The sequence below is a fragment of the Punica granatum genome, chromosome 1 (assembly GCF_007655135.1).
Source record: "Punica granatum isolate Tunisia-2019 chromosome 1, ASM765513v2, whole genome shotgun sequence".
Lineage (NCBI taxonomy): Eukaryota > Viridiplantae > Streptophyta > Magnoliopsida > Myrtales > Lythraceae > Punica > Punica granatum.
The window spans coordinates 44559146-44700678 of NC_045127.1; the positions used below are offsets into that span (position 1 = coordinate 44559146).

Consider the following 141533-nt stretch of genomic DNA (forward strand, 5'->3'; position numbering starts at 1 on the left):
AGTAGATATATATAGACATAAATTTTCTTTCCAAGTATCAACGATCATTTATTGATAATTTCTATGGAACATCTTGACAAAATTTTCAATGAAATTTCACCAGTACTTAGGTACGCTTTAAGAGAAATATCAATTGTTTCTAAATTTATATTAAAAATTCGAAAATTATTTAAAGATGGAAATTTTTGGATGAATTATTGATGGATGTTCCATGAGTAATTCTTTTAAAAAATACTGTTGAATTTCAAACAATTCTCCCACGGATTTTTCAAAATTGATATTGATTTATTTTAAAGATTATTTTATTAACCGAAATATTCTATCCTCAATAATTTCTTTTGAAAATACCGATGAAATTTTTTTATAGGATTTCTTGGATACAAAAGTATGCATAGGAAAAATACAAAAAAAAAAAAAGAAAGAGATGAAGAGCTTTAAACAAAAAGAGAAGGACAACATATTATTTATTTCCTTTTTCTTTTATTTCCTTTACTCTACTCTCAGGGTTTTTTTTTCTTTACAGGAATCGACTAACTTTGTATCCGCTACTACTGTAGCGCACACTCCCACACTATTGCCAGTTTTGCATGGGTTGAGAGTCCTCGCGCTCTTAGCCTCCTTCCTCATCTGTCATGCAAGAAGAAGGCTGGCAATTATGTCATGCAGTTAGTCATCCCACTTGGCGGCGTTAATCTTGGCCAGTGGGTAAATCATAAGAATAAATTAGAGGCTGAGGAAGTGTGAGATTTTGAGATAACCACAACACTTGATTAGTTTTAGTACATCGCATAGAACTAATTAAATGGGGACAAACGCGTATGTTGCCCATCGTTTGCCTAATATTCCTAAGGGAAGAAGTAGAAGGTGAAGGTACCTCTGAGTAGCGAAAAATGCGGATGCTTCTGCCATGGAAAACGGGTTCCAGATGATAGGAATATGAAGAACTGGGTGGCTTTGAGTATGTATAAATCGATGGATCTAATGGTGCAAGTTCGATGAGAGCGAGCAATCTTATACAAAGGTGAAGTTGGAAATTTTCACCTTTGGAGCAAACAAAATCTTGAAGCTCTCTGTAGAATAATCCTAACAAATTTGGAGCTTCTAAAAATAGGTAGCCAAAAGGTTCGTAGTTCAATTCTTGCCAATGAAACTTTATCCACACCTTTTTAATTATTTCCTTTCATATCCATTTATTAGGGTTGTGATTTTTTATTGGCCAATCTTTCAGGATCGACAACATGCCGACATTGGAAGCCTGACCTTGTCTCTCTCTCCTTCTTCCTCTCCCTGCTCATCTCATGCCTCACGCCTCACTCACCTAACAGTTTCTTGATCGGGAACATGCTGAGTGAGGCGTGAGATGAGCAAGGAGCGGAAGAGAGAGAGAGAGAGAGAGACGAGGTCAGGCTTCCAATACTAGCATGTCGACGGAAGCCTTATAAAAGGAAACCCTAAAAGAACATCCGCACCATCTTTAACCTTCAAGTTAACACCGACTGGGTGGGCGGGAAATGCTTCTGTACAGTAAAATGAGGATTTTATATATCCATCATTAAGTAGATGCATGTGTAATATACTATAAAATTAAGTAATACTTTACTCGAAATTCACGTTACTCACATGGCCTACGTGTAATATGTCGAGTATTTTAGTCCTAATATATTCCAGCTAAATTAAGACCATGCATGCCTCAATAATCTTTTTTTCCCCTTTTTAACACATAAGAAAAACATATCTCGATGATCTTAGTGTCCCAAACTATTGTGAAAGGCATGACTGTTGACCATCACCGTCCTTTGTTCGCTAAATAAGTATAGTTAATTAATACCCACAAAAGAGAGGAAATGGTCTTAGTGCAGTGGCCAAAACGCCAACTAGTGGCCAAAACGCCAACTCATGACCAAGAGGTTTGGGTTTCAATCCTCACAAGTGGAACGTATGTGTCCCTTTATTTTGTTTAATTTTTTTATCTTTGTACTAAACCCATGTATCTCTCTTATAACCGAAAAAAAAGTGTCTAGAAAAGAAGAAGATTAGTTAGGGTGTGTTTGGCTTCAAAACTTTTTTTAACTTTACTCAACTCAACTCCACTTATCTTTAATTCAACAACACAATTATTACTTTTTTCCTTTTTTAAAATTTTTTTTAACCATTCAATTCAATTTTTAATATTAAATTTACTCAATTATTCATTACGTTTTCATAGTTCAACAACACAATCATTACTTAATCATTACTTTCTCTCAATTATTCATTACTTTTTCACACTTTTTCTTCTAATTCAAAAATACAATCATTACAAATTAATTAAAACCAAAACTCAACTCAACTCAACTCTAAAATCAAACACATTCTAATAATCTCTCATTTGCTTTTCGGGAATTTTAAAAAAAAGAGGGGCCAAAAGAGTGGGAGGAAAAAAAAACAAAAAAAAGTTGGATTTGTGGATTTGATTTCATATGGTGAAATTATTTCGAGAATCCATTTCTTCGTCATTGTACTATATTTTCTTTTCCCCTTGAACTGGCAGGACGTATCATCAGGGGATTGCTGTGGTTGTTTGCTTTCTTACATCTGCTTTGGTTATGTTTGAGGGATGAACAGCTGCCTGGGGAGTCCTATTTTTCGTGAACGAAGGGGTTGTAGACAAGGAGCCACATGTTTCGTGTCACGTACTCAACTGTCTCTTTGTATCAAAAAAGGTATCCGGCCCAACTCTGTTTGAAAACAACTACTTCTCAGCAAATACACAAGTTATGTGAAAAAAGTCGTGAAGGAAGAACTTTTACAGATTAGACACCCACACGGGGAATAGGAACGTGTTATTTTGCTTGATTTGCATGACCCACTTTGCCATTGCCTGTCAAGAGACAGGTGGAAAAGGTTTCAAACATATTCAAATAGAGAAATTATGGAGGATCAAATATATATGATAAATACATCTGAGGCTTGCTGTTTCAGCAATGAGAAGCCGAAAACTTCCTTACAAAAGCATTCATAATTAGGAGGCTTTGCCGGATCAACCATTTCAATGGGCTTCAATGGTCTTCCGTTGGTAGAAACTATGTTAGGCTGGCATGCTTGAAAGCATCTGATATGGACTGGGCCGATGGAGGCCATAAAAGTGTTAAAGTTAGGTCTATGGGCCAGCCCAATAAATGGATTTGAGCCCAATAAACTGGGGGCAAGGATATGGACGAGGCCAATGTAGGCGATAAAAGTGTTAAAAATTATGTCCATGGGCCGCCCAATTGATGGATTTAAGCCCAATAGACTAAGGAGCAAGCACCATCTTCCTATAAATAGAGCTTTCCGCATATGGAAACTATTTGTTTGGCAAATAAAAAATTTTTTAACTCCACTTCACTCCACTCCATTTTAACTATAAATAATTATATTTATTTAGAGTTGTAATGATTGTATTGTTGAATTATAAAGAAAAAAAGTGGAAAAAAGTAATGAGTAGTTGAGAGAAAGTAATGATTGTGTTATTAAATTGTGAAAAAAAATGAATAGTTAAGAGAATTTAGTATTAAAAATCAAATTGAATGATAGTTAAGATGAAAAAAATTGAAGAAAAATGGAAAAATAATAATTGCATTGTTGAATTGAAGATAAGTGGAGTTAAAGTTGAGTAGAGTTAAAAAAAAACTCATTTGCCAAACAAGGCCCCCAGCTCATTCCATTTTTGGAAAAACCACTCTCTCTCTCCTCTCTTTCCATCTTGAGATCTCTTTATCCCTCTCTCTCTCTAGTCATCAGTGCCACCAGATTTCACGTTTCCTTCACCTTTTTCTACCGACTACGGTCAGATTCCAGCTTCAAGCTCCATTAGCATCAATAGTAGCGTATTCCATAGCAGCGCATTCCGCTGATACAAATAAGACAGGAGAATAGGATTATAGTTTCAGTGCAATGAAGAAAGTACTACAAATGGACTTTATATGATAGTAACTTGTGCCTTAAGTTGGCGAAATGTTATTGGTCGTCTGTGGATGGAAGAAGGATGAAATCCTGGGGATCATATGGCTTCCGTTGACATGGATGACTGGTTAGACAACGGGGATCAGCGTGGAGGATTTTTTTACAGTTAGGCCAACTCATAATATAAATAGTAAGTTCTTGTAGAATGCTATGATTATGTTACGACCTGAAACTTTTGTTTAGTTTATTTAGTGATGTGGTGGAGAAGAAAATACTATCTTGAGATGTATATATTTATTAGAACCTACTGGATTGGTCATATGTTTTTTAGAGATATGGGAAGCGGGTTTTATATAAATAGTTTATGTGATATTGAATATTGAGAAAATACAGAGGAAACTCTGCTGAATTTTCGGATCGTGATATACTCTTTGCCATAACCCTTTCCGTTTCAAGACGTCATTTCATACTCTTTCACTATCAAAACCACCTACCATATTCTTTGTGATAATTATTTCACTCATTCGAACGCATCAAATATGAAGTAATTTCTCTATTCAGCGATCACAGTTCCTCTCGCTCTCTCCAAATAACATCTCTTCCATTTTCTCTTTCGTTCCACTGACTACTCCCTTTAAATATTCTTATTTTTTTTTCTTCTACTAATCTCAGACAAAACTTTTTCCCGCATACGCTTTCTTCTGCTATGTTCCTTTTATATTTTAAGTCAATGATTTTCTTCAAGTGGGGATTTTTCTTTTTTTTATGCTTTACTCTAACCTTTTGCTTTGTTGTCCGTTTTTCTAATATTATTTGAATTCAATGCTTGAGCAACTTAAGCTTTCACTGCACCATCATCCCATCCCAAATCTCGCGCATCTTTCCTCTTTCTCATGGCCAGTACTATGAATTTTCTCTGATTTATACATTGTACAATTATTACAGATAACACTATAGTAGATATATTTCGACAGAATTTTTCTTTCGAAGTATCAACGGTCATTTATTGATCATTTATATGGAACATCTTGACAAAATTTTCAATGAAATTTCACTAGCATTTAGGTATGCTTTAAGAAAAATATCAATGGATTTTCTAAATTTATATTGAAAATTTGAAAATTATTTTAAAGATGGAAATTTTTTGATGAATTACTGGTGGATGTTTCACGAGTAATTCCTATAAAAAAAATACCAATGAATTTCAAACAATTCTCCCACGGATTTTTCAACATTGATATTGATTTATTTTAAAAATTATTCTACGGACCGAAATATTCTACCCTCAATAATTTCTTTTGAAAATACTGACGACGTTTTTTACGGATTCCTTGGATACAAAAGTATGCATAGGAAAAATACAGGAAAAAAAAACAGAAAGAGATGAAGAGTTTTCAACAAAAAGAGAAGGACACCACATTATTTATTTCCGATTTTCTTTCATTTCCTTTACTGTACTCTCAGCATTTTTATTTCTATTTTTATTTTTTTTACAGGAATCGACTCACTTTGTATCCACTGCCACTATAGCTCCTACTACCACCACCTACTGCCAGTTTTGCATGGGTTGAGAGTCCTCATGCTCTCAGTCCCCATCCTCATCTGTCATGCAAGAAGAAGACTGGCAATAATGTCATGCGGCTAGTCATCCCACTTGGCGGCGTTAATCTTGGCCAATGGGTAAATAATAAGAACAAATTAGAGGCTGGGGATGTGTGAGATTTTAAGGTAACCACAACACTTGATTAGTTTTAGATCCTCGCATAGAACTAATTAAATGGGTGACAAACGCGTGTACTGCGCATTGAACCAGCAGCATTTTGATATCCTGTGAGATGTTGAGATAACCACAGCCGTCTAACCTAAAAGATTAACCTTGTTAGATACGGTGTGACGTTATTATTATTTATTACTCAATAGGGGAGTCTTCTCTTCCTAATTTTTTTGTGATCATAGATAGAACATCAGTGTAAAAAATCGACTGTTTGCTCAATTTCATATGATAACCGGCATAAATTCGGGGTCTTGGGAAACCAGAACTCTTGGATACCATTAAAATCATGTAATCCAATGATAATGGGAAGTCTGACAGGGCCTGAAGTTTATGAAATTGAGAAGGGCTTGCTGATATTTAGCCTTACTGCTGATAGATATCATAACTATCTATATCAATGGATGGGTTATTACAACTATTGTATCCTTCCAGCAACTAATATCTATCAATATCAAGCTTTGTTTCTCAGAAATTAGAGACCTCTTTCCTGGAGAAGAAGAGGCCCGAGGGCCCAGTTTTAGCAGAAGAGCCAGGTGCACAGGGCTCTCCGCTCCTTCATGAGCAGTAAGAACTCCATTGTTGCCGGTCATATCAGTCCTGACAAAGCCCGGGCAAATGCTGTTCACAAGGAACGACGGGAACTCCTTTGCTAGGAGCCTTGTGTAAGCATTCAGGGCTGCTTTTGACATCTTGTATGCAGAGATATTCTCGGGCCAGCCTTTGGCTTCTAATTTTCCCTGTCGGAAATCTTCCAGGAAATCCTTGATATCATCTATTCGATCTTTTGTCAGGCTCTTGATGTCTCCCAGGTCATCTGTGATTGATTTCCCAGGACTTTCCAGAGAATTGACAAAGATAATGAGATAAGTTTTAGCAAAAGGTCGGGGAGGAAAATGTAATCCGCAGCTCGGGCTGAGGAAGATTATTCCAAGTTCCCCTTTCCTTGTCGTAAAATCTGTTTGGAACTTCTTAATTCTCTTTTTTCCCATAAAAATAAAAGGCTTCTATAAATATGTTATCTAATTAAATGTAGTCTAATCCATCTTCCGTCCTGCTATTCATTTTCCTGAAAGATGGCAGACTTTAGGTAGCCGTTTCAAATATTCCTGTTTAGGAAAGGTGTAGGAAAATTAGATTTTCCAGGAACAGTTCATTGAAGTTTCTATTCCCAACTACGATGAGAAGCAGTTGAAGGTCCAAAATCCAAAAGATAAATCAAGTATCGTGTACGGAAAATTGGAAAACCAAAGTTTAAAAAATGCTTTACATCAAAAACATAACTGCAGCGTCTGGATTATGTATACCTGCAAGAGTCCTAAAAATGAAGAGATATTGACGATCCTTGCAGAATCCGACTGTTGAAGCAGGGGAATGAGAGCTTCGGTCACTCTTTTTGCGCCATAGTAGTTTGTTTCCAGGCATTCTACGGCCAATTTGTAATTTTGGGTTGCCATCGTTTTCTACTCCTGGTCATCAGTTGGCTATATGAAAAGGACAAACAGACTTTCATATCCATCAAGGAGAACTCATAGGACTCTGAGGAATTATTTAATTTTCGAGCCATAGGTGGTTCAACCTTGTAAAAACTTGATTCTGTTTGCTCTGTTTTCCTTTTCTTTTTTCTTTTTTTTTCTTTTTGTTTTTTTTTATTATTATTTTTTTGACAAGAAATGCTATGCAGGATAGCATGAAGAACTTACCCAGCCACCGGCACACTCAACAGCAGGCTCAAGAGCATGAGAATCTAGAACAAGTTCACTGATACTGGCATTGTCCACCTGCAATAGTTTCCATCTTTTACCTGCAGTCACTGAAGTAGGGCATAAGAAGATGAGTTCAGATAAGAAATCCTGCAACTTATCAGGGGATGACTGAACAATCCCAGAACTTTCTTTCCTCCTTTTTTATAACTGAGGCTCAAACATTTGGATCAGATGGTGGCAAGAAAAATATACGATATCCAATTAACGAGATACTCTTGATTCTTAAATAATAACACAGGAAATAATGTGAAGCACATGTTTGGGAGAAACTGGACCAGTATATGTACCAGAATGTCCAGCTTTCTGAACCGGATTCCGGTAAACTCAACCAGAGATGCGATGCTTGCAGAATTTGTAACATCAAGCTGATGAAAAATAATTTCACCTGAGAGAGCAGCAAGGCTCTTCTCAAGATAAAGGAAGGAGGCTCACCTTAGTTCAAGGTACCAAAAGGTTCTTAGTTCAATTCTTGTTAGTGAGACTTTATCCACACCATTTTAATTATTTCCTTTTCATATCCATTTATTAGGGTTATGATTTTTCATTGGTCAATCTTTCAGGATCGACAACATACCGGCATTGGAAGCCTGACCTCTCTCTCTCTCTCTCTCTCTCTCTCTCTCTCTCTCTCTCTCTCTCTCTCTCTCTCTCTCTCTCTCTCTCCTTTCTCATCTCAGGCCTCATGCCTCACTCACCTAACAGTTTCTTGATCGAGAACATGATGAGTGAGGCGGGAGATGAGCAAGGAGCGGAAGAGAGAGAGAGAGAGAGAGAGAGAGAGACGAGGTCAGGCTTCCAATACTGGCATGTCGACGGAAGCCTAATAAAAGAAAACCCTAAAAGAACATCCACACCATCTTTAACCTTCAACTAAACACCAACCAAGTGGCGGGGAAATGCTTCTGTACAATAAAATGAGGATTTTATAGATCCATCATTGACCAGATGCATGTGTAATTTACTATAAAATTAAGTAATGCTTTACTCGAAATTCACGTTACTCACATGACCTATGTGTAATCTGTTGAGTATTTTAGTCCTAATATATTCCAGCTAAATTAAGACAGCGCATGCCTCAATAATCCTTTTTTTTAACACAAAAGAAAAACATATCTCGATGATCTTATTGTCCCAAACTATTGTAAATGGCATGACTGTTGGCCATCACTGTCCTTTGTTCACTAATTAGGTACAGTTAATTAATACCCACAAAAGAGAGGAATGGATCTTAGTGCAGTGGCTAAGACGCTGACTCATGACCAAGATGTTTTGAGTTCAATCCTCACTAACGGGACGTATGTGCCTCTTTATTTCGTCTAATTTTTTATCTTTGTATTAGGCTCATGTGCTTCCCTTATAACTGGGGAAAAAAATACCCACAAAAGAAGAAGATTAGTTAGAATCTCCCATTTGCTTTTTGGGAATTTTTTTTTTAAAAGGGGGGCCAAAAGAGGGGGAAAAGAAAAAGTTGGATTTGTGGATTTGATTTCATATGGTGAAATTATTTCGAGAATCCATTTCTTCGTCATCGTACTATATTTTCCTTTCCCCTTGAGCTGACAAGACGTATCATCAGGGGACTGCTGTGGTTGTTTGCTTTATTACATTTGCTTTGGTTTCTTTCCTCGTATGTTTGAGGGATGAACCGCTGCCTGGGGAGTTATTTTTTGTGAACGAAGGGGCTGTAGACAGGGAGCCACATGTTTCGTGTCACGTACTCAACTGTCTCTTTGTATCAAAAAAGGTATCCGGGCAATCATTCTAATCACAAGGGCTGACATATAATTTAGAAGTCTCAACAGAGACCATTGAAGTGGAAGTTTTATCGCCGAAAACAAGAAGGGTATTGCAAACTGTGCATACCATTCAGCAGCTGCCTGCAACATTCCATCCATCTGTTGCAAAGCAAAGCACCAGCAAGAAGAGTTCCCGGATCAACTCTGTTTGAAAACAACTACTTCTCAGCAAATACACAAGTTATGTGAAAAGTCGTGAAGGAAGAACTTACAGATTAGACACCCACACGGGGAATAGGTACATGTTATTTTGCTTGATTTACATGACCCACTTTGCCATTGCCCGTCAAGAGACAGGTGGAAAAGGTTTCAAACTTATTCAAATACAGAAATTATGGAGGATCAAATATATATGATAAATACATCTGAGGCTTGTTGTTTCAGCGATGAGAAGCCGAAAAACTTCCTTACAAAAGCATTGATAATTAGGAGCCTTTGCCAGATCAACCTTTTCAAAGGGCTTCCGTTGGCAAAAACTATGTTAGGCTGGCATGCTTGAAAGCATCTGATGTGGACTGGGCCTATGGAGGCGATAAAAGTGTTAAAGTTAGGTCCATCATCCATGGGCCAGCCCAATAAATGGATTTGAGCCCAATAGACTAGGGAGCAAGCATCATCTTCCCATAAATAGAGCATTCTTCAGGTGTGTTTGGATTTAGAAATTTTTTTAACACAGTTCAATACAACTCCACTTATCTTCAATTCAACAACACAATTATTACTTTCTCCCTTTTTTTAAATATTTTTAATCATTCAATTCAATTTTTAATACTAAATTCTCTCAGCTATTCATTATTTTTTCAATAATTCAACAACACAATCATTACTTAACAATTTCTTTATCTCAACTATTCATTACTTTCACACTTTTTCTCATAATTCAACAACACAATCATTACAAACAAATTAAAACCAAAACTCAACTGAACTTAACTCTAATACCAAACACATTCTTTGAAAAAACTACTCTCCCTCCTCTCTTTCCATTTAAGATCTCTCTTTATATCTCTCTGTAGTCATCACTGCCACCAGAGTTCACGTGTCCTTCACCTTTTTCCACCGTCTACAATCAGATTTCGGCTCTGAGCTCCATTAGCATCAATAGCAGCGCATTCCGCTAATACAGATAAGGCAGGAAAACGGGATCATAGTTTCAATGCAATAAAGAGAGTACTGCAAGTGGACTTTATACGATAAGGACCTATGCCTTGAGTTGCTGAAATGTATTATTGGTTGTCCGAAGATGGAAGAAGGATGAAATCCTAGGGATATATGGCGTCCGTTGGTCCGGATGAAGCCTAAAGCAATTGGCGGGAAATACCATTGGAAACATTATAGAAAACAAAATTACAGTTTCCCTAAACTTTCTTGTGTAGGAAGATAATGGGCCGTGAACTATAGGCCCTTAAAAGCCCATTTAGAGATAGAGCTCATAAAATTCAATATTGAGGATCCACAACCTAATGGTGGGAATGGTTACAAAACCTAAAATTCAAATTCAAATCCCTTCTCAGGTTACCGCCAAGGACACAGAAAATGTAATAAATTCCCGAGATATGTAACTTTTCAGGTAGGGGCTCATTCATTTATTCTCACAACAATTACTCATTTAAGAATCGGAGAGGGAAATCGAGATTCCCTCCTAATATTCCCCTTCTTGCAGGTTATCCGAGAGTGGAGTTCGAGGAGGTATCTTCGTCGAGTGGATTAGGAGCCCATTCCTTAAAGACAATATCAAGCAGCTCTGTTTCCCGATCCACATCAGAAGATTAGAGGATTAACAGAATAATGTAAGTTTGTACGTGCCCGTGAGAGTGAAAGTTTCCATGACGATTTCGGGAATTAATGGACTGATGGATATTGCAAACAGTGCGTAGAGCCCATCCCACTTGGAAGCATTAATCTCAAATACAAGAAAGGTTCAGTTGGTACTTGTAAAAAGAAAAAGGTTATGGATATGTATAATCCATTAGAGGTGACAATGCGGTGTATGGCAACATATAGAATATTGATTCTTGGTTCCAGTTTATACTGTTATAAGTGGCATAAATCCGATGACAGTGTGAAGCATGAAATTGAAAAGGATATTACTGAAGTTTGTGAAATCGAACAGAGTTTGCATGTTTATTGTTTATTTATCATTGTCAATGGATGATTATGATATTTAACAAGCTTTGTTTCTCAGAAAGAACAGACTTCTTTCTTGGAGAATAAAAGGCCAGAAGGCCCAGTTTCTGGAAGAAGAGCCAGGTAGACAGGGCTCTCTGCTCCCTCTTGAGCGCTTAGGACTCCATTGTTGCCGTTTATATCGGTCTTGACAAAGCCTGGGCAAATGCTGTTCACAAGGACTGACGGGATCTCCTTCGCTAGGAAACTGGTGTAAGCAATCAGTGCTGCTTTTGACATCTTGTATGCAGAGATGTTCCCAAGCCAGCCTTTGGCTTCTAGTTGACCCTGCCGGAAATCTTCTAGGAAATCCTTCAGGATCTCCTCTATTCGATCTTTTGTGAGGTTCCCGATGTCTCCCAGCTCATCCCTGATTGGTTTCCCCGGAATATGCTGATAATTGACAAGACAGTGAAAGAAGCTTTAGCGAAAAGCTGGGCAAAGTAGTGATCCACAGCTCCGATTGAGGAAGATTATTTCTGGCTCACCTTTCCATGTTGGAAAATTGTTTGGAACTTCTTTTCTTGTTTTCCCAAGAAGCAAGTGTAATCGTTTATTCAAACGTTATCGAATTAGTCTATAATTCATGTACTGTCCAGTTTTTCATTTACTTGAGAGTGCAACAATGCAAAAGTAAAATCAACTTCTTCAATGATGGGAAACTTTGAATTTGCCGTTCATGTGTTTGCACATAAAAAAGGAGTAGGATCATTTCAGGAATAGTTCATAGAGTTCTCTTAATTCTCGACTACGACAGGAAGCAGTACAAGGTCCAAAATCCAAAAGATAAATTAAATCATGAGTACGCAAGAATTTGAAACCCAAAGTTCAAGAATGTTTAACGAAATAATATAACTTGGATATTACTAGTCTACCTGAAAGAGTCCTAGATATGAAGAGACATTGACAATCCTTGCAGAACTTGACTGCTGAAGCAGGGAAAGGAGAGCGTCGGTCACTCTTTTGGCACCATAGGAGTTTGTTTCGTGACATTCTATGGCTAATTCGTAATTCTGGGCTGCCATCTTTCTCGACTCCGCTTCATCAGTTGGCTCCATCCAAAGTACAACAAATTTCCGGTTCTTTTATTTGACTGCCGGCCATGGGTGGTTCAGAGTCAAAAAACTATTTTTGTTTCCTTCATCCCCCCATCTCCCTCCCCCCACCCTAGCAAAAAGCCGTCCAGGATAGTATGAAGACTTACCCAACCACCAGCACGCTCAATAGCATCTGCAAAAGCATGAAAAACATAAACAATTCCACCGACCCCGGCATTGTTCACCTGCAATAGTTTTCCATCTTCTTTTGGTCATTAGAGAAGGGCATCAAAAATAAGTTCAGATAAGGAATCATGCCACATATGGGGAAAGAATGTTACGATCCCGGAACTCTTTTCTTCTTTCTAAGCAATTGAGCCTCAAACTCTTTTCAAACTTATTCTTGTCATTTGGGATCAGGTGGTGGCAGGTAAAAGAAGTAATTTTTTACCATTGACGAGACAAATCTTGAAAGGCTACGAAGAACATGTTATAGTGTACCAGGATGTCCAGCTTTCCAATCCGATTTCTGATGAGGTCAACCAGGGAGTCAATGCTTGCAGAGTCAGTAACATGAAGCCAATGAAAAACTACTTCACCCAATAGAGCAGGACAGCTCTCTTCCTTCAGCTTCCTGAGAGCTTCGAGACCCCTCTTCTCGTCCCTTGAAGTTAAGACCGCTGTCACCCCCTTCGAAGCCAACTGCCTGCAGATCTCGAATCCAATCCCTTTGTTTGATCCCGTCACCACCGCATGCCTTAAAGAAGAGAAAGAAGCCTCTGTTATTTAATAGCCACATACCAATGAAACAATCCACTAACCGGCATTATTCAGCATATTATTGAAGACGTTCACAAGCCTCTTAAGTTCTATGTTGAATGTTTGTCTGTGTTAACTGACTACGAGGTTTCAGGACAGGCCACGTCGACACAGATTCCAGATAATAAGAGTACCTCTGCGTAGCGAGAAACGCTGATGCTTCTACCATAGAATTGGGACTCCAGATGATAAGAGTGAAAAATGTGCGGCTTTTGACTGGTTTGTTCTTCCTCTTTGCAATCACTCCACGTTTGGAGATCGCCCAGCACATTCGCAGGCCATTTTCTGTTGTGAAGTTGGAGCCCTTGTTCACACTGTTGAGAAGCCTGGCAGGGGAAGGTAAGCTATATTTATAATTTTTTTTATTCTCTTGTGAGTCGCTTAATCCTTCTTGTTAATGAATCAGCATACATGTTTTGGATTTTACATTTTGAGGCTTCCAACATGCTGGCATGCTTAACTGTTTTCCAATAATGTAGAAAAAGGCGACATGTTGTCAAAATTCGAGCTTGAATACCAGATGATTCCACTGAGTTGACAAATTGTAAGTTCTGTAGGATATATTAGACTTTTCCAAATGGATACATTTTGGTCAAGCAAATGGTTAGTTTTTTATTTTATTTTTCCGACATATGATTAAAATTCTATTCAAGCAAATGGTTCCTTTTCTATTCAGGATATTTTCCCTCAAATGGGTTGAGCTATATTTGGGTTCTTTTCTCTTTGACGTCTGTTAATTATCTTGAGGAGAACGATACTGTGATTTGCAAAATAAGTGGACAACCTTGGATGTCAGGAAAAGCTACAAGCAGCAGGCGAGAGGAGAGCCCGTCCCTTAAGATTTCCTTGACCAGGTGCTAACGATTATCGAAAATCATGTGAATCTGATGATACTGAGAAGCCTGACAAAGATCTTTCTGAAAGTTTGTGAAAGTGCACAGAACAGTTTGCATGTATATTACATCAATATCAACGGATTGTTGTCATAATCCATTCCTCTTTTGGCACATGATATTTGGTCTTATTGCCAGATATTCAATCAGACAAGCTTTGTTTCTCAGAAAGAACAGACTTCTTTCCTGAAGAAGCAGAGGCCAGAGGGCCCCGTTTCTGGGAGAAGAGCCAGGTGAACAGGGCCCTCTGCTCCTTCAGGAGCGCTTAAAAGTCCATTGTTGCTGGTTATATCGATCTCGACAAAGCCCGAGCAAACACTGTTCACAAGGAAGGTTGGGAACTCTTTTGCGAGGAGCCTTGTGTAAGCATTCAGAGCTACTTTGGACAGCTTGTATGCGGAGATAGTCTCGGGCCAGCCTTTGGCTGCTAATTGACCCTGCTGGAAATCTTCAAGGAATTTCTTCAGGATCTCCTCTATCCGATTTCCTGTGAGGTTCTCAATGTCTCCCAGGGCATCATTGATTGATTCTCCGGGAATATTCTGAAAATTGACAAGGTTGATAGCAGAAGTTTTAGGAAAAAGTCAGGGGAAATGTAGTGATACACAGCTCGGACTGAGGAACAGTGTTCCAGATTCACGTTTCCATGTTGGAAAACCTGTTTGAAATCCCTTTTTTCATTTTCTCAATGACGCAGAAGTAAGGTCCTATAACGTTATTGGATTACATTGTCTAATTATCTTTCCAGTTTCCAGATGTTAATTTTTTTGAGAATGCAATAACAGAGAAAACTACGGAAACTTCTTAAAGATGAGAGATTTTTTTTTTTCGGTGTGTACTCTGGTATCTGACACTGGATACACCTCTCTTAATATGGATTTTCTCCATTTATAAGACACGGACACAAGGCCCTGCTTAAGCGAAACAAGCGACGAACCACTTGAACCAACCCATGTTGGTAAAAATGAGAGATTTTGAATAGCCATTTCATGATGTGCTTCTGATCAAGAAAGGTTTAGGAAAATGACAGTCTAGGAACAGTTCATCAAGTTCTCTCGATTTCCAGATATGAGGAAAAGCAGTTCAATGTCCAAAATCCAAAAGATAAGTCGAATCATGAGTATGCAAAATTGGAAAGCCAAAGTTCAAGCATGTTTTACTTCTGAATATAACTTGGAAAGTCCAGAATATTACTACAGTTACCTGCAAAAGTCCCAAGTCTGAAGAGACATTGACGATCCTTGCAGAACTCGACTGTTGAAGCAGGGGAAGGAGAGCTTCGGTCACTCTTTTTGCGCCAAAGTAGTTTGTTTCGAGGCATTCTACGGCCAATTTGTAGGTCTGGGTAGACATCGTTTTCCACTCCTCTTCATCAGTTGGCTAAATCAACAGGACAAACGGTTTTCCAGCTCTATCAAGAATAGGACTTTGAGGTATCATCCGATTCTCAAACCATAAGTCATTCTGTATCAGACAAACTCGATTTGTCTCTTTTTTTCATTGGCCTTTCTTGCCAAGTAAAAAGCCGTCCCAGATAGGATGAAGACTTACCCAACCACCAACACGCTCAACAGCACTTGTAAGGGCTTGAAAATCTATAATGATTCCACCAATCACTGCATTGTTCACCTGCAATAGTTTTCCATCGTCTATTAGTCACATAAGAGAGGCATCAGAAAAAGAGTTTCGATAAGGAATCACGCCAAATTTGGGGGAAAGAATGGAACGACCCCGGAGTTTAATCACTTGTTAACGCTTGTTATTTGGGGTCAGCTGGTGGTGATACAGAGAAGTTACAATTTCCTGTTGACGAGACGGATCTTGAAAAACACAAGAAAGGATATGTAGTACGTAATTAATGGGAAATTGGAACCCCTTATGTACCAGAATGTCCAGCTTTCTGAACCGGGTACTGACAAACTCAACCAGTGAATCTATGCTTGTGGAGTCGGTAACATCAAGCTGATGAAAAATTACTTCTCCGGAAGGAGCAGCAGAGCCTTCTTCTTTCAGTTTGCAAACAGCCTCGAGACCCCTCTTCTCGTCTCTTGAAGTTAAGACCACCGTCACCCCTCTTGAGGCCAACGGCCTGCAAATCTCTAACCCGATTCCTTTGTTTGCTCCCGTTACCACAGCATGCCTTTGAGAAGAGTCAGAAATCTCTCTTAGATATATATGTCAAAGACTAATGAAAGAATCTACTTGCCAGCAGTTTCTAGCATGACACCATGGATGGCCGCATCTCTGTAACTTCCACGTTGGCTCTTTATTTATGTTATGAAACTAGGATCACCATGTACGAGGTTTCAAGACATGCCAGAACCCATTGCCAGTTATTGCCAAGGGAAAAGCTTGAAGATGAAGATACCTCCTCGTATCGAGAAATGTGGATGCTTCTGCCATGGAAAAGGGGTTCCAGATGACAAGAGTACTGAACTGTGTGTGTATGCCTTTGAATCCCTTTTTTCTGTCTATATATTTAGTGGAGGAAGTTTGACGAGAACAAGTTATGCATAAATGTGAAGAGAAGTTTATAGGTATATTCTTTATCTATATAGTCATTCGGATACGCTTTGCTTTTCTTTTTGGTTTTAATTTCGCTGGTGGGAACAAACAAGTGCTTGAGACAATAAGCAAAGTTCCCCTATAATATTAAGAGATTTGAAGCATTGGCCGGCTAACTGTCAGAAATATCCAAGAGAAAAACGCCATTGAACCCGCCCCCATGCCTGCAACTCTCCGCCTCATCGAGTAATTAATTAGTCTATTAGTTTAACATTAGTCAAATCTGTAACAGTGACTAAATATTTTATTATGATCCTTATCGATGAAATACAATCAAGCCAGCCGACTTTCTGGCTTATAAAATGCCTCGATAATTAGCACAAAGAAACAGCAGCTTGATTGGCGGTATATGGATTCACATGTATCACAACTATGATTGTATTCTGGACATAATTTTTTGTAAAATTGTATACTATATATAAAGTTACGACTGTTCCCAGAACTTTCTTTACTTTTTTACCCTAATGATATTAACAATATTACTGTTTTACCTTTTACTCAAACAATATGAGTACCTATTACATATCACATCTTTTCAGTACCATGACTCATTCCTCTCCCGTTTTCAATAGAAAAAACCATTGTATACCTACTTTTTGCCATAACCCTTTCCGTTTCAAGATGCCATTACATACTCTTTCACCATCAAAACTACGTACCACATTCTTTGTGATAATTCTTTCACTCAGTTGAACATATCAAGTATGAAGTAACTTCTAAATTCAACTCTCGCAATTTCTCTCTCTCCTAATTGCATCTCTTCTATTTTCTCTTTCGCTCCAATGACTACTCCCTTTAAATATTCTTACTTCTTTTCTTCTACTAATCTCAGACAAAACTTTTTCCCACATTCGCTTTCTTCTACTATTTTCCTTTTATATTTTCAGTCAATGATTTTCTTCAAGTGGGGGTTTTTTTTTATGCCTTGTTGTTCGTTTTTCTAATATTATCTGAATTCAATGCTTGAGCAACTCCACCTTCCATTGCACCATCATCCCATCCAAAATCTCGCGCCTCTTTCACTATTTCTCATGGCCAGTACTATGAATTTTCTCTGATTTATACTTGGTACAAGTATTGCAGATAAAACTATAGTAGATATATATCGACATAAATTTTCTTTCGAAATATCAACTTTCATTTATTGATAATTTCTATGGAACATCTTGACAAAATTTTCAATGAAATTTCACTAGTATTTAGGTATGCTTTAAGAAAAATATCAATGGGTTTTCTAAATTTACATTAAAATTTTGAAAATTATTTTAAAGATGGAAATCTTTTGATGAATTACTGATGGATGTTCCATGAGTAATTCCTTCCAAAAATACCATTGAATTTCAAACAATTCTCCAACGGATTTTATAAAATTTATATTGATTTATTTTAAAAATTATTCTATAGACCGAAATATTCTACCCTCAATAATTTCTTTTGAAAATACCGACGAAATTTATTAGGGGATTCCTTGGATACCAAAGTATGCATAGGAAAAATACAAAAAAAGAATGAAAAGAAAGAGATGAAGAGTTTTAAACAAAAAGAGAAGGACACCGTATTACTTATTTCCTTTACTCTACTCTCGGGTTTTTTTTTTCTTTACAGGAATAGACTAACGTTGTATCCCCTGCCACTGTAGCGTCTACTACCACCACCTACTGCCAGTTTTGCATTGGTTGAGAGTCCTCGCGCTCTTAGTCTCCTTCCTCATCTGTCATGCAAGAAGAAGGCTGGCAATAATGTCACGTGATTAGTCATTTTGATGATAGATGTTCTACCTTTTTGGGGACCTTCAGCCATGAATATCTTTTTCTCAAATTTTTGTATATTGTAAACCACCAACTCAACCCAGTGACTGGGAAAACAGTTAATGTAACGGTTGCTTGAGGCGTATCAAAAATATCCAACCAATTTCCACCAGACTCAATTCGAGGATACAAAATAATCTGACTTGTGCTGTAAGTGTGATTAGAATGACAGGAAGTTAGAGCAGATAGAGATGCATACCACTCAGCAGCTGCCTGAAACATTCCATCTGTCATAAAGCGAGCACTGAAGAGGAGAGCTCCAGGCCCAATTCTGTTAGAAAAGAACAACTTCTCAGCAAATACTCGAGATATGTTAAGATTCATTAAGGAAATAATTTTCATATTTAAACACCCACCCAAGGAACAGATACATATTATTTGCTTGATTTACATAACCTACTTTGCAAATGCCTGTCAAGAGATAGATGGACAAAGTGCGAAACTTATCATAAAATATATATGATCCAAGCCTTGCTGCTTCACGACAAGAAACTGAAAAACTTCTTTAGAAAAGCATCCATGATTAGGAGCTCTACTAAGACCAACATTTTCAGAAGCGCACGCAAGAAAGCATCAGTAGAAGTGCACTCAGATGTAAGTCAGGAAGGTGTCAGCCAAATTAATCCAAAACGGTACCGTTCATAGATTTTTCCAGCGGAAGAGAGTATGGCAGGCGGGCTTACAAAGTAGGATTGTGCCTTAGATTGATGAAATGTATTATTGGCTGCCGATAGATGGAAGGATGAAATCCAAGGGATCATTGGTGTCTACTGGTAAAGAAAGGTGAAGCCTTGAGCAATGGACGAAAAACACATTTGGACAAACAATAGAAAGTAAAGATAAAAACTTATAATTTTTCGGTTATAAGGAAGGCTCATGTGCCTAATGCAATGAAATAAAATATTAAAATTTAATAAATGGGTACGGGTAGTCCCACTTGAGTATCGATCCTAGAACCTCTTGATAACCAGGTGATGTGTGAGCCACTGTGCTACATCTTCTTTGATAAGATAAAAATTATATTAGTTACCGTTTCCTAAACTTTTCTATACTGCAGGAACTAGGAAAAACAGTCTCGGCACATAAAATTAATTCCTGTAAAATTTCTTGCAGGTTACATTACAATTACATGGTTCCCAACATTGAGTCCAGAAAGCAAAGTCTCAATCACAAAGAGATCCTAGATTGAGATAGATACTAATATAGTTCATAATTCCTCCATAAGTATGAAGGCACAGGGGAGAAAAGTGCATGTGCTTAGTCTGGAGTATGAAAATGCTAGGGAGGAATATTGGAGTATTTACAGAATAATGGAAGTCTGCACACGCTTGTCAAAATGAAAGTTTCCATTAAGATTTCGATAGTTAATGGAACAACGAACATTTGCAAATGGTACGCAAAACCCATCCCACTTGACGGCATTAATCTTGGCCAATGGGTAAATCAAAACAATATATTAGAGACTGGGGATGTGTGATATTTTGAGATAACCACAACACTTGATTAGTCTTAGTACATTACATAGAACTAATTAAATGGGGGACAAACGCATGCGATGCGCATCGAACCTGCGGCGTTTTAATATCCAATGAGATGTTGAGATAACCACAGTCGTCTAACCTAAAAGGTTAACCTTGTTAGATACGGTGTGATTTTATTATTTATTACTCAATAGGGGAGTCTTCTCTTTCTAATTTTTTTTTCTTTACTTTGTGATCATAGGTAGAACATCAATGTGAAAAATCGACTATTTGCTCAATTTCATATGATAACCGGCATAAATTTGGGGTCTTTGGGAAACCAGAACTCTTGGATACCATTAAAATCATGTAATCCGATGATAATGGGAAGTCTGACAGGGCCTGAAGTTTATGAAATTGAGAAGGGCTTGCTGATATTTATAACTATCGATATCAATGGATGGGTTATTATAACTATTGTATCCTTCCAGCACCTAATATCTATCATTATCAAGCTTTGTTTCTCAGAAATTAGAGACTTCTTTCCTGGAGAAGAAGAGGCCGGAGGGCCCAGTTTTCAGCAGAAGAGCCAGGTGCACGGGGCTCTCCGCTCCTTCATGAGCAGCAAGAACTCCATTGTTGCTGGTCATATCAGTCCTGACAAAGCCCGGGCAAACGCTGTTCACAAGGGACGACGGGAACTCCTTTGCTAGGAGCCTTGTGTAAGCGTTCAGGGCTGCTTTTGACATCTTGTATGCAGAGATATTCTCGGGCCAGCCTTTGGCTTTTAATTTTCCCTGTCGGAAATCTTCCAGGAAATCCTTCAGGATATCATCTATTCGATCTTTTGTCAGGCTCTTGATGTCTCCCAGGTCATCTGTGATTGATTTCCCAGGAATTTGCTTTGAATTGACAAAGATAATGAGATAAGTTTTAGCAAAAGGTCAGGGAGGAAACGGTAATCCACAGCTCGGGTTGAGGAAGATTATTCCCAGTTCCCATTTCCATGTCGTAAAACCTGTTTGGAACTTCTTAATTCTCTTTTTTCCCATAAAAATAAAAGGCTTCTATAAAAATGTTATCTAATTAAACGTAGTCTAATCCATCTTCCGTCCTGCTATTCATTTTCTTGAGAACGCAAAAGCTCATAACTAAAAGGAGCTTCCTGAAAGATGGCAGACTTTAGGTAGCCGTTTCAAATATTCCTGTTTAGGAAAGGTGTAGGAAAATTAGATTTTCTAGGAACAGTTCATTGAATTTTCTATTCCCAACTACGACGAGAAGCAGTTCAAGGTCCAAATCCCAAAAGAGAAATCAAGTATTGTGTGCGAAAAATTGGAAAACCAAAGTTGAAAAAATGCTTTACATCAAAACATAACTGCCACGACTGGATATACCTGCAAGAGTCCTAAAAATGAAGAGATATTGACGATCCTTGCAGAATCCGACTGTTGAAGCAGGGGAATGAGAGCTTCGGTCACTCTTTTTGCTCCATAGTAATTTGTTTCCAGGCATTCTATGGCCAATTTGTAATTTTGGGTGGACATCGTTTTCCACTACTCTTCATCAGTTGGCTATATCAAAAGGACAAACAGATTTCCAGCTCTATCAAGAATAGGACTTTGAGGTATCATCTGATTCTCAAGCCATAAGTGGTTCGGTATCACACGAACTTGATTTTTCTCTTCTTTTCATTGGCCTTTCTTGCCAAGTAAAAAGCCACCCCAGATAGGATGAAGACTTACCCAACCACCAACACGCTCAACAGCACTTGTAAAGGCTTGAAAATCTAAATTGATTCCACTCATCCCAGCATTGTTCACCTGCAATAGTTTTCCATCTTCTATTAGTCACATGAGCGAGGCATCAAAAAAGGAGCTCAGATAAGGGATCACGCCACATTCAGAGGAAAGAATGGAACAACCCCGGAGTTTAATCACTTGTTTATGCTTGTTAATTGGGGTCGGCTGGTGGTGATACAGAGAAGTTACAATTTCCTGTTGACGAGATGGATCTTGAAAAACACAAGAAAGGAATATGAAGTACGTAATTAATGGGAAATTGGAACCCCCCTTATGTACCAGAATGTCCAGCTTTCCGAACCGGGTACTGACAAACTCAACCAGTGAATCTATGCTTGCGGAGTCAGTAACATCAAGCTGATGAAAAACTACTTCACCGGAGGGAGCGGCAGAGTCTTCTTCTTTCAGTTTGCAAACAGCCTTGAGACCCCTCTTCTCGTCTCTTGAAGTTAAGACCACCGTCACCCCCTTTGAGGCCAACTGCCTGCAAATCTCTAACCCGATTCCTTTGTTTGCTCCCGTTACCACAGCATGCCTTTGAGAAGAGCAAGAAATCTCTCTTAGATATATATGTCAAAGACTAATGAAAGAATCTACCTGCTGGCAGTTTCTAGCATGACAACATGGATGGTCGCATCTCCGTAACTTCCACGTTGGTTATTTATCTATGCTATGAAACTAGGATCACCAAGTACGAGGTTTCAAGACATGCCAGAACCCATTGCTAATTATTGTTAATGGAAAAGCTGGAAGATGAAGATACCTCCTCGTATCGAGAAATGTGGATGCTTCTGCCATGGAAAAGGGGTTCCAGATGACAAGAGCACTGAACTGTGTGGGTATGCCTTTGAACTCTTTTTTTCTGTCTAAATATTTAGTGGAAGTTTGATGAGAAAAAGTTGTACATAAATGTGAAGATAAGTTTATAGGTTTATTCTTTATCTATATAGTCATTCGGATATGCTTTGCTATTCTTTTTGGATTCACATGTATCACGTAAAGAACATGAAACGCGTGATGGGAATCAGTGAAATCTTGTCTGCCGCACAGAACTGGTCACAGCAATCCCACGGGGGGGGAGACCTTCCCAAGGACGAGGAAACCTTATCTGCAGTATCTGTTTCTTCTGCCATAAGATGTCATCTTCACTCTTCTGCCATAAGATGACAAATGAGAGGGTAGAAACTTATAGCTTTCATTTTGGACATATCCAATGTCAGTGAACAATCAACACCTCACACGACTAGTGATTTCATGAAAAGGGGAAGCCATAATTGACGAAGGAGGGACCGGCTTTGAGCTGTCTAATGCAATGAAAATCACCAGGAAGATCCATTCACGGCCATGATTCCTGTATTCTGGACTTATTTTTTTATAAAATTGTAAACAATATAAATTTACGTCCATTTTCAAAATGTTTCTTCAACTTTCTTTACTTTTTTACCCTTCAGATATTAACAATATTACTATTTTGCCATTTACTCAATCTTTTCAGTATCATGGCACATTCGTCACTCTTTTTCAATAGAAAAAACCATTGTGTACCTACTCTTTGCCATAACCTTTTCCATTTCAAGACGCCATTTCATACTCTTCCACTATCAAAACTACTTACCACATTCTTTGTGATAATTATTTTACTCAGTCGAACGCATCGGATGTGAAGTACCTTCTCCATTCAACGGTCACGGTTCCTCTCTCTCCAAATTGCATCTCTTCTATTTTCTCTTTCGTTCCAATGACTGCTCCCTTTAAATATTCTTATTATTTTTCTTCTACTAATCTCAGGCAAAACTTTTTCCCACATTCGCTTTCTTCTGCTATGTTCTTTTTATATTTTCAGTCAATGATTTTCTTCAAGTGAGGATTTTTTTTTGTGCCTTACTCTAACCTTATGCTTTGTTGTTCGTTTTTCTAATATTATCTGAATTCAATGCTTGAGCAACTTAACCTTTTATCACATCATCCCTTCCAAAATCTCGCGCCTCTTTCACTCTTTCTCATGGCTAGTACTATGACTTTTCTCTGATTTATATCTTGTACAAGTATTGCAGATAACACTATAGTAGATGTATATAGACAGAAATTTTCTTTCGAAGTATCAACGGTCATTTATTGATAATTTCTATGGAACATCTTGACAAAATTTTTCAATGAAATTTTACTAGTACTTAGGAATGCTTTAAGAGAAATATCAATGGGTTTTCTAAATTTATATTATAAATTTGAAAATTATTTTAAAGATGGAAATTTTTTGATGAATTATTGATGGATGTTCCATGAGTAATTCCTTTCAAAAATACCGATGAATTTCAAACTATTCTCTCACGGATTTTTCAAAATTGATATTGATTTATTTTAAAGATTATTCTATGAACCGAAATATTCTACCCTCAATAATTTCTTTTGAAAATACCGATGAAATTTTTTTATGGGATTCCGTGGATACAAAAGTATGCATAGAAAAAATACAAAAAAAAAACAAAAGAAAAGAAAAGAAAGAGATGAAGAGCTTTAAACAAAAAGAGAAGGACACCATATTATTTATTTCCTTTTTCTTTTATTCCCTTTACTCTACTCTCAGGTTTTTTTTTTCCTTTACAGGAATCGACTAACTATTGCCAGTTTTGCATGGGTTGAGAGTCCTCACGCTCTTAGCCTCCTTCCTCATCTGTAATGCAAGAAGAAGGCTGGCAATTATGTCATGCGGTTAGTCATCCCACTTGGCGGCGTTAATCTAGGCCAGTGGGTAAATCATAAGAATAAATTAGAGGCTGGGGAAGTGTGATTGAGATAACCACAACACTTGATTAGTATTAGTACATCACATAGAACTAATTAAATGGGGACGAACGCGTGCGCTGCGCATCGTTTGCCTAATATTCCTAAGGGAAGAAGTAGAAGATGAAGGTACGCCAAGTAGCAAAAAATGCGGATGCTTCTGCCATGGAAAACGGGTACTAGATGATAGGGATATGAAGAACTGGGTGGCTTTGAATATGTATAAATCGATGGATCTAATGGTGCAAGTTCGATGAGAGCGAGCAATCTTATACAATGGTGAAGTTGGAAATTTTCACCTTTGGAGCAAACAAAATCTTGAAGCTCTCTCTAGAATAATCCTAACAAATTTGGAGCTTCTAAAAATAGGTAACCAAAAGATTCGTAGTTCAATTCTTGTCGGTGAGACTTTATCCACACCTTTTAATTATTTCCTTTTCATATCCATTTATTAGGGTTGTGATTTTTCCATTGGCCAATCTTTCAGGATCGACAACATGCCGGCATTGGAAGCCTGACCTTGTCTCTCTCTCCTTCCTCTCCCTGCTCATCTCATGCCTCACACCTCACTCACCTAACAGTTTCTTGATTGGGAGCATGCTGAGTGACGCGTGAGATGAGCAAGGAGCAGAAGAGAGAGAGAGAGAAGAGGTCAGGCTTCCAATACTGGCATGTCGATGGAAGCCTTATAAAACGAAACCCTAAAAGAACATCCACACCATCTTTAACCTTCAAGTTAACACCGACCGAGTGGCCAGGAAATGTTTCTGTACAATAAAATGAGGATTTTATATATCCATCATTAAGTAGATGCAAGTGTAATTTACTATAAAATTAAGTAATACTTTACTCAAAATTCACGTTACTCACATGACCTACAAGTAATATGTCGAGTATTTTAATCCTAATATATTCCAGCTAAATTAAGACAACGTATGCCTCAATAATTTTTTTTTCTTTTTAACACAGAAGAAAAACATATCTCAATGATCTTAGTGTTCCAAACTATTGTAAATGGCATGACTGTAGTGTTGACCATCACCGTCCTTTGTTCACTAATTAGGTACAGTTAATTAATACCCACAAAAGAGAGGAAGAGGTCTTATTTTAGTGGCCAAGACGCCAACTCATCACCAAGAGGTTTGAATTTTAATCCTCACAAGTGGAACGTATATGTCCCCTTATTTCGTTTAATTTATTATCTTTATACTAGATCTATGTGTCTCCCTTATAACCGAAAAAAGATACCCATAAAATAAGAAGATTAGTTAGAATCTCCCATTTGGTTTTGGGAATTTAAAAAAAAAAAAAAAAAAAAAAAAAAAAAAAAAGAGGGGCCAAAAGTTGGGGGGGGGATGGGAAGTTGGATATGTGGATTTGATTTCATATGGTGAAATTAGTTGGAGAATCCATTTCTTGGTCATTGTACTATATTTTCTTTTCCCCTTGAACTGGCAGGACGTATCATCAAGGGACTGCTGTGGTCGTTTGCTTTCTTACATCTGCTTTGGTTTCCTTCCTTGTGTGTTTGAGGGATGAACCGCTGCCTGGGGAGTCTTATTTTTCATGAACAAAAAGGGGCTGTAGACGGGGAGCCACATGTTTCGTGTCACGTACTCAACTGTCTCTTTGTATCAAAAAAGGTATCTGAACCATCATTCTAATCACAAGGGCTGGCATATAATTTAGAAGTCTCAACAGAGAGCATTGAAGCGGAAGTTTTATCACCGAAAGCAAGAAAAGGGTATTGCAGACTGTGCATACCATTCAGCAGCTGCCTGCAACATTCCATCCATCTGTTGCAAAGCAAAGCACCGGAAAGAAGATTTCTCGGACCAACTCTGTTTGAAAACAACTACTTCTCAGCAAATACACAAGTTATGTGAAAAATCATGAAGGAAGAACTTTTACAGATTAGACACCCACACGGGGAATAGGTACATGTTATTTTGCTTGATTTACATGACCCACTTTGCCATTGCCTGTCAAGAGACCGATGGAAAAGGTTTCAAACTTACTCAAATAGAAAAATTTGGAAGATCAAATACATATGATAAATACATCTGAGGCTTGCTGTTTCAGCAATGAGAAGCCGAAAACTTCCTTACAAAAGCATTGATAATTGGGAGCCTTTGCCGGATCAACCTTTTCAAAGGGCTTCCGTTGGCAGAAACTCTATTAGGCTAGCATGCTTGAAAGCATCTGATATGGACTGGGCCTATGGAGGCGATAAAAGTGTTAAAGTTAGGTCCATGGGTCAGCCCAATAAATGGATTTGAGACCAATAGACATGGGGCAAGTATATGGATGGGGCCGATGGAGGCGATAAACGTGTTAAAAATTATGTCCATGGGCCGGCCCAATTGATGGATTTAAGCCCAATAAACTAGGGAGCAAGCACCATCTTCCTATAAATAGAGCTTTCCGCATATGGAAACTAGGCTTTGTTTAGCAAATAAGAAAAATTTAACTCCGCTCCACTCCATTTCGAGTTTCGTGAGAGAGAAAGTTTCCATGAAGATTTCAGTAATTAATGGAATGATGGGTACTTGCAAACAGTGCGTACAGCTCATCCCACTTTGAAGCATTAATCTCAAATACAAGAAAAGGCCAATTGGTACTTGTAAGCAGAAAAAGGTTATTGATATGTTTGATCCATTAGAGGTGACAATGCGGTGTCTGACAATATATAGAATATCTATTCTTGATTCCAGTTTATACCGTCAATAAGTGGCATAAATCCGATGAAAATGTGAAGCCTGAAATTGAAAAGGACATTAATGGAGTTTGTGAAATCGATCAGAGTTTGCTTTTTATTGTTTATTTATCACTGTCAATAGATGATTATGATATTTAACAAGCTTTGTTTCTCAGAAAGAACAGACTTCTTTCTTGGAGAATAAAAGGCCAGAAGGACAAGTTTCTGGAAGAAGAGCCAGGTAGACAGGGCTCTCTGCTCCCTCTTGAGCGCTTAGGACTCCATTGTTGCCGTTTATAACGGTCTTGACAAAGCCTAGGCAAACGCTGTTCACAAGGAATGACGGGAGCTCCTTCGCTAGGAGCCTGGTGTAAGCAATCAGTGCTGCTTTTGACATCTTGTATGCAGAGATGTTCTCAGGCCAGCCTTTGGCTTCTAGTTGACCCTGCCGGAAATCTTCTAGGAAATACTTCAGGATCTCCTCTATTCGACCTTTTGTGAGGTTCTCAATGTCTCCCAGCTCATCTCTGATTGGTTTCCTGGGAATATGCTGATAATTGACAAGACAGTGAAAGAAGTTTTAGCGAAAAGCTGGGAAAAGTAGTGATCCACAGCTCCGATTGAGGAAGATTACTCCTGGCTCACCTTTCCATGTTGGAAAATTGTTTGGAACTTCTTTTCTTGTTTTCCCAAGAAGCAAGTCTAAGCGTTTATTCAAACGTTATCGAATTAGTTTATAATTCATGTACTGTCCAGTTTTTCATTTACTTGAGAGTGCAACAATGCAAAAGTAAAATCAACTTCTTCAATGATGGGAAACTTTGAATTTGCTGTTCATGTGTTTCCACATAGAAAAGGAGTAGGATGGAATAATTCATAGAGTTCTCTCAATTCTCGACTATGACAGGAAGCAGTACAAGGTCCAAAATCCGAAAGATAAATTAAATCATGAGCACACAAGAATTTGAAACCCAAAGTTCAAGAATGTTTTACGAAATAATATAACTTGGATATTACTAGTCTACCTGCAAGAGTCCTAGATATGAAGAGACATTGACAATCCTTGCAGAACTTGACTGCTGAAGCAGGGGAAGGAGAGCTTTGTTCACTCTTTTCGCACCATAGTAGTTTGTTGTGAGGCATTCTATGGCTAATTCGTAATTCTGGGCTGCCATCTTTCTCCACTCCGCTTCATCAGTTGGCTACATCCAAAGTATAACAAATTTCCAGTTCGGTTAAAGAAAACTCCTAGCTAGGATTTGGAGGTATCATTTGACTGTCCAGCCTTGGGTGTTTCAGAGTCAAAAAACTACTTTTGTTTAGCCGTCCAGGATAGTATGAAGACTTACCCAACCACCAGCACGCTCAATAGCATCTGCGAAATCATGAAAATCATAAACAATTCCACCGACCCCGGCATTGTTCACCTGCAGTAGTTGTCATCTTCTTTTGGTCATTAGAGAAGGTTATCAAAAATAAGTTCAGATAAGGAATCATGCCACATATGGGGAAAGAATGGAAGGATCCCGGAACTCTTTTCTTCTTTCTAAGCAATTGAGCCTCAAACTCTTTTCAAACTTATGCTTGTCATTTGGGATCAGGTGGTGGCAGGTAAAAGAAGTAATTTTTTACCATTGACGAGACAAATCTCGAAAGGCTACGAAGAACATGTTATAGTGTACCAGGATGTCCAGCTTTCCAATCCGATTTCTGATGAGCTCAACCAGGGAGTCAATGCTTGCAGAGTCAGTAACATCAAGCCAGTGAAAAACTATTTCACCCAATAGAGCAGGACAGCTCTCTTCCTTCAGCTTCCTGAGAGCTTCGAGACCCCTCTTCTCGTCCCTTGAAGTTAAGACCACTGTCTGTTGAGTTATGGAGCCTGAAGTACTGTGAATCCGGGACGAGATCGGCCCATTGGGGATGTAATTAGGGTTTGTTCCCTTTAAAACAGCTGTTTATATCTCTTGTAACCCTAACTAAAAAAAATAGTGGATATACCTGGCTTGGCGGCACCCCCAGACGTAGTCAGAATTACTGACGAACTGGGTAATCAATTCCGTGTGTCACTTTTTTTCGTTCATATTGTCTTCTACTATCGCACATCAGACGCAACAATTGGTATCAGAGATCGGGTTTGAATCGGAGCAATCTACGATGGACGGAGGAAAATTGATGATCGAAAAGTTCGATGGATCGGATTACGGGTTTTGGAGGATGCAGATCGAAGATTATCTTTACGGTAAAGATTTGTGGCAACCTCTAGAGGATAAGTCGATCGGGATGACAGAAGCGGAATGGAAGGTGTTGGATAGGAAGGCGATGAGTGTGATTCGTCTGTCGCTGTCGCGGAACGTGGCGTTTCATACAGCGAAGGAGAAAACCACCAAAGGTATACTGAAGGTTTTAGCCGATATGTACGAAAAGCCATCAGCGGCGAACAAGGTTCATCTGATGCGGCGGCTGTTTAACCTAAAGATGTCGGAGAGTACTGCTGTTGCCGAACATCTGAATGAGTTCAATTTGATAACGGCTCAATTGACCTCAGTTGCTATCGATTTTGATGATGAAGTAAGAGCCCTAATTTTATTGTCGTCTCTACCAGAAAGTTGGAGCGAAACGGTCACAGCTGTTAGTGCTTCAGCGGGGAAGGCGAAATTAAAGTTTGATGAAGTTCGAGATCTGATAATTAGTGAAGAAATTCGCAGAAAAGAATCAGGGAAAGCTTCGGGATCAGCTTTGAGTACAAAAAATAGAGGCAGATCAGAATCAGGGAATTCGCATCGAGGCAGATCGAAGTCGAGAAGTAAATCTAAGTCAGGACAAGACAAAAGTTCAATTGAGTGCTGGAATTGTAAGAAACGTGGTCATTACAAGAATCAGTGTAAGGCACCGAGAAAGGAAAGGAAAGACGACAACTCAGCAAACGTGGCAACAAAGGAGATTAGTGACGCACTGATCTTGAGTGTCAGCAGTCCGTTGGAATCGTGGGTTTTGGATTCTGGAGCATCGTTTCATTCTTGCCCTAATGCCGATATTATGGAGAATTATATTTCTGGTAATTTTGGTAAGGTTTATCTTGCTGATGATGAGCCTTTGGAGATCGCAGGGAAGGGAGATGTTCGGATTAAAACACCGAATGGACTCGTATGGCAGTTGCGTGGTGTGAGGCACATTCCTGGTTTGAAGAGGAATTTGATTTCTGTAGGACAGCTGGATGACGAGGGTTATGACCTGTCCTTTGGCTCTAGTTCCTGGAAAATAATCAAAGGGGCCATGGTGGTGGCTCGAGGCAAGAAGGAGGGTACACTGTACATGACCGTGAACAACCATGATAACATTGCACTCGCTAGTGCAAACAGCGATGCAGATTTGTGGCATTGCAGGCTTGGCCACATGAGTGAGAAGGGGATGAAACAGTTATGTTCAAAGGGCAAACTACCAGGTCTAAAAACAGTTGAGCTTGGATTATGCGAGGATTGTGTATTCGGGAAGCAGAAAAGAGTCAGTTTTTCGAAGGCTGGTAGAACCTTGAAGGAGCAGAAATTGGAGCTGGTACATAGTGACTTATGGGGACCAGCACCGGTCACATCTCTTGGTGGCGCATCATATTACATGACCTTCATTGACGACTCCACGAGAAAGGTATGGGTTTATTTTCTTAAACGTAAATCTGACACTTTTGATGCTTTCAGAAAGTGGAAAGCTCTGGTAGAAAATGAAACAGGCCTGAAGGTGAAGTGTTTGAGATCTAATAATGGTGGAGAATATGAGCTCGATGAGTTCAAAGAGTACTGTGCTGTGAATGGCATTCGCATGGAGAAAACTGTCAGAGGAACCCCTCAGCAGAACGGGGTTGCAGAACGAATGAACAGAACCTTGAATGAACGTGCTAGGTGCATGCGATTGAAGTGTGGGTTACCGAAGACATTTTGGGCAGATGCAGTTAACACTGCTGCTTTCTTAATTAACAGAGGACCATCAGTTCCTTTGGACAACGACATACCAGAGGAGGTTTGGAGTGGTAAAGAGGTAAACCTATCATTTCTCAAAGTTTTTGGTTGTGTTTCGTATGTTCATGTTGATGCTACTTCTAGAAGTTAACTGGATGCAAAATCTGTGAAGTGTACTTTTATTGGATATGGCGGTGATGAATTTGGTTATAGATTTTGGGATGATCAGAATCGGAAAATAATTCGAAGTCGAGATGTCATATTTAATGAGCATGTTCTGTACAAAGATAGGTCGGGTGCACCAGACATTGATAGTGCAGGTACTCAGGTTAAAAGCCCTCAGTTTATTGAATTGGATATTCCAAACTCACGTGTTAGCAAAATTCAGAATGACCAGGAGGTTGTTGAGGCAGAACCAAGTACACCGGTAGTTCCGTTGAGGAGATCAGAAAGACAACATCACGCACCGGAAAGGTACTCGCCCTCTTTACACTATCTTCTGTTGACTGATAGTGGTGAGCCAGAATGTTATGCTGAGGCTATGCAGAGCGAGCACTCGAGCAAGTGGGAGCTTGCAATGGAAGATGAAATGAATTCTTTGATGTCCAATAGCACTTGGGAACTAGTTGAGCTTCCAAAGGGTAATAAAGCATTGCATAACAAGTGGGTTTACAGAATTAAAGAAGAAGCGGATGGAAGCAAGCGTTACAAGGCAAGGTTGGTTGTGAAGGGTTTTCAGCAGAAACAAGGTATTGATTATACAGACATATTATCTCCTGTTGTGAAGCTAACTACTATCAGATTAGTTTTGAGCATAGTTGCTGCAGAGAATTTATTGTTAGAGCAGATGGATGTAAAAACAGCCTTTCTTCATGGTGATCTTAACGAAGACATATATATGAAGCAACCAGAAGGATACTTGTCCGAAGGTAGCAGTGAGCTTGTGTGCAAGCTACAGAAAAGCTTGTATGGATTGAAACAAGCCCCGAGACAGTGGTATATGAAGTTTGATGGGTTCATGCATGAGATCGAGTTTGTCAGATGCAATACTGATCATTGTTGCTACTTCAAGAGGTTTGACAATAGCTTTATTATTTTGCTATTATATGTTGATGATATGTTGATAGCAGGCTCTTGTGCTCAAGAGGTGTATAAGTTGAAGAAGCAATTGTCCAAACAGTTTGAGATGAAGGATCTTGGAGAGGCTAAACAGATCCTAGGTATGAGGATTAATCGAGATAAAGTGGCAGGAAAGCTGTTCCTTTCACAGGCTGAATACATTGAAAAAGTTTTGAAGAGATTCCGTATGGATACAGCAAAGCCAGTGAGTACTCCTATGGGTAGCCATTTTAAATTATCAATAAAGGATTCACCTAAAAGTGATTCAGAGCGTGCTCATATGGAGAAAGTTCCCTACGCTTCAGCAGTTGGAAGTATTATGTATGCTATGGTGTGTACTAGACCAGATATTGCGCATGCAGTGGGAGTTGTGAGCAGATATATGAGTAATCCAGGTAAGCAGCATTGGGAAGCAATAAAGTGGATCTTCAGATACTTGCGAGGTACCACAGAGAGGGCTCTATGTTTCGAAGGCAAGAATATGATTTTGAATGGTTATGTTGATGCTGACTTGGCAGGTGATCTTGATAAAAGGAAGAGTACAACCGGATACGTGTTTACTTTCGGTGGTACATCAGTTTCTTGGGCTTCTAAGTTGCAGAAGACAATGGCTTTGTCTACTACAGAAGCGGAGCATATAGCAGTGACAGAGGCTAGTAAAGAAATGATATGGTTGCAGAATTTCTTGTGTGAACTGAGGAAAGAGCAGAAGAACAGTATTCTTTACAGCGATAGTCAGAGCGCTATTTTCTTAGCGAAGAATCCAGCTTTTCATTCGAGAACGAAGCACATTGAGTTGAAGTATCATTACATTCGACATATCTTGGAAAAGAAGACTTTGCAACTGATGAAGATTCGTGGAAGCGAGAATCCTGCTGACATGTTAACTAAGGTTGTGACCTTAGAGAAGTTGAAGCTATGCATGGCTTCAACTGGCCTTGGAACTTGAAGAGTTCAAGGATTGGTGCCGCCGTCATTTTATGGGTTATTTGTTGACTATGAAGATGAAGAGATAATTACATTCGTGTTCAGTCTCCAAGTGGGAGATTGTTGAGTTATGGAGCCTGAAGTACTGTGAATCCGGGACGAGATTCGGCCCATTGGGGATGTAATTAGGGTTTGTTCCCTTTAAAACAGCTGTTTATATCTCTTGTAACCCTAACTAAAAAAAATAGTGGATATACCTGGCTTGGCGGCGCCCCCAGACGTAGTCAGAATTACTGACGAACTGGGTAATCAATTCCGTGTGTCACTTTTTTTCGTTCATATTGTCTTCTACTATCGTACATCAGACGCAACACTGTCACCCTTCGAAGCCAACTGCCTGCAGATCTCGAATCCAATCCCTTTGTTTGATCCCGTCACCACCGCATGCATTAAAGAAGAGAAAGAAGCCTCTGTTATTTAATAGCCACATACCAATGAAACAATCCACAAACCGGCATTATTCAGCATATTATCGAAGACGTTCACAAGCCTCTTATGTTGTATGTTGAATGTTTGTCCGTGTTAACTGACTACGAGGTTTCAGGACAGGCCTCATCGACACAGATTCCAGATAATGAGAGTGAAAAAATGTGTGGCTTTTGACTGGTTTGTTCTTCCTCTTTGCAGTCACTCCACGTTTTGAGATCGCCCAGCACATTCGCAGGCCATTTTCTGGCGTGAAGTTGGAGCCCTTTTTCACACTGTTGAGAAGGTAAGCTATATTTATAAATAAGGTAAATTGCACTGGTGGTCCAAAAAGTTTTATAAATATTTCAATATCGTACAAAAAGTTTTTTTTGCTACTTGATGGTACAAAATGTTTCAAAGTTGTTTCAGTATAGTACAAATCGTCATCTCGCCATTGACGCCGTCAAGCCTTCCTTTACAAAATCTGTAAATTTTGCACTATCATGTAACTTACGTAAAACATTTTGTACCATTAAGTTACAACTTCAAAACATTTTGTACCATTAAGTTACAACTTCAAAGCAGCAAGCGAGAGGAGAGCCCGTCCCTTAAGATTTCCTTGACAGGGTGTTAAGCTACCCAAACCTCGTTCTTTTCACATCCCCGAACCATGACTTGAACGCATCCAGCTAACGATTATCGAAAATCATGTGAATCTGATGATACTAAAGCCTGACAAAGATCTTTCTGAAAGTTTGTGAAAGTGCACAGAACAGGTTGCACGTATATTACATCAATATCAACGGATTGTTGTCATAATCCATTCCTCTTTGGCACATGATATTTGGTCTTATTGCCAGATATTCAATCAGACAAGCTTTGTTTCTCAGAAAGAACAGACTTCTTTCCTGAAGAAGCAGAGGCCAGAGGACCCCGTTTCTGGGAGAAGAGCCAGGTGAACAGGGCCCTCTGCTCCTTCAGGAGCGCTTAAAAGTCCATTGTTGCTGGTTATATCGGTCTTGACAAAGCCCGGGCAAACACTGTTCACAATGAAGGTTGGGAACTCTTTTGCTAGGAGCCTTGTGTAAGCATTCAGAGCTACTTTGGACAGCTTGTATGCGGAGATAGTCTCGGGCCAGCCTTTGGCTGCTAATTGACCCTGCTGGAAATCTTCCAGGAATTTCTTCAGGATCTCCTCTATCCGATTTCCTGTGAGGTTCTCGATGTCTCCCAGGGCATAGCTGATTGATTCTCCAGGAATATTCTGAAAATTGACAAGGTTGATAGCAGAAGTTTTAGGAAAAAGTCAGGGGAAATGTAGTGATACACAGCTCGGACTGAGGAACAGTGTTCCAGGTTCACGTTTCCATGTTGGAAAACCTGTTTGAAATCCCTTTTTTCATTTTTCTCAATGAAGCAGAAGTAAGTTCCTATAACGTTATTGGATTACATTGTCTAATTATCTTTCCAGTTTCCAAATGTTAGTTTTTTTGAGAATGCAATAACAGAGAAAACTACGGAAACTTCTTAAAGATGAGACTTTTTTTTTCCGGTGTGTACCCCGGTATCTGAAAGCATATCGGGCCATGACTAATCCAGTTCAAGTCGGGTTAGCCCACTCAGGGATAAACCTCTCTTAGTATGGATTTTCTCATTTATAAGACTCGGACACAAGATAAATGAAACGAGCGCCAAACCACTTGAACCAATCCATATTGGTAGAAATAAGAGATTTTGAATAGCCATTTCATGATGTGCTTCTGATCAAGAAAGGTTTAGGAAAATGACAGTCTAGGAACAGTTCATCAAGTTATCTCGATTTCCAGATACGAGGAAAAGCAGTTCAATGTCCAAAATCCAAAAGATAAGTCGAATCATGAGTATGTTAAATTGGAAAGCCAAAGTTCAAGCATGTTTTACTTCTGAATATAACTTGGAAAGTCCAGAAATTACTACAGTTACCTGCAAAAGTCCCAAGTCTGAAGAGATATTGACGATCCTTGCAGAACTCGACTGTTGAAGCAGGGGAAGGAGAGCTTCGGTCACTCTTTTTGCGCCAAAGTAGTTTGTTTCGAGGCATTCTACGGCCAATTTGTAGGTCTGGGTAGACATCGTTTTCCACTCCTCTTCATCAGTTGGCTAAATCAACAGGACAAACGGTTTTCCAGCTCTATCAAGAATAGGACTTTGAGGTATCATCCGATTCTCAAGCCATAAGTCATTATTCTGTATCATACAAACTCGATTTGTCTCTTTTTTTCATTGGCCTTTCTTGCCAAGTAAAAAGCCGTCCCAGATAGGATGAAGACTTACCCAACCACCAACACGCTCAACAGCACTTGTAAGGGCTTGAAAATCTATAATGATTCCTCCAATCCCAGCATTGTTCACCTGCAATAGTTTTCCATCTTCTATTAGTGACATAAGAGAGGCATCAGAAAATGAGTTTCGATAAGGAATCACGCCAAATTTGGGGGAAAGAATGGAACGATCCCGGAGTTTAATCACTTGCTAATGCTTGTTATTTGGGGTCAGCTGGTGGTGATACAGAGAAGTTACAATTTCCTGTTGACGAGACGGATCTTGAAAAACACAAGAAAGGATATGAAGTACATAATTAATGGGAAATTGGAACCCCCTTATGTACCAGAATGTCCAGCTTTCCGAACCGGGTACTGACAAACTCAACCAGTGAATCTATGCTTGTGGAGTCGGTAACATCAAGCTGATGAAAAATTACTTCACCGGAGGGAGCGGCAGAGCCTTCTTTTTTCAGTTTGCAAACAGCTTCGAGACCCCTCTTCTCGTCTCTTGAAGTTAAGACCACCGTCACCCCTTTTGAGGCCAACTGCCTGCAAATCTCTAACCCGATTCCTTTGTTTGCTCCCGTTACCACAGCATGCCTTTGAGAAGAGTCAGAAATCTCTCTTAGATATATATGTCAAAGACTAATGAAAGAAGCTACCAGCTGGCAGTTTCTAACATGACACCATGGATGGTCGCATCTCTGTAACTTCCACGTTAGTTCTTTATCTATGTTATGAAACTAGGATCACCAAGTATGAGGTTTCAAGACATGCCAGAACCCATTGCCAATTCTTGATAAGGGAAAAACTTGAAGATGAAGATACCTCCTCGTATCGAGAAATGTGGATACTTCTGCCATGGAAAAGGGGTTCCAGATGACAAGAGTACTGAACTGTGTATGTATGCCTTTGAATTCTTTTTTTTCTGTCTAAATATTTAGTGGAAGTTTGATGAGAACAAGTTGTACATAAATGTGAAGAGAAGTTATTGGTTTGTGCTTGATCTATATAGTCATTCGGATACGCTTTGCTTTTCTTTTTGGTTTTAATTTCGCTGGTGGGAACAAACAAAGTGCTTGAGACAATAAGCAAAATTCCCCTATAATATTAAGAGATTTGAAGCATTGGCCGGCTTAACAGTCAGAAATGTCCAAGAGAAAAGGGCCACTGAATTAATTAGTCTATTCGTTTAACATTAGTCAAATCTGTAACAGTGACTAAATATTTTATTATGATCCTTATCAATGAAATACAATCAAGCCAGCAGACTTTCTGGCTTGTAAAATGCCTCGATAAATGGCACGAAGAAACAGCAACTTGATTGGCGGCACATGGATTCGCATGTATCACAACCATGACTGTATTCTGGACATAATTTTTTATAAAATTGTATTTTATATATAAAGTTAGGACCACTCCCAAAATGTTTTATCAAATTTCTTTACTTTTTAATCCTCCTAATAATATTACTATTTTGCCTTTTACTCAAAAAATATGAGTACATATTAACATCATATCTTTTCAGTATCATAGCACATTCCTTACCCGTTTTCAATATAAAAAAAAATCATTGAATACCTACTCTTTACCATAACCCTTTCCGTGACGCCATTTCATACTCTTCCACTATCAAAACTACCTACTACATTCTTTGTGATAATTATTTTATTCAATCGAACGCATTAAATATGAAGTAATTCCTACATTCAATGCCCACAGTTCCTCTCTCTTCAAATTGCATCTCTTCTATTTTCTCTTTCCTTCCAATGACTATTCCCTTTAAATATTCTTTTTTTTTCTTCTACTAATCTCAGACAAAACTTTTTCCCACATTCGCTTTCTTCTGCTATGTTCCTTTTATATTTTCAGTCAATGATTTTCTTCAAGTGGGGAATTTTTTTTTTATGCCTTACCCTAACCTTATGCTTTGTTGTCCGTTTTTCTAATATTATCTGAATTCAAAGCTTGAGCAACTTAACCTTTCATTGCACCATCATCCCATCCAAAATCCCGCGCCTCTTTCACTCTTTCTCATGGCTAGTACTATGAATTTTCTCTGATTTATATCTTGTACAAGTAGTGCAGATAACACTATAGTAGATATATATCGACAGAAATTTTCTTTCGAAGTATCAACGGTCATTTATTGATAATTTCTGTGGAACATCCTGATAAAATTTTCAATGAAATTTCACTAGTATTTAGGTATGCTTTAAGAAAAATATCAAACAAGGTGAAGGTACCTTGGTGTAGCGAAAAATGTGGATGCTTCTGCCATGGAGAAGGTTTCCAGGTGATAGGAATAGGAAGAACTAGGTACCTTTGAATATGTATAAATCGATGGATCTAATGGTGCAAGTTCGATGAAAGCGACCAATCTTATACAAAGGTGAAGTTGCAATTTTCACGTTTGGAGCACTCAAGATCTTGAAGCTCTCTGTAGAATAACCCTAAGAAAGTTGGAGCTTCTAAAAATTGGTAACAAAAAGGTTCGTAATTCAATTATTGTTAGTGAGACTTTATCCACACCTTTTTAATTATTTCCTCTTCATATCCATTTATTAGGGTTGTGATTTTTCATTGGCCAATCTTTCTAGATCGACAACATGCCAGCATTGGAAGCCTGACCTTGTCTCTCTCTCCTTCTTCCTCTCCTTGCTCATCTCACACCTCACGCCTCACTCACCTAACAATTTCTTGATCGGGAACATGCTGAGTGCGGCGTCAGATGAGCAAGGAGCCGGAGAGGGAGAAAGAGAGAGAGAGAGAGAAAGACGAGGTTAGGCTTCCAATACTGGCATGTCGACGAAAGCCTTATCAAAGGAAACCCTTGTAATCAAAATTATAATTAGCCGTAATAAGTCACAAAAAATTGAACAATAATTCAAATAGCTATTCGGACAAATAGAATGCTATAAAATTAACTGAATTTCACCAGTGTAAGAACTTGAAAATTCAAACCGAAACAAAGGCAAAACCTAAAGATACGAGAGAGCCGGTTCTCATAGTTGTGTTCATTTTTGCCATGGAACACCGTCCTGGTTTTGCGAGAGTTTCTGAAAAATTAAGTCCATAGAAATTCTCCTCTAAAGCGGCCCACTTCTCTCTCACATTGGTGATTTCACATATCATTAAAACAGTCCGTTTATCACTGTTTCATCAAGGAGTGGTCCAGGGATTTTTTTTCCCCCACAGTGATTTAATTCGGTTCTATAACTTGGTTGTCCCATTAAACCTAGATCTTGGGATCTCCAGTCAGCTAGGTTGGGTGTCCGCTATAAAACCTTTCCTCTAATGGACTTTAGACCCATTTCCTTTGACAACTTCTCAAACTGCTCTTTACTTAACCCTTTGGTTAGCGGATCCGCTATATTATCCTTTGACCGCATGTAGTCAATAGAGATAATTCCAGTTGAGATTAATTATCTAATGGTATTATGTCTACGACGTATATATCTAGACTTACCATTATAGATATTACTCTGTGCCCTTCCAATTGCCGTTTGACTATCACAGTGGATACAAATTGGTGGCACAGGTTTTTCCCATTTAGGAATGTCCTCTAGAAAATGGCTCAGCCATTCAGCTTCTTCTCCACATTTATCCAGAGCAATAAACTCAGATTCCATTGTGGACCTAGCGATAACGGTTTGTTTCGAGTACTTCCATGAAACTGTTGCACCTGCTAGTGTGAGCACATATCCACTAGTGGATTTCGAATCCGTTATATCAGATATCCAGTTTGCATCACTGTACCCCTCTAGGACAGCTGGATATCTAGTATAGTACAGCCTGTAATCTCGAGTGTATCTAAGGTATTTGAGTACCCTTAGGATTGCCTTCCAATGGTCTCCACTCGGATTACTCGTATATCTACTGAGTTTACTAACCGAGAATGCAATATCAGGCCTAGTACAACTCATCAGATACATCAGACTTCCAATGACTCGCGAGTATTCTAACTGAGAAATACTCTCTCCTCTATTCTTTGATAGATGAAGATTATTATCGTCTATTGGAGTCTTTGAAATTCCAGAATCATTTTTGGTAAATTTTTCCATAATTTTATCTATGTAGTGTGACTGACTCAAAATTAGTCCATCTGATATTCTCATGATTTTAATTCCTAAAATCACATCAGCGAGTCCCATATCTTTCATGTCAAATCTCGAATTCAGCATATTCTTCGTAGATTTGATCATTCTGTCATCACTACCAACAATGAGTATGTCATCCACGTAGAGACATAAAATAACATAACCATTTTTTATTTCCTTAATGGATACACATTTATCACACTCATTGATCTTAAATCCTTTGGAAATCATCGCATTATCGAATTTCTCGTGTCACTGTTTTGGCGCTTGTTTCAACCCATACAATGATTTGACCAATTTACAGACTGTCCTTTCTTTTCCTGGAGCCACGAACCCCTCGGGTTGTTCCATATAGATTTCTTCATCTAAATCTCCATTTAGGAAAGCTGTTTTCACATCCATTTGATGAACTTTCAAATTACGCAGTGCCGCAATTGCAAGTATCATCCTAATGGAATTTATTCTCGTCACAGGAGAATAAGTATCAAAATAGTCCAAGCCTTCCTTTTGCTTGTATCCCTTAATTACAAGTTTGGCCTTGTACTTATCAATAGATCCATCTGTTTGCATTTTCCTCTTAAAGATCCATTTGGATCCTAAGGGTTTACAACCAGTGGGGAGATCCACTAATTCCCAAGTGTGATTTCGCAGAATCGAATCAACTTCACTTTTGATTGCCTCCTTCCAGAGAGGTCCGTCAGAAGAATTCACTGCTTCAGCATAGCTTTGTGGTTCCTTTTCTAACAAATATGTCAGAAAATCATTCTCGAATGATTTTTCAATTCTAGCTCTTTTGCTGCGTCTAGGTTCAATCTCTTGATCTGAACCTGCCTTTCATGATCTACGTCATGAAGTCCATCATTCATAGTATGTGAGGTTCGTTTCGATGAACTCAATGCCTCATTCAATTTACATGGAAATACATCTTCAAAGAACGATGCATTCATTGATTTCATTATCGTATTCTTGTGTATATCGGGAATCTTAGATTCATGCACAAGAAATCGATAAGCACTACTGTTATGTGCATAGCCAATAAAGATGCAATCCATCGTCTTAGGACCGATCTTTACTTTCTTTGGTGCCGGAACGACTACTTTTGCCAAGCACCCCCACACTCGCAAGTGATCGTAGGATGGTCTCCTACCTCTGAATAATTCATAAGGTGTCTTTTCCCTTTCTTTCGAGGCACCTTATTTAATAGGTAATTGCTTGACAATATTGCTTCACCCCACATATTTTGAGGTAATCCTGAACTTAATATCATTGCATTCATCAAGTCTTTCAACGTGTAATTTTTGCGTTCAGCAACACCATTCGATTGAGGTGAATAGGGTGCAGTCACTTCGTGTATAATTCCGTATTGTGCACAGAATTTACCGAAAGGCGTTACGTATTCGCCTCCTCTGTCACTCCTCAATCTCTTGATTTTCTTGTTGAGTTGATTCTCAACTTCATTTTTATAGAGAACAAATTTCTCTATGGCCTCATCATAACTTTTCAACAAATATACATAACAGTATTTTGTACTATCATCGATAAAGGTAATAAAATAATTATTACCCCCCCTTGTTGTTGCGAACTTTAAATCGCATACATCACTATGAATTAGATCAAGTGGCTCGGTGTTCCTTTCAATCATTTAAAAGGGTGACCTTGTCAAATTTGCCTCAACACAAATTTCACATTTGTGCTGTGAATCAATTTGGAATGTAGGTATGTGATTCAAGTTAATTAATCTACGCAAAGTATTATAATTAACATGACCTAGTCTTCCATGCCACAAATCAGGAGACTCAATCAAATACGTAGAAGAACCAAAATTCTTATTGATTATGGTCATTACATTGAGCTTAAAAAGCCCATCACACACATATCCCTTTCCTACGTACATTCCAAACTTGGACAAAATAACTTTGTCTGACTCAAAAACCATCCTGAACCCATGTTTGTTCAGCAATGACCCGGAGACTAAATTCTTCCGAATCTCAAGTACGTACAATACGTTGTTCAGAGTCAACTCCTTTCGTGAAGTCATCTTTAAGACCACCTTGCCTTGACCTTCAACAGCAGAATGGGTAGAGTTTCCCATATAGATCCTCTCCCTAGTGACCGGTTCGAGCATAGTGAATAGGTCTCTGTTTGAGCACACATGTCTGGTGACACCGGTGTCAAGACACCATTCCTTTGGGTTGGACCCAATGAGGTTCACCTCTGTAACCACAGCAGATAGGTTGATGTCTGCCACATCTCGAGCCATTTCATTAACCACGTTTGCTTCATGGTCCTTTTTCCTCTTTGGAAGTCTGCAATCGGCAGATCTGTGACCTTTCTTGTCACAGTTGAAGCATTTCCCCTGAAACTTGGGCTTGAAGACTCCTCCATTCGTACCCAGCTTCTTCTTGCCTTTTTTGTTCTTGGAGCTTTGCCCTTGCTCCATGACATTTACCTTAGCAGCAGGGAGGATGAGATCATTTCCGGAGTTTTTATTGTCTTCTTCAATTCGAAACTTGAGAACAAGATCTTCCATTGTCATCTCCTTTCGCTTATGCTTCAGATAATTCTTGAAATCCTTCCAACCAAGAGGCAGCTTTTCAATGACAACAGCCACTTGGAAGGATTCGCTTAGAGCCATCCCCTCAGCCTGAATCTCATGCAAGAGCACTTGAAATTCTTGCAGTTAACTCATTATGATCCTTGAATCCACCATTTTAAAATCAAGGAATCGTCTGACAAGAAATTTCTTCGCACCGGCATCCTCTGATTTATATTTATTGTCCAATGATTCCCATAGTTCCTTTGCAGTCTTAAACCCTTGATAGACACTATACAGGGAATCATGAAGACTATTCATGATATAATTCCGGCAAAGATAGTCGGAGTGCTTCCAAGCGTCAACCGCACTGAGAGCCTGCACATCTGACTCTCCCACAGATAAGGTTGGAGCATTTTCAGTCAAGAATCTTGCAAGGTTCAGAGTTGTGAGGTAGAATAGCATCTTTTGCTGCCACCTCTTAAAGTTCAACCCATTGAACTTCTCGGGCTTCTCGACATGGTTCACAGGGACCATCGAGGGAGCAGCCACGTTTTGGCTAACCAAATGGTTAGGCAAGATAGGAGCAGGGCCAGAGCCAGTAGTTTGGCTTCCGTTGGTCGTATCTCCATCGTTCCCCGACGCCATTCGAATTGTTCAAATAACAAAATCTGTTTCAAGATTGTAATCAAAATTATAATTAGCTGTAATAAGTCACAAAAAATTGAACGATAATTCAAATAGCTATTCGGACAAATAGAATGATATAAAATTAACTGAATTTCACTAGTGTAAGAACTTGAAAATTCAAACCGAAACAAAGGCGAAACCTAAAGATACGAGAGAGCCGAGTCCTGTGTTAGACACAAATCCCTTAAAACAGAATTGTCTCTTCCTGGGTGCTTGAGGTCACGTGGACAATCATTTCCCAGAGTAAAATGGCAACAAGCGAAGCAGCAGCACAAACAGCAACGCTTCAGCGAACTCGAAGATAAGCATGAACACTTTTGAGGTTAAATCCTTCGTAAAAAATTGTAGCCAACCACTTGTGCAATTTTCTTTTGATCTCAATAAAAGGAAGTTGTTCTTCTCTAGGGAATTGCAACCAAGGGAAGACTTTTCTTTTTTTCCTTTTCCTATCGGCTACAGGAAGCAAAATGGCAGGAGGCTCTCCTAATTTAATTTGTTGCATGTGCCTTTATAGACTACGGGTTCCATCCTTCCATGACTTTTCCTATTATCCTTTTATGGGGAATAACTCACATAAATTCAATATATGTGTTAATGGTATTTGATTATTCATGAATACAATCCATTCATTTCTTGTAACCACCAAGAAAATCAAGAGTCATTAGCTGGTGAACAATTTCCTCATTCACCCATTAGCCATAATTTCCAACAACCCTAAAAGAACATCCACACCATCTTTAACCTTCAACTAAACACCGACCAAGTGGCCGGGAAATGCTTCTGTACAATAAAATGAGGATTTTATATATCCATCATTAAGTAGATGCATGTGTAATTTACTATAAAATTAAGTAATACTTTACTCGAAATTCACGTTACTCACGTGACCTACGAGTAAGCTGTCGAGTATTTTAGTCCTCATATATTCTAGCTAAATTAAGAGTGCCTCAATATTTTTTTTTTCTTTAACACAGAAGAAAAACATATCTCGATGATCTTAGTGTCCCAAACTATTGTGAATGGCATGACTGTTGACCATCACCGTCCTTGGTTCACTAATTAGGGACAGTTAATTAATACCCACAAAAGAGAGAAAGGGGTCTTAGTGCAATGGCCAAGATGCCAACTCATGACCAAGAGGTTTGGATTTCAATCCTCACAAGTGGAACATATGTGTCCCTTTATTTCGTTTAATTTCCTATCTTTGTACAGGACCCATGTATCTCTCTTATAATCGAAAAAAGGTACCCACAAAAGAAGAACATTAGTTAGAATCCCGCATTTTGTTTTGGGAAATTTTTTTAAAAAAATAGAGAGAGAGGGAGAAGGGCCAAAAGAGGGAAAAAGAAAAAAAAGTTGGATTTGTGGATTTGATTTCATATGGTGAAATTATTCGGAGAATCCATTTCTTTGTCATTGTACTATATTTTCTTTTCCCCTTGAACTGACAAGATGTATCATCAGGGGATTGTTGTGGTCGTTCACTTTGGTTTCCTTCCTCGTATGAACTCCTGCCTGGGGAGTCTTATTTTTCGTGAACGAAGTGGCTGTAGATGGGGAGCCACATGTTTCGTGTCACGTACTCAACTGTCTCTTTGTATCAAAAAAGGTATTTGGGCCATCATTCTAATCACAAGGGCTGGCATATAATTTAGAAGTCTCAACAGAGAGCATTGAAGCTGAAGTTTTATCACCGAAAGCAAGAAAATGGTATTGCAGACTGTGCATACCATTCAGCAGCTGCCTGCAACATTCCATCCATCTGCTGCAAAGCAAAGCACCGGAAAGAAGAGTTCTCGGACCAACTCCGTTTGAAAACAATTACTTCTCAACAAATACAAAAGTTATGTGAAAAATCGTGAAGGAAGAACTTTTACAGATTAGACACCCACACGGGGAATAGGTACATGTTATTTTGCTTGATTTACATGGCCCACTTTGCCATTGCCTGTCAAGAGACCGGTGGAAAAGGTTTCAAACTTATTCAAATAGAAAAATTATGTAGGATCAAATATAAATGATAAATACATCTGAGACTTGTTGTTTCAGCGATGAGAAGCCGAAAACTACCTTACAAAAGCATTGATAATTAGGAGCCTTTGCCGGATCAACCTTTTCAATGGGCTTCCGTTGGCAGAAACTATATTAGGCTGGCATGGTTGAAAGCATCTAATATGGATTGGGCCTATGGAGGCGATAAAAGTGTTAAAGTTAGGTCCATGGGCCAGCCCAATAAATGGATTTGAAACCAATAGACTGGGGACAAGGATATGGACGGGGCCAATGGAGGAGATAAAAGTGTTAAAAATTATGTCCATGGGTCGGCCCAATTGATGGATTTAAGCCCAATAGACTAGGGAGCAAGCCCCATCTTCCTATAAATAGAGCTTTCCGCATATGGAAATTAGGCCTTGTTTGGCAAATAAAATTTTTTTTAACTTTACTTCACTCCACTCCACTCCATTTGAATTATAAATAATTATATTTATTTAGGGTTGTAATGATTGTGTTATTGAATTATGGGAAAAAGTAATAAATAGTTGAGAGAAAGTAATGATTGTGTTATTGAATTGTGAAAAAAATAATGAATAGTTGAGGAAATTTAGTATTAAAAATTGAATTAAATGGTAATTAAGATTAAAAAATTGAAGAAAAATGAAAATAGTAATAATTGTGTTGTTGAATTGAAGATAAGTGAAGTTCAAATGGAATAGAGTTAAAAAAAAATTTCATTTGCCAAACAAGGCATAGGGACTCATTCCATTTTTGGAAAAACCACTCTGTCTCCTCTCTTTCCATCTAAGATCTCTCTATCCCTCTCTCTCTAATCATCACCGCCACCAGATTTCACATTTCCTTCACTTTTCCCACCGTCTACAATCAGATTCTGGCTTCAAGCTCCATGAGCATCAATAGCAGCGTATTCCATAGCAGCGCATTCCGCTAATACAAATAAGACGAGAAAACAGGATCATAATTTCAGTGCAATGAAGAGAGTACTGCAAATGGACTTTATACGATAGGAACCTGTGCCTTAAGTTGCTGAAATGTATTATTGGTTGTCCGTAGATGGAAGAAGGACAAAATCCTGGGGATCATATGGCGTCCATTGGTATGGATGAAGCCTAGAGCAATTGACGAGAAATACTATTGAAAACATTATAGAAAACAAAATTACAGTTTCACTAAACTTTCTTGTGTAGGAAAATGATGGCTAGTGAGCTATAGGCCCCTAAAAGTTCATTTAGAGATAGAGCCCATAAAGTCCAATATTGAGGGCCCACAACCTAATGGTGGGAACAGTTATGAAGTGCCAAAAATTCAAATTCAAACCCCTACCGCCAAGGACATAGAAAATATAATAAATTTCCGAGGTATATAACTTTTCATGTAGGGGTTTATTCATTCATTCTCACGATAATTACTCATTTAAGTATCGGAGAGGGAAATCGGGATTCTCTTCTAATATTCCCCTTCTTGCGGGTTATCCGAGAGTGGAGTTTGAGGAGGTATCTTCGTCAAGTGGATTAGAAGCCCATTCCTTAAAGACAATATCGAGCGCCTCTGTTTTCCGATCCACATCAGAAGATTAGAGGATTAACAGAATAATGTATTTTTGTATGTGCTCGTGAGAGTGAAAGTTTCCATGAAGATTTCGGGAATTAATGGAATGATGGATACTTGCAAACAGTGCGTAGAGCCCATCTCACTTGGAAGCATTAATCTCAAATACAAGAAAAGGCCAATTGGTACTTGTAAGCAGAAAAAGGTTATTGATATGTATGATCCATTAGAGGTGACAATGCGGTGTCTGGCTATATATAGAAAATCTATTCTTGATTCCAGCTTATACCGTCAATAAGTAACATAAATCCAATGAAAATGTGAATCCTGAAATTGAAAAGGACATTAATGAAGTTTGTGAAATCGAACAGAGTTTGCTTTTTATTGTTTATTTATCATTGTCAATCGATGATTATGATATTTAACAAGCTTTGTTTCTCAGAAAGAACAGACTTCTTTCTTGGAGAATAAAAGGCCAGAAGGCCCAGTTTTCGGAAGAAGAGCCAGGTAGACAGGGCTCTCTGCTCCCTCTTGAGCGCTTAGGACTCCATTGTTGCCGTTTATATCAGTCTTGACAAAGCCTGGGCAAACGCCGTTCACAAGGACTGACGGGAACTCCTTCGCTAGGAGCCTGGTGTAAGCAATCAGTGCTGCTTTTGACATCTTGTATGCAGAGATGTTCTCAGGCCAGCCTTTGGCTTCTAGTTGACCCTGCCGGAAATCTTCTATGAAATCCTTCAGGATCTCCTCTATTCGATCTTTTGTGAGGTTCTCGATATCTCCCAGCTCATCCCTGATTTGTTTCCCGGGAATATGCTGATAATTGACAAGACAGTAAAAGAAGTTTTAGCAAAAAGCCGAGGAAAGTAGTGATCTGCGGATTGAGGAAGATTATCCTGGCTCACTTTTCCATGTTGGAAAAAGAAGCAAGTGTAAGCGTTTATAAAAACGTTATCGAATTAGTCTAGAATTGATGTGCTGTCCAGTTTTTCATTTACTTGAGAGTGCAACAATGCAAAAGTAAAATCAACTTCTTCAATGATGGGGAACCTTTGAATTTGCCGATCATGTGTTTCCACATAGAAAAGGAGTAGGATCATTTGAGGAATAGTTCATCGAGTTCTCTCAATTCTCGACTACTACAAGAAGCAGTTCTAGGTCCAAAATCCGAAAGATAAATTAAATCATGAGTACGCAAGAATTTGAAACCCAAAGTTCAGGAATGTTTTACAAAATAATATAACTTGGATATTACTAGTCTACCTGCAAGAGTCCTAGATATGAAGCGACATTGACAATCCTTGCAGAACTTGACTGTTGAAGCAGGGGAAGGAGAGCTTCGGTCACTCTTTTCGCGCCATAGTAGTTTGTTTCGAGGCATTCTATGGCTAATTCGTAATTCTGGGCTGCCTTCTTTCTCCACTTCTCTTCATCAGTTGGCTACATCCAAAATAAAACAAATTTCCGGTTCTGTTAATGAAAACTCCTAGCAAGGATTTTGAGGTATCATTTGACTGTATGGCCATGAAGACTTACCCAACCACCAGCACGCTCAATAGCATCTGCGAAAGCATGAAAATCATAAACAATTCCACCGACCCCGGCATTGTTCACCTGCAGTAGTTGTCATCTTCTTTTGGTCATTAGAGAAGGGCATCAAAAATAAGTTCAGATAAGGAATCGTGCCACGTGTGGGGAAAGAATGGAAGGATCCCGGAACTCTTTTCTTCTTTCTAAGCCATTGAGCCTCAAACTCTTTTCAAACTTATGCTTGTCATTTGGGATCAGGTGGTGGCAGGTAAAAGAAGTAATTTTGTACCATTGACGTGACAAATCTCGAAAGCCTATGAAGAGCATGTTAAAGTGTACCAGGATGTCCAGCTTTCCAATCCGATTTCTGGTAAACTCAACCAGGGAGTCAATGCTTGCAGGGTCAGTAACATCAAGTCGATGAAAAACTACTTCACCCAATAGAGCAGGACAGCTCTCTTCCTTCAGCTTCCTGAGAGCTTCGAGACCCCTCTTCTCTTCCCTTGAAGTTAAGACCACTGTCAACCCCTTCGAAGCCAACTGCCTGCAGATCTCGAATCCAATCCCTTTGTTTGCTCCCGTCACCACTGCATGCCTTAAAGAAAAGAAAGAAGCCTCTGTTATTTAATTGCCACATACCGATGAAACAATTCACAAACCGGCAATATTCAGCATATTTTCGAAGACATTCACAAGCCTCTTAAGTTCTATGTTGAATGTTTGTCCGTGTTAAGAAACTGGGGATGCTGACTACAAGGTTTCGGGACAGGCCTCATCGACACAGATTCCATATAATAAGAGTACCTCTGCGTAGCGAGAAACGCCGATGCTTCTGCCATAGAATTGGGACTGCAGATGATGAGAGTGAAGAAATGTGTGGCTTTTGACTGGTTTGTTCTTGCTCTTTGCAGTCACTCCACGTTTTGTTTTCCTTTTTCGTTTTTAAATTTGCTTATTGGAACAACCAACACCTTGAAGCATCCTATAAATTAATCTAAAAGAAAGCTGAGCTTTCGAAAAAGGGGGTAACCATAATATATGCTGATGAGATTCTCCTTATATTATATCATTTATTTTCCTTTTCATATCTTTGCTAGTAAATTATTTCTGCGTATCATGCGGTGCCATTACAAACTATAAAAACATTTTAATAATTTATATTGTAAAAATTTTACTTAAGCAATGAAACTTTTGTAACGATCTTTTTCTAAACATAACTTTTGCAATAATCTAGTCATTCATTAATGAGGGGCTAAAACTAGAAAATCCTTGGTCAACAAATTATTTAGAAAATCCAAGTTTATTAATTCAGGGCGATGGGCAATCACGAATTATTGCTCAATAAGTTTACATGATGAACGCATCGAGTAATTTTCTTGCAGTAGTCTAAATTTATCTATATATATATATATATATATATATAATATGCCCATGATTTTCAGTCATTGGATGACATCCGAGTTCGGAATCAAACAAATGAAAGAATGCCATGAAACCCTTGAATTAAACATAACCAAGCATATAGGGAAGGAAATTCTTTGGTGAAATAAAGTGAGGATTCTATATATTCATTTTTAACTCAATTAATTCGCATCATATTCAAGTAACATTACTAGGCGCCTTGGTAATTTGCTATAAACATTAAGTAATACGCTACTCAAAATCCATGTTACTTACTCGACCTATGGGTAATTTACTCAATCCATTCCAGTTAAATTAAGACAGCATATGTCTCGACGATCTTTAAGCAAATGGCATGACTGTTGACAATCACCGTCCTTTCTTTACTAAAGTTAATCAATTATTTACATTAAAAGATAATTAGTTAGAATCACCCAGCTGTGAGAGCAGAACAATAGCGCGCGTTCTTGTTCGCCATGCAAAATAGATCACTACAATCCCAAGGGGAGATGAATCTCGGACTAATTGGGAGAGCTATTTCGAGGATCCATTTATCCGTGACCATATTTTTTTTTTTTCCCCTGCAATGGGCAGAACGCGGTTGCTTGCTTTCTTACATTTGCTTTGGCTCCTTACTCATATGTTTGAGGGATAAACCGGTACCTGGAAAATCTTATTTTTCGTGAACGAGGGGGCCAGTTCACAAGGAATCACATGTTTCATGTCACTTATGCAACTGTCTCCTCCTGCATCAATAGCGGTATCCCCGAAATAGAGATACCTGTCATTCTAACCAGGGAAAGGCTCGCATATAAATCTAATCTAACAAGAGACTGTTTAAACAAAAGTTTTATCAGTGAGAAAAGAATAGGGTACCTTTGACATCCGCTGGAGCTCCTTGGGACCGATGTTGCAGTGTCCTTTGGCCAAATCCTCGCCAACAGTTGCCCATAGGACAGCAGCACCAACTTCAGCCATTACATGTCAAATGCCGCTGCGACCTAAACGAATGCCACAGTGCTAGTGTATAAAAACCACTCGATTGCAAAAATACAGAGACATGAAACATGACTTGCGCACAACTCAGATGTTCGATGCACATTTGCATCTTGAAGATTATGGCACAAGAAACAATGGATAAGCAAAGGATTGCACAGTAAAGAGCAGCTCAATTTTGACAGTGCAAGAACATTGCAGTTAGTCATTTACGACGATCAGAACTAAGCAACTCTTTTGAGAAACTTCCTGCATAAATTCTGTCCTTCTCAAATTGATGGAGAATGATAAAAACCAATGACTCAAATCCAAAACACATCGAATTTATTTTTGGGTAATTTTCACAAAATAAAGAAGGTATTGCGGACTGTTGCTTACAGAAATATTTCTGACAATAATCGATTGGGAGAATATCCTTCCATCCTACCAATTAGTACTGAACTCAATTCAGGAGTAAAACATGTTCTGCTCAGTCGTTTTCAAGCATGTGATTATAATGACAGCAAGTAGAGGTGTATACCACTCAGCAGCCGATTGCAACATTCCATTTATTATAAAGCAAGCATCGGAGAGGAGAGTTCCCAGACCAATTATGTTTGATAACAAATTATTATTTTCTTGATTCTTATGACCTACTTGGGATAGGGTGCCAAACTTATTCAAGTCCAAAATTATATGTGATCAAATATGAGAAAATAATATGAGCATTGCTGCTTCACCGACAAGAAACCAAAAAACTTCTTTAGGAAAGCATCTATTAGTAGGAGCTTTACCAAGATAAACATTCTTAAAGGGGCTTCCACTGGCAAAATTTATGTTTGGTCCAGCATGCTTGAAAGCATCAATAGCACTTAGCAATGCATTCCGCTGGCATGGACAGGGCAGGAAAGCTGTCGACCAGACAGAACGAAGAAGCTTAAAATACAATGCATGTGCTTGAAGAAAGAAATGCCGAATCAATGCAGAAAGGAACTGTCCATCGTTTTTGTGCAATGGAAAGAGCACCGTAAACAAGCTTATGGACTAGGAATCTGCACTGAAATTGTTGAAAAGCATAATTGGTTCTCGAATATTGATGAAAGGTTGAAGTCCTGGGGATCATTTGGTGTTCGTTGGTTTCTCTTTCTAATTTCTTCTCTTTCCTTTAATGAAGATGTATAGAAAGATCAATTGTTTGTTATGTTGCATATCATTACCAGCAAAACTTCCAGGTCTTGCGAAGCCAAACTCTTAGATACCACTCAAATCATGTAAATCCGATGATAATGGAAAACCTGACAAAAATCTTATTGAAGTTGTTGGAGATTGTATGGGAGCTGTTGTGCTGATGTGGTTTGGATCAGACAAGATGACAATTATCTCTTGTTTTGTTATGTGTTATGTGTCCTTTTATGTTTAGTTTAAGTTCTTCGTTTTTAGGAATGCAAGACAGGTGTAATGTGGTAGCCATTAGTCTGTGTAAGTGGCAGTTATAGACTGCTTTGTTTTTCTGTACTCTATAAGTATGTTTGATAGATCTTCAATGTACTGTATTCCATTCTCTCATTCTTTTGGTGTGTTGCATTATGTTCTTCTCGTTCTTGGTGTGTTTTGAAAGTGCACAGAAGTGCAGACTTTAAGTTTTATCAATGGTATCAGAGCCCTAAGTGATCTTAAGGGGCTGTGAGTGACTTGTGAGATTGATCGATTGTTGCTGCATCCGTTAAAGTTCACAACAAGATGGAGGCAGGCTCAAGTGGCTTCTCTGCCATGGCAACACCAGTGTTCGATGGGGAGAACTACTAGGCTTGGGCTGTAAAGAGGACAACCTACATGGAAGGGAATGATCTATGGGAAGTAGTGGAGCAAGACTATGATGTTGCTCCTCTTCCTGATAATCCAACCATGAACCAGATTAAGTATCACGCGGAGAAGAATACCAAGAAGGCAAAGGCAAAATCGTGTCTTTATGCTGCGGTGACACCCACCATCTTCACCAAAATCATAAGGCTTGAGTTAGCAAAAGCTATTTGGATTACTTGAAGGAGATGGGAAGATTAAAGGCATGAAAGTGTTAAATTTGTTGAGAGAATTTGAAAGGCTTCAAATGGGAGAGTGAAAAATAGTGAAGGAGTTTGCTAATAAGCTTGTGGAGATTGCTAACAAGATTAGAGTGCTAAGAATTGATATCAAGGAGGATAGACTGATGCAAAAGATTTTGGTTTTTGTACCAGAAAGGTTCGAGGCAACTATTGCTTCATTGGAGAACACTAAAGAACTTTCGGATATCAAACTTGCTGAAGTTCTTAGTGCTTTGCAGGTTCAAGAGTAGAGAAGTATGACGAGAAGAAAAGGAATTGTTGAAGATGGAATGGTTGAAGGAGCTTTGCAAGCCAAAATGCCGCAAAGTTTTTTGTGGAAAAGGAAAGAAGCTGAAAGGATATGGCAATGCTTCTAAGATTGTTGCAACAGAAAGATCGAGCAACAACAGAGGGGGAAAGCATCCTCTGTGTTAGCACTGTGGTGGAAGAAACCATCCATACTACAAGTGTTAGAGAAGACCTGATGTGAATGCAGAAAGTGTCATCAAATTGGGCATGCTGAAGTTATATGCAAGGAGGATGAGTCTCAGCAGCAAGGAAAGGCACAACCTACAGTTGAAGAAGAGGTAGAACAACTCTTTGTTGCTTCTGGTTTTACCTCATTTGTTTCAAAAGGATGATGGCTTGTTGATAGTGGTTGCACAAACCACATGACCAGTAATATGAATCTGTTTTAAGAGTTAGACAGATCAATTTCCTCAAGGGTAAGAATTGGGAATTGAGAGTACTTGGCAGTGAAAGGTAAAGGAATTGTCCAAATAGAGAGTTGTGTTGGTACAAAACTGATATCTGAGGTTTTGTACATTCCTAAGATTGCCCAAAGTTTGTTGAGTGTTGGTCAACTTGTAGAGAGAGGATAAAAGGTGATGTTTGAGGAGAAAAAGGGTTTGATTTCTTATTCAAAGGGTCAGAAATTATTTGAGATTCCAATGAAGAATAAGTCTTTTTCTTTAGATCCGCTGAAGATGAAGTCTAAGGTGGATGATGATCAGTCTGCTAAAGGGATTACACCACTTGCAAACAAGCAACAAAGCTGCGATATTGCAGATGTAGTTTCAAAAGTTGCATTTTCAGAAGTTGCAGGAGAAGAAGGCAAAGCTGATAAAAGAGTGATAGTTGCAATGAAGGAGGAGTTGGCTATTTTAGAGCCCAAGACAAAGTTTGATCTTGATGGCTCACCAAAAGTTTTTCAAGTGCCAAAGCAGGAGAAGAGCGTTTATGAATTAAAAGAGACTCCTAGAGCTTGGTACAGCAAGATGGATGAACACCTACTGAATTTAGGCTTTGGAAGAGGCATGAGTAAGTCGACATTTCCAGTTAGAAGGGAAACTAGTGCAGACCAACTCGCACATAAGCTGAAATGTTTCATGCAGAAATTTGGAGTTTGCATCAGCATCTGATCCAAGGAGGAGATTGTATAAGAGCTGCTGTGCTGATGTGATTTGGATCATACAAGATGACAGTTATCTCTTGTTTTGTTATGTGTTCTGTGTCGTTTTATGTTTAGTTTAAGTTCCTAGTTTTTAGGAATGCAAGACAGGTGTAATGCGGTAGTTATTAGTCTGTGTAGGTGGCAGTTATAGACTACTTTGTGTCTGTACTCTATAAGTATGTTTGACAGATCTTCAATGTATTGTGTTCCATTCTCTCATTCTATCAGTGTGTTGCATTCTGATCTTCTCGTTCTTGGTGTGTTTCGAGAAATGATGTGGACAAAGGAATCCCGATTTCGATCATCATCAATAAGAATTCCAATTATTTCCCTCTTCATATCCTTTATATTTTTGGATGGCTTAGAATATCCAAGAACTAGATAGATGCATGTGTACTTTACCGTAGACTTACGTAATAGTTTATAAAAAAAATCACGTTAGTCACTCGAGCTACGAGTATTTACTCTTAATTTACTCCAGCACATGTCTCGATAATCTTTAGGTAAATGGCCTGACTTTTTGCCATCACCATCCTTTCTTCATTAGGTACAGTTTAATTACACACAAAAGAAGAAGATTAGTTAGAATCACCCGTTTTCTTTTCAGAAAATTAATAAAAGATTGGTGGATTTGAATTGATATGGTGAAGCTTGTACATCACACAATTAATAGGAAAGGCAGGAATATGAGTTGAGAGCAGGACATTCAGCCTGGATTCTCCTTAAATAGTTGGATCAGATGGTGGCAGTTAAAAGATACGACTTCCCATTAATGAGACGGATCTCAAAAAACACAAGAAAGAATATCAACACATGTTTATGGGGAAAACTGGACCAGGATATGTGCCAGAATTTCCAGCTTTCCGGACCGGGTTCTGATAAACTGAACCAGAGACTCAATGCTTGCAGAGTCAGTAACATCAAGCTTATGAAAAACTGCTCCACCTGCGAGAGCAGCAGAGCCTTCTTCCTTCAGTTTGCAGACGGCCTCGAGGCCCCTCCTCTCATCTGTTGAATTTAAGACCACCATCACCCCTTTTGAGGCCAGCTGCCTGCAGATCTCAAACCTGATCCCTTAGTTCGCTCCCGTCACCACGGCATGCCTTAGGGAAGAGAGAGAAGCCTCTGTAATTTAATTGCCAGATACCAATGAAACAATGTACAAGCCGGCAACTTGTAGCACTTGATAATAGATGCTTATTAAAATCTCGTAAGTTCTATATATGTTGAACCTTAGTCTACGTGAAGGAACTAGCGGAACACTTGATTGCAAGGTTATAAGACACGTCTCGTCGGCACAGATTGCCGAATCTATCTTTAAGATAACTCTGCATAGAGAGAAATATGGTTGCTTCTGTCATGGAAATATAATGAGATTCCAGATGATAAGAATGGAGAACTGCATGGTTTCTCTACCGAAAAAAATCTGCATGGTTTTGAATTAGCATACATGTGTCCGATAGAAGTTTAATGAGAGCAAGCAATTTGTTTAAAGGTCAATGTTTTTAGGGTATACTGTACCATATAACCTAACGTTGACAGATATTCTTAAATCTATCACAACGTCGATTTTTTGCCTAAAGTATCCCAACATTTCTAATTTGATATCACCATTTAGTCCGGGGATAGTTAGTGAAACAAAAATACTACCTCGGGCAAAAAAATGACGTTGGAATAGATCTAAGAATATCTATCAACGTTAAGCTATATGAGGTAATAAACCCATGTTTTTATGCTAAATTCGCTTTCCTTCTTCGGAAAAGGTCTATTTTTAGTCCTCAACCTTTATAACTTTTTCCTATTTCGTCCTAAATCTTTTTTTGGTTGAAACTTTTATCCGCAATCTTTCTCACAAGAGTTGGTTGTAGTCCTTTGGTCAGTTTTGTTACCTTTGCCGTCCAAAAAACAAGAAATCAAAAAACGTTTTAAAAAAAAAAATTAAAAAAAAAATTGAGAGGAAAAAACACAGGGAAACCGATGCGGGAAGGGAGCAATAAGCCTCACTTGCGGCCCACTCCTCCTCCAATCGAGATTGCCGGCAATCTTAATTGTCGCCGGCCACCTACCCACCAAAATTAAGGTGGCTGCCAGAGAGGCCACAGAGCTCCCTTCCTTTTTAAATTTGCTGACCGGAGGCTTCTTTTTTTTTTTTTTTTTTTTTGCCCTTTTTTGATGAGTAAACTGAGACTTACTGGAACTTTTATTAAGAAAAGAATGCTCATTGGAACATGATTTTCAGTCATTTGGACAGCTTCAAATTCCAAGAAAGCAATGACCAGAAACCTTTAAAACTCCCAAACCCCCCCTTCCACCTTCAACTGGACATTAACAATAACAGCATATGAATGAGGATTCCACCTATTCGTTTCACTCGAATATTCGCATTCAAATTCACATAACATAACCAGATGCATGAGTAATATGCTGTAAAATTAAGTAATATTTCAATCAAAATTCATGTTACTTACTCGACCTAAGAATAAATTACTCTTAATTCAAGACAGGTATGTTAAGACAGCACACGTCTCGATGTCTTCAGGTAAATGGCCTGACTGTTCACCATTTCTTCAGTGATGAGGTAACCACAGAAGAAGACGAAGAAGAAGATTAGTTAGAATCACCCATTTGCTTTTTCTCAAATTAAAAGAAAAAAATTGTTGGATTTGACTTCATATGGTGAAACCTTGTACATCACACAAATAATAAGAAAGGCAGGGATACGAATTGAGAGCAGGACATTCAGCCAGGGTTCTCGTTTGCCACGCAAAGTATATCTCCAGAGGGAAATGGCTCTCTAAGCTAAAGAAGAAACCTTATTTCGGGAGTACGTTTCTTCGTCATCATACAATTTTTCTATCCTGGAACTGGCAGAACGTAATATCAATCGGACTATTGGGTTGCTTGCTTCTTTACATCTGCTTTGGTTCTTTCTTCGTACATCCGAGAGATAAACCGCTGCTTGGAGAGTCTTATTTTTCGTGAACAAGGGGGCTGTAGACCGGGAACCACATGTTCTGAGTCACATATTCAACTGTCTCCTCCTACATCAAAAGAGGAATCCCAGGTGTCACTCTAATCACAAGGGCTGGCATATAAATCAAAAGTCACACCCGAGGCCTGTTTAAGCAAATGTTTTATCAGCATGAAAAGAATAGGATACCTTTGACATCAGCTGGAGCTCCCTCGGACCCATATCGCAATGTCCCTCTGCCAAATCTTCAGCAACCGCTGCCCGTAGAACAGCAGAACCAACTTCAGCAGTTATGTGCCGGATGCTGTGACAAAACAGAACCACAAGGCCACAGTATTAACAACCCGATCTCTAAGATAGAGAGACAAGTGAAAGGTTGCGGAGTAAAGGGCGGTGCAATTTCTACCTGTTAACTGAGGGATACAAGATGCCATTTTGAATATCATCATCTGTCATGTAAGAAGCAAGGCTGGAAGTAACGTTGCAGTTAGTCATTTATGATGAGAACTAAGCAACTCTTTTCAGGAACTTTAAAGGAAGAAAATGTCTCTAAATTGACGCAAAATATAAGCCACTGCTTCAACCCCAGAGCGCATCAAATTTTCTTAATGGGTAATTTCACACCCATAAAAAAAGGTGTGACCAAATCAACTGAGCAAGCAAAGGGTATTGTGAACTGTTGCTTAATGAGATATATCAAAAAAAAAAATAATAATAATAATAATCAATTGGGAGACTATTCTTCAATTCAACCAAAGTCCACTGTTCTCAATTCGAGAGTACAGAATAATCTGACTTATGCTGTTAGTGTCTGATAAGAATAACAAGTTAGAGCAAAAGGGCAAGTAGAGATGCATACCACTCGGCAGCTGCCTGCAACATTCCATCTGATATTAAACGAGCACCAGAGAGAAGTGCTCCCAGACCAATTCTGTTTGAGAACAACTTCTTCTCAGAAAATACTCGATGTGTGTTAAGAGTTATGAAGCAAGAAATTTTCGAATTTAATAACCCACCCAGGGAACAGGTACATATTATTTGCTTGATTTACATGACCTACTTTGCCATTGCCTGTCAACAGAGAGATGGAAAAAGTACCGCACTTATATTAACAAGGAAAACACACAATCAAATACGAGAAACACATCCTAGTGTTGCTGCTTCACTAACAAAAAACCAAAATGCTTCTTTGGAAAAGCATCCATAATGAAGAATTTTACCAAGATCAACATTTTGGAAAGGGCTTCCGCTGGCAAAAACTATGTTTGGTCCAGCATGCTTGAAAGCGTCAATAGCAGTGCATTCAGCTGGCACAGATAAGGCAGGAAAGGTTCAGACAGATAAAATGGAGAAGCTCAAAATACAGTGCATGTAATTGTTGAATTTATGCAAATGGTACCGTTCATAGTAGGGTTTGACATGGCAAATATAGCAGGTTTAGGGGAATCAGATTCGCGCATGGCTTTAAGAACCTGATTGTCAAACCAATAAAAAGTTATCCACCACAAAATGCAGAAGACTGATTTGCACAGGACAAGGGACAGACCTTCATGCAGCAGAAAATAGAGTTGTGCATGCACAAGTCAACGGAAAGTATTCTCCAACAAGAAACACTACTTAAGCATATATTTGAAGGAATCACATAACATTCAGGGGGCAAGACTCTACCTAACCAAGCAACCTGTAGAATATACTAAATTCCAGAATTTGTTTAACAACTGCAGTAATATCTGGAAATTCCTATGTTATCATCAACTCACTAAAGCAGCAGGAAATTACGGTACTACCTTCGCCTCTGGTTTCTAATCTCCAAAATAGCTAAAGAATATATAGAAGGCATGGTAAAAGGAGGGGAAAAGAAGGAAAAAAAGGGGAACCTCATACCTCCTCATTGAAGATTCCACCAACTCCAGACAAACCAAGAAGCGCATGAGGCCTGACCTTTTTAATCTGAACAGAGTGCTCTCAGTCTCAGTAATTAAAATGTCACATATACGAAAGCTGGAATACCACATATTCAGACAGCATGTACTTCTATATATACAGAGTGAGAAGAACCTAATCCCAGCTCTGGCAGAGCTTCATATTTCATCCTGTAAGGCTTACCACTTCAAGTAGGGTGGCACCTTCCCTGAGTCCTTCAATCTCTCCCGGATTTCTTGCAAATGGTGCAGCTGCAGGATCAAGGTTCTTCCGCTCTTTCGTAATGAGACCCTGCATCCAATATAATTATTTTACAGCTATTATAAAGCTGATAATCCTACTGAAAACATGTTCATAGAGCATCAAAACTAACAAATTTGATGGATAAAAGCAACTGTAGACTAAATAAAAATAACATATAAAAGGCAAAGTCGTACAGCATCAAAACTAACAAATTTGTAGGGTGCATTAAAACTAACTCATATAAAAGGCAAAAAATCCACAGAAGACCAATAAAAATTTATAAAGCAACTGTAGTCTAAATCATTTTTGCATTCACATTATATGCAATAAAACTCAACTGCATATCACAATAATAGAGATAAAGCAACAGTTTGCCTCTGAAGAAATCTCTGAATGGAAAAATTAAAAGACTGAAAATCCTACATCTTTATCAAGCAGGAAAAATTTGTTTGTAGCTGCTTCACTCTTGCCAGCCATTCTTGCAACAGCCTGCCCAGCCATGCTAAGAACACCAAGCCCTGCACTGAAATCCACGCCCAAAACATTGCTTAAGAAAAAAACAAAAATTACAGGCAAATGAACAAGTTGCTGCAAAAGATCAAGAGCCCGCATGTATAACTGATAAACTTTGGGTTGAGCTAAACGAAAGCCAAAGTATTTTAATTTGGGTCCGTACCTTCCAGCTCCCACCACCACTATCTTTTGTTTGGTGAAGTCCTTCAGTGGCCGGCCTTGTGCTCTTACAGATCCCAAGAGTCCCGCTAGTGCAACCCCAGCAGTTCCCTGTAATATATACACAAAGCAAAGATCTTCCATCTCCAAAGTTTCAAAACAACGGATGAGGTGTATGCAAATTCATGCTGAAGCAGCTTCTGTGTACCTGGATATCATCATTGAACATGCAGAACCTTTTGCGGTACCGTTGCAATGTTTCAAAAGCCCACTTCATTTGAAAATCCTCAAACTGGTATCATACACTGCACGTTACCATGACGGCCGAATAAAGAAGGATCACAAAATACACAGTTTAAAAGAAACGAACCTGCACGATTGCCTTTGGCCAACGTGTATGAACAGCTTCCATAAATTCATCAACAATTTCTAGGTACTCATCCCCTTCCAGTCTAGGCCGTCGAAGTCCTAAATCTATTGATCATAAAAGGTTATCACCTTCTAAATATGGCTACTCACTGTAGAGATACAAATGTAAATTGAAAGCAAGAATGCTTAACAGGGCAACGGATCCTTCTATTGTCCCTATCGCAAAATAGAAATGGAAATTTTGGATGTAAGCCATCCTTACTCACAAAGACGATCTTCAAGTAACTTTTGATTATTAGTGCCAACATCAAGCATGACAGGTAGTATCTGTAAAAGACAAATGTACAAATTAAATATATCTGTCTTCATTCTAAGTGAACCTAAAATTTTTCAAAAAGTAGGCATGATGGGGTTAACTCTGTACTTATCCCAGTAGTATAACATCACTCCGTTTTTATGAATGTTCATGCATGCCATGGTGACATGTGCAACAGTTACTCATGCTTGCCCATTAATCAAAGAAATTAGAGGTTTGCTATCTAAATGTATGCGTGGCATCTGTACATACAAATGAATGCATGCATCAGCATCCAATGAGCAGGTCAGCTCATCTGTGTAAGTTATCCTGCTTTCGGATTAGCCTATGTCTACAATCCAAACTACAATACAAAATGGTACATCCAAATGTTCATGCTAGAATGTGCAGGTTGTCATGTGAGAGCATAATAAAGAAGAGAGAGGTAGACACATCGAGAGACAACAATAACAGAATGATTATGAGACGACACAGAGAGACAACAGTCATACTTTCTGTGGGTTGATACCAGCAGCAGCAACATACATATCGAGCTTTCCAATTGGTATCCCAATACCCTGTACACCTAGGTCACCAAGACCAAGGATCCGGCTACCATCTGTCAGAACTATCATATCTACCTGCAGGTTTGAGGATAAACCAGCAATTAAGGCACCATAACAATAAAAGTCTTGAATAGATAAATCCTGATTTAAGCTCTGCTAGCACTTTCCAATAGATTAAATTTCAGGGGCTTTATTAACGGAAAACCAAGACAACTACGGACGACTCAGATCCAGGGTGAAACTCATATTTTGCTTTTCTAATACAGTTTGCTAAGATCCCGTAGATTCTTCATCTAGCCAGCCAATTGACACAGAAGAAGGAACAAACAGTCTAAGCCTTGAGAAGAGGTAAAGCAATGGACAAGAGAAAAGCAAACTAACATGTATTAAGTCAAGAATGTCTCATAACATCTGCGCAGTACCTTGTGGGCAGGCCAATTGTAGATCATGGACATCATCTCTCCTTTATCCTTTGCACAGAAGTACATGCCACGTGGACGTCTAAATAAACCTGAATAATTTTGACACACTAATCCTACCGTAGGGGTGTAGATTATCGGTGCAAAATCTTTAATGTTATCAATAAGAACCTGAACATAAAAAACAACAACCACATTAGCAACCACATGTACAAATAAGAAAGGATTAATGGATAAAATGCAGAAGAACTTACGCGATAATATAATGTTTCATTCCTGTCATGCAGCCTATTTAAGATTCTCCATTTAGCCAATGACACAACGCTGTCCGGTTGGCCCTGAGTATTTTTCTCCAGAGATCGGTAGGATTCCACTAAGAAAATAAATGCAATGTGAGATATACAATAAAATGCTGAAAGGTTAATCTAATTTGATGATTATAATATTGTAACCAGTTTACATATAACTACGTTCACGGTTGGTTAATTTGCCCTTGAAGTGAAGAAATTCTGCACTTATCTAGAAAACGAAAAAAGAAAGGTATTGCAAGCAAAGGGAATTTGGCACACAAAGCAATACACAATAATCGAAATACGAGAGAGTACATGGCTCATGCCCTGTTTAACAGTCAAGGATACCTCTATTACCATAACAAGAATGAGTTACAATAACTTTCAAATGAATATTGAGATTCAGGCATTTGCTTGCAGAATGCAGATTTATTCTTCATGAGGCACTGCAGAGAACTGTTCCATAAAATTAATGATGAATTTTGTATCGTAGGAATTGATGCTGACAGAATTCATCATGGAACGATGGCCCCCAGGTTTTAGTTCATCAGTGAAAGTTCCACACATTCTCATGCACGTAGTCTTGAATTGGCCTTAAAACAAAACGCATGTCTCAGCAGCAACAGAAGGCAGAAGACAGGCTTACTGAATCGAGCATATTGCTGCTCAAATGATATTACACGAGGCGGAAGTAGGCCTCGCAGTCCTAGACGGTCTCTCTCAGTCAGGGGGAAGCCCGTTTCCTGCTCTCGACAGTAAGAGAGAAATTAATCGATAGCAGCTAACAGAACATCAACTCTGACTTCCAAAAAGTCCGACCATTAATTGCATTTCCTGATAAACCGATCGAAAACTGGACTAGAATCCTCAAAGAAGCATCATTCATATGGAAGCTACTTAAGCTGAAGCCAGAAACAACTGAATCTGATGCTAACGTTCTCTTTAGCTCCTATACTCTCGGAACCACTGATTCGATAATACATCCAAGATAATGACAAAACTCAAGCATCCGGTTAAAAGAACGGAAGAACACGGCGCGAAGTACGGAAAACTCCACCTTATTGAACCACGGATCGTGCAGAATATCAGCGCCGCGCTTGTGCACGATGCAGGGGCCGGGGATCGCGGTCGAGAGCCGCCTCGATCCGCGGAGGCTGGCGGCCACAGCAAGTCGCGCAACGTTCCACATTTCCGTGCCCTAAGATTGCGAAGTCAGGCTCCAGAAACGGCCGGTCAGCAAATCACAGAACGGAGCCGAAGCTTCAGATCGTCGACCTCAGATGCCACTCCTCGTCTCCGACGGCATTTTGCAAGTTGAGAGATCAACGAGTGTGGACTGGGGAGTGGACTGGCAATGGAAGCTCACTTATTATATCGCCGGTGACTTTTCGCATTTATTTTTTAATATTTTTCTTTTTTTTCTGATCTTGTCTTGGTCTGCGGTCGCGAGTGTCTGCTATGGTGGAAAGCGATTGAGAGAGAGCGAGAGAGAGAGAGAGAGAGAGAGAGAGAACAGTTGAAGCTGTTGCTAGATGCGGAGGAGGAGAAAGGGCGTCGGCTGCCCGGGAACTGACGGGCAGAGAGGGAATGTTTAAAAAGCTTCGGACGCGGCGCAAGTGGGTGATCTGGTTAGGACTGCCCGGGGGAGAAGTTCGGGCAGCGAGGGTATAATGGGGAAAACGGCTGCCAATGCGTACGGCGGCACGTGGATGATTGTTACGGGGAGGGGCCAGATGATTGATAGGGGCCGTGGCCAATCGAAAATATTGCATCATTCCGTTCGATTTTCGACACGTGGCAAATTGATTTTCTTTTGGAAAGAACAGTGACGATGCAAACCGAAGCATTTTTAGTGCCAAATCTACATATAGTATAGAGTTAAATGCACTTTGCCCCCTGACTTATGAGGTAAAATTAGGTTTGCCCCCCGACCTATGAATTTTGGCAGAGTGCCCCTTCATCTAATCTAAAAATAAGCAATGTGACTCCCGGATTAAATTTTGGTCATAATTCCGGTCAAAAGAAGGCACATGTTGATCACATGTCAATTTAATGGGGGCAAAATTATCACAGGGAATAATTAATTAAAAATTGAATTTTTGCAAAATTAGGCTATTTTGATCGTTCGTCTTCCCCGATGTCTACAGCTCTTCCCCGACCGCAAGCACCACTGTGAATCTAATTGAATCCGGTAACCGTCAGCCTTCTCTGCTCGTCTACCGCAGTTCATCATTCTCTAACCGTCGTCCGCCTTCTCTACTCGTCCGTCATCTAGCCCTCTTCATCTGGTGATTTTTCGATTCCTTGCTATTGAGTGCCATTGATTTTCCATTGCTGCATCTGATGTTCTAATTGGTTCAATTTAGTGTGTGGGTGTTCTGGGCAGCTCAAAATAATCATTATCCCTCATCGTCTATGTGCAGTTTGCTGGTTTTCTGGAATTTCCACACGCCTACTCTGTGTTTGTGTTGTTTTGCAGACATCGGGAAAGACGAACGATCAAAATAGCCTAATTTTGCAAAAATTCAATTTTTAATTAATTATTCCCTGTGACAATTTTGCCCCCATTAAATTGACATGTGATTAGCATGTGCCTTCTTTTGGTTGGAATTCTGATCGGAATTTAATCCGGGAGTCACATTGCTTATTTTTGGATTAGGTGAAGGGGCACTCTGCCAAAATTCATAGGTTGGGGGGCAAACCTAATTTCACCTTATAGGTCGGGAGGCAAAGTGCATTTAACTCTATAGTATAATATATAATTGTAAACTGAAGAAGAGGATTAACAAGATTACTCCAAGTGGAAAGAGATGGTCAATAAAGTTGTTCTAAATATCAAACCCTAAGCTCACCATTATGTTATCACATTCATTTACTTATGGATATAACTTGACCAACAAGAAAATAAATAAAAATATAGTCAACCGTAATCGTCCAAAGTAGCCTCGAAATTCGCTTACAAATCGAAACTAAAGGGACAAATTAAATTATAATTGCACAAATTTCTATTTCTATCTTTGACCTAAACAAAGAAAAAAGACCATCTCTAAAAAGAAAAAATGCTTCTCTTACAAATCAAAAGTAAAAAAACAAAAACAAATCAATAATGATTGTACAAACTTCCATTTTCATCTTTGACTTGACAAAGAAAAAAGGGTTGCCTCTTGAAAGAAATAAGACTTCTTTTACTTAATAATAAATCATTAGAAAAACTTATATGTTTCACAAATCATAAATTACATTTAAAATCATAAAATATAATAATAAATATTTTAAAATGATTAATATTTTGTACATAATTCATAGGTTATTTACTAAATAATTACCATTAATTTGATGAAAAAGTAAATATTGTAGAATAATTTAAATATAAATGCAGATTTCAAAACAAAATGCAATAACAAAAATATTAAATTAATCGCATAATGCATAAGATAAATTTATATTATAATTTTAACTACCTTAATTTCTATTAAAATAACTTTAATCATTTCATTTAATCGTCAACTTGCAAATTATCAAAAACTAAATTCTACAATCATAAACCAATTAATATATTTAAAGATATTATTTTTCATAAGTAATAATTTCGCGAGCAATGCGCAAATGGAATGGCTAGTGTCTTGTAATTTTAATTTGACTTATATGGATTTAGCATGTATTTGTTTAGACTTAAATTTTCAGTACTTAAAATTAAATGTTGAAATTTTAAGCACTTAATAGAACAAGTACTTAATTGGAAAAATCAAAATTGTTTAGTAAAATAAGTAGCCAAAAAAGAGTTCCTTTCATAGTATATTATTTAGGAGCCCAATATTTTGTTTATTTGTACTTTGATCCCCCTTTATATTTTTTTGTTTCTAAAAAATCAAAATGAAAATTGAAAAGAAAGGACCAAATCTACGATCTAATCTGTGCTCACAGACGACCTCGTTTGTGGCGGTGGTGGCTAGTCGACGAGCCACCATCGCCCAGATCTCCTCCCTATACATGAGATTCGGGAAAATTCTCGAGGGTGATTCGCGCGACCTCGCCAGAGGGGTGGTGGCCGGCAATTGACCCACCACCGCTTGGAATCAACAACCACAAGGGCGAGGGTTGATTCGCCTCTTCCTTCTCTCTCTATGGGGTCAAGGTGCTGAGCAGGTGGAGTGATTTAAAAACAAAAAAAAAAACTATAAGAGTACAGTATGAACTTGAACTGATAGGTTTTGATACACAATCTCTTATAAGTTCATGAATTTCCATTCAATACTGCGGCGGCGGGATTGACAACTTTCAACAATAACGTATCTTTTGATGTCCACTAGCTTCCCTTTTTTTTCCCCAGGAAGGTACTACAGCAAGTTGCACAGAATCGAAACAACGGGAATTGGTCACATTAGTGAACTTAAGGAGGTGTTATCTGAGGCAGTTTACATTTGTTTTGGAATCCAATCCCAGGATTAAAGGCCAGAGAGTAACCTCCCTACCCGCGTGTAAAACAAGCTCATAGTATGCTTAACGCAAAATTAGAATTTGGCATCAGATTTCTTTTTTCTTTTTTTAATTACAATTGAGGGATGACCAATGAATTGTCATGCGCAACTATTTCAATCTGTATGTGATGCAGAATTCCCCTTAAAATAGATCTCAGAGAGATTAGTATGGTGATGTGCTGAGCAAGCTAACCTTGAAAATTTACATCGATTTTTACATCGGGGAGAGAAGTTGTCGACTCTCGATATATAGCTAGCCCGTAAAATAACCAGTCCACATCCGACGACATGCAATTATGAAAATATACATCACGCTTATTGCAGATGCGAAGTCAACAAGCTAATATAAACCCGAAGCAATGGCATAGAAAGATGCATAACATGAGCACAGACCCAGATGCATAGACATCACGATAACGTGCGATCGGATGACCTGAACCTAGCTGGATCCAATAAATCTTCAAGGAAGAGCCAGACCAATGTCTCCAAAGGTGCCAAAATATTCCCAGTGCTATTCTTAAGCAGCCATATATTTTAAAGGCCTCACAAACTGAGTATGATTTTTAATATTTGCCTTTTGTGGGAACGAAGCTGGGGAATATATGCTTAATTAAATTGAGCCCTCCATTTTGGTCCAAAGTTGTCATCTCTGGGGAATTTTAGTAATACCCGAATGAGTTGTCAAACTTAGAAAAAGTGCTTAATTCATTCCTCCTACAACGATTTTCTACAACTCGAAGGGTCACATTGCGTTGGCATCAATTCCTCTTCTACTCTTCTAGAAGGAAGATCATAATAAAAGTTTCTACTGGAGAGATTCAGATGAGGTAAAAGCTCGATGAACTCGGTCTACGATTTGAACTGCGGACTAGATTCAATTCTAGTCTTTAGATGCTTCGATTTTTGTTCGTGTGGTGTTACTTACATATATTTTCCGCACCTCGCGAATTAGATTTGCTTAAATGTGTAATTGAAAGAAGTCAAGCCCACGAAGCTCACGAGCTCATTGGCCTAAGGGATGAACCCGGCCCACGATCAGCAGCCCTAAGTCCCTCCTAGGCCTAGACCCTTATAAGGGCACCTCTTTTTTTTTTTTTTAAATCCGGACGTCTGGGTTTCAGCCGACTAATTCACGGGTTCCGCGAACTACCAGTGGCGCACAGAGCAGGTAATCACGTCAAATGCGCTCTGGTGACTCCAAGGAAAATCCGAAATTGAGTGGATAGATGAGTTCCTTCTTAACCACTAGGTCAAATCCCTTTGAATTTTTTTTATAGGAATACTTGCTCATCTATTGACGGAGTAATCTTCTTGTTTAATCTTCTTTGAGTCATTCCTTGAATTTCAAGTGAGTCCTTATTGAGCCTTTCCTCTTCAGGGTAAAAAATGTTTGAAACATACTTAGGGTGAAAGGTCTCTTTTACCCTGCCTATTATTGGAGATATTATTATAGTTAGTTAGGAAATAGAATCACATTTAGGTTATCTGATATTTCTAGGATTTTCGATATTCGATTTGATATTACGTTGATATTTGGATATCATTTATATTCTAGTTTCGTTACTTCACCGAGCCCATAAATAGACGAGTTATTTCGTGTATTTCATTGAGTTATTTAAGAATAAGAACTCTTGTGGTTTGGCTTATGACAATCACGCTTCGATATCTCTAATATCTCTTTCTTATATTTAATTTCTTCAGCTATATGTCTATTCCATGTCAGTCCCGAAACGTCACAGACTCCTTTGGTCGAGATCGGAATTGGGATTGACCCATTGAGTAAGGCAACCCCGTAGTCTAAAGTACACTTTTTTCTGGATTTCAAAATCAAAACTACATGTTCTTCTCTAAAGCAGTAAAACTTTATTTACAGGACTTTGGACCCAAATGGGCCGAGCAGCGCCAAAACCAAAACAGGGAGGCCTAGTGAGCCATTCGGCCCTTGTTCGGCCTACCACTTTCGGCACGCGAAAACATTTTTCGTTTACCGTTGACAGATCGGAAGATTCCGCTCTTCGTCTTCCTCCAACTTCCGTACCGAACATTTCCTTCTCCCTCCCTCCCTTTGTTAGTTTCCTTCCTTTCCGTCTCCGTCTCCGTCTCCGTCTCCGTCTCCGACCTTCATCGACGCCGGCCATTGCAGGTGAATTCTCTCACTCCCTCCCTATGCATTTCTGTCGGTTGACTTTGTTCGGCCTGCGTTTCCATTCAATTGATTTCTGGAGTTTTTTTTTTTCCTGTCAATTTTTGATGTTTTGAGTTGGCGCAAATGAGCAAATTTTTTGTATAAGCCTATTGATTTCCGTTCGTTCGGCCACAACCACCTGCTGAATCGCGTTGGCTTGGACGCTTATGCTGGTTCCATAAACATTTCGCTTTCGATGTTAATTGAGAAGCCGAATTGAATCGCAGATAATTCGAGAATGAGAGTTTGTTCGTTCTTTTCTTTCTCCCCCGTTTTCCGTGCCAAATTTGAGATTCCTGTATTGATGTTCCTCATCAATGATTCGCATATTTCGTATTTTGGATCTCGAGTTAGATTTGCATATTTCGCATATTGGATCATCTGCTGTCTAGATAGATATTTGTGTTATGCTACTATGGACTAAGCAGGTGCAGTAATCATCAAGAATCATATTTCCTTTGCTTGTCAGTAAATAGGTTTCGAGTCCCTTTTCTACGGATTAAAAGAGGGAAGAACTGGTTCGTGCTAAGGACTCTTTCCCTCCTCTGAATTTCAGCAAAAACTGCCCACGTTTCTTATATGTTTCACTATTAATTTCTTAGATCCTAGGACTACAGTTTTCTGATTTTTGCGCCATTAGGACCCCTTTTAAGGTAAATGCACTCACTAGAATTTGATATTCTAGGCTATTCCTCTCACATCTCATTTCGTTTCATCAAACAGTGAGAGTCGAAACCCTGTAATTGGATGGACCGGAAGCAGCATATTGCAATATTTACCACTGCAAGTCTTCCATGGATGACCGGCACTGCAGTGAACCCTCTTTTCCGTGCTGCATATCTCTCGAAAGATGGGGAGAGAAAGATTACTCTGGGGATTCCATGGCTAAAATCGAAAGATCAGGAATTAGTGTATCCCAGCAACATCACATTTAGGTATCCCTCTGAGCAAGAGAGGTATGTTCGTCAGTGGCTTGAGGAGAGGACAGGCTCTAAATCCACCTTTGACATCCGGTTTTATCCTGGAAAGGTTGTATTTTGCGGTTTATATATGTATTATTTTATGCCATATTTGAGACTTTCCAACTTATTTTTGTGTTGGTTATAGCACAGTTTGCCATAGACAAGAGGAGCATCCTTCCTGTTGGAGATATCTCAGAAATCATTCCAGATGAAGAGGCAGATATCGCTGTGCTTGAGGAACCCGAGCATCTTACATGGTATCACCATGGGAAGAGATGGAAGACCAAATTCCGGCTGGTCATTGGAATCGTTCACACAAATTACCTGGAATATGTGAGAAGGGAAAAGAACGGGCAGCTCCAAGCATTTCTTCTTAAATATGCGAATTCTTGGGTTGTCAGCATCTACTGCCACAGGGTATGTGACATGTTAGTGAACTTTCTTGAGAAACTTGCCCCGACCTTTCAATGGCTATTCCTTTTTTGAGTATCCTCATATGCACGAGTTTTAAGCGAAGTTTTTGAAACGACATAATATGACTTCCTTTTCTTTGGCTGAACACAATGTAAATTGGCTTGAATCCTCTTATCCTTTTAAAACAGTCATCTCTATATTTAACGACCGGGTTTTATTTGGATCATTTTGCAGGTTATTAGACTGTCTGCCGCCACCCAGGATTATCCCAACTCCATAGTCTGCAATGTTCACGGAGTTAACCCCAGGTTCCTCGAAATCGGCAAGAAGAAGCTGGAGGAACAGCAAAATGGGCAAAAGCCCTTCAAAAACGGTGCTTACTACATTGGGAAGATGATATGGAGCAAAGGCTACAAAGAGCTGCTAAAGCTCCTTCATGATCACCAGAAGGAATTGTCTGGGCTCGAGGTTAATCTGTACGGTAGTGGGGAGGATTCTGATCAAGTCCGAGAAGCCGCCAAAAAGGTGGGAGAGTTTATGAGAGTTCATCCAGGGCAGGACCACGCTGACCCTATATTTCATGAGTACGCACTTCCAAACCTGATTCGTATTCATTTCCATCATTTTGCTTGTTGCTTTTTTCACGAACCCGCAGATCAAAGTCCTTTATATTTGGTTACCGAGAATATGAATATAATCTCTTCTTGTGTTCAATTGCTGCTTACCAACTTTTCTTTGTATTCCTCTACCTTCCAGCTACAAAGTGTTCCTGAATCCCAGCACCACCGATGTGGTCTGCACGACCAGCGCTGAAGCACTGGCGATGGGCAAGTTCGTCATTTGTGCTGATCATCCCTCGAACGAATTCTTCAAGCAGTTTCCGAATTGTCGAACTTACAGCGATCCCAAGGGGTTCGTCGATGCGACTCTAAAGGCACTGACTGAAGAGCCTTCTGAGCTGAACGATTCGCTGAGGCATGAGCTGTCCTGGGAAGCTGCCACCGAACGATTCCTGAGGGCCGCCCAGTTGGACCAGCCATTAAAAAAATTGGAAAGTGCTCCTTCCAGGGAGATCTTTGCTTCCACTTCGTTCAATCTGATATCAAACATGGAGGACGCATCGACATATTTGCACAACCTGGCTTCAGGTTTTGAGATATCACGCAGAGTGTTTGGTGCAATCCCAGGAAGCTTGAAACCTGATGAAGAGCTGAGCAAGGAGCTTGGGTTGGCAGTGCCTTCTGAAAGACAAGGCTCGGGCTCAAGAACTTGATCTCGCAAGGGCTAATCTTTGATTACAACTTTTGGAAACCATAATTCGATTCCACTAGTGTCGGTCTCGCGATCAGACCAAAATTGCATATGGACATTCTATTGAAATGAACATTCTGATCTGGAATCGAAACAAACATTACCTCCATTAGATTGAAAGAACATAAAATTGAAATGGAGAAAACTGTCAGACCAGATAATAGTACAAAGTTAGGAGACTATATATTGTAGAGGCTCTGCCAGTTAAGGCGAACCTTCCAAAAATTGGCGTATGCTGCTATTTGCAGCGAGCACACGGTATTCTTTAGTAAAAGGCGAAAGAATAGTTCGCTCTGTGCCCACTGCGCAGCTGCGTGGTTTGAAAGGCATACAGAACGGCCATTATGTATTGCTTTGTGAATGGCTACTCTCTTCCCCCGGGCGATGTGGGACTAAGTTTGAGAGAAACTGACACTGCGGAATGTGGGCTTTGGCCCAACTAAGTAACAGAGACGTGAGATAAATAGGTATCTCTAGCCAGGAAGTCGGCCGAGAGTCTCGGGTGTGGTCGCCTTCCCTAAAATTTTGTTCTTAAACTGAATGAAAAGAACCACGTCTCGGTATTTGACTCGCGACGTATTCCATCATTCCTTAGTACACAATGCTTTGTTTCGTGGAGAAGTTCAAAGAAGAGATTGCTTCCGAATTTATGGTGATGCTATATATCACAAGATTTGAACATTAAATCTTAGTCATGGTAAAGAAGTGCCAAATTATGTAGACCAACCCGAGTAGTAAACATGTATATACTACATACAGACGATCAATAATCAATTATAATAATGTTTAAGAACTAGTCCATAAACCCGCTCATTGCGCGGCCATAGCTATCTTTCTTATGAAATTATTTTCTTATAAACAAATAATTGAATATTTTTAGTTATGGCTTATGATACGTATAGTTCATACGCTGTATTATATTAATGAATGTAATATAAATAAGGAAAATGTGGATATTTATTTTAATAATACATTATAAATTGAAATTTTAAAATATTTTGTAGTGAAATTTATAGATGGCGTTATTTATGCAGAATATAATCTTCTGAATATAGATATCGTCCATAAAAATTTCTGATGAAGGGACCTACCCAAGAATGAGTAGATTCTGATTAGTATTGTTTTCATATAAATATAGAAAGAGCGTTCGATTTCGCAAGATATTTAAAAGAAAAAAGAAAAAGCAATCACTTAATTTGAAGGGGGAGTGCTTCTTTTATTTGACAATTAGGTTAGTCCCATTATTCCATCTCATATTATGTTCCAAGCATCCGTGATGTTTAATTTAATACATCATAACATATTCGCATATATGATCCGCAAATTTGTTCTCTTGATCTCTCAGAATCCGACGGAATACTTATTCTGTGTGGCTAAAAACTAATGCAATTAACTGTACCATGGATTAACTGAATAAGAAGTTAATGCAATTAATTTTCGAATTCTAATTAGCGATGACCTCTAATAACTGAATAAGAAGTTCTTGAAGGCGCATTTGTTTCTGAACTCATCGAATACCATGTAGCAACATAAACTCGATAAAAATTCTTAAAGTGAATATAATGTCCATTTTTTTTATTTTTTTTATTTTTTTGTCTTGTACGGGTTATCATCAATTACAAACAATCAATAATTGTAACTAAATATTGATTTTCTCATTAAAGATAATATTGCTGTCATCTATAAAGCTGCTAACCTCTAATAACTGAAAATTAAGACGTTCTTGAAGGCACAATTCTTGTTCTTGAAGGCAAATCTGTTTATGAACTCTTGGAATACCATGATACGACATGAACTCCATACTAATTTTTAAAAGTGAATTTAATGTCCATTTTTTTTCTATTGTTTTGCTTTTAATGTCTTTTTATGTGGTCCATCATCAATTAAAAACAATCGATAATTATAATTAAATATTAATTTTCTATTAAAATAATATTGCCAGCATTTATAAAGTGTGATAATCACACAACTCATCTCCATCTCCCCAGATAAAACAACCCAAACATACTCAGTCTAATTAGGTTGAACGAACAACCAAATTCTAGAATATGAGGAGCATATCTATTAATCAGTAAAAAAAAAAAAAAGGACTACAGCAAGCGAAGGACATCCCATTGAGAAGCATCCCTCTCTATTGCTCACTTCCATAATTAAGCTTTTCACCTTTGTAACATGATTTATTCAAATATTTAACCAATATTAGCCCTTAAGAGATATATTTGTGTTAATTAACACACAATTTTATGAATAGAGCTTCTTGCATTCGAATTCTAACGTCAAAGAATCTTACTTAGCTATGGAAATTGAGAGGGTAAATTGCACTAGTGGTCCAAAATGCTTTATAAATATTTTATTATGATCCAAAAAGTTTTTTCGCTACATAATGGTATAAAATGTTTCAAAGTTATTTCATGATGATACAAACCGTCAACTCGAGTTTGACGCTGACGTGGCTACTATGTGTCACCTCCTTGCTGACGAGGCCGAAAAATTTTAAATAATTCTAAAAATTTTAAAATTTAAAACTTTTAAAAATAAGACTTTTAATTTAAAATTTAAATTTAAAATTTAAAATAATTTTATTATTTTAAATTAAAAAAAGATTAATATTAAATTAAAAATAATATTAAGATTAAATTTTAATTTTTTTTAAATTTTTTTTAAAAAAATTTAAAAAATTTTCAAAGAATTTAAAACAATTAAAATTTTTTTTTCTAATTTTTACTATTTTTTTATTTTTTAGAAAAATTTTAAATTTTAAATTTTTTAAAAATAATTTTAAAATTTTCAAAATTTTAAAATATATATTTTTATTTTTTTCCAAAATTTTTACTCTTTTTTTAAAATTATTTTTTGTATTTTTTTGGACTTTTTAAAATTTTATTTTATCTTAAATGACGCGGCGCACTATGATTGGTTCCACGTAACAAAAGTGACACATAGGACGCGCTACATCAGCAAAATGTTAACGGCATTAGGGCCAATTGACGATTTGTACCATCATGAAACAATTTTGAAACATTTTGTACCATCATGTAGCGAAAAAAAATTTTTAAACCATAATAAAACATATATAAAATATTTTGGACCACCAATGCAATTTATCCAAATTGAGATGGCCAAGTGAACTCCTCATTTATACAAGTTGCTCTCTTGAATGCTCCCATAACAAAAGTTTTAGCCCAAACTCATTTCCCTGCATCGCCAAGGGCGTTCTTCTAAGCTTGGTCACTGAAGTTTGTCTTCCCAATCTTCGAGCAGTAGGTGATGCTAAATTGGCGTGTTGTGATGGATGCTAAAATGGATGATACCATTTTTTCTATTCGTGATTATACGAGGCATCACACATAAAATCTTAATAGCAGAGAAAATTGGAATAGTCCGAGAGGTATGAACCTGCAAGATGTCCACTTCAATGCAGTCAATTCATGGGGAGTACGTAAGTTGGAATAATCAAAGCAAAAGAAGTACGAAAGCAAATGCAGCCTAATTACCTAAGCTGCAGCAAGGAGTAGATGTGGATCAAAATTTGCTTAGAGTTGGTGATGTTCCGCATAAAAACAGATAAACAAATTAAATGCTAATACAAAGCTCTGGGAAAAATAATAATTTGGACAAATTTATCAATTTCTCTACTGTATTAGTGAATTCATGGGTCCGCATACTATGTATATTTCTCTGCCGTATTAGGAAATCAATATCATATTCCAGATTTATCGAGCTTCTTCACCAAGATCTGCTCCACACAATCTGCACCATTGGTTCTACATATTTCCTTTTGTAATTCTCCTCAATTACTTTCCTTCCATGTATCCATTTCCTTTTTCTTTTCTTTCTGCCAATGTATAAGCCGACTCCTTTTCTTTTCTTTTATCACCCACGGTCTTTCATGAGCATATTACTCATTAGGGTATTATTGGTGAGGATACTACGGTCTAGTTGGAGGTTGTATTTCGATGTTATTCCGTTGTACTAGTACATAATGGGAAATTACAGTTTATATTGAATACAATTTATGAGACATTTCACTCTGGTTAAGTATTGTTTGATCTCATTAAAGAATATCGTGGACCGGTTGGAAATAAGTGTGTTTAGGATCACATTGCATTTGATTTTCATACTGCGCACCCATATTTGATCTATGCCTTTGGATATATTGATATATGTGATTATTGATGGGTCCAGTCATGATATATATGTGAAGAAGATCGCTTTGGTCCTATGTTGATGTGCTCAATGGACTAGATTATTTGACATATTTGATAAAGATAGCAATTAAGAGCGCTCATACAGTATTGTAATACATGACTGTACGGTGATATATATGTTGATCCAAGTAGGAGATTGTTGGATTTTATTCAATAATTGTGGTCCAACATATATATTAAATAACGTTATGTACTATGGCTATTTTTGTTATTGGCCTAATTAAGTGATCTACTAAAGTGTTTAGTAATGGACGTTAACGTCGGTATAGTATTGGGTCTAATGTGCAGTATGAGAAGGTAATTTCTAATTTGATGATTGACAGAGTTAGAAACTACAATAATCTCAATTACTAAAGTGCAATTTAAGGGTTATGGTCCGGAGTTGTACTTTATATATAGAGCGATTTTCAGAGAACCCATTACTCAGAGAGACAATAGCCCACACTCTAAACATACTGACTAGAAAGGCCACAACCTCGAATCAAAATTCACGCTATGGATTCAGATACAGGTACGCTTCCAACTCATCATTATTTCGACGTTTTCGACATGTGTGATTCTAGCCTTTACGTAATTCGGTTCTAACAAGGGCAACACAGCAACAACCTACAAAGGCAGCAGTTCTAGAGGCTCGAGGAGAACAACACGAAGCACAGTAGCAGCTCGGAGAAGACAGTAGCAGCATGAAGGAGGTGAGTCCAGCAACTCAGCAGCAACAACAGGGAAGCGGAATAGCTGCAGCTCGAGAGAAAAGAGTGGCGGCAGCTCAGCAGCGCAGGTGGTCGAGAAGGGAACAAAAACTGCAACTTGGGAGCTCGAGAAGGGGCAGCAACACTGACAGAGCAAAGAAGCAGCTCCAGGGGAGCTTCAAGCAGGTTCAGCCATGGAAGAAAATGACGAGCAACGGGTGGAGGAGCAGCAGAGGGCGGTGACGGAAGGCAGAGAGGAGCAGCAGCTTAGCAGTGACAGAGGAATGGGGCAGCAACGTGGCAAAGATGGTGATGGAGGGAGGAGGTGGCTGAGAGATGAACAGGGGGCGAGAAGAAACAGAGGATCGTGAGGAGATGTTGATGGTGACGGTGTGAAGATGAAAAGATGAATGGCCATTATGTATTACCATGTGAATGGCTGGCCTTCTCCTTTTCTTGGTTATTATTATTTTTCTTCGTGAAATTTGGAAGTTTTCTTTGACTTGCACTAGTTTAAAAAAATAAATTATTAGTTAAAAATATTATTTTTTTTACATTTTACCACGAACTTCATTTCTAAAATATACACAAATTATTGATTCATTATATGTTTTGCCATGGCATTAGTTTTTCTGTCAATTTTAACTGACGTGCTGATGTGACACTTAATATTGCCATATTGCGTATACATATTGGTTGAGTGAGACTCACGTAAACTTTTTTCAAAAAATATTGCTAACAAAATGAGGGGAGGGGGCCGATCAGTGGCGCTCGCTGCCGATGAGGCCCCATCGATCGAAATTGAGAAAATCCGCAGTTCCGATCGAAGTTTGGGGAAAAGGAAACGATGAATGAATGTAAAAGTACTTTGCAATTATTTGTTCGAAGATTAACCTTTACATGTCGAGCCATTAGAATCATCATCAAAATAACCTTTGATCGAAGAACCAACTTTGTCCGAGGTCCAAACTTTCATTCCCATCAGCAGTTTACAATCTTCCCAAACAATTGAATTGATCTCATCTCATCTCGGTGCTCATCTCACTGCTGCATCAACCAGAATGTGTCCAGCTGGAGTCTTCACCTTTTCCTGGTAGTTCTTCACCCTTTCTCCACTTAGCCCTCGCAGCATCCCAGTGGCCCATCCCAACCTCTGTCTCCATATCTTCAGATTGAGACATCCTCCTCTGCTGAGCCCTGGTCTCTCTCGTGCAACTGCACGAATATAGGGGCCTCGGGACTATCTCCATCACCGAGCAGTTGACAAGAATATCCACATAATTGTATGATCTTTTTGTCTCTCAAGATAATGTTCAACTCTTTGATATCAAGATTCTGCAGATTTATTTTTCCGTGGAACACCCTATGATATCTGAATTAAAACCAGGACTTAAACAGCCCCATGAAGCAACGCAAGACAGAATCGACGGGAACAGCAACGCATCAATCAATCATTCATATATCAGAAAGTCAAGACTCCACGAGCTTCATTTCAGAAACTGTCATAAGTTAAATATGTTAAATGAGACCATATCCTCCTAGGAAGAATTAAAACTTCGAGACTGGCGTTCTGGCAGCAGCTAGAGCTTCACTTTCTTATCCTCTCTGCTGTCGCAGCTACAGCTTCATCTTCTTCATCTTCTTCCTATCCTCAAAACCTCCATGAGTAGCCACCTCTGCAATTCTCTCACCTGTTTGCTCAGCAAACCTGCCACAGAGACAGAAAGAAAGTGATCAAAAATCAGTTTCGAAAAATTCAAAACCATATATCATGAGCATAGAGAGAGACAGAGAGAGACAGAGAGAGGGTGACACTCACACTTAAAACTCGTAATATTTACTGACTCTAAGAGCACATTCCGATTCAACAGGAGCAACAAGACTCTCTCCCCCTCCATTCGGAGCCTAACCTTTGCGTAAGGCACATCGCAAGGAAATACTACATACTCCTCCAAAGAGCCTTCCATGAAGAGATAGAAAATCATACTTTCCGCCATCAGAGCAGCGGCGACAGCAAACACCCAGCACCTGCTGATCCTTCTTCAGGCCCCGCACCAGCACGTCTCCCACCACCTTCCTGGAAGACAAATCGTAGATGGACCAAATGGCTGCATTGTCGATGATGAGAAGTGTATTGCTGCCTTCCAATGGGATGAGGTTCCTCCTCCAACAGCTACGTTTAGGCGGGCGGGCAGGGAAGTTGCAATCGAAGAGGAGGTCCCAACGGTCCTCTTCCATGTCGTACCAGTAGAGGTGCTCTTCAGGAAAAGGATAATAAAGCACGATCAGTGGCCTCGTCTGAGGCTTCTTGATGCCCCTCCATAGAAAGTAAGAGCTGGAACCATCATCCGCGATTTCTTCAGGCACATCCCTAGGCGGCAGGAACTCGCCGTCCGTGGATCATAGATCTCGATCCAACCGTTTGGGTCTGCAACGCCTCCAAAGATGCATACATTGCCATCATACGGGACTGCCAAGGCACCTTCTCGTTGGTGATGCATGGCAGCGCAATTCCTCCAACTAATAGTTTCGTCACCAGGAGGTGGCGGTGGTGTAGCAGTGTTGGAGGACAATAAAAGATTCGAATAAACCTCTTTGACAGGATGAGTAACACCCTTATACTGCAAAACCTCTGACGAGGAACCGGGAGTGACCGATGCGGCAACATCCTGGAAGCATAGGAAGGTTGTAACTCAATCCACCTTCATCATCAACAGGATAAACAACTCTCCATAGACGTAATTCAAGATCATCCTCCGCATCATCTAAATCGACCTCGTTGAAAGTAAACAGCTACTTCCTGGGCTTATCCTCTGTACAGTGGCTAGGATACAGGACTGCATAGAAGCGTGCAACTTCCTCCCCCTCTTCCTCCTCCTCCCGCATCGTACGAAAAATCCCTGCAAAAATAAATAAATAAATAAATAATAACTTCAAGTTTATATCAGACCAAACGAATTCGGATAATAACAGTCACGAAACACAAACCCTGCTCTACATAATAGGTAGGAAAGATAAACCAAACCGATATATATATATATATATATATATATGAAAGCCCAGCTCAGCGCAGCAGTTTCTTTAAAAAGTTGTAACAGTCTTTTTGGGAACATACAAAGAAATAATAAATATATCATGGAAATTTGAAAATAAAAAAATCTAAGTTTATATTAATAAGGAGAGTCAAAGAGATAGCTGACCTCGAGCCGATAGGCACGTAGGGGAGAATTTTGTGATTCCAATATGCTCATGTGGAAAACCCTCGATGCACGAATAGAAGAATTTCATGAAAGTAAACTAAATCTATATATATACAGTATAGATACAGATATAGATATTTACGATAATCTATATAAATAGTACATAGGGGAGAATGCTTTTTGGGGCTGGGGAGATCTCAGGGGACGATAACGATACAAGAAAGACCTTCGGATGATCAAGAAAAATGGAATTATTAGGGATTTTCTTTTGAAAATTTTAATGTGAATATTGGTGATTAGCCCATTCTCTCACGAATTCTGACTCGTCCAAGCACTAATTATTAAAGTTGTGAAAGCAATAAAAAAACTTAGTGTAGGAAATGAATGAAATAAAAAACTAATTATTCCATTGTTTGATATGCGCAGTATTGCTTCGATGTTTTTTTTATTTATTCAATCTAATATTATTCTTATGGTTTTGAAGGTAGGTAATTTTTATGCTTAGTGTAGTGTGGCTTATACGTACTTATATAACTACATTCTAGAGCGAGGTTGGATCCGGCCAATACATAACTATGACCTACACCCTTCAGAGCAGAAATAATTAGTTTTATGCTACGTACGTTTGGTGTAGGAAATGAATGAAATAGAAGTAAATAACTCTATTAATTATTATTCTTCTATTTCGTATTTTTTTATTAATTGCATTTATAAGAGTTAAAATGAGTATTCCATAAATAAATAGGTTATTTAGGAAATTCGAAAAGTCGATTAACAACCACACGCTGCGAAAGTGGCTGAGAAGCCTATGCGGCGAATTCTCGTCGAATGAATAATCTCTTCTGGTAAAGTTCAAATTGCGACTTACCAATTTTTCTCTGTATTCCTCTACCTTCCAGTTACAAAGTGTTCCTGAATCCCAGCACCACCTATGTGGTCTGCACGACCAGCGCTGAAGCGCTGGCGATGGGAAAGTTCGTCATTTGCGCTGATCATCCCTCGAACGAATTCTTCAAGCATATTGTCGCACAACGTCTGGCTTTTCTGAGGTTGAGGCATGAGAAGATGATCACGCAGAGTGCTTCGGTACGATCCAGGCACAGAGGTTGAGATATCACGCAGAGTGTTCGGTACGATCCAGGGAAGCTTGGGTTGGCTGAAAGACAAGGCTCGGGCTCAAGAACTTGATCTCACAAGGGCTAATCTTTGATTACACCTTTTGGAAACCATGATTCAATTCCACTAGAGTCCGTCTCGCTATCAGACCAAAATTGTATATCGACATTCTATTAAAATGAACAACATTCTTTTGATCTGATTTTTCTGATCTGGAATCGAAACAAACATTACCGCCATTCGACTGAAACAACATAAAATTGAGACTAAATATTGTAGAGGCTCTGCCAGTTAAGGCGAACCTTCCAAAAATTAGCGTATGCTGCTAGTTGCAGCGAGCACACGGTATTCTTTAGTAAAAGGCGAAAGAATAGTTCGCTCTGTGCTCACTGCGCAGCTGCGTGGTTTGAAAAGCAAGCAGAACGGCCATTATGTATTGCTTTGTGAATGGCTTCTCTCTTCCCCCGGGCGATGTGGGACTAAGCTTGAGAGAAACTGACACTGCCGATTGTGGGCTTTGGCCCAATTAGATTATCTCTAATGTTTGTACAAAGATGTTAATATGCTCATGCCCCCATTATATACGTGAGTACAACTAGCCAGGACGTCAGGAACGGGCCGATCGAGGGTCACGAGCGTGGTCGCCGCCTTCCCTAAAATTTTGTTCTTGTACTGATTGACAAGCACCGTGTCTCGATATTTGACTCGCAACGTACGTGAGTGCCATCATCCCCGAGTACACAATGCTTTGTTTCGCCGAGAAGTTCAATGAAGAAAATGTTTCCGAATTTACGGTTGTGCTATATATATCTTAGCAGCGGTTCACGTTACATGGCAAATCTACAATGATATTTACACTGAATATTGCATCTGTTTAAGAAGATTATAACCAATTACGAGAATTGAATCAATTGGCTCGGCACTTATTCTCCTTAAGGTCTCGGTAACTCGGTTCGATTCTTGTGACCAGATAAAATCCTTGATCGCGGGAGCTTTTTTGTTTAGTGGATCGACCCGGCTCGAACTGAATTAGTCGGACTCATTATACGCTGAAAAAAGAAGATTGCGCATCATAGCTATTAATTACGGAAGAAAATGATTTTTATACCGTACACCGCCGGTGAAAATAGATTTTCACAAGTAGCTCCTATAATGATGACAACTGTCCCTTTTAACTCCAAATACTAACGCCGTCAATGCTTATTTTAAACGGTAATATTGCTAAAAGAAATTTTTAGAGTTACCTGAGATATAACATTGATTTCCTTAAACAATTAGTACTTACAAGGAAATGTACAACCCACAAAAATAACATTGATTTTTCACTCTATACGATTTTGAATAAGTGAAAAAGTTTATTGATAAATCTCGCACGACCGGCACTTTTATGGTTTTAAGAATTTGATGCTTGTTTAATTAAGATAACTTCTCGAGTAATAAATTTGCTTGCTATTACTCTGTAAATATGTTTTTTTTTTAATACGAGGACATATGAATTTTGCATAACTTTCTATTGTAGTAACTTTGGCCTTCTAATGTTTAAAACACTATCTCAATAAACAGCAATTCACCCAAATCTTGACCATTTTATTTTTTGTTAAAGAGTCAAATTCAGAGAAATATATCATTTCAGAATTCATCTTAAGGATTTACATGGAATATTAACAAAATCCTCATTTATTTATCTATGTCGCTCGATTAATTTTAATTTTCACATTATAAAATCCATAGATAATACAATTTTTTGGTAGAAAAACACAAAAAGAAAAAAGTAGATAACGTAATGTAAGAGAAAACAAGAACGTGCAAGTGACAAGATTATTTGTGGTATATGCACATATTGTGATTTATTTCCCAACAAATTGTAATTGTTTTCGGAAATCCATGCATATTTAAGATAATTTTTATAATTTTAATTATAAAGCTATAATTTCTAATAAAAAGTTAATGGAGCTAGTACCTAAAGTTAAATGGGACACTTGTCACGATTATAGAAGCCGCTTGTGAAAAATCGATTTACATAAATGGTGGACGGTATAAAACTCCAGAAGAAAATCAATGAAGCCAATTACCCATTTTCTTTTCTTTTTCTTTTTTTCATTTTCTCGGTAGAAAAGTCAATTATGAATATTTATCACATGATTTTTCCCTAAAAGAGTTAGAAAATTCAAAGAGAGTGCGTGTTGATATGCGGATGCGCTGGTGTGCGTGTCCGTGTGATAGTGAAATACAGCACAGGAGTTATAAATATCCACATTGTCGGCATTTTTTTTATTGAATATTTGTGGTAGCGATTAACTTGCCTACGTAATTATTATTTTCTTGAAGATTAATTAGTTAAGATCGATAGATGATACGTGTTTTTTTACTTAATTAATTGCCGCCTCTCGTTGCACGACACGAAACAATATAATTTTCCTCGAGCACGAGAATGTGGAGTTATTGCTTATTAATAGAGCTTTCTTTGAACAAACTTTATACCTGGTGTATTATATTATATTGAAATCTGGCATTCCCACCATTTCCTTTTTCCTGCTACGAAGGACACATAATTCTAATAAAAATAATAATAATAGTACAAGAATATGAAATATTACATCGGTAAAAAGAGAACTGAAAATATCTTGATTCGAAGTTTAAAATGAGTACTATTTAATAAATTTTAGACGCTGTGCATGGTGAGTCTGCTGCTTCGAAGGCCGGCTGTGGTGTTCGACACTCTTATATTTATTTTTTTTATTTTTTTAAAATCTGCATCACCTATTATTTAAAGCTCAATGACTTCGATCAATTCAGTTCGAATTAAATTGACCATTAAAAGGATAAAACTATCGTACTTATAGAATTTTCTCCATTCACAAAATTCAAACTCGAAATCTTTTTTTAAGTGGCGCCAAATTATTTGAACCAACATTATTACATTTTTCTTTTTTAATCTACTCATCATCCTTCCAGTCCCTTCTTTAACACGATTTAATTACTTACAATTGACTTCATAATAAAAGAGAGCTAAGACTTGCTTGATTTCTAGAGTACAAAATGATCCTATATATTGTAGTACTCTATTATCCGTCTATTGTTAGACCGATATTTTTATTAAATTAATATGGCATAGAAATTTCTCTTAGATATAAAAATTGCGTGAAGACAAGGGTGAGAACCTGGACCAGAGACATATATACAATGGGTCCACATCGTTGGTGCCGGTCGACATATTCCCCCCCGGTAAATGAGCGGGGTCGGGTCAAACCCTGGAAAGTTTGCTCCAATCAGCTCTACCAACTTCGCCACGATCCACGTAATTCATTGAAGTTGAAACCCCTGTCCCTTTAAAATAAAAATAACTAAATTAGATAAGTTTAGTAAAGCGACACACGCTCTTATCTAATAATTAAAAGGTATCGGGTTCGATAGTCGTGGCCGAACTATTTGTGCTCATTTATTAACTATTTATGATTTCTATTTTTTTAATTAATAATTATTTAAAATTTTTATTTTATTATACTAGATTCGCGAATTTATGTAATTACAAAAAGAAATCCAATTATCATGAGAGAGAAAACCCTTTAAAAGGATACAGACCGAGGAATAAAATTAATAAAAACCTTATCACAAGTCATCCTGCATTCGTTGTCTTCGTAATTACGGCCACGCGTTGATCCACAAATATGATCATATACAGAAACCACCTCTCTGCTTCTCTCTCCTTTCTTTCATGCTTCCTTATCAACCTTCTCTTCATCCAACATGTCTCCTTTGAATGTACACGTACATTATATATATAACTCACGAGCTCTTAAGTTGCAATAGACCAAAAGAAACTCGAGCTGATCGGTTTCTCGGCCAATTCATAGCCACAACACTATAGTCCCCGGGTCCTGATTATTTACAATTTAATAGCAAAGGCTCTACAGTGTGGCAAAGGCAATATCTGCATTCTTCATCCCCTCGCTAAGTGTTATTAACTTTTATCCGATACCATGCAGTCTGTGGAGGTCACAATCATGTCGGGTGAGAACTTACGGGTTGGCAAGAAACCCGTCAAAAAGAACGCTTTTGTGTCCTTGAGAGCCGGTTCTTCCGACCAATGTTGCGAGACCAAAATGTCGGTTGAGGGCGGAAGTAACCCAACATGGAGCGAGAAGTTGGTCCTGGATCTTCCCGCTTTACATGCCGGGTTTCTCACTCTGGAAGTCCATTGTAAGGCCGCTTCAGGGAACAAGCTCGTCGGGGGAGCGAGAGTGCCAGTTGCGGACATTTTCGGGGGCTTCGTGCCAGTAAACCATCTTCAGTTCTTGAGTTATAGGTTATGGGACGCTACCAGCGAAAGGAATGGCATCATCAACATCTCAGTGAGAGTGAAGTCCCCGGAACCGTACCGGTCTTCGCAGGCTCTGCAGCCGAAGACCTTCGGCATTCCAGCCAAGGAGGAGAAGAGGCTCGACAGTGTTGTGACCGGAGTTCCGGCAGTTTGGTTCGGTCGTCATTGCACATATTGACCTTTTGGGTTCAAATATTCTTTGCCGCCAATACACACGGCAATAATATTTTAAATTGTCTACTGGTCTTTTGGCCAATAAGGACTTTGAAGACGTGAGAAAGATAGATTTAAGAAAAAGTTATAATTAAGGAAATACAATTGCTGATTCTTTTGGGTGTATGACATCCACAGATATAAAGTTACAATGAATAAGAAAATATATTCAATTGACTTATCTGAACAGATGTTTATGTTGAGAGCTCACAGTGTGACAACCTCCCTCTCTGAGTCTACATCACTTACATGAGCAGAACCATCAAGGATAGGTTCCCCAACTCTTCTTCCTTGTGACTCCCTTTGCCTCACTGTGTTATCAGCAGCCCTTTGCTTCCTCAAAGTTCTCATTTTTTGCCTTCCAACTACATATTCATCATTATCTTCCTCACTCTATAGCTCTCCATCAGTGGAATCATCATACTCAAATTCTTCAACAGGCAAATAATCAACATCATCATCAAAATGAGCATCCTCTGCTACATGATCATCAGTGTGCCAATGTGTATCCTTTGCTTCATGCTCATCAATATGTCCCGTTTCATGCCCATCACTGTGTCATGTTTCATCCTTCTTATTAGTCTCAACATAAACATCTATAATGCCATGTGACACCCCTAACTGAACCATTTCTCAGATTTCATGATCTACATTCATATCAACCAATCCAGTATTTAAACTTTGGACTAACATACCACATGCAATGCGAACTCTTGTAGCCTATCTCACCAAGCAACTCACTAAGCTCGGCCCACGATATTTGCTCCTGATCCTCTATTGAAATACTGACCTTACCTCCAATATACTTCACTCAAGGTTCGATCGTCATATGTCCTCCACGATGCAACCTCAAATCAAATTCTCCTCCTCTTGTCATCCTCAGTAGTAAATGCATGTGAATCATCAATATACGAAGAACCTCAAATATCGAAAACAAACAAGAAAAACAAACCTATTTGTTTAACTAACCTTTTCGATTAGATTCCGACACTTGGGACCGCGATCTTGATTGAAATTCCGACAACTAGGGGCCACAAAGCAACCGAGATACCAAATGGGACCACAAGCCGACCCCAAAGTGATCAAAATTCCAAATGGGTCCACAAGCCACAAGTCGATCGCCTCCTTTCAAGCTGCGACTCACAACCTTCGATTGGCTCATCTCAACCTGCGATCTCTCTTACGACTATGTTTTCCGACCAAACCTTAAAAACCTTAAATCGACAAACCCTCACTCAACTCTGTGTCATCTGAAACTTGGGGAGAACATGAAGAATAGGGGAGAGGAAGAATTTTTGGAGGGAAAAGGGAAATGGCCCCCGCCACCTGGTTTAATGGCCATACACATGGCATTTAATGACCATGTAGACGAGAATTGACAGCCACGTGGGCATTTGATGGAGGAGGACGGACGGAAGCTAACAACATGCTAGATTGGGGAAAGATTTTAAACGTTGCACTTTTTTAGGTTAATTTTAAAGTACATGCTAGATTATGAAATTTTTTAATAAGACGTGCTTTTTAAGGCAAAAAGCCCAAGATGGAAACATGTATAATATAAAGATAGAATACTAAAAACGTAATTAGTTTTTCATATAAAAATTTCTCAAAAAAATAATAACAAATCACTATTCTACAAATTTATGGTCAAATAACTAAAATTGACCGCTATATTGATAAATGATCTCTCATTACTCATTAGTGAACAAAATTTTAAAAAGTTTAAGAGAGTTGATTTAATCATGTAAATTTTCAAATACTTAATTGGATATTTAACCTAATTTCTATTATAAGATTAAAATTGTTATTATTATTTATGAACTAATGATAATATAAAAAATTAAACAAGGATGTCATGAAATTTGCATATTTAAAAATGGGTAATGAAATAAATATATATGAACTTATCATAAGAATGTTATATACAGCAAATCTCTCTAATATACCTCCCATTAAGTAAATATATAATATAATACTTATTAATTGGGACTGTTTGTTACAAAATATATATTGAACCATGCAAAATTAGTCTAATATTATTATTTAATTATCACATGAAACATGAAATTAATTATTAAAAATATTTAATTGTGTTAAGAAGCCAATATATTTTCCAAAATTCAGAATAATTGTTAAAAATGATACATATAAATGTTTTAAGCTCATGAATAAAAAAATAGCTTTCAAAAAAATTATGATCTTATAAATGAACGATATTATGATATAGCGTTATGAGCTTAAACTTATAAATAAAATAAAAAGTTAAAATTTTTAAAATAAGAATCTCATAAATATTGTTTAAAAAAGCGAGCGCAATGAAGTTTTATTCTTAATTACTAAACTTAATTTAGGTCAATCTATATTGATAATCAACAAAAATATGACGATGTATATCAATAGTTTGAAAATAATTTACTTTCTATGTGGCAAAAAATTAATTAACTTACTCTAATTTTTAACAAAAATTTCTTAAAATAAATATTTGAAATTAAAATCAATAATTGAATATTTTATATATTTTTATAAAAAAATTGCTTCAAAATGTAAATAGTATAATAAGAAATAGTATAGGAATATATGAAAATAAACCCTTGTAACTAGTTTAATATCTTACTCTGACAATTTGCCAAATATACCACACTTTTTATCAATGGACTTTTGTGTTTTAAGAGAGAGGTATCATGCAATGATACATATCCTTATTTGATTATTAAAAATTAGAGTATGTGAATTGGTTCTTGTAATAAGATTGTCCGTATCCTTTTATTAGGTTTTCATTTTCTTGGCCTAATTTTATTGACCTACCTTTTTAATGGAAAAGGGGAAAATATATGGATGAGGAAAAGGATCTGTAATCCAACTGTATATGAATTAAAAAAATAAAGGGCGTGGAAATAATTTGTTTTTTGTCGGGTTACGCGATTGAAACCAGATCATATGGGAGCACCGAAGCATCATCAGATGCTAAAAGTCATGTTGACGTAGACATTATATATTCAAATCTCTCTCTTTTTTTTTTATACACGTGGACACTCATAATTTAATATAATAGAATATAAATTCTAATTAATGTCTCATATTCGAATTTTTATAAATAAATAAAATTTACATTAAAAGAGTTTTATTTTTTAGTGGATCCTACTCTACTGGATTAGCCGTGACCCAATTGAGTTTCCGAATACCATAATTCATGCCAAAAAAATATAAATCCTAATAATTATCTAAAGGGCACGGATGGTACCAAATGGGTATCAAACTTGAAATCTTTTTATTATCAGGCGAAATCTTGCGCTACTGCGATAAAGCATGTTTGAATATATTCTAATCTCTTCATTCCAACTAATAATAGATCTAATGGGGAGCATTCAGACTCCCAATCACCAACCAAAAGAACCCAAGTCAAGAGGCACTATGATCAACTTAAAAAAAAACAGAAATAAAATATAATACAGTAATATATACTTTCGTTAAAAAATAAAGAAATTTTAAATTTGATTTTCGCCAGTGATAGAATCTGTACTGTTTCTTTTATTTTCTTAAATTAGACTCATGCATCTCTAATAGAAAAAAAATTCTAAAAATTAAAAAATATATAAAGTTAAATGGCCCGAAGAGTCGGTGGTTTTTGCTCAGTTTAATATAATTAGGAAACATATAACATGTTTAACTAGCAATTTCCATGGAAATGTCATCTTCGTGAAATTAACTGAAAAATCTTTCACGTGAAAGATGACTCAGTCCAGCTCGAGACATCTCAACATCTGGAAGTGAACAAAATAGAAAATAAATACATAAATAGACCAAAAAGGATGTGCCATGGACGTGTAAAATGCAAAAGGAATAAAACGCATTATAAGTCTCTGGAATTGGTCAACTTCTCAATTTCCAGTGACAACAGCAAAGTGACCTCATCATTGCATGTCTGTGTTACATATGGACCTTTATATATATATAGATTGAGCATATGGGCATGCTTTGATTTCAGAGATTCAACAAATCAAAAGAATATTAAACCTTGCAGGAAGGACACAGTAGACTTGAGAAAATAATAATCTTCCTCCGGGGAAGATCAACAACTTTCAGACAATTGCCAAGAAAAAAAAAACCATTAATTTCATACTCCGGGGAAAAAGAAAAAAAAAATCGATGTTGGAGAGATTCCAACCATATCATAGCTGTTTACTGCTACCGTAAGCAATGTAGCTATGAGCTCAACCCTCAATCTAATGACATTTTTCATTGAGATTGGGTTTCCAAGGTGTTACCAGCTTGTTAGCTCGTAACTTGAGACAATCTCCGCCCATCGATCTTGACACAATATTTCACGTGAAATCCCTTCCCATTCCGTATTTCAAAAAATCCAATTAACCCGGAAAAAATAAATATTCCAAATGCTTTTTGTATGTCCCATCCCATCATATCGAAATAAAAGTCTCCACAGGCAATCCTACCAAAAAAAAGAAAAAAAAAAGATCTCTGCCTCGAAAATGGGAGAGAAATAGCTAAACAATTTCAGGCAAATTAAACAACCGTCGATCAGGTCTGTTGGCGTGAAGACAAGGGTTAGGACCATGACCGGCGACGAGGTGAGTCGGCACCGTTGACGCCGTCAATATTATCCGCCCTACAGCGACGGAGTCAACGCTAGAAAGTTTGATGCCAGCGTCACCCATGCATCTTCTTTATTAAGCTTTTTTTATGTTCTCCGGAACAGGTTAATTACTCCTTTTGACCAAAGTTAAATTTATTAAACCCGACATTTTGCAGCCCTGACGAGCCCAGTTGTTACGATTTTGATGTAATTATAATTCAAATCAGACATTTCGTGTTGAAGTTTTTGGGTGCATATGAATTCGGGGATAGACACAAGATTTAGCTTAAGGGCGGGACAAGCTCCTTGGAAGGGCAATAAGAGCATAAATTTTTCGATAGTCGATCCCTCTCGGTTCATCCTTGCGTATGATTTACATTTTGTAGGGATTATTATGCTAGTCGTCCTCGATCCATTTTATCTAAAAATAATAGGATCCAGTTTTTAACTTCAAAGTAAAGTAGACATCTACCAGCACTATGCACGATTTTTTTATCATTCTTTCAAAATATAATTATTTTTATAATTTTTTCAATATATATACACATTACCTAATAGAGACTTAAAAGAAGAATTTTTAAAATTTTTATTAATTTTTACATTAAATAATAATAAAAATTAGAAAATAAAATAAACTGTTGATGAGGAAGAGAAAAAAAAAAGGGAGGAAATGGTAAGAGAAAAGGAGAGAGGCTGAGGGGAGTGAGAAAATAATGAAGAGAGTGGAAAGTTATTTTATTAGTTAATAAAAACATGAGTTTACTAAATTATTCTTTTAAATTTCAATAATTTAATAATTATTAAATTTAAAAATGATCTTATGATGAATATTTTTGGGTACAAGAATCTCACCTCTACTATCTTCTTTCTCCATTTTGTAGTATAGAAGATATAAACATTAAAATTAACTATTTGCTTGTTCACCGAAAATTAACTATTTACTTCTTCTTTTTTTATTGTGAGATGAGAAGAGAATTGAATTTTAATATACTAGTTGAATGTAAACTATATAGTAAATATCATACCAAAAATTATTATTAGTAAAATTTATCTCTTATATATGAAATGTGCAAGAAAAATGGCAACAATGAAAGTTACAAGTCCATGACAAATGAAAGTTGGGGGCTCATGAATCAGAGAGTTGGGGGAATCTCGTACCAGAGGTGGGGGCCCTTTTCGGTGACCCCACCCCCCAGTTGAGGTCGCTGGAGGCCGAGGAGTCTTCGGTGACCTTGTCGGGGGGTCACCAGAAGGGCCCCCCAACCCCTGACAACACCCTAGACACGAGCTGGGGTTTCTCTCTTTTTTGCTTTTGTATTTTCTAATTTTTATTTTTTCAGCTGATAATACATTGTCTCGTTGATAAACTTAATGCCTTGAAATTCAAGTCAACAATTTCGTTTGACCGGTTATGGAACGGACAAAAAACATCTAACGGATCAAACGCGTATGACTAATTCGGTACTTTTGAAACTTATATGACTAAAACTGACCAGATACCAAACTTATAAAATTATTTTTGTCTTTATTCGTTAAAATTAACTATTTGCTTGTTCACCAAAAATTAACTCTTTTTTTTTGTGAGATGAGATGAGAATTGAATCTTAATATACTATTTGAACATAAAATAATAGTAAATATCGTACCAAAAAATATTAATAGTAAAATTTATCTCTTATACATGAAATGTGCAGGAAAAAACAATTAAAGTTACAAGTCTATGGCAAATACAGGTTGGGGGTTATCAATCAGTGCCCCTGCCTCCTACGAGGAAGAGCTTAGTTCGACTTTTAATGGTGGAATTTTCCTTGTCATTTTTACTTCTTTAGTCCTAATGAGTCTCTCCTTTGTAATTGCTTTTTATTTTTCGATTATGAATGGTTTATGAACCTAATACAATCGAATTGAAATCTTAATAACTAATAAAGAGGCGCAAATAGTTTCACAACGATAATGAAATCTATGACTTCTTAATTGACAGACAATGACGTGTACCATTGCGATTTGCGATAATACTTTCTTCGTCAAGTCTTCTTTGTAATTATTTTTAAAAAAAAAAAAACTGTATAAGAATATTATATAGTTCATAAAAAACCCTCAATAATGGTGTTGACGATAGTTTTATTGGATAATGCATTTACTACACACGCAAAGGTAGAAGTCAAACAGAAAATTCATGGGGACCAATCTACACGCCAATCTAGAATTAAAAATGATAAATTATCGACATTCTCACCTCGAAATATATACACACGAAGCATAAAAAAGAAGTTTTTACCCATAGGATATCATAAATGTGAAAATGGATTCAACGACTTGCGTGACAATGACAAAGAGTCTGACAAAAACCACAAAAAGGAAGAAGATTCGGTATAATGACATCATCATAAAACCTTAAAATCAAAAAGCTTTTACGTGCCATTTTAATATTCAATATTTTCATGCCCCTGACCCTGATAGGAAGATGGAATTTTTTTTCAATTATATAAAAGTCCTATGAATTTAATACAAAAAATATAAAATCTTACATAGAATTTGGTAATGGAGTGGAGTTTAACTCCACTGCACTCCAAATATTTATATAAATATTTAAGTGAGATAGTAATAATGGTCAGAAAAATTATATGTGAGAATTTATTATTAAATTGATGAAAAAAATAATATTGTATCATTGAATTGTTAAAAAATTACTGAATAGTTGAAAGAATTTAGTTTAAAAATTTAAATTGAATTGAATATTAGTTAAAAAAACATGTGAGAGATTTTTTTTATATCGAAGAATAAGATAAAAAAGTAATGAGTATATTATTGAATTGAAGAAAAAATAAAGTGGAATAGAGTTGAGTTAAGTGAAGTATTTTCCATTCCACAATCAAACATATCTTATCGAGTATGAAAATTTTAAATTACTAGACGAGAGCATATGTCACTGCGTTATGTCTTCTTTTCGGATAGATGGATCATCTTTGATTATCACATTAAAGGAATACCAATTAATTGAGAAAGAGCATGTCGTCAATTAAGAGGTTTAGGTTCTATTCTCACCGTGGGACTATCTCTATTTGTACTTCAATATTAGATATTTAAGGTTTTTATTTCATTAAACTAAATTTATGAACATTTTTCTTGACCGGAAATAAAATATCATAATTAATTTTAAGGAATACTCCTTAAATTCGGGGAAAAAAAGGGACAAAAGCTTTTGGATGACGAGTCAACCAACCTCCTGTTCTGTCGTCATATGCGTGTCCGAGCACACGCACCGTCGGAGATGGTCCAAAATCAATATAAAGAATTTTCCTAACAAAAAAATTAAAATAAAATAAAATAGAGAGAGAGAGAGAGAGAGAGAGAGAGAGAGAGAGAGAGGGGAACAACAGAAACCGCCTCTCTCCTTCTCTCTCCTTTCTGTCTTGCTTCCTTATATTATCAACCCTCCCTTCGTCAACATACGCACGCGCCTCTTCTCCGTCACATACTATATATAAATATGCATGTAAGTTCCAGTGAATCCAAAGCAACCCGATTCAATCAATCGACTTCTCTCCATTGCCGCAACTCGGTATATCCAGTCCGCCAAAAGTAACCCTTTTCGGTCATTCTCTCCCGAGTCTCCTCGTCATATTGTTGGTATCACTTGCATAGGGAGAGACTCAGAGACCCTTTAGTCTCTGCGTTTATCTTTTGGTTACGGTTAGATAAGGGAAGGCTCTACGAACCCAAGAAAGTTGAAAAGCCGATATTCGCCACAGTTACGTGCTTAGAAGCTTCACTTTTTAGACCATGCAATCCGTAGAGATCACAGTCATATCATGCGAGAACTTGCGGGTCGGTAAAAAACCTGTCAAGAAAAATGCTTTTGTGACTGCGAGGGCCGATTCTCCTGATCAATGTTGCCAGACGAAAATGTCAGTGGAGGGCGGAAGCAACCCGACATGGAATGATAAGTTAGCCCTGGACCTGCCGGCTGGTTTACGGAATGGTTTCATTACGCTGGAAGTACACTGCAGGACGTCCTCCGGGAACAAGCTCGTTGGGGGAGTAAATGTGCCGGTTTCAGACCTCCTTGGGGGATTCATGCCGATAAACCATCTGCAGTTCTTGAGTTATCGATTATGGGACTCCAAGGGTGACCGAAATGGCATCGTTAACATCTCGACTAGAGTGAAGTCCCCGCAACCATACCGGTGTTCCCAGGCTTTGCAGCCGAAGGCTATCGGAGTTCCGGTTGGGGAACAGAAGAGGATCGGGGGTGTTGTGACCGGAGTTCCGACAGTTTGGCTCGGTCACCGCTACCCTTATTGAGTGTTTCGCTTTCAAAATTTTCTTTGCCACCAATATACTCGGCAACAATTATGCGTGTATATATATATATATTTTTTTTTTTTTCTTTTTTTCTTTTGATAACGTGAGTGTCCACATGCCGTGTAGCGTGATTTAGACTTTTCCTTGGTCGTCACACTCTTTAACCACCAGGTCAGTTTCATTGGATTGGCAACAATTATATTTGATTGTCTCCAAATAATAATTCTTTATTAGCTGTAGCTTCAAATTGACAAGTCTACTTTATTTTTTCTTGATTAATTTCAATATAAGCTCTGTAGTTGAGGACCGTCTCGAAATGCACTCTATGTTTTCATTCGTCTCAAAGCACGATCCCTAGAAATAGTCAAGATGAACCGGAAAAAAAAACTAAAATAGGTGCATGCTAAGACTCTTTTTTTCTTTCGATTACAAGAAAAGTTCATCAATCCAATACAATATAATGAAAATTCTAAATATCTAATAAAAGGACACAAGTCGTCTCGCTTGAGTATCTAACCTAAATACCTTTTTGTCACCAGACAAGACATATATCACTGCTTTATACCATTCTTTTAATACCAAACTCTCTTTTTCTCTCTAAAATCTTCCTTCAGCGTTGCCCTGGACTAAGAGTTTATTTTATTTTTGCTGAATCCCTTGATTAAGAGTTACGTGTATCGCAGATCAACCTCACCCACTGAAAAACTAATGATGCTAGGGGTTCCAACTTCCAACATATTGAGATCCGAGACGTTTGGCTTTATTCAAGGAGTGTTTTGGGATAAATTAAATCAGTTCGGTTGCCGCTCCTTGTGCGGGTGTTTATTGCATATAAGGGAGATGGATGATCAAATGACATTTAGGGAAACAGATTTCAATAAAATAATTAAATAATTGTTATTGGAATAATACGGCTTTAATTATGATTTATGTATCTATTTATATATTTAATGCAGGAAAAGTGGAGCGACCTTTTACCAAGAGCGGAGCCACATGACCCCTTGGGGCAAGTTCCCCCGTGAACTTTGAATTTTTTAAAATTTTGCTTCAAAAATATGTTTATTTATGAATTTTCTCATGAAAAATTGTTTTGTTCCAGTTCAAAAAAAATATTTATGTACTATTTATGTCAAGTAATATTTTTGTCTCCCCTGGATGAAAATCCTAACTCTACCCTTGCCTTTCACCAAAAACTAATGATCACTGCAAAAGCTAATGCAGGGTCTTTGCAAAAGTTGATATGGCACGTCCTCATTGGTTGAACGGGAGACTCTTCTAGAAGTACATCGAATTACATGATACTAGTCATCTTATATGCGCGTTGCGCGGGCCTTTATAGATATATTTTTCATTAATCTTTTGCGAAATATATTTTTGAAATACAATGAAATTATGATTTATAGTATTTTTAATTGATGTTTTATAAATTATACTTTCGAATTATATTTTTTAAAAATCGAAGAGAATAAATTAATGAAATATTCATTTAATTTTTTATATTTAATTAATTAATTACTTTCATAAGTCTACGTATGTGAGTATATTAACTATTTCTTTATTTTTCAATCGCCTAGAAGTGACAAAAGAAACATCTTGTTCTTTTTTCAATAATTTTTTATCTATAGTGGACCTCTTAGTATATTCAAGTTTGAAACTCATGTAAGTAACCTCTTCTAGTTAACTTGAGAAAAAATGGGGGCACCGCAATAATTGAATTCTGAGCCGTATGAGGTAGGAAACTCTCAAGTACGGTTCTACGGGAAGGAATTGACCCACCTATTCTGACCGAGGGGAACATGCCATTCGACAGGGCGATTCTGTATAGGACCATCCATAGCAGTTATATCCATTTTACTAAGTTATTTAGTAATTCCTTTCAGCCATCACTTTGTTTTATCTGATCTCAATATCGGTATCTTTTTTATGGATTGCCATTTCAAGTATTGCTCCCATCGGACTTTTTATGTCAGGATATGGATCAAAGAGTAAATATTCCTTTTTAGATGGTTTATGAGCTGCGGCTTCAAACAAACAATTACAATGAAATCTTTCAATTTCTTATTTAACTATGTTCAACTCTATGTATTCCTCTATCCGTAGAGTACATTGGGAATTCAAAGAGAAGAACGACCATGAGATGAAGGGTTACTCACCAAACCTTTTGGAGGCTTATGTGGCGGCTTCTTCTCAAACGAATGGAGAAATCTCCTTAGAATAGTTTAAGTTAATATATATATATATATATATAGATTATAGAATGTGTTTTGAGACTGTTTGCAAACTACAGAGTGTATATTGAAATTAACCCTTTTTTGTTATATTCCTTTTTTACAATGAAGTCCATGAACTATAGCTATTACAACATCAAAAGATTCAAGATAAGGGAATGACAAATAAAGAGATATGAGAAATTAATGAGAATTGAACGCATAACCCTCACGACCCTAGGTTGAGAACGAGCATCAGCTGAATCCTTTTTAATCATATTTTTCAACGAGATCCATAGGTCCAGATTTCTCAGTTTGGTTCTTAGGTGTACTACTAGTCATCAGGATTTGGATTGGAAAGGGGGAAGATGCTTGGGGGGCGATAGAAAGATATTCTCCGATTAAAGGGTGTATTACAGAAAATTTTATCAAAATTTGAAAAATATTATGCAAATTTTCGTAAAACATCACAAATTTTAGTTGGGATGGGAGAGGCGACTCCCCATTAGACCCCTTCGGTCCACCCCTATGAATCATCCAAAACTCAATGTAAATCACCTTTCCTCCTTTCGATATTCCCTTTATCTTAAAAAAAAAATGAAAAGAATGGATTGCACCCACAATACATAGCGAAACACAATTGATGTGTGTGTTAAACTCTTATTTTTGAAACTATTTTCTCTGGTGAGATAAATCTTATGGTTGATATCGAGGGCAATCACTTGATCACTCTTTTCTTTGACGCTATCGTCCATGTCACTGTAACCCGTAAACCATATTATAGGAACGTTTGATCACTACTGATAACACAACATTGTATTTAATATCACACAATGAGGACCGAGTAAGGAGATCCGAAAATCGACCTATCTTTTGCTTGATGGAGAAGAGATGAACCAATAGCTGAAATGGCCCAGAAGCCTGTCAACGAGTTAACACATGGAAAAAGGAACAGACTTCAATTGCAATCTTTGAGTAGAAGAAATATTATAAGCCCTCTTTACAATTTATACTGCAGTGTGTATATATATATATATATATATATATATATGTATGTACTTGAGCCAGAAAGGAACTGCAGAGTCAGCACAAACAGAGACGTGTAGTTGTAGTAGGCAAGTGTCCGGTTATACTACTCCACTGCTGCTATCGTTCTGAGGCTTGAGGATATTGAACTTGCAGAGGGGGCATACCGCATTGATGCCAAGCCACTTCTCGATGCATCCGCAGTGGAAATGGTGGCGGCAAGGAAGCTCTCTGAGTTCGCTTCCATCCTCATAAGCACAGAGGCAGATGCAACATTCCTACATAAAAGCTTTAAACTATTAATTTTCTCTAATATTACAGGACAGTGGTTAATGCTCAAGAACAGAGTCTCGGGGCTTGAAAGGATATGGGATACAAATTGAATCGGCGAAATACTTCTAGAGGCGGATGCTGTAAAAAGAGGGAATGATTGCGACAAATAAGGTCGTGACTCACCACATCTTCGTGGGAAAGAGCACGCTCAGTGGGAGTATCAGTGCCGCATTCTATCATAATCCCTCCAAAAGAAGATTGAATATCACCATTAGCTTTCTCGTAGTCCCCTAACCTTCGGAACTTGTACTTTGCCAACCTGTCAATGTCTTCTCGTGTTGCGCCTTCCTGATTGACCCAAACAATATCATGCCTTGTCAATAAAATTGAATTTCGGAGGTCGGTGTTACAGAATGAGCATTTATCATGAAGTTCATATTCGTCCAGTGAGGACAAGTCTACGGGTTCTGCAAGAGGTGATGACTTAATGATTCTCTTGGAAAAAATTGTCCAGTTAGTAGGATATAGTTACAATTTCCAGGTGCTGATTCAAGTAGAGCAACTAAGACTTTTAATTTCATAAAGAAAGGTACAATTATTTACAGTAATATATCAACCGACGAAGAGATGCAGTTAGTTCCTGTTACCTGATCGGTTAGAGCATACAAGATCGCAATGATGCAGGGGAGACAGAAACAGACAGCAATGCCAATGAGGCAAGCAACAGCAACGCAGACAACCACAAACACCACGTCCAGAATCAGAAATGTAATACATAGCCTGAAGATGAAACCATGAAGAGCAATCAATGGATAGTAGAGAAACGTGCACGTAGAGCTCGAAGAAGAGAGATATCGTGCTGTGAGTTACTCTCAGATAACGAACCAGTAGAGGTGAGGCGATTCCTGGCCTAGGTCCTGCCCACCAGCATCAACCCAATAGAACCCAATGATCCACCAAACAAATGAAAACATTGTGTTTGCAGATTCCAGGTGCTTCGTGTTACTGCCATGAGATTTGAATCAGATTATAAGCAGAAGATTACATAATACGCAGACCGTGAGTTCAATTAACCAACTACTATGACTTGCAATTAAATAACTCTTGTGATGTATATACATAGAAACATTAGAGCAAACACCTCCGTAAAATCAAGTATATTTTCTCCAAAGGACTTGAAATTCAGGATAAAGGATGTACTTGAAACTCTTCTTATTTGGAAAAATGACTCCGCAGATAGGAAAATTCGAATATTTTACAAATATTAGAACTCTGCTAAATGCATTTCATCTCCATTGACATAAAATTAAGCTGTCAAGAAAGGTTTCCGATGAAGTGCCTAATGTTGTTTGAACCAACATCCTTGTTAAATACAACCTTACCTAAAGAGACTTGACATGAGGAACTAAACTTAAACGAGAAAAGCCGATAAGTCCATAACTCATGGCGGAATTACTAAGACCTGGTTTGTTCATCATCGTGATGCTGCTCTGTCACATAATCCTCGGAGTCGCTTTCTTCACTTCCCAAAACCGAACCGGAGTTCAAATACGCACTCAAATCCCCACTGCCCCATCCTCCGCTCCTCTCCGACCCCGCATAATCCATCTCCCTTCTGCGTCTCATATACTCCACCAATACACACCCCATGTGAAACAAACACTGGACCATATACCCAACAATCCAAAGCCTCAACGGCACATCAGGACTTTCGTCCGCACTCAGAATCATAATACTAAAGGCGGCAACCACGAGAGCCAAGTTCCACAGGATGTCGAGAACCACGACAGGCTTCGAGTAAGCCCAATCGCTCTGGCGGTTCTCGAGCTGCTCGGCGGCGTTCTCCCGGACCTGCACAGAGGTCTCCCGCAGGCTCATCTGGCGGCCGCTCGCACGGCGTAAGAGCCGGGCAGCTGTCCCCTGGAGCGGCGGCACCGGGCGGCGGAGGAACCGGCGGCTCCGGAGGAGGTGGTCCGCCACGGAGTGGCCGAGGAGCGGGGAAGTGTCCACAGCATCGGCAAGGGAAGCTACTGGCCTCGGCGGCGACGACGGTGGCATTCGCAGACCCTACTGGGACGCAAAAAAGAGGCCGGCAGGCTATTCGAGCTATTCGACCTCGAAGGGATGAAATGGATGACCGTAGAAGTTTCCGGAGCTGACAGGAGTTCGTGAAGGCCAATTCAAATCAGCCCACCGAACAGCACTGGACATGAAAATTCAAGCAATTAGCGAACTGGGGCCGAGGAGAATCAATCTAATCACAACTAGACGAAACAGAAGAGCGGGCTTGTCGGGTCAATAATCAAAATCCAGCCGGGTTGGGCGTGCGGCACAGAAACCAGAGACAGGCACAGAGGAAACGATTACCTGATTCTCAGGGCAAAACAAACTGGGTCAGTGCGATTTGGGAGGACCGTGCTCTGCTCAGCTGAAGGGAGGGGTTCCGGGGGGGATTTTGAATTAGATTTCTGTCTGTCTGTCTGTCGGGTTCTTGGAATTTGAATTCAATTGGGGAAGGAGATGAAAGAGTGAGCTTTTTCCAGTTTTGTTGCGTAGCGTCTGATCGGAAATGGAGGGTACCTTTCTGGGCTCGCCATCTACCCGATCAGCAATTGGATAACGTTTCCTTTATTATCCCAAGAAAATAAAAAGAAGAAATCTTTTGAGGAGATTGGGAATCCGCGCGAACAACCGCACGAGTATCGGACATCAGATACTCGCCGGCGAATCTTTGGGCCTTTTTCAGGAAAAAAAATCCTACGAAAGGAGGGCACTTTGATTGGAAGAGAGAACAGGCCTATAGTGTTCTTTGTATTTTATTTTTAATGAATAAAATGTTCCGTCGGGTTATTAACTTGTTGTGGCTGTCCTAATTAAGGGAACTTAACCGTCACGAAATGTTCCTTTCGTCATGTACTAAGGGAATCTAACCGTCACGGAATGTTTCTTTCGCCATAACTTACTGAAACTTTTAACCCAACTTGGTCACTGCAGTTCCATTAACACACTAGTAAATTAAGTTCAAGACTCACTAGATCAAGCATTATGGGCCGTCCACCGCCATCCCATAATACACCCACATAGTGACGAGCTCTACTTCTTTAGTGAAATTCGAACTCGTGATGTTCAAGAAATGTGTCTGATTCTTAACCACTAAACCATCGTATTGGTGGTTAGTGTTCTTTGTATTTTAATTTGGCTGCGAAACAAATGGTTGCATTATAGTGATAAATATTCTCTCTTGTGATTACAATATCTCAGAATTAATTTTCAATAATAAATCTTTTCATGTTCTTTTATTTCCATTTATTTGCTCTTATACCGAGTATGAGTGTCTTAATTTGACAGTGAAACGGACGATTATATTATACGATAAATATCATCTCCTGTGATTAAGATATCTTGATTTAATTTTCATTAATGAATCTTTTCGCGTTCTTTTATTTTCATTTGCTTGTTCTTATATCGGATATGAGTGTCTTCTTTTAACTGAAATAATGGGCCGACAAATTCTTTTTCATTTTCCAGCAGCGGCATTTATTTATCCTTCATTTAGTTTGACTAGTCACCTTTCATTTAGTTACAATTAAAAAATTTATAAGTAATGCCAACTACCTTTGATCATACTATATATCATAATTATCCATCCTATATAGCTTATGAAGCGGTCTTATCCTCCCACTGCATTCATTTCCATCTAAATAGAGTGAAAGTCAAACAAAAGGAAGGTTTCATAGTTTAGATTTGCATTGATTCCATTATGATTGTAAATTTTTTGGTAGTATTAAGGATAAATATTATATAATTTAGTTCACCCAAAAAAAGAAATTCTATAATTTAAATTAGGACGTGAAACACAACACACATTTTTTAAGTAATAATATAATCTATAAGATTTGACGCTGACAACAATTTTTATAAATTTCTCGGAAAAATCATATATACATAGAGCGATACTGAGCTTAATTGATCTCCCAATCCCGGTGAGTTTATCTTTTACTAAACATGAGGATTAGAATGATGACCGATTAATTTTTACTTTTACCCAACATGCTGCTTTTGAATGAAGAACAATGCTATTTCATCCGATTCACATATGCTGAATCTCTCTCATGTGGTATTTTCATAAATTCATGGAGAAAAGAATGGTTGTTTCATGGACAGAGACGGATCGAGGGATCTTCGTTCAGACGAAAAATAATTACTGTTAATTGAACGGATGAAAAAGATCGAACAAAAGATAGATCAATTATTAAAGTTAAAAGGATCAAAAAGATATTATCGAAGATATTATCGAAGATATTATTCTCGTAATTTTCGGGGACAAAACTTTTATATTGCGTTTGGTTTTAAAGTAGAATTTTAAAATTAGATTTTAATTTTGAAAAATAGTGGTATAAATGGAGCTCACCCTTTGACTTTGTATGAGTTATTTTGTTTTGTTGTGAAAAAAATAGTATAAATAAGATTCACTCTTTGATTTTGTATGAATTCTTTTATTTTGTTGTGGGTAGAATTAAGTTAAAATTATAATTTTAAAATCACATTTGTAAATCAAATAAGCCATTAAAATTACTCATTCTCCTAACTAATAAATGTGTTTGTTAGAGTCCGAATTTGTGTCCGCTCTGTTTACCATTCAATTCAACTGCCCGTTATTGATTATATTAACCCAGGGGAGAAGGCGAATCCCTTTTGCAACGGCGAGTGGCAGTACGCGCGCGAGTAGAGGTATAGATGGTAAAGAAGTGGAATTAGAGCGGGAAATTGGAGCCACGTGGCCCGCGTTAACGGGGTTTAATTATTAACGGGATCGAGCGAAGAAAATTCCATGGGGTTGCCATCCCGTCCCCACTGGAATTCCGAAACGTACGAGCTGGCAAGTACAGTGTATAATTACTCCATCGTCTCCGTCACCATCGTACACGTGTCCCCTTCCTCGGACTTGGGCCCCTCCCTGCCGGTTGATTTCCCGCCCAAAGCGTTTCCGCCCCACGTGACTCCGGTCCCGCTCCCGCCACTAGAGAGAGAGAGAGAGAATGAGAGTGCAAAAATATTACGTGGGCCTTTCTTATGGGCCGAGGAAGTTGATGTGGGCCTGAATTGGTTGGCCCATAACCGGAAGAAAACTCCGACGGTTCGCCGGAGCTTTGGTTGCCTTCATTGACATTTGCTTCCCGCCATCGCAGCTTCGCGTTCTTCGACTGATACGGAAGAAGTTCTTGCAAGGAGGGGAATGCTTGGATCTTGGAAAGAAATGGATTAGAAGGAGAAGGGTGGATAATGTTGAGAGGAAACCCACGTCTCCTGAGCTTTTCTCGACCGGTATGTCGGCGACGAATTGCGTTTTCTGCGGGTAATCTGGTGGGGCCAGCGAGCTCTCTGTGTGAATTGAATTGCACTCTTGGTGAGTTGTCAAGAGCTGGGAGAATCGAGGATGCCCGGAACCTGTTCGACGAAATGCCGCGTAGAGATGAGTACACCTGGAACACTATGATCGGGGCCTACGCCGGCTCAGGGAGGTTAGCTGAGGCAAGGGGCCTTTTTGAAGAGGCCCCGAGTAAGAGTTCCATCACTTGGTCTTCTCTCATCTCGGGGTTCGCCCGGCTGGGGCATGCGGATGAAGCTTTTCGGCTGTTTGGGCAAATGCAGCTGGAGGGCCGGCAGCCCAGCCAGTTCACCCTGGGCAGTGTGTTAAGGGCGTGTTCCATGATGGGGTTGCTCCGAAAAGGGGAGCAAATTCACGGGTATGCAATAAAGATGCGTTTCGACCTTGATGATTTTGTCGTCACTGGACTTGTAGACATGTATGCTAAGTGCAAGCTCATTATCAAGGCAGAGTGTTTGTTCGAGACAGTGCCGGAGAAGGGTAACCCGGTGCTTTGGACCGCAATGGTGACGGGGTACTCCCAGAGTGGATATGGGTTTAAAGCGATGAAGTGTTTCCGAGACATGAGGTCGAAAGGAATTCAGCCCAATCAGTATACTTTCCCGAGTGTTTTGACTGCTTGTGGAGCTGTTTCAGCAAGTGATTTTGGGGCACAGGTCCATTGTTCCATTGTACAGAGTGGCTTTGGGACTAGCTCGTTTGTTCAGAGCGCCCTGATTGACATGTACTCGAAATGTGGGAACTTGGGAAATGCGAAGATTGTTTTGGAAACGATGGAGATTGATGATGTGGTCTCCTGGAACACGATAATAGTTGGTTTTGTCAGGCATGGCTTCAAAGAGGAAGCTCTGAGTTTGTTTAAGCAAATGCGTGAAAATGATGTAAAGATCGACCATTTCACATATCCATCTGTCCTAAACTCTTTTGCCTCCTCTGAGGATTCACAAACTGCGAAATCCATTCATTGCATGATCATTAAGACTGGTTTCGAAGCTTATAAGCTAGTGAGCAATGCTCTAATTGATATGTACGCGAAGCAGAGCTCTATGGATTTGGCATTCAAGGTGTTCGGGAATATGCTGGACAGGGACGTGATCTCTTGGACTTCACTGATCACTGGTTATGCTTTTAATGGCTCCTACGAAGAAGCCATTAGACTTTACTGTAATATGAGAATCTCAGGGATTGATCCCGATGAAATAGTTCTTTCGAATATCTTAAGTTCCTGTGGAGAACTGACAGTTTTAGAACTTGGCCAACAATTTCATGCAGATTTCATAAAATCAGGCCTTAGTTCATCCCTTTCAGTAGATAACTCCCTCGTGACAATGTATGCAAAATGCGGGAATATAGAAGCAGCTAAGTTAATATTTGATGCTATGGAGAACAGGAATGTGATCTCATGGACAGCGCTGATTGTGGGATATGCTCAAAATGGTAAAGGAAAAGAGTCTCTACATTGTTATCACCAGATGGTCTCTTGTGGGGTGAAGCCTGATTATGTCACTTTTATTGGTATATTATTTGCATGCAGCCATGCGGGTTTGGTGGAAGAGGGTTGCCGATACTTCGACTCAATGATTGATATTTACAGAATTAAACCCGGTCCTGAACACTATGCGTGCATGATCGATCTACTTGGGCGATCAGGAAGATTTAAGGAAGCGGAGGAATTGCTTGATAAAATGGCAGAGGAGCCTGATGCCACTGTGTGGAAGGCCCTTCTTGGTGCGTGCAGGGCCCACAAGAACTTGCAGTTGGGCGAGAGGGCAGCCAAGAAACTTTTCATGCTGGAACCTATGAATGCTGCACCGTATGTTCTCCTAGCTAATATGTACTTTTCAGCTAATAGAACAGAAGATGCTGCAGAGATTAGGAGGATGATGAAATCAAGAGGAATCGCTAAGGAGCCGGGTTTCAGTTGGATGGAGATTAACAGCAAAGTCCACACCTTCATGTCTGAAGACTCAGCTCATCCGAGGATGCAAGACATATACTCAAAGGCTGATGAGGTTATAAGCTTGATCAAGGAAGTCGGTTATATTCCTGACACAAGCTTTGCTCTTCATGATGTTGATGAGAAGGGAAAGGAGCTTGGTCTTGCTTACCACAGTGAGAAGTTGGCTGTTGCTTTTGGACTTCTCACAGTACCTCAAGGAGGACCGATTCGGATCTTTAAGAACCTTCGGGTGTGTGGGGATTGCCATGTTGCTATGAAGTTCATATCGATGGTCTTCAACCGGCACATCATCTTGAGGGATTCAAATTGTTTCCACCATTTTAAGGGGGGAATTTGTTCATGTGGAGATTATTGGTGAGAAGAATGGATGTCAGGTAGTCGACCGTCACTTTTTTGGTCGGTCAGTGAGGAGATCGCCATGTTATAGAAGAGCTATTACCTTGATTTAGAAACTGCTGAAACGGGAGTGTTGGGGCTCTGAAATTGGTTCATCAAATTTTGTCAAGGTCATCTTTGCAACTGATTTGCTTAATGCTCATCTCTGTGTACCGGTCAGATGTCACGGAAGTTTTTACAGCTTGGAAAGGGAGAAAATTTTGTGCCTGCTGGGAAAATGGTGAAGCCTCTGATCGGAGACACAGGAACACTGATACTAACATTTTAAAGGAGATCATCGATTTTGTGAGTCAGTCTGGTGCATGTGTTGATTAGAAACGGGAGGATTTTCAGCAATAATGATATGAATGGCTTTATAATGTTCATAGACAGTGTCTTCGACTCAAAAGCTGCATAGTAATTCCCAAGAGGACCCACAATTCTCATAAATGCCTTTAAAGTTTGATCTTTGAGCAGAAGCAATGAGCATTTTACTGGAGCCTTCTCTGTACGTCTTCTGCAGGTACAGAGAATTGAGTGATGACGGCGGCTTAGATTTCGGCAGTCGAATTGGAGCTGTAGAATAAATTGTCTCAGCGGGTAAATATATGCCGTCTCTGGCACAACATTACTTGACCTAACAGAAGATTCACAATGTTATAGGCCGAGGGAGGGAAAAGCTCAATAAAGAGGTAGAAGAGGACCTAATTAAGTTATTTATCTGGAGGAGGCTGCCGGAGAAGCTCGGAATTGGTCAAATTGGAAATATCAAATTTTCGGCATAAGGTTACTGCGAAGTTTGAAAAGACAATGAAAGATTTGGAGAATAAAATTTCATGGCGCAGGGTATACGTTAGGCTGAAGCAGAAGCTCAGGAAGCTTAATCTAGTTAAAAGAGGAATTACTGAGCTGAAGAGGGGTCAAAGGCTCAAATTGGAGGCCAACCAGAGGCTTTCTACTGAAACGAAGCCAAATCGAGGATGGTGAGATTACCGAAGATTTGCTTGCAGAAGTGAACAGAGCGAGGGAGGAATTAACTGAGATACAAAGGTTGACGAGTTTGAAGGATGTTGGCGTCAAAAAAAAAAGAAAAAGAAAAAAAAAGAGAGATATAATGTGCATCAGTAATCGGGAAACTGGACATAGAAAGTGAGTGCAGTGACTGAAATGAACATTGAAAGAGCTATGTGGGAGCTGAAACTGGAAGCTGCACTAAGCCTTTGCTCGGAAAATGTTGAGAAACCGATCGAAATCAACAAAGATCCTCTGCTTTGACACAGATCACCAATGCAGTTGCAGACAAGCTGAGTACTTCAGGAAACTATTGATTAAGGAGCTTCCAATATACTGAATAATCTTCTCATCTGGGTTAGATTTGATTACAAATGATCGTAACAGAAGAAAAAATCTCGACATGTTTACAAGCACAAGTGCTTTCACAAGTGACTAATTAATTAATCCCAAAAATGAAAAAAAAACAATTAAAGACCCAAAAAGAAGGGCAATCCCCCGTAAAAAGTAAATGTCGAATATCACGCCCTCGATCAACCCCACGTAATCTTCGGCTTTCGGGAACCGCTATCCATCATCTACTCCATAACTGTAAATGGCCCAGCTTCTCGTGCTGTCCTGGGTGGTATGGTTGAGGTGGAAACAGACAGGTATATCAAAAAGCATCGGGCATGCATGCATGAATAGCAAGCAACCCACCATCCAAAAAATCCTGAAAACATCTTTTGAAGGGATGTCGAAGGTGAATATATAATCGGCTGCCAAACTCTCAGTTCCTGGCATGCTCGGGAATAAGACGGTGACGCAGCTCAGTGGATGCACCAGCCAATTCTGCAGCACAAATTGCATTAATACGTGTCATAAGATGTTAAAGAACAGTATAAAACTATGGCCCTTACTTTCTAGCTGTGCTTTCTACAACTTTATTAATTTTGGTTCGTCTTTACGGCATCAAAACTAATAATTAGGGATAATTATTCCCCAATGACAGTTCAGGGGCCAAATTTGGAATAGTGCTTTCCCCCTGGTATATATCAGGATGTGAAGAATCAGCTTACCTTGGGCAGTGAAATCAAAGAGGGGGGGCAGTGCACGCCCATTGGGTAAGGATGCATTCGGGTCCCTCAGATCATTGAAGAATGGATGTGCGCAAGCCTCCAGCTGAAATAAGCAGAAATAAGAAGGTGAATTCAAGTTTTCTAGGGGATACATAACAAATTCAATCGTTTACAATAATATTGCCACAGTATCTTCAGTCCGGAAACTTTGTAATAATCATGTCACAAAATTCGTACAAGTACTTACTGCAGTGCAACGTAAGTTTGGTGAGTATTGAAGCAGCCTTGAAATAAGATCCACTGCTTCGGAAGGCATTCTCTTGTGAAATACCTGGAAATTTGAAGTAAAAGAGATTAAAATAAAAAAATCCGCACCAAAAACCTAAAAATACTGGAAAAAAATTCAGTGTCTGGTTGCAGATTCTTCTAACTTGACCAACCTTGTGCCAAGGATGAGCTTTGATCTGGGGAAACTTGAATTCAGTATAGTTGGGATTCATGCACTTGATCTCCTCACGAGTGGGTGTCCCGAGAATCTGTCACGGCAGCACCACGACATGCAACTAAAATCAGTTGCCAGGAATGAAAATATTAAAAGGATGGCATGGAGAAAAGGTAGCAAAAGGCAAACCTTTATGATTTCCACTAGCTGATCGACACCACTCTCCCCAGGAAATAGTGGCTGCAACAAACCAACAAGCCAAGCAATGGTATTACTAATTAAAGGCACAGGTATGACATATTACTCATCCATCACATACTAGAACGAGACGTGAATTGGTTCGAAGAAAAGAAATGGGAAAGTGAATTGATTCTTACATGTCCAAGAAGAAGCTCGGCCAGGACACATCCAACAGACCACATATCGATGGCAGTAGTATATTCTGAAGCCCCGAAAATTAATTCTGGGGCCCTATAATACCGTGAGCATATGTAAGCAATGTTTGGCTCACCAGGTACCTGAAATTGTTCATAAGTTCTAGTTAGCTACAACAAGATTAAGGAATGAACTTAAGAGAATCGACTATAATGAACTTACCAACTTCTTAGCGCTGCCAAAGTCACATACTTTCAATTGATGAGTGTGAGGGTTGACCTGCAGAAATGTAGGCAACAAAACTTCATAAATGAAGTGCATAAAGACTATGAGGGATATTTATTTAGGCCTATAGATGGGTCACTGCCAGAATCTTATATGATGATTCCTCAAATCCAAATCACATCATACAACAGGAAGACAAAGTTCTTACCAATAAATTTTGTGGCTTGATATCACGATGACACACACCAACAACATTATGCAAGTAATTAAGTGCACGGCAGATCTGCAGTGAAGCATGTCAAGTTAGACATATAGTGTGATTGTTAGAGCAGCTCATGTTCTACATAACAAATCTTTACCTGGTAAGCATACAACTGCACATAAATTATAGGCACGTGTTGGTTCATTTTGACATACTGCCTTGAAACTTTGTAGACTGTTTCTGATACATACTCCAGTACAAGGTTGAGGTACACCTCATCCTTTTCAGTAGTTGAGAAAAAGCAGTGCTTCAGTTGCACAACATTTGGATGATCCATTATGCGCATAATCTGAAGTTCTCTATTCTTGTATCTTTTATCCTGCAGCACCTTCTTGATGGCAACTGCTTCACCCATTTCTAGACACTTGGCCTACAATACACGAAATACACGATGATTTATGAGTACAAGGAATAATAAACCCAAAACTTACAGAAGACAAGGACAGGTGTACCGAGGCAAAGCACCTGGAATACAACACCAAAGGAACCATTTCCAACCACACGTTCTGCCAAATATGTTATTGTCTGGAGAGCAAGTAAGATTACATAGTCAGCATCCACAACTTTTTAAACGGGATACAGCAAACAAAAACTTCTCACTTGTGAGAAGAAACCTCATTTGGAACTTAAGACTCATAATGTGAAAGGAACATGCAAATGGATATTAGATAACAATATAAAGTCACATGAACCATTGTTATCAGAAGTACACATCTGGGAATAATTTACGACTTCTATTGAGAAAATAACGATCGATGAGTGCGCCACACAAGCAGCAACTTTTGCGTCTGCAAAGGTCAGTTGCTGTACCTGTTTGGGTTGACCATTTCGACCGCCCACTGTAGTTGCAATTACTTGACCGGTTTCAGCTCCATTTCCACTCACAACGGTTGGTTCTGCATCCTGCATCTTGAAATCAAGAAGATATATGCAACTTCGTCAATATCTAAAAGTTATAGTGCAATCCTTTGCGCACATAAAAATGTGACAAGTAACACCGACCGTTCTGCTCAATTGAATTTAGGGTCAAAACTTAAATAACTCAACTTCCTTGCTAATCCTTAAATTGTTCCACCTCTTATGAAAACTAGTGCCTCTCAGGCAAAGTCCATCATTAATTATTCGCGCACATAAAAATGTGACAAGTAACACCGACCGTTCTGCTCAATTGAATTTAGGGTCAAAACTTAAATAATTCAACTTCCTTGCTAATCCTTAAATTGTTCCACCTCTTACGAAAACTAGTGCCTCTCAGGCAAAGTCCATCATTAACTATATTTTGCATAGCCCAGCAGCATGATGAGACACTAGACAAAGAGAGAGGCTGCACCTTTTCATCATTCATTGATGATTTGTCGTCTTTGATTCCTGTTACAGGAACTCGTCGATGGATTTGATCATCACCGTGTTTGGCATTTGAAGCTACGTGGGATGTGCTTGCAGCATTGTCAAGTGATGTAGAAGCCATATGCTGCTCTAGACCTGTGGCACCTCTATCGACAAAATGTGCTTCTCCATTAACCTTTGACTCCGCTTCTTGATCAAACTTAGCCCTCTTAGTGCTAGAATCCCCACCCTGCAATGAAACCAGAGTAAGATCGCCATGAAAAAAAAAAAAAAAAGATCAGCACTTATCTGAAAACGAATTAACAAATGGATCAAATTAATATCCTCCAAGCTCCTGTAAATCCATCAAGCTCTCACATCATAATTCCTCATTGCGAAGCATGGATTCTAACGATGACACACAAGATGAAAAATTGAATTGGCAAACTATCATGGGAAGCCAGACGAAAACGAAGAGGTTGCACCTAACTGCCCAGATAAAATAGCAACCACAACAAAAACGGGGCATATAAAAAATAAAAAAAAATCAGGTGAAGCTTACAACCAATGATATCAACCTAATATTGGAACACCATAAACAGATAACGAACAACGGCTTATTAACAAAAAAGGGCGGAGCTCCAACATGTTAAACTCCATATATGCTTTACGGTTCCGACAATTTATCGTTATGTAAAGCGGCTGCGCCATGACCGCAGGATGAATGTAACATTAAATAATCGTAGACAACGGCTCAAATGCAATGCTCGCCTGCAGCACAAAGAACAAAGAACGCCATAACCGCAGCTAAGATCGAACATATCCAACTCAGGACAACAATTTGGAACACCAAACCTTCCCCAACAGGATGAAAATTCAGCTCGGACGTGGAAACAACAAGCCCGATTGGGACACAGAATCGGGAATTCCCGCTCAATCTAAACCCATTTTCTCGGCAATCGGAGCCCAAAAAGACATGAAAACAAACACGCAGAAAGAGGGAGAGAGAGAGAGGGAGGGGAAGGTGCTCACGGGATCAGATGAAATCGAAGTGCGGCCCGACGCAATGCTCTTGATCCGTCGCATCATATTCATCTTCGCTCAGCTCCAACCCGGACCACAAAACCAATCTTCCACGAGGTGGGCAAGGCCAAAAATCCACTAAAAAGAATTAACAGAAAGGGGGAAAGAACATAGGACAGAAGGAGGAGGAGGAAGAGGAGGAGCTTCAATTCCTCCGACGAGAGGGAAAAGAAGATTAAAAACTCTGTGCTTTCCTCTCCTCTCCTCTCTCTCTCTCTCTCTCTCTCTCTTCCCTTCCGTCCTGCTCCGCGCCCCTCCCCTCAGAGCACAACCGAACAAATAACCACACACCAAAGATCTCCCTCCCTCCCTCCCTCTCTCTCTCTCTCTCTCTTTTGTAAATGTAAAATGTGTTTTTTCTCTCTCTAGGTGGGGGTGGGGAGGGTGGGATGGGAGGTTTGATCTTTCTTCCGTTCCGGTCAAAGTTGGACCAGAAGAACTTCAATCATGCCATGCCATGCCAACTCCGAGAGGGAGTCTCCCTTTTCGTACTCCCCCCAAGTCAAACTCCGATCCCTGGCCGTCGATCAGTCGTTACCCCCAATCTGATCGGACGGTCTTGGCCAGGGGGAGCGATGCAGGTTATTTTACCGAGATGCCCTTGTCTCGGGCTCGGTGTTCTTTTCGAGCCAGGGCAGAGAGGGGAGAGAGAGAGAGAGAGACAGAGAGAGAGAGACAGAGGAGATTGTCAGAAAGGACAGAAGTAGATGATCCCCCGGTATATTCGGACCTTTGACTGTTCTTTGACGCGCTCATTATTATTATTATTATAAATAAATAAATAAATTTAAAAATATTGAATATTAAAAAGACTCCGTCATCGATGAATCAAATCAATAGATGATTGACACGTGGAAATTTGATCCCACTAACATTTTCAGAGAGTCTGAATTTTGGTTGCGTTTGCTTTTAGAGTTGAATTGATTTGAGTTGAATTGAATTTCGGTTTTAATTGATTTATAATAATTATATTATTGAATTATGAGAAAAAATGTGAAAAGTAATGAATAATTGAAAAAATTTAATATTAAAAATTGAATTGAATAGTTAAAAAATTGAAGAAAAATTAAAAAAAATTATATTATTGAATTGAAAATAAATCAAGTAGAATTAAAAAATGTTTTGTAGTCAAAAGGCTTACAACCCGTTGGTTATAAAAAATATTTAACTCTATTCAACTTAACTCCACTTATTTTCAATTCAACAATACAAGGAGGACTTTTCTATTTTTCTTCAAGGGGGGGAACTAGGGAATTTAATTTTTAATACTAAATTCTCTCAACTATTCATTATTTTTTTAATAATTTAACAACACAATCATTACTTTTTTTTAACTATTCATTACTTTTTCACACTTTTTCTCATAATTCAATCACACATTCACTACAAACCAATTAGGGTATGTTTGTTTTTTTAAAAAAAAATTTTACTCAACTCAACTCCATTTATCTTCAATTCAACATTACAATCATTACTGTTTTCATTTTTTTTAATTTTTTTAACTATTCAATTCAATTTTTAATATTAAATTCTCTCAACTATTCATTACTTTTTCACAATTCAACAACACAATCATTACTTAATTATTAATTTCTCTCAATTATTTATTACTTTTTCACAATTTTTCTCATAATTCAACAATACAATTATTACAAATCAATTAAAACCAAAACTCAACTCAACTTAACTCAAAATCTAAACGCACTCTTAAAATCAAAACTCAACTATACTCAATTATAAAACCAAATACATATCATTTTAGAAATTGGCCCCAAACCATTCTCTTTCCTTTTCATCCCTTTTTCCGTGCCTTTTGCTGCTCCGTCCCCCACCTCTCTCCTCCCGCCGAGGTCGACCTTCCATCACAGTTGACGTGCACCCAAGCCCGAAAGCAATCACGCACGTGCGACTCGCGCGCGTGAGGACTATTATAGTATATTAGATATATTACATTTCAAGTAAATAAAAATAAAAATAAAAATAAAACTGAACTTATATACCTATATAAATTCTGCTGGCATAATCACTTATATGCATACATCCAAAAAACAATGAACTCATATATACAGAAAGAATCAAAGGAATAGAGCAAACTACAAATTTACTCATCATCATATCTCAAAGGTTACTCATCATAATCTCTCAAATGTTAAATATTGTTTACAACAAATTTTCAGCAGTATAGCACATTACCTCCTGTAAAATATTACACCGACCGAACTGACCGGAGGAAAAAGACCTATCTCCCTATTTACATTATAACCAATGCAAGTAACAACATGCATGCAAGGAATCCTCTAGAGGTCCCATTTCTTATAAAAACATGTGTATATCTACAGATCCACTGCACACTTAGAATTTGGTGGACATGTGAGAGGTAACCTCAAATCTTGCCATATCATGATCTTCTGACCAGTGTGGAGTCCAAGTAGTAGATCTTTCTTTAATGATTTCTAACTTTGATTGAATTTTGGGGCAAAGTAGACCTCTGTACCTTGCCAATAGCTTTGCACTCTTTACCATCTTCTTCATTATGTACATCCTCACTCCTTCAGTCATGGTGATGATGGACTTGCTCCTCACTTTTAATATTTCATATTGAATTGTTCACACATGTTGCTTGTCACTGATGGATTCTTTTGATAGGTATCAAGAGCTGATACGGTCCATCATTCAACTAGTATGTTCTTTAGCCACTCCCACACAGCTACACTTAGTCATTTCATGGTCTTCATCCTCTATTTAAATTGCACTCAGTTGTTGCCGTAGCACATGCCCATACTGCATTCTTGAAGTCACTCGAATTCATATGAAATATACCTTCTCCTTGTTATATATGAAGCTATAGCCATTCACCTATGGATTTCCCAAGTCGTCCACAAGATTCCTCAAAAATCATATCCAATTTTACCTATTTGAACATCAACCACTATATATGCAATTGGGATTTAATGAATTTAGCTCAATTTTAATTCCCATAAGAATATGTGAGAGCGACTGAGATAGGTATTTTTTCTAAACAACTCGTAAGATACTTATGAAATACTTGTGAATTTTAGGTTAGTAGATTGAGTCTTAACCGAATTAGGGAAAGAGAGAGTAGATCGAAATAGCGAAGTGTTAGGGAAAATTGTAATCTTAGGTCGTCTCCACCAATTGATTTTCTATTCTTTTTAATTTGCCTTTTATTTTAGCAAATCAATCTTTAGTTTGCTTGACTTCGATTAGGTTGTGACAATTTCAATCACTAATGGAGTTCTAGGTCAACTATTCGTGGGAAGGATACTCTACTAACTCTTTATTACTTGTATGGCCTGTGTACTCTCGGGATTGCAAAACCGTTAACAATAGAGATGGAAGTTCTCTCGGAGGCAACAATCGTGGTTGGTCGTAGTGGAGGAGGGGAAACATCCTGCAGTTGTAGTAGTCAATGAAAACCCGATAGTTTTTGAAAATCTGAAAGAGGTGGCGGCCCATGGTACTACTGAAAAAAGGAGGTTCATTAGAGTGTCCAGGCGACACTTTTACAGTTGAAGAGTAGATGATCACGATGAAATTAAAATAAACTTTGAACATAAAAGAAATTCAAAATAATTTTCAAAAATATCAATAAAATTCAAAACTTAATTACTTAAGAGAATTTATGACAAAAGAGGAAACAAAAGTAAGATTGATTTAGATATATTTTTAATTGACATCATGTGCGAAGCACGTGTATTGTTTACTAGTTATCTAGAATGGTTCCGGGTTCAATGTAGAATATTTGTTGATTCTAACCGAAACCAAAACTTATTTTTTGGGTATATGAAAGGGGCAAAAGCATAAGAAAATTAAAGAGCACAAAGATGGGGTGTTGCAATCCCCACAAGATCTCCAAACAACGAAGTACCTAAACCTTTATGAACTGAATCAAGAACATATACGCCAAGAGATAGAAGAATAGCTCGCCGAACACATGATGGATATGAACCTCCCATTCCTTTGCCACCAAACTTCTAATATCATCAATCAAGGAACGATGGAAGGGTCCGCAGGCTACCTTCCCCAGGATCAGATCATGAACAATCAAGGAATCAATTTCGAGGATAATCCATCTACAACCCAAAGACCACGCAAGTTTGAGACCCGGATAAACTCCCCACAGCTCACCTATTACAGAAGAAATGATACCGATGCTTTGCATAAAGCCACCCATCCAGTTCTCATGCTCGTCTCGGATAAAGACATCCAGCACCTGCACGACTTGGATTTCCTCGAGCAGCTCCATCCGAGTTTAACTTGTAACAACCACCGGGAGGTCTGCTCCAGCTAATCATCTTCCCACTTCTTCACAGCCTTCGGGTCAAGTCGAGCCTTTCTATATCGACCCCTAATTTTTGTTCCCGTGTTCAATACTTCAGGCTTGAGCTTCTTTATCTTTTCTGTTCCCCTAATTTTTCTTTAATCGCTTCATCCTCCCTTTTCTTCATGGATGACATTTTACATACGTATATAAAATTACGGGGATTAAATTTTGGATAACTGAGATCATAAGTCAAGCATTATATATGAAAAATAAATATAAATAATAATATAACACATAATACAATAAAATAACTAAATAAATCACTTCTACAATATCAATATGGACTAACAAAAATTACATCAGCACCCATTTTATTTTTATATTATAAATAACATGTTTATCATTAATAATTATCTAAATTAACTTCTAAAGTCTCGATCTCTTTTCACATTCTAAACCTATAAGATTACGAATGAGCATGCCTCTTAGGTATGATATTTAAATAATACTAGGTGAAAGACCACGAATGTGAAGAAATTTAAATTTATCACTTATATCAAAATATATGAGTATAATTATTTTTTGTTTCATATTGACTGACCTTAAATAATATAAATGTAGTATGAAATAAGATAAATAAATTAATTAAAATAAAAATAGTAAAAATTATATGATATATAGAATTGGTTAGTAATATCAAATATAATGAAACTATCAGCAATTTTTTAAATACAAAAAGACACATAAAATTTTAAAGGAATGATGATATTGGTAAGTTTGAAATCTAATTTAAATAAGTCAAATGACATTCCTTTGCTTAAATATTTACTATTCATTACAATTTAAATAGATACATATATAAAAAAATTCTACATATATTTTAATAGATAGTAAAATTTTAATCATAGATTTTTTATATATTGTTAACAGATCGATTAGGTTGTAGAATCTGATATATTCATTGAATAATTGTGTTAAACTTACAAATAATTGATACCATTTAGTTAAAAATTTCATTTTAATTATTAATCAAACGACCCATTTCGACCCGCGGGTGCACTTGGTTTTAGATCTTCTAATTGCAATCAAGAACAAACTTCCAAATAAAATCTATTTTATCAAATCATATTAGACTCTCTAAATTATTAACATTGCCATACTAATGAGGGTTGGTTTATATGGTCCAAAGGAACTCTCTCAAGTCTCCACACGTCATCATAGAATTAAAGGAACATATTTTGTAATTTCTTTTGAAAGAAATTTCATATATATTAAAAAATAATAATTAGGAGGTGAATTCTAATAATTTAATATCTCAAAGTGCTAATAGATTTCTAAGGACCTACTTGTTTAAGTTTGCCAATTTAGTTTTAGTTTTGAATAGGTTACTTTTTTCATTAATGGTACCTATTTATATGTCAACAAGGTGAATTTCTTACTCCACAATATTTATTTATATCTATTTTCGGAGATATTCAATCACCTGAACGAAAGCGCTAAGAAAATCAATTCAATTAAGGGTTAATTTCACCAAAAATCATGAACTTTCACCAAATTTCCAAATCTAGCATCAACTTTTTTTTCCAAATCTAGCAGTAATTTACAGACATTAAACCAAATCTAACATCCATCTCCAATTCCATCAATTTGGCAACAGCGGTTGACATGGCTAACGGAAAATTCACACTCTAATAGAGCGATGACACATGGACCTACAGCCCCACTTGCTTGTTTAAAAAGACCATAATATTCTTATTTTTTAATTTGGCCCCATATTTGACCCTAGAACTTAGATTTCCCCATTTCCCTTCTGCATCCTACCAAAAATAAAAGTTTTGGACTCTTCTACAACCAATTGCTGAGGCTCATGCTCCCAGACTTGAACTCCTTCATCGCAAGCCCAATTTCGGTGAGCTCCGATAACCATTCAGCTCCGTGACCTCATTCGCCTTCGCATCTTCGAATTGCAAAACAAAGGGAGAAGGGAGGGGGCCTACAAGGCAAGGGGCTCCCTCGCCGACTGTCGACCCCTCCGTCGAGGTGGCTGAGTTCGGCCACCTCGCTCGAGGGGTCGAGGGCTGACAGCGGAGCCCCACCCGGGTAGTCCCTTCCATTCTCCTCCTATTTTCTATTCGAAAAACAGGGGAAGAAGGGAGGGAGTCGAACCTGGCTGGGGGCTCCCTGCCAGCCCTCCACCCCTCAGGAGAGGCTACGTAAGTCTGACCACTTTGCTTGAGGGCTCGAGGATTGGTGGGATAGCCCCCAGCTAGGTTACCCCTCCCCCCTCCCAACATGTTTTCTATTCGAATAAATGGGGGAAGATAGGAGGGGAGCCGACCTGGCTGGAGGCTCCCCATCAACCCTCGACCCTTTGGGAGAGGCGACCTGACTCTTCCCCTATTTTTCATTCGGAAAATAGGGGAAGAGGGGAGGGGGTCGACCTAGTTAGGGGCTCCCCGCTGGCCCTCGACCCTTCAAGAGAGGTGGCTTGAGTCCGACCACCTCGCTCGAGGGGTCTAGGGCCAATGGGGGACCTCCAATTGGGTCGGCCCCCTTCTTCGCTGCCTAATTTTCAAAAAAAAAAATATAGGGCCAAAATTTCAAATATATATATGTGGAAGGAAGCATAGGGCAATGGAGATGAGGATGTGGTGATGAGCTAAGGAAGAATAAGGGTGAGGGCAACGGCTGTGATGGAAGGAAGCAGAGGGTGATGAAAAATGTTGTGAAAGAGATGATGGTGGAGCCGGTGATAGAGGGTGGAACAGATGGTGAAAGTGTTGGTGATGTTGGCTATGGTATGGAGAAGAGGGCAGTGATGGCAGTTATGGCATGGAAAAGAAGGGAACCTAGAGCTAGTGATGAAGACAAAGTTGCTGGAGGTAAAATTGTTGCTTTTCCATGTGTCATTGTTCTATTGGAGTCTAAATTTTCCATTAGCCATGTCATCGTCGTTACCTTGCCACTCAGAAAAATTGACGGATTAGGGGACGGGTGTTACATTTGGACTAACGTTGGCAAGTTGCTGCTAGATTTGGAAAAAATAAAAGTTGATGCTAATTTAGGAATTTTGTGAAAGTTAATGATTTTTGGTGACATCAACCCATTCAATTAACTAATTTTTTAAGCACATATAAATGTATCTAAATTGTGATATTTAAAACAATAATTCAAAAAATATTTTCTAAATAGTGTGATATTTCAAGTTATATTAGTTACTCTGTAAACTTTATTAAATATTGTTTTAGATTTAACTGTTGATGAATATATTAATTGAAATTTATGTAACTTGGACTAAGTTTTTTTGTCATTATTGAGGATATTCTATATAATAATTGAAATCATCTTCACCAAGTTTTTTTGTTGCTACTGAGGATATCCTATATAATAAATAAATGAAATCATCCTCACTGCGTGGGGCGGGAAATTTTACTAGTAACTAAAATAATAGCATTATCGAAAGAACTCATAGATCGATGTCATTGCTCGTGAATGTTTTCGGGTCTCCTTACCTTGTTGCCCTTTCAAATGTAAAAATTTGATTCATGGGCAATTATAGAGTACATAATCTATGCCTGAACCAAGTTGATAACTTGATATAATATAAGCGAGTGGAATCCTGGGTTGGGGTTAGAACAGTCCATAATGGCATGGAACCTGTTTTGTTATGTGAAACCATCTATATATAGGTTATTAAGATAAACTCCTGAGACAAGATGCAACGACGGAGTTTTTATTTGTGCGAGGAGAGTACATCATATAGGCATGTTGGGTAAATCCTTGACTGATGATTGATTGTCTCTTTGGATTTTCTTATCGAATTCCATTTATTAATAATTACATTAAATCTATTAATAGTATTATATAATATACGAATTACATTATATCATTATGATAGATTCGAGACCTTATTTCGCATAATTGGGCTGATCACATTCGTTGGAAGTTCTTACAAAAGTACTAAAAAAGTATGTGTGCGGAATTGTTATTTTGCATAAACAATGCCATCTATCGACAAATATTGCAAAATATACATAAATTTTAATTTTGAAAACATTGACTAATAATATAAAAATAATAAATTCATACCCTCTATTAATGTTACATTTAATGTATAATTCGCTATATAAACTATAAGTAAGATATATATGTCATATTTACAAAAACACTTTCCATTATTTATTTACAAGAAATTTAATTTTAAATAAAAGATAGCAAATGTCCACGCGACGGGTTCGAAACTAGTAGGGTTAAAATTGCCATTTTATAATTATATAATAATGAAATGTTTAATTGGATATTATTATATGACTTATATTGAAAACAATTAATTGATCATAGATAGGATTGAACAATAAACTATTGGCATGCGAAAAAAATTAAAATATATGAAATTGAGAATGAAATTGTATAAAATTACATTACTTATATAGAAAAAAAATATTGGATCATATATAAGAATTTTTAAACTATTGACATGTGAAAGAAATCAAAATATATGAAATTGAGTACTAAAATGTAAAAATCAAATTTATTGGAGAAATTTCAATAAAAAAAATACTGAAAAAGTTAATTAGTTCAACTTCATCGGAACTTAATTTTAAACTATATTTTTATATTTTTATGATTCTTAATAAGCAAATTATTTTTAATATATATAATTATTATATAAATGATATAAGTGTATGAAAAAAAGAAACTGTGTATAATACAAAGATAGAACAATTAAAAGTAATTAGTTTATAATATAAAAATTTTCCCAAAAAAAAAATTACCAATTCTACGAACCTATGGTCATATATCTAAAATTGACTCCTATATTAATAAATGATCTCTCACAAGTGAACAAAATTTTAAAAAGTTTATTAGAGTTGATTTAATAATGTGAAATTTCACTTATTTAATTGGATGTTAACCTAATTTCTATTATAAGATTGAAATTGTAATTATTATTTATGAACTTATGATAATATAAAAAATTAAACAAGGATGCCACAAAATTTGCATATTTAAAAAATGGGTAGTGAAGTAAATATATATGAACTTAACATAAAGATGTCATATGCAACAAATCTCTCTAATACACTTACTATTAAATAAATATATAATATAAAGTTTACTAATTGAGACTGTTTGTTGCAAAATATATATTAAATCATTCAAAACTAATCTAAAATTTATTATTTAATTATCTTATGAAACTTGAATTGAATTATTAAAAATATTTTATTGTGTTAAGAAGTCAATATGTTTTTCAAAATTCAAAATAATTGTTATATAAATGTTTTAAGCTAATAAATAAAAATATAATTGAATTGAATTATTAAAAATATTTTATTGTGTTAAGAAGTCAATATGTTTTTCAAAATTCAAAATAATTGTTGTTATATAAACGTTTTAAGCTAATAAATAAAAATATAATTTTCAAAAAGTTATGGCCTCATAGGTCAAATAAAAAGTAAAATTTTAAAAATAAGAATCTCATAAATATTGTTTAAAGAACAAGCGAAATGAAGTTTTATTCTAATTACTAAACTTAATATATGTCAATCTATATTCATAATTAAAAAAAAATATGATCATGCATATCAATTGAAATAAATAATTTCAACATATTATTATAATAATTAAATTGTTGTGTGGCAAGAAACAATTAAGTTACTCAAATTTTTGACAAAAAAATGTTAAGATAAATATTTGAAATTATAATTAAAATTAAAAACTTTTATAAGAAAATTTATGTTTTAAAATGTAAATAATTACGATAAGAAATAGTATAGGAATGTAAGGAAAAAAACCCGTGTAACGAAGGGATACAAAATATTTATCATACTAGTTTACCGACACTAGTTATCATACTATTTTACCAACCATTGGAGTCAAACCCGGGATTTGAATTGAAGGTCGATCGCATTCCACTCTAATAGCACTCTAGCAACTGCCCTCAGTGGTATTTGCCATGGATTATATTAACTTATAACTAGTCGTAGACGCCATGCGTTGCATAGGATAGTTTCATCATTCTGAAAAGAAATTATGAATAAAAATTTGAAAGAGAAACTGCATTGCTTAATAGAAATATTTTGTCTATTAATTGTGAATCATATCCATGCTCATTAAATTGTTGCTCTTTGTGGCAGCGTCCAATAATTTGATTACTCTGACTTTTATTTTCCATGAATCTTTTCAAGGTGCTAGCTCTTTCAATTAATTATAAGAGATTCTGAAAAATAAAAATAACAAATTAGTACATCAATAAAAATATCTTATAAGAAAGCAAACAACATATTGAGAAGTCAAAAATGTAAATTAGAACATGCAAATCTATAGTAACAATTACAATTAAGAACTAAATAAAAGGAAGTTTGAAAAAAAGAAGATTTGAACTCACATCACTAACCTCATCATATTAGGCAAAAGCAACCAAAAAGAAAAACTGAAAAAAACCACAAAAAGTAAAACTCGAGAAGAAACTTTTTTCATAACAAAATTCAGAGAACATCTTAGTCGTAATCAAGAAACTCGACAACCTAAAACTCTTAAGTTGGTCGAACGTCTCACACTATGTAGTTGGCTGAATGCCGAGACCACCTCGTCTTTGCTTATATATATATTTGTACATAAAGCAATTGATATCAAAGTTTTAATGAAACTTCATTTTTCGAAAATGAAAGAGACAACATCCATCCATGTTTTTTTTTTTCCCGGAAAAACTTATCTTCCAAGCAAAGAGAAGACAATTTGATGCAGGAAGAAAAAGAGAGTATCTCTCTAATAGGCTGCGGGCCGTGCTCATTTTCATGTTCAATTCTCGAAGTGGGATGGAATTAAATGGACGGTCAGGTATTCACGAGCTAAAGCCGGAGACAATGATCAGAATCTGCTGGAACGTTGAATGATCAATCAGATCAAGACACGGATTCTCGATAATGTAGTTTTTGATATGGTATAATTTCATCAAAAGTGGGCTATAGAAGGAAGTGTAGCGTTCCACGTCCATTAATTTGACTGAGGCAGGAAGGTGTCCACTTTCTTTTTGTTAATCGCAGAAGATACCCAACTAAATTAATGTCGATCGATGGTCAAAAAATGGCACCCGGCCAAACATACTTTCTTTGTCATTCTAAATGCGTTCTGCCTTAATTATTCCATTTTCCAAGGGAAAAGCACTTCCTGGAAGGTACATCATAAATTCGATCGTTAGGAAACCTTTATTGGGTAATTAGTTTAAACTTAGTACCTCATAATGTATCATTATGGTTTACTCGAACGTGACCGAATACATGCATTCATGCGAATACTGAATTGCCTCCTCCGGCAACACACACTAATACGAGAGCACAATCTGAGATTATGACAATTAGAAATTAGAATTATGCACGTACATGTCCTTGAGAAAAAAGTGCCGCGGATAGACGAATTAAAGAAACATAAGGCACCCGGATTTCCAGGCTGCGACCCCATCTTTCATTCACAAAAGGCCAAAAAAAGGACCCAATTTCCAGCCCATTTAATGATTATGGGAATGGCTTTGGGGTTTAAGGGGCCGATAATCCTACTGGCTATTTTCTGAAACTCAATTATGGGCTTTGAGTAAGCCCAAGGCTATGGGCCTTGTGGCCCAGATAGATTTACCCATTTATTTGGGCCGGGCTGGATGTCCTCGACGCGATAGTCCGCTTCAGTTTGTTTTGCTTCTCATAGTTCGATAACCCCGATCTTCCGTCGAGCGTATCGTGGAAAGATAAGGTGTGGATTTTTCGGTACGTGTTTCCGTGAAAATTTCGGTTCTCTGGTTCCGCGTCTGTATTTCGTGGTCGAAGGGCGACTCGAACCGAATTATAACATTGGTTGGAAGCAATGCATTTCTCCGTGTCTCTCTCTTTTTTCGTTTTCTTTTTTAATTTCCTTTTCTCTTTCCCTTCTTTAATAACTCTTTTGGGTTTTTTCTTATTTATTCAAGAAAAGATTAAACATACGTGTAATTGATTAATGTAATTAAATTGAAAAGGGGTCTGTGCGGCGGACCAGACCCAGTGGGTCAATCCCGCCAGACCAGCTAGTCAACCTTTGACCGTCAAAATGTCAAAGATTTGACAACAAAAAATCACGTTATGTCCGTCTCTCTAGTCTCTACTCGTGATTGGGCCCACTTCCTAACAAATTGGGTTGGCAAAGACCCCCGTCAAGGAAATTGACTTTAAAAAATTAAGTAATATAATGATTTCAACGTAATGCGACTAATCAACTGGGCAAATAGTTCCCCTATATCAATATATACAAAGATCTACCAAGAACTTCACCATGTAATTTTTGAGCCAATATAAAAAGAAAGAGAGAGACAACTTCATTATATAATTACGATTCATGTTCCAAATTTGTTTCGACAGTCGCCTTCTAATTAAGAATTCAATATTGATTATTTTTTTTGTAAATTATGATCATTACAATTTATTAATATGCATGCAAGGGCCTCATTAGATTATATAAATTATCTCATATGCGTATGAGCTATATACATCTAAATTCTCATCTACTTGCATTAATCTTAAAATTTCAATGCCCGAGATATAGAAAATTACAATGGCTGAAATTTCAACTTCAAGAATTTAGTGGAGATCTAAATATGTCCGTGTCAAATATTTGATTCATTTTCTAAGTGATTGTGATTGTGATTGACTATAAACCATTTGATATATATATATATATATATATATAGAGAGAGAGAGAGAGGGAAGAAAATACAACTTAATAGAATATAGGGTTTTATATATGTCGAGGGGATGATGGTTAACTTTTTCATTGCAGCACACGCACACGCACACACGCACATATATATAGCCATATATATATATATATTGCGAAGCATGCACGTGAATCATGGGAGCGCCCCGTATATCATATGAGGGGCATGAAATTGAATCTTTCGTGACTTCTCACTTTCTCTCTCTTTCTCTCTCTTTCTCTCTCCGTGTATTTAATTAAGGTTCTACTTTTTTTGTTAAAGACTTGGTGCATAGGTTGCTAAGTCACGGTCTCCCCTAATTGGAGAGGGTTAACTTGCTTTTGAAGTCGGGTGATTGCGACTCTCGAAGCTTGATGAGATTGAGAAAATATCGGGCATGTATAATTCAATATTTTTACATTACGTAGTAACAAGAAAAGGAAGAATCCTGAATAGGATCGACTAAGGATATTCATCATGCATGGACCGTCTCATTGGTCGAGCAAAGTCGAGCCACCCTCTCGTTACATGGAAAAGAAAAAGATCGAGGTCCCTTTAATCTCTTTGACACTTGATCTCGAGAAGGCTGTGAGAACATCTGACTTAGAGGGGCAGATATGAACCCAAAGTCCCATGCTAGGTAACATCACAAGTCACTTCCCCATTTATGTAAACAAATTCCCACGCGTAGATACTTGGTGCTTTCTCAGAGATCACTATCCGTCTTCGACCACCGTCGGATTAATACTCTGATGATTGATAGTTCATGATATAAAAATTTAATCTAACGATTACGGGAGAAAAAAAGGAAAGACTTTTGGGTTTGTAGAGAAAAATTACACGTTTTGGCTTAGGATTCAAGAAAATTCAATATCACAAAAAAAAAAGAAAGAAAAAAGATTTTCTTTTTTCGTACTTTGTCACAACTGGGAGTTTCACTTGCCACATAGCACTTCCGAAGAAATTAAAGAAGATTTGAATTCCATGCTGCGAGATTTTTAAGTATGCACCCTTTCGTAGAATGAGCTGACTCGACTGATTAGTAAGGACCCAATTGAGTTCTCGGATATCGGTATTCACTCCGAAAAAATATTTAATTGAAATTTTATATTTTCATTAAATGCACCGATTGATCAAAGTCCTGCGAGTCTTCCCTATCATGTCTTCCCATCTTTCTGATGTGTCAAAAAATTAATCGAATTAATTAAGGCCGCCTCCACCAACCTCTCATTTTCTCATTAAAACTTCAAAGGTGTGTCTCTGCCCCCCTCTCTCTCTGTCTTTTTTTTTTTTGAAATAATCTCTCTCCAATTCTTCCATTAATGTCCCCACCACCCTGAATTTTTGCATGAATTTCAACTGCAGTGGCTTTCCACTGCTGAATAATTATCATCATCAATGTCGTAGATATTATTCATAATGTCTTAATTCCGTTTACATTACATGGGCCAAAAAGTTGGTTGTTATCTTCACATAACTAAGGAAGGGCCCACCGGCCTAGCAAAGAATAATAGCAACGAACGATCACGAAGGCACTGATTATATATGATGGCTATGCTGGCTACTTAATTACCATAGGAACTAGAGACATTAAATGAGACATAGTGTCGTGAAATACGTTTTCCTGCTTAAGAATTAAGAGGGTTTTAGGCACAATTCCTTCTAGTGAGAATACTTGTACCTCATTATTTAGGGGGAAAAAAACTACAATAGGAACCTTATAATTAGCAAAGACTTGAGCAGTAATTAGTTTTATCAGCATCAAGGGAGTGTTTCACCTATACATCATGATCCAAGGCACTAATATTTTGAATATGATTAATTGATAGATTGAATTATCAGAGAGGGTGTAACAAAGTTGGCACGCCTTTACCTGGTAACCAAATAATCCTAGTTGGATACTTATTGTAAAACTGCTCGTACCATTTATTATTAGTAAGGATTTTTATTTTATTACACTAAGCTCATAGGCTTTTCTTATAATCGAAAATTGACGGATTGAATTGAAATGACAAATTAGGATGGTTGATTAGAAGGTTCTATCTTTTTTTTCTTTTGCTTTTATCTACACTTCAACTGATTTACCTCTTTAGAGAGTTATAAACTGTTAAAAGGAAATAACATTCACTAGTCCCATGAATCTCTTCGACCCACCAACCCAAAGGGATTTGAACTTCAATGATTTGTGTGGATAATTTGCCAATTTAATCATCAGCTCATACTCGGGATTAGATGTTTTGGCCCAACAGATTAGCCCTTTATAGCACATATAGAAAAATATTAGAATATTGGATGGGTTCACTGTTGGCACTGATTAATGAGCGAATTAATAAAATTTTGAAGCGTAAATTCTTATTCAACGGTTTCCCCTACTCCGGAGGAGCCCCATGAACAATATTGCACATATCGCAATCTTAAAGATATTCAATGGTTAACTTGAATCCAAAATGATTAATTCTACGACTACATATTAAAATATTGAGAAGAGAGGCGGCCAAAAAAAAAAAAAAGTCTACAAGAGATTAAATGAAGAATATGACTGAACAAGATAAATTATTATGCATCCATGTACTCGTGTAATTATCAAAGAATATACATATAAACTTCTCTAGCTAGCTACCGCTTCATACAGAATTTTTAAAAGTGTATCTACACTCACCATTTAAAATAGCGGGCACTCGACATCATTTTTGTGATAACGTGACAGCTTATGATGTGATAACGTTTTTTTAATTTCACAAAATAAAAAGAAATATTCAACTTAGAAAAGACCCAAAAACAATGGCCACGAGGGAGAGGGAGGGTGCGGTGGCTCGCTACGGCACCACCTTTTTCAATCGATGAGGTCGCCAGAGATTTCAAAAGCTGCCAGCGCAACCTTACCTCACAAGCCACCACAGCCTCTCTCTCGCTCTCTCCCTCCCTCCCTTCCTCCCTCTTTGACGTTCTCTATGATTTTTCTTTTTTTCAATTTCAATATTGCCTTTATTTTTTTTAAAATAAGAAGGAGAAACTCAAGTTAGCAAATCCGGTATCATCGACCGTTTAGTATGAGATTGGACCTGGAAGAAGAGATCGTGTATGAACACGCAAAACCGTGCTGCCAAACCCAAAAGGCGTACATGCATGTGCATGGGAACAAAGATACTGGGACCAATCAAATCATCAATAGATATCATGCATCCTCCCATTATTGTTATTGCATAATGCTAAAGAAAATATTCTAGCGGATGAAAAAAGCCATAAACAATACTCAATTGTACATCTTATGATGCATGCATGGATCACCTCAAATAATATAATATATCCATTTATATGTGACTCTGGGGTCCCTCCTCCTAATATTGCATTGACGTGTACCCACATGAATTACAGCGTGATTGTGGCCAAAAGCTCTCCGACCCTACCGGCCCCACTCCCTCATACTCACTCGATCGATTTATATGATTGATCACCTGGGGCCCATGGTCAATGAGGGGCCCACATTGCATGTGATTCTGTGCAGCACCGCCATACGGTAGCTAGGGCTTATGTTATGTGTATAATTATTAAGGTTAGATGAGAAGGAAACTGATGAAAGTTTCTTTTTTTCCCCCATAATAAAAGAGGTTACTGAGCTTTAAGACAACCAAACAAAAATTTTGTACTAATTCAAATTTATTTTTTTTTAATTTTACTTATCAGAGGATTTAAAAAATATTATCATTTATACTAATTCAAGGTTTAACTTGGCAAAAAACGCAATCATTTGGCACTTCCACTTCACTAATCATTGACCGCACTTTTAAGGATCGATTTGAAAGTGAATAGTCGAACAAAGGGCAACCCGCGGATGTATTTATGTACCAATATTTTGATTTCAATAGAATTTCAACAAAATAAGTTACTGTTTTGATGGTACGATGAAGCTATAATTGTGACGAATGCGCTTCGGGTTATACAGTCCCATTCGAGGAGTTATCTTGCCAGTGCTTGGCAGAAATTGCACGTGCTGAGTGGGACAAAGATCTTGATCTATTAGTCATCATCGATGAATTTTTCGATACGTGGACACCGTTAATAATTGATATACATGTTGCTTATTATCTGTATCTTAATATAAAAAGAAAAAGGAAAGAATTGCCCATAAAATTGGAAAGAGAGAGGGAAAGAGGACCAACTGCCTTTCCCATTTTCGGATGGGATTTCGCTATCTTGACTTTATGGGATATACGTCCGCACCCACCGCAGCTACAGAGGAGAGGAGATGAAGATACCTGTGATCCATTCTCTTTATACTCAGTCGTCTAATCCCCTATAGGAATTGATCATAGCACTATATCCATTTATGGGAAGAGTTGACATTATGCCTCTTAGAATTGGTAATCTCGCAGTTCATTCCGATGATATTTGATATCGATGCTGTCGGAGTTCATTACAATTTCGATGGTTAGTTGGATCCCTGCTCACTTATGCTTACTCTACACAAAACGTATAGACCCAATTTAGGTACTCCACTTTGTTTGCTGGGATTAGCTTCATGAACAATGAAGTCGAGAGTTGAATGTATATGAAATGCCAGGAAAAAAAAGGCAAAGAAATTATTGCACAAAACTTGGGATGGCTATAGGGCACTATATAGTATTTGTAAATTGACCATTTACTTTCACCCAAAAAAACATAAAAAAAAAGATGACCATTTACTTTGATGAGACTCATTGTATTGCATTAGCATAGATCCACACAAAATGAAACTTCCAAAACAGACGTCCCTTCTTCTTTTTTTCCGTGTGTGAATCGGGAAATTTAATGGATCCCGACTAATTCAGATTCAAGTAAAGCTGAGCCACTAAAAGATAAACTCTCTCAATCGTACATTTTTTCCATTCACAAAACTCGAATCAGATATCTCGCAAGAGAAAGAGATACTGAACCAATACAAGCAACCCACGCTAGTAAATGCCGTTTGTAATACCTAAAGTTAATCATATCATATTTTACAAGGTCATTTATTAATCTTCGAATATCTTGGTAATAATGGAGATGACAAGTAATTAATTTCAAGGTAGTGGGAATTGCTTTCTGAAATTGGTTTGTCAAATGCTTAATTATTTGTTTTCTTCGCAGATAGCACCCTCAGATAGCATGATGAATTATCTTGAACCGAGTGCAGACAAGACAATAACTTTGCTATAACAGGGTGCCTGGGGTTTAATTAGCAAGTGCTAGGTCTTGGAGAACTTGTTAATGAAATGCATGATTGCATTACCCTCGAGGCTTCATTAAAGGTCTGGTTGAAATATTCCCAATGTTAATGGGATCAATGAAGACTGATCAAAGATCATTTCAGAAGACTATATCTTGACCATAAGACTTTTAACACTACAAAGTCTTTATTCAAGTCCACAGTTCCGAATTGAGATTAAAAAAAAAACCAATATAATTTTTTGATATTAATAGCGTAGTCAAAGATTCTAGTTAATCATCATTATATTTACCTTGTATAGATTGTGTTTTTAATCATGTAAAGATAGTTTCTATAGATAAAATATTGTACACCACTATATATTCTAATGCAAGTCATTTCACACAGTAAGTGAGGAATTCAACATTCATACCATTGTCTTAATGGTATCGAAACCCTAAAATCGGACATCTCTCATAACCCTTTTTTTCGGTCTTGTTCAGCCCATCACCCTACCTCCGTTGGCCTTGAATAGCCCCGATCAGCTTCTGCTTTTCTCTGAACGGCTTCCTCCTTCAATGGCAAATTCTGCATATTCTCTTCCCTCTTCTTTGCCCATCGTTCCATTGAAGCTAAATGGACGGAATTAACTATTCTGAAGAAGCATCATGAGCCCTATGCTCGACACTAATAGTCTCCTTGACTATGTCAAGGGCTGTGTTCTTGCGCCGAGCAAAACCATTACGGTCTGAATGGTATCTCCGCTCCGAATCCAGATTATCAGAAATGGGTATCAAGGGACAAATTCGCCATTACCTGTCTCATGCTTGCGATCACTGAAGACATTGGCTGTAATATTCTCTTTGTCTTAACCTCGAATGAAGCATGAGTCAGTCTCGAGACTCAGTATATCTCCCAAACTGCGGCTCAAGAGGAGTTTCTAGAGCAAAAATGACGTGACCTTCATAAGGGGAACTCAAACATGGAAAGCTACATCAATGCTGCCAAAAGATTAGCTACTCAATTTGCCCAAATTGGAAAGCCGAAAACCTCAGCCTAACTCAATCTGAGGATACTCGCCGATCTTAGGCTTGAATGGGAAACCCCCATCCTTGCTCGACTGGAGTCACTGATCGTCTCCACCATCAATGAGCTGACTGCGCTTCTTCTCAGCCATGAATTGCGTCGATTCTATGATGTCGCGGCTGCTAAGCAACAGCCACTGATTGCCCTTCTCTCTAGCTTGCTAGGGTTGACTCCAATCGAAATCCACTATGCAGACGGACGACAGAAGAGTTCCAGTGGAAAAGACGAGAACAAAGCCAACGGGAAAGGAAGAGGAAAAGTCAGCAGATGCTCAAATGGGGGAGCAGCAGTGTCCTTGGCTTCCTGAGTTTTCAATTCGGTGGTGAAGGAGATCTCTCTTTCGAGTTGGGTCAAAATTACGACCCGCGTGCTTATCATGCCTACCCACGTGGAAACAAGCTAGGCTCGACCCAAACTGCTTGTGGCCTACCTCCTGGCTTCTCATTCGGGCATGTTGCTAGTCCAACCCGCTCCTTTGGGCCTCCTTCCCCTGTGATCTGCCAGCTATGTAATCAACCACGCTACAATGCCCTTTATTGCCAGGCTTATTCCATCTTCGGTTCTTAAGCCCATATCACCTAAGCCTCTCCTGCATGATTACCGACTTCAGACTAGTACATGGATTCAGGGGTGACGCATAACATTGTTAGTGATATGCTCTAGAGCCTGATTATGTATTTGGATAATTCCTTTATGGCAATAAAGTTTATTCTATTATTCGTATGTTTATGATTATTAGAATAAAGTATTAAGATATTCAGAATGTTTCATTCTTAAAGAGTTAATAATATGAGTGACGGAGTAATTCGTTAAGAATATCTTTAAACTGTTCACGATCATATGAGACTTAATTGGATATTATTTCTTTGGATAGATCGTCACCTCTATTTGTATCCATGATTATTATATATATACTAATGAAAATGGAGTAGTGAGTCTCATACTATCTGATAACTGTTATCAGGACAGATATATGGATGCTTATATGATAAGTGGTCAAACGTGACGTACATAATATATTCATACGGTAATTTACTAATGTCAATTAATGTTATATGGATCGTATTAGTGCATATAGTCCTTAAACCTGATATGGAAAGCTATATCATGTATTTGTGTTACTGCTAATGTATTTGTGTTTAGAATGAGTATTCGGCAGATAATGGTTCTAGTTAGTTATACATGGAAGTAGGTGTCCGATCAAGACGAGATTCACTAACCTGAGTAAATAGGAAAAATATCCTATGGATGTTTGTTTTGTTCTGGATCGAGAAATTCTCGACCGGGATAGACTCGAATAGAAAAGAGTTTCTGTTCAAGTTATACAAATCTAATAATGAAATCAGAGAGTCCATATGATCAACTATATGGTTTGACATTTACCGTAACTTTGGCTAAATCGGGATCTTGTAATGAAGGGATTGAGTGCATGGCATATACGATCAGAGCTTCATCAGAATGTTTCAATTATACATTCGTCATCATTTGGACTATTACGATATGCTGCTGGGTATCACTCGTGAACTTTAGGAACCAAGTGCATTTTGGGAATTATGTTTTTGGTTACAGAAAGAGTTTCTGGTAATGTCAACTGAGTTAATATTATAATCTCATTGTCATTTGATGATGAACCTAGTTAGTCACAGACATTGAGCGTGTCTAAACCGAGAAAATAATTAATTCTAATTAAAGAAGTTAATTATGAATTAATTATCGAACGAGGCTTGCAATGTGGTTGCAAGGTTGCTAGCACATCCTGAAGCCGAGTTCAATATCAAGGATAAATCTAATTAAGGAAATACGATTGTTTCCTTATTTGGAAGTTTCTATAAATAGATTGTCTATTGATGGAAACTCATGTTAAGGACTTGTTTGATCTTTCTTTTTAACTATAAGGGCAAGTCATTGGATGACTTGGATTGTGAGGACTCATTTGTGAATTGTTAATTAATGAGGATTAATTGATAATTACATTTTAGTTTTTAGGGTAAAGATATATATATAGATATGTTCTTACAGTTAACCTTAGAGATCAATCTATCGATAAGACTCGATATTAGAGAGAAGAGAGGCGCGGCTGAAAGCATTCAGCTCAGCCACGCCCATTGCCCAATGCTGATCGGAAGTTCCTCGACTTCAGCTTGGTGTTTTGGTGTTGTCCTTGACATTCTTGAAGAGATCCTTTCATTCCGTGACGATTTCGTTCGAGACCAATGACCTACATCGGAGTGTATGGATCGAGAGGAGTCTAAACTCGATAGAGACGTGCTCGTGTGGACGAGCTAGAGGCCGGACATTTGGACGGTTAGTTTGATCGACTCGAATCGACAAGGTTAGTATAAAAGTCTAAACTTTTCTTGCGGATTCGATATGTTATATTATTTATTCGTTTAGGAGGTGATTCTGGCGTCAAGATGTGATCTTGAAGTTTTTTTATTAAACAAGCATGCAATAAAAAATTTTGATTTTTACCGTATTTAAACTTTCCGCTGCGCATGTGTTCGGTTTTCTAACACACTTCACTTCAGACCTAAGTAATCTGAGTATTAGGGATGATTATCTGAGCTCCGACCATATTTTTCTGGGTGATGGTAAATCTTTACATGTTCTTACCTCTGGTTCTTCCACCATAAAATCACCCGCTCATCCCTTGTATCTCACTAATATTCTTTATGCATCACATATCTTCAAAAATTTAGTTTCTATCTCCATTGCTCGAGATAATACAAGTTTTTTTTTAAAGTTTCACCTTGACTACTTTGTTGTTAAGGACCGTTGGACACATCAGAAATAATGCGGGGCCCAGTTAGATATGGACTCTACTGCTTTCAACAGAGAGATAGGTGTACAAGAGATTCTCAAGCACTACTGTCTACCACCTCTTCTAGTTGGTTATGACATCAATGTCTTGGTCATCCGTCAATGCCTATAGTTTGTCGTGCTTTAGGTTTTAATTGAATAATGATCATGCTCATCGTGTTTGTTCTACCTGCCAACAAGGGAAAATAATCAATTGTTCCTTTCCACTTGCAAATAATAAATGCATGTCCTTGTTTGAACTCGTTCACACAGACATCTGGGATTCCTGCTTCTATTACCTCTCATACTAGTGATGTCTATTATATCCATTTTCTTGACGACTATAGTAAATTTTCCTAGTTCTATGTAATGAAAAATCGGTCTGATATTCGTCGAATTTTTCGTGCCTTTCATCTACGGGTTGAAAATCTCTTTGGAAAGAAAATTAAATATTTTCAAACTAATGATGTCAAAGAATTTCTCTCTGCAAACTTTCAAACCGAGTTACAAAATAATGGAAGTTTTCATCGCATCTCTTGTCCGCATGTTCCCCAACAAAATGGGTCAGCAAAACGTAAGGATCGACACATTATCGACATAGGTCTTACTCATCTCTTTCACTCGTCTATTCCTATGAAATTTTAGGGCTATGCTTTCGGGTCGTCCGTTCTTCTCATTAATCGAGTACTGACTAAGTCTCGTAATTTCAAATCTCCATACGAGATTCTTTATGGTTGCCATCCTAATTACTCTTCATGTAGGTCTTGGGGTGTCTTTGTTATCCATAACTGTGTCCATACACTCATCATAAGTTAGAACCTCGCTTTCGTCCATGTATTTTTCTTAGTTATCTAACTATCATGGATACCAATGTCTTGGTTTCACCTTCAGTCAAGTTTTCATTTCTCTTCAGGTTGTGTTCGATGAGGCTTCATTCCCTCATCAATCATTTACGCCTACCTCTGTGAGCTTGGAGACATCACTACTGGGATCGGCACAACCTCCTGGTTTGTCCTATATTCCCTCCTCTGTGACCAATAATCCTTCTGATTATTCCTCCGAACTTCAGATTCCCCTTCCGTCATTCCTTACTGATCATCATTATGAAATTACTGGTTCTAAAGTTGATGTGAGATCGCTAGCTCCTAGAGTCTCTGATCAATCTACAAGCTTTGCAGTTCCTATAGAAGAGGCTCCTACTACCACTACTGAGGCACCCTCGAGGACTCATCGCATGGTCACGAAATACCTAAGATGGTTCTTTTCCTACTCCTCGTATTGTGATTTCTCGTCACCCCACTGCCTTCACTGTTTTCGCAGCTCTCCAAGAACCAAGGTCCTATGCTCAAGCTCGGAAACACCCTCAATGGCGAGCAAATATGCAGGAGGCGTATCAGGCTTTGCTTTAGAATCACACCTAGGATCTTCCCCCTCCATCTTCACCCAAAACATCGTCGGTTGTAAATGGGTGTATCGTGTCAAGGAAAAGCTTGACGGGACTGTTGATCGTTACAAGGCTTGACTGATAGACAAGGGATTCAATCAGAGATAAAGAGTTGATTACGATGAGACTTTCAGTCACGTTATCAAGCCAGTGACCATCCATACGGTGCTCCCATTGCGGTCTCTGTGCAATGGCCCATCAGATAGCTTGATGTGAAGAATGCCTTTCTCAATGGACATCTGTCTGAGGAGGTCTATATGGCTAAACCTCTGGGTTTATCGAGTCATCTCGTCCTGATTATGTTTGCAGACTCCGTCAATCTCTATACGGTCCCAAACAGGCATCGCGCCCATGGTTTCAACGTCTCAGCAATTCCCTATATCAACTCATGTTTTCTTACTCGAAGGCGGACTCTTCTCTGTTCATTCTTCGGCGCTCTTCCTATGTCATCCTCCTCTTAGTCTATGTCGATGACATCATTCTGGCTGGGATGCCCAATGCACTGTTCACCTCTCTCTTATCTACATTGCATAAGGAATTTTCTATTAAGGATCTAGGTCCAGTTGAAGTACATTCATGATATCCTTTTCCGCACCTCTCTGCTATAGTGCAAATCGGTAAATACTCTAGTAACAGCAGGATCTCAACTATCACTTCATGATGGTGACTCGTTCGATGACCCATTTCTTTATCGGAGTGTGGTTAGCAACCTCCAATACTTATCATTGACTTGAACTGATATAGCCTATGCGGTCAATTAGGTTTGCCAGTGAATGCATCAGCCATCTACCACTCACGGGCTCATGGTGAAGCGTATTTCGCGATATCTCAAGGGTACCATCACTTATGGCATTCATATTCGTCCTGGCTCTATTTCAGCTTTGCATGGATTTTCTAATGCTGATTGGGCTAGGAGTCCCGATGATCGACGCTCTGTGAGTAGTTTTATTATCTTTCTAGGTGGAGTTCCAAGAAACAACGCATTGTGGCTAGGTCCAACACCAAATCAGAAGACAAGAGTCTAGCGAATACCACAGCCGACATCATTTGGCTGCAGTCACAACTTAGAGAACTGGGCTATCTACTACGACATCCTCCTACTCTCTAGTATGACAACGTTTCAACTATCTATCTCACGGCGAATCCAATCTTCCATGCCTGAACCAAGCATATCGAGATCGGTTATCATTTTTTTTCGGGAGCGTTTTATGCGCGACAGATACTCATTCGCTTTGTTGGCTCCATTGATCAGATCGCATATGGCCTCACCAAAGGATTAGGGTGTGTTTGGTTTTTAAAAAAATTTCATCTCTATTTAACTCAACTCCACTTATCTTCAATTCAACAACACAATCATTACATTTTCTATTTTTTTTAAAAAAAATTAACTATTCAATTCAATTTTTAATATTAAATTCTCTCAACTATTCATTACTTTTTTCACAATTCAACAATACAATCATTACTTAATCATTGTTTTCTCTCAACTATTCATTATTTTTTTTACATTTTTTCTCATAATTCAACAATACAATCATTACAAATCAATTAAAACCAAAACTTAACTCAACTCAACTTAAAAACCAAACACATTCTTATGCTGCGTTTGGTTTCATAGTAAAATTTTAAAATCAGATTTTGATTTTGAAAAATAGTGGTATAAATGGGGCTCACCCTTTTGACTTTGTATGAGTTATGTTGTTTTGTTGTGGAAAAAAGTGGTATAAATGGGGCATACTCTTTGACTTTGTATGAGTTATTTTGTTTTGTAGTGGGTAGAGTTAAGTTAGAATTGTGATTCTAAAATAGCATTATGAAACCAAACAGGGCCTTAGCTTCCTTGCGGTTTTCACTTCTTCGATCCAAGCTACACGCGGAGCACTCCCCATACAACTTGCGGGAGAGTAATAGCGTAGTCAAAGATTCTAGTTAATCGTCATTATGTTTTACATTTTATAGATCATGTATTTTACTCATGTATAGATAGCTTCCATAGATAGAATATTGTACACGATTATTTATTCTAATGCAAATCTACTCACAGTAAGTGATGAATTCAACCATTCATACCTTTGTCTTTAGATGTGACGCGAATTCAATCTAAACTTTTATCTACTATACCATGCCCAGTTTTGAATAAATACGGATCCCCTTTCACTCCTCGGATTCCATTCCTAATAATACCTAATAGTGACACATACAATCCAAATTTGTAATTTTCAATACTTCATCTATGTTATTTTATGAACTAAAGCAGAGTAATGATGTGAAGTCTTCTCGAAGTAACAGGCATACTCTCAAGAGTGAGGGACTTTAAAATATAACCAGATGAAAATCCGGATGTGTGCGGGTTAGGTTTATTGTGATAAATGATAATGAAATAACTATGACCACTATCATTAAAAATGTCAGATATACAGTATATTCAGGCTAGCTTTGTAACTTATGTGTGCTTTTAGTATGTATTGAAATTGAACAGTTAAATTAAAATCATACATAAATTTTAGATTATGTCATCATTTGTTTACATAATAGTGTAAATGTGAATAAATATTTGCAAGAACGTAAGATGGTTATCAGATTTTAGATTATGTTTTTACGATCACATAGATATTGTGTATATGCAAATAAATAGAAAATCACATGGATTCAATGCGAACATTAATAATCATCATGCGTTTCTTCAAAATTGTACAAACTCGAAATAATAAAAATATAACAACATGGGAGTTCATTGCCTATCTAGCTTTTCTTAATTACAAAAGAGTTTGGGATATGGAGCAATTGAAAAATATATCCACAACCTCAAATAACAAAATCAGAAGAGTAACTAACCCTTAACCTCATCTTCATAAGGTCATCCAAAATTCTGGTGTTACCACATCCTCTCTCATATAAAAGCCTTAGGCGAACTAAAAGTCAAGGACGGAGCTAGTAAAAGCTTTAGGAGAATTCCCTCCACATGAATCTATGAAATCACGAGGTGTTATGAATCTATTAATTGAAATTAATCATCATTCAGACGTTGCCAAGGCCTTGACCAAGAGGAGAAATATACCATATTTCGTTATAAATGACCTCCTAATTCCTATGCCTCGTTTCTTTAAAAATTTCAAATCCTATCCCGATTGGTCTATCTCCCTATTAGCAGCATTTTTTGCCCCCCTCTCATTTTCACTTGATTGGTGCATTGAAATGGAGCGTATCATAAGGACAAAATCTCTCCACATGAATTACTTCAAATGGTTCAATATTTATTCTTTTTAAATAATGTTTCAGTTTCAAGTTTTATGATGAAAAAATTCATGATTAAAAGAGATTTACATCTAAATGAGCAAGTTGGCTCGAACTGCTAGGAAGAATGCTGGTTGTGACAATTTTCCAGATTAGATATGATTCATTGAGTTTTTAAATACGAGAATACACATTGAAAAAAAAAATCTTTAACATTTTATCTCAAATTAAAAGATTTTGAAATGAAATTATTTTCTTCCTGTTATTGTATTTTTTTTCCGTAATCTACCAATCACCAAACCAAAAAAAAAAACTATAAAAGATTGGATCTAATTATCAAGCAGACATTGACATTGACATTTTTATATTTTTCTGGTACTTTACATCTACAATAATGATGAATTTATAAACAATCAGTTTGTTAAAAGATATCGAAACAAACAATTCATACTTTTTGAAAAGAGAAAAACTGTTACATCATCTCATCCCAGTATCTCAAACCGGAAAACCACATTACATCACGTTTAATTCTTTTCGGATGAAAACATCTCCTTTAATTCTAAAATCTCAACATTGTATCCTCCTTATCAATGAATACGTGCATCGAGCAATGTGTAACGAATTCAATAACACATTGCGTATTTAAGCTCGATTTTAGATACTTATCATCACGAAAGCTATGCTACCGTTGCCGTGCAAGTACCTCCAAACTAAAACTAATCGTATTGTATCCGATCGAGTGGGTCCAAGAACCTTTCGCAATCCTACGCCATAATTATTCCATCGATCCCGTCCCCTCCCAATCAATCAATTCTATTATTCTTATCCCCTCTTGTGATGCGAACAGAACAGAAGAACAGAACAGATCGGTGCGGCCCGGCCGAGAACGGGGCCAAAGGCCAGAGGCAATGTAATCATCACATCACATACCCAATTTCAACCTTTTCTCTTCTCTTGCCGGGTCAGAAGACGCCGTTACTGTCTTCCGGTGACATTTCGAGCGGTGATTGGGCAATGGTACGCCAGGCGGTGGGACAGGGCATTAAATGCTCTCGACTCGACTCGACTCGACCCGTTTCCGTTCCCCCCTCCAACAGCCTTCTGCTCCGGCCGGGGCTGAGGGGCCCGCCACCAGCAATTTTCAATTTAATGCTCCTCAGCCAAAATTTTGCAGCTCAGCTCTGCATAGCTCTGAGCTCAGCCTCCACTCTCCAACACCCCCACCACCACGACCCATCACTTCTCCTCTTCCAAAGACTTGGGTACAACGGTGCACTGTGTTATAATATTCAATAAAAAGATTAGGGGCCGTTTGGATTCAGAGTTAAAGTTACTTTGATTTTGATTTTGATTTTGATTGTGGAAAAAGATAAATGAGATGTGATTATAAATTTGACTTGGAAAACGTGTGTTTTTGTTGTGTAGTGTGTTGAGTTAAAATTAAAGTTAAAGTTAAAGTTAAAATCAAATTTCTCTGAAAACAAACGGGGCGGGACCTTTTACATGAAATTATGTTTCAAATTTGTAACTAACTATATTGATGCATTCGACATCAGTTAATTTGTGATGTATGACTCATGATATACCAATTACATATAATTCCACCTTCAAATCGGTGGAGCGTGCTTCGTAACCAGAATTAGTGCAATGGAATACGTCTTTGTTTAAAAATAAAAAAAGTTTCATAATAAATTTTTATTAGTAAAATTACTCGTCTCTTTTTGTTAATTCTATGAGCTTCCCTAGCTTGTTAATGAAAAGAAATTACTAAACATATATTTGCTGATAAAATATACATAGAGGATATGTGAAAACTCTAACTTTTTTTTTTCTTGAAACGATAATGAGAATTCTTCTTTCATTCACAAGCATAACAAGATAAAGGGGAAAATGCCGGAGATGCATCAAAAGGAAGTGTAGCGTAGTGATGCACGCCTTCGATTGGTAATCAAGAGATTCCAAATTCGATATCAAGTTGGATTACTTGTACCACTTTATTAGCTATTATGATTTCTATTTCATTGTATTAGTTTTACAGACCTGTCTTATAACAAAAATGCCAAGAGGTGATTACAAGACGGGAAAATCGATAGATCCGTTAGGATTAATGCAAAGAAAATTAAATGTGCAAAAACACATCGATTAACACAGGTACAATTATAGACCCTCGTGAATTCTGGGAAGGCGATCCTAAGCCTTGTCCATGATCCATGTAATATAAAAAAAAGAGTATATTAATGAGTCCAATCTAATATCAGGAAAAGTATTAAAAGAAATATAGATGCTCATAGGACAGTGTAACGGATTCTCCTTTAGAAATTGCGTGCGACTAGTATATTATTGAGAAAAAAATTTTTCCTGTTTGTGATGTTCGGACTTTTTGAAGTATTGCTTTATTTACCTATGAGTGGTATTATTGGACTAATCCTTTGCTTCTTTCTATTTCTCCTTTGAATTACTCCTAACTATATCTTATGAATTGAATTTGGCATCGGAACCTATTCTAGAAATTCGCTATATATATATATATATATACATATTCATATGTTAAGAATAACAGTTTAATGTCCTCTAAAAAGAGTAAAACCATTTTCACCCAAAAAAAATGGAAAGAGGCCTGCAAACATATATAATCTTTTTTTTTATTATCACAAAAGAGACATGCATGTTTAGTATAAGAAAATGGAAATCTAAATAAAAGGGTTATGTAATTTTACTGACAAAATTTATCACGATTATAAAAGTTAAAGCAACACTGAGTGATGCTACGTAAGATGTAGATAGCTTTGCGGTTGAATGACTTTCGAAATTCCCACTAATCATGTATGATAAATAACGTGTTATAATCTAGCCACATCATTCATAAAATTTCAAAAGTTCTTCGTTTGCAAAAGTCAAAGAGTCTTTTCTATATATATTTATATATTTATATTAACATAAAATTTTAAAAGTCAAGATTATGCATGGAAAAGCGTCACGAAGGACTAAGCAAACATCTCCTAGCGTGATGTTTCGCGTGATTCCCAATAGCAATGTGACAAGTGTGATGCATTATTATGATGCGATATCGCTTCTCGAAATTGAAATGAATTGCAATAGAAGATTAAAAGACTAATTTATAGTGAATCAATTGAATTGCCACATTGATTATTATAACAAGTAAAATAGATAAAGTTTAGTTGTTCTGGAAAGACAATACCAACATACAATACAATAACAATAAAAAAAATTAGAGGAAAATAAACTGGGCATGTAAGTTCATTTTTTAGATGTTATTCTTCTAATTTATTACCTATTTAATAATATTTTTTTATGATGTTCTAGTCCACGCATTTTGTGCGCGCCTCACGTCTAGTTTATATAAAAGAAAAACTCGTCGATTGTGGATAAACGCTCTCATTCTCTTCACAATAATAACATAGAACCTATTATATCCTATGAATCAAGAGATCTCCCATTATTATAAAAGTACAAAAATAAGTATCTAACACATTATTATGCAAATAGCCACGACCTCATAAGATAAACATATAAATTTTACCTAAATTGAAAATGAAAAAAAATAAAACTAACTTTTTCATGGACAAACTTAGTCACAAATAAACTTTTGTGGTACGTTCTTTTTTTTGTGTCTAAAAACTCTACATCCCGCATATGTGC

At 37.8% G+C, this 141533-nt stretch overlaps 15 protein-coding genes, 2 non-coding genes and 1 pseudogene across 26 annotated transcripts; 4 read left to right on the forward strand and 14 right to left on the reverse strand.

Moving 5' to 3' along the window:
- Positions 1–5954: 5954 nt before the first annotated feature.
- Positions 5955–7550, reverse strand: LOC116191604 (annotated as a pseudogene).
- A 3824-nt stretch (positions 7551–11374) lies between these two features.
- On the reverse strand, positions 11375–12698 carry LOC116206577 ((+)-neomenthol dehydrogenase-like). The gene is made up of 2 exons (XM_031539344.1): positions 12628–12698; positions 11375–11844 (listed from the first exon to the last, which is right to left on the reverse strand). Exons 1-2 carry the CDS (start codon positions 12696–12698, stop codon positions 11439–11441), a joined length of 477 nt encoding a protein of 158 aa, XP_031395204.1. The 3' UTR covers positions 11375–11438.
- On the reverse strand, positions 12635–13601 carry LOC116191620 ((+)-neomenthol dehydrogenase-like). The gene is made up of 2 exons (XM_031520271.1): positions 13414–13601; positions 12635–13217 (listed from the first exon to the last, which is right to left on the reverse strand). Exons 1-2 carry the CDS (start codon positions 13548–13550, stop codon positions 12908–12910), a joined length of 447 nt encoding a protein of 148 aa, XP_031376131.1. The 5' UTR covers positions 13551–13601; the 3' UTR covers positions 12635–12907.
- A 569-nt stretch (positions 13602–14170) lies between these two features.
- LOC116191636 ((+)-neomenthol dehydrogenase-like) lies at positions 14171–21535 on the reverse strand. Of its 3 annotated transcripts, XM_031520273.1 has the most exons (6): positions 21403–21535; positions 18745–18816; positions 16057–16312; positions 15724–15801; positions 15376–15552; positions 14171–14714 (listed from the first exon to the last, which is right to left on the reverse strand). In XM_031520273.1, the coding sequence occupies exons 2-6, from the start codon at positions 18777–18779 to the stop codon at positions 14337–14339; spliced, it is 924 nt and encodes a 307-aa protein (XP_031376133.1). In that variant the 5' UTR covers positions 18780–18816; positions 21403–21535; the 3' UTR covers positions 14171–14336. The 3 variants fall into 3 exon arrangements, with proteins under 3 accessions (XP_031376133.1, XP_031376134.1, XP_031376132.1); XM_031520274.1 differs by lacking the exons at positions 18745–18816; positions 21403–21535 and adding an exon at positions 16541–18089 and having other exon boundaries at positions 16150–16312; XM_031520272.1 differs by lacking the exons at positions 18745–18816; positions 21403–21535 and adding an exon at positions 16541–18074.
- Positions 20337–22766, reverse strand: LOC116191672 ((+)-neomenthol dehydrogenase-like). 6 transcript variants are annotated; one of them, XM_031520277.1, is made up of 5 exons: positions 22571–22766; positions 22087–22342; positions 21930–22002; positions 21751–21828; positions 20337–21579 (listed from the first exon to the last, which is right to left on the reverse strand). In XM_031520277.1, exons 1-4 carry the CDS (start codon positions 22603–22605, stop codon positions 21767–21769), a joined length of 426 nt encoding a protein of 141 aa, XP_031376137.1. In that variant the 5' UTR covers positions 22606–22766; the 3' UTR covers positions 20337–21579; positions 21751–21766. The 6 variants fall into 6 exon arrangements, 5 of the variants coding, with proteins under 5 accessions (XP_031376137.1, XP_031376140.1, XP_031376139.1 ...); XR_004153778.1 differs by having other exon boundaries at positions 21751–22002; positions 22571–22757; XM_031520280.1 differs by lacking the exon at positions 21930–22002 and having other exon boundaries at positions 22571–22748.
- On the reverse strand, positions 20530–21552 carry LOC116206588 ((+)-neomenthol dehydrogenase-like). The gene is made up of 2 exons (XM_031539355.1): positions 21403–21552; positions 20530–20907 (listed from the first exon to the last, which is right to left on the reverse strand). Exons 1-2 carry the CDS (start codon positions 21550–21552, stop codon positions 20530–20532), a joined length of 528 nt encoding a protein of 175 aa, XP_031395215.1.
- A 4675-nt stretch (positions 22767–27441) lies between the features above and the next one.
- LOC116206595 ((+)-neomenthol dehydrogenase-like) lies at positions 27442–33735 on the reverse strand. The gene is made up of 5 exons (XM_031539369.1): positions 33660–33735; positions 28969–29147; positions 28636–28713; positions 28312–28488; positions 27442–27836 (listed from the first exon to the last, which is right to left on the reverse strand). Exons 1-5 carry the CDS (start codon positions 33733–33735, stop codon positions 27459–27461), a joined length of 888 nt encoding a protein of 295 aa, XP_031395229.1. The 3' UTR covers positions 27442–27458.
- Positions 33736–34476: 741 nt separating this feature from the next.
- Positions 34477–37051, reverse strand: LOC116197138 ((+)-neomenthol dehydrogenase-like). Of its 2 annotated transcripts, none has more exons than XM_031527187.1 (5): positions 36885–37051; positions 36494–36656; positions 36067–36144; positions 35716–35892; positions 34477–35017 (listed from the first exon to the last, which is right to left on the reverse strand). In XM_031527187.1, exons 1-5 carry the CDS (start codon positions 36917–36919, stop codon positions 34640–34642), a joined length of 831 nt encoding a protein of 276 aa, XP_031383047.1. In that variant the 5' UTR covers positions 36920–37051; the 3' UTR covers positions 34477–34639. The 2 variants fall into 2 exon arrangements, with proteins under 2 accessions (XP_031383047.1, XP_031383037.1); XM_031527177.1 differs by having other exon boundaries at positions 36401–36656; positions 36885–37048.
- A 10168-nt stretch (positions 37052–47219) lies between these two features.
- LOC116198568 ((+)-neomenthol dehydrogenase-like) lies at positions 47220–49433 on the reverse strand. The gene is made up of 5 exons (XM_031528751.1): positions 49278–49433; positions 48813–49068; positions 48480–48557; positions 48207–48383; positions 47220–47759 (listed from the first exon to the last, which is right to left on the reverse strand). Exons 1-5 carry the CDS (start codon positions 49310–49312, stop codon positions 47382–47384), a joined length of 924 nt encoding a protein of 307 aa, XP_031384611.1. The 5' UTR covers positions 49313–49433; the 3' UTR covers positions 47220–47381.
- Positions 49434–56990: 7557 nt separating this feature from the next.
- Positions 56991–63606, reverse strand: LOC116215075 (NAD-dependent malic enzyme 59 kDa isoform, mitochondrial). Its single transcript, XM_031550647.1, has 19 exons — positions 63189–63606; positions 62778–62874; positions 62096–62214; positions 61845–62012; positions 61369–61497; positions 60828–60888; positions 60563–60666; positions 60401–60484; positions 60197–60303; positions 59944–60043; positions 59461–59568; positions 59239–59304; positions 58754–58826; positions 58575–58661; positions 58371–58425; positions 58214–58285; positions 57761–57823; positions 57544–57658; positions 56991–57424 (listed from the first exon to the last, which is right to left on the reverse strand). Exons 1-19 carry the CDS (start codon positions 63318–63320, stop codon positions 57353–57355), a joined length of 1812 nt encoding a protein of 603 aa, XP_031406507.1. The 5' UTR covers positions 63321–63606; the 3' UTR covers positions 56991–57352.
- A 4991-nt stretch (positions 63607–68597) lies between these two features.
- Positions 68598–71611, forward strand: LOC116203337 (digalactosyldiacylglycerol synthase 2, chloroplastic-like). Its single transcript, XM_031535061.1, has 5 exons — positions 68598–68752; positions 69518–69823; positions 69907–70173; positions 70405–70754; positions 70927–71611. Exons 2-5 carry the CDS (start codon positions 69542–69544, stop codon positions 71441–71443), a joined length of 1416 nt encoding a protein of 471 aa, XP_031390921.1. The 5' UTR covers positions 68598–68752; positions 69518–69541; the 3' UTR covers positions 71444–71611.
- A 67-nt stretch (positions 71612–71678) lies between these two features.
- Positions 71679–71793, reverse strand: LOC116193359. The gene has a single exon (XR_004154268.1). It is a non-coding gene; the product is annotated as a U5 spliceosomal RNA (small nuclear RNA).
- Positions 71794–80978: 9185 nt separating this feature from the next.
- Positions 80979–81093, reverse strand: LOC116193358. Its single transcript, XR_004154267.1, has one exon. It is a non-coding gene; the product is annotated as a U5 spliceosomal RNA (small nuclear RNA).
- Positions 81094–84487: 3394 nt separating this feature from the next.
- On the forward strand, positions 84488–85405 carry LOC116197359 (BON1-associated protein 2-like). The gene has a single exon (XM_031527484.1). The coding sequence runs from the start codon at positions 84675–84677 to the stop codon at positions 85191–85193; it is 519 nt and encodes a 172-aa protein (XP_031383344.1). The 5' UTR covers positions 84488–84674; the 3' UTR covers positions 85194–85405.
- Positions 85406–93317: 7912 nt separating this feature from the next.
- On the forward strand, positions 93318–94381 carry LOC116194590 (BON1-associated protein 2-like). The gene has a single exon (XM_031523443.1). The coding sequence runs from the start codon at positions 93603–93605 to the stop codon at positions 94122–94124; it is 522 nt and encodes a 173-aa protein (XP_031379303.1). The 5' UTR covers positions 93318–93602; the 3' UTR covers positions 94125–94381.
- Positions 94382–97263: 2882 nt separating this feature from the next.
- On the reverse strand, positions 97264–100344 carry LOC116193636 (E3 ubiquitin-protein ligase At1g63170). The gene is made up of 6 exons (XM_031522381.1): positions 99998–100344; positions 99093–99833; positions 98516–98635; positions 98278–98410; positions 97814–97978; positions 97264–97635 (listed from the first exon to the last, which is right to left on the reverse strand). The coding sequence occupies exons 2-6, from the start codon at positions 99686–99688 to the stop codon at positions 97459–97461; spliced, it is 1191 nt and encodes a 396-aa protein (XP_031378241.1). The 5' UTR covers positions 99689–99833; positions 99998–100344; the 3' UTR covers positions 97264–97458.
- Positions 100345–102721: 2377 nt separating this feature from the next.
- On the forward strand, positions 102722–106840 carry LOC116193612 (pentatricopeptide repeat-containing protein At4g21065). Its single transcript, XM_031522358.1, has one exon. It carries the CDS (start codon positions 102914–102916, stop codon positions 105335–105337), a length of 2424 nt encoding a protein of 807 aa, XP_031378218.1. The 5' UTR covers positions 102722–102913; the 3' UTR covers positions 105338–106840.
- LOC116193622 (shaggy-related protein kinase theta) lies at positions 106664–111463 on the reverse strand. Of its 2 annotated transcripts, none has more exons than XM_031522368.1 (13): positions 111086–111463; positions 110058–110303; positions 109538–109636; positions 109193–109252; positions 108825–109097; positions 108674–108748; positions 108463–108519; positions 108243–108383; positions 108055–108105; positions 107864–107959; positions 107671–107754; positions 107424–107526; positions 106664–107196 (listed from the first exon to the last, which is right to left on the reverse strand). In XM_031522368.1, the coding sequence occupies exons 1-13, from the start codon at positions 111146–111148 to the stop codon at positions 107135–107137; spliced, it is 1410 nt and encodes a 469-aa protein (XP_031378228.1). In that variant the 5' UTR covers positions 111149–111463; the 3' UTR covers positions 106664–107134. The 2 variants fall into 2 exon arrangements, with proteins under 2 accessions (XP_031378228.1, XP_031378233.1); XM_031522373.1 differs by having other exon boundaries at positions 109538–109630; positions 111086–111462.
- Between the last annotated feature and the right edge of the window lie 30070 nt (positions 111464–141533).

Bases quoted from the DNA above. Each gene is read 5' to 3' on its own strand.
- LOC116206577 (XM_031539344.1), bottom strand. From the start codon at position 12,698: ATGCCGGGGTCGGTGGAATTGTTTATGTTTTTCATGCTTTTGCAGATG. The intron at 11,845-12,627 runs GTAAGTCTTCAT...TTTTCGCTAAAG, and splicing joins TTGAGCGTGCTGGTGGTTGG to CTTCTTTCACTGTCTTGTCA.
- LOC116191620 (XM_031520271.1), bottom strand. From the start codon at position 13,550: ATGTGCTGGGCGATCTCCAAACGTGGAGTGATTGCAAAGAGGAAGAAC. The intron at 13,218-13,413 runs GTACTCTTATTA...CTCTTCTTTAAG, and splicing joins GCGTTTCTCGCTACGCAGAG to GCATGCGGTGGTGACGGGAT.
- LOC116191636 (XM_031520273.1), bottom strand. From the start codon at position 18,779: ATGACAGATGGAATGTTTCAGGCAGCTGCTGAGTG. The intron at 15,802-16,056 runs GTACATAAGGGG...AAACTATTGCAG, and splicing joins TCAGAAAGCTGGACATTCTG to GTGAACAATGCAGTGATTGG. The intron at 14,715-15,375 runs GTAACTGTAGTA...GTCAATTTTCAG, and splicing joins CAGACTTGGGACTTTTGCAG to AATATTCCCGGAGAATCAAT.
- LOC116206588 (XM_031539355.1), bottom strand. From the start codon at position 21,552: ATGTCCACCCAAAATTACAAATTGGCCATAGAATGCCTGGAAACAAAT. The intron at 20,908-21,402 runs GTATATCCAGTC...GTCAATTCAAAG, and splicing joins CATTTTTAGGACTCTTGCAG to CAAATTCCTGGGAAATCAAT.
- LOC116191672 (XM_031520275.1), bottom strand. From the start codon at position 22,605: ATGGCAGAAGCATCCACATTTCTCGATACGAGGAG. The intron at 22,343-22,570 runs GTATCTTCATCT...CTCTTCTCAAAG, and splicing joins ACATTTCTCGATACGAGGAG to GCATGCTGTGGTAACGGGAG.
- LOC116206595 (XM_031539369.1), bottom strand. From the start codon at position 33,735: ATGCATGCGGTGGTGACGGGATCAAACAAAGGGATTGGATTCGAGATC. The intron at 28,714-28,968 runs GTACACTATAAC...CAACTACTGCAG, and splicing joins TTGGAAAGCTGGACATCCTG to GTGAACAATGCCGGGGTCGG. The intron at 27,837-28,311 runs GTAGACTAGTAA...GTCAATTATCAG, and splicing joins CATATCTAGGACTCTTGCAG to CATATTCCCAGGAAACCAAT.
- LOC116197138 (XM_031527177.1), bottom strand. From the start codon at position 36,919: ATGGCAGAAGTATCCACATTTCTCGATACGAGGAG. The intron at 36,657-36,884 runs GTATCTTCATCT...CTCTTCTCAAAG, and splicing joins ACATTTCTCGATACGAGGAG to GCATGCTGTGGTAACGGGAG. The intron at 35,893-36,066 runs GTAAGTCTTCAT...CTGTTGATTTAG, and splicing joins TTGAGCGTGTTGGTGGTTGG to CCAACTGATGAAGAGGAGTG.
- LOC116198568 (XM_031528751.1), bottom strand. From the start codon at position 49,312: ATGGCAGAAGCATCGGCGTTTCTCGCTACGCAGAG. The intron at 48,558-48,812 runs GTACACTTTAAC...CAACTACTGCAG, and splicing joins TTGGAAAGCTGGACATCCTG to GTGAACAATGCCGGGGTCGG. The intron at 48,384-48,479 runs GTAAGTCTTCAT...TTTTGGATGTAG, and splicing joins TTGAGCGTGCTGGTGGTTGG to CCAACTGATGAAGAGAAGTG.
- LOC116215075 (XM_031550647.1), bottom strand. From the start codon at position 63,320: ATGTGGAACGTTGCGCGACTTGCTGTGGCCGCCAGCCTCCGCGGATCG. The intron at 61,498-61,844 runs GTACTGCGCAGA...TCAAACCTGCAG, and splicing joins ACAATTGGCCTGCCCACAAG to GTAGATATGATAGTTCTGAC. The intron at 57,425-57,543 runs GTATCCTATTCT...CTTTTGATGTAG, and splicing joins AGCTCCAGCTGATGTCAAAG to GAGGAGACAGTTGAATATGT.
- LOC116203337 (XM_031535061.1), top strand. From the start codon at position 69,542: ATGGACCGGAAGCAGCATATTGCAATATTTACCACTGCAAGTCTTCCA. The intron at 69,824-69,906 runs GTTGTATTTTGC...GTTATAGCACAG, and splicing joins TCCGGTTTTATCCTGGAAAG to TTTGCCATAGACAAGAGGAG. The intron at 70,174-70,404 runs GTATGTGACATG...ATCATTTTGCAG, and splicing joins TCAGCATCTACTGCCACAGG to GTTATTAGACTGTCTGCCGC.
- LOC116197359 (XM_031527484.1), top strand. From the start codon at position 84,675: ATGCAGTCTGTGGAGGTCACAATCATGTCGGGTGAGAACTTACGGGTT.
- LOC116194590 (XM_031523443.1), top strand. From the start codon at position 93,603: ATGCAATCCGTAGAGATCACAGTCATATCATGCGAGAACTTGCGGGTC.
- LOC116193636 (XM_031522381.1), bottom strand. From the start codon at position 99,688: ATGCCACCGTCGTCGCCGCCGAGGCCAGTAGCTTCCCTTGCCGATGCT. The intron at 98,636-99,092 runs GTCTTAGTAATT...ATCTCATGGCAG, and splicing joins CACGATGATGAACAAACCAG to TAACACGAAGCACCTGGAAT. The intron at 98,411-98,515 runs GTTCGTTATCTG...TTTCATCTTCAG, and splicing joins GAATCGCCTCACCTCTACTG to GCTATGTATTACATTTCTGA.
- LOC116193612 (XM_031522358.1), top strand. From the start codon at position 102,914: ATGTTGAGAGGAAACCCACGTCTCCTGAGCTTTTCTCGACCGGTATGT.
- LOC116193622 (XM_031522368.1), bottom strand. From the start codon at position 111,148: ATGAATATGATGCGACGGATCAAGAGCATTGCGTCGGGCCGCACTTCG. The intron at 107,755-107,863 runs GTTGGTCAAGTT...TCAAATTTCCAG, and splicing joins AAGCTCATCCTTGGCACAAG to GTATTTCACAAGAGAATGCC. The intron at 107,197-107,423 runs GTAAGCTGATTC...TTTGTGCTGCAG, and splicing joins CTTTGATTTCACTGCCCAAG to AATTGGCTGGTGCATCCACT.